Source organism: Triturus cristatus, chromosome 5_2 (genome assembly GCF_964204655.1).
Source record: "Triturus cristatus chromosome 5_2, aTriCri1.1, whole genome shotgun sequence".
NCBI lineage: Eukaryota > Metazoa > Chordata > Amphibia > Caudata > Salamandridae > Triturus > Triturus cristatus.
This window is the reverse complement of record NC_140588.1, coordinates 225851904-225996082: the sequence shown is the minus strand read 5'-3', so window position 1 is coordinate 225996082 and position 144179 is coordinate 225851904.

Below are 144179 nucleotides of genomic sequence, written 5' to 3'. Positions count from 1 at the left end.
GGGGAAGACCTCGGTCATGTGGCTCTGTTGTCCCCCCTGTAAGCGTAAGCGGAGTGAGCTGGTCCGGCGTACTCCAGTCCTGCATAGGAGTGTGAATAAATAGTCCGGGGCTCTGGGCGTGGTTCACTTTCGGGATAGCCAACTCGTCTGCCAGGGCGGCGCACCTCAACCTGCCACGAGTCCTCCACCTTGACCGCCAGCCTCCTTAGCTGATCGCTGGCCTCCGTGACACAGGCCCCCAGCGCACCCAGCGCACAGCACGGTGGAGTCATGTGTGTGCCGACTACTGCCTCTGGCCTACACTGCGGTCAGCAGGGCTCACAATTCAAATTGAGTCCTGATTTGTTTATGGCAGAGTCCAGTAGGCCACAGATATTGCTTCCAGTGCGGCCTGCCCGGACGATGCATCACCGCTGGCTGCACACATGCCGAGCTCATCAGGTGCCACTAACTCTGTGCAGCTCAACTCAATGCCACGTGGCTGTGTGCCCTTGCGGACAGCTGCCTCCGGCCTACACTGTGGTCAGCAGGGCTCACAATTGAAATTGAGTCTTGATTTGTTTATGGCAGAGTCCAGTAAGACACAGACATTGCTTCCAGTGCGGCTCGCCTGGATGACGCATCACCGCTGGCTGCACACACGCTGAGCTCATCAGGTGCCCCTAACTCTGTGCAGCTCAAGTCAATGCCACGTGTCTGTGGGCCCTTGCTGACCACTGCCTCCTGCCTAGACCTGGAACAATGATGATGAAGATGAGGCAGGAGTACCATACCCCACTGCAGCTGCTGCAGGAATCTCCCGAGGCATACGTACAGTAACAATTACTTCACATGAACACGCACATCTCTGGTGCCCCTTACTCAGTGCACCACAAGTCATGGACCCTTCATGTTTGAATCTTCTGTGTGTGATTACTGTTCTGCTGCCCCTACCTCAGTGCACTGCAAGTCATGGACCCTTCATGAATGAATGTGTGTGTGTGTGTGTGTGATCTGAAGATCAATGTTCTAGTTGTTGCCAGCACCAACCACTCCCTGAGGGCTGGCTTACACTCACCCCACACCCATCCAGCACAGGCGTCACTGGACATGTGACCCTGGTAATAAAAAGGGGCTGGGCACACGTGCCCATAGCCAGTTCCACTATCTATCCAAGTGTGTCCATGTGGTCTTTATGTACGCATGATGGCCCTGGACCCTACCACATCACACTGTGCTGTGGAAAGCGGACGCAACCATGTCACCTCAGGCAGTGGCTAAGACCTTGGACATGTAGCTTTGTCGTCCTCCCTGTAAGCGTACGCCAGTCTAGAGTAGGGGTGTCAAGAATGTCCCCTTGGCTCTGGGCGTGGTTCCGTTCTTGCCTGGACAAGGAAGTAACTAATGCGTGTGTCTCTGTTGTAGTGTCGGCACCACCCTGACCGCAATCAACAATGTTGCAATGTAGCATGCACCCTGATGGCGGGCTCGCATGAACGGAGAAATGAAGGAGTGCCAGACCGCTCGGGGTCTTGGCTCATACATGCCAAGTGTTGTGTTTATCTGTCATGCCGCAGAATGAGCAAATTGCCTAGCCCTACTCGCAGCGCGAGTCCAGCCACGCATGGACTCTACATCTCTACATGTCCGCCCTATCCATACCATAGGCCTACACTCACGTGGCCGACCACCTTCAACGGCCAACATCACAGTGTCGTTGTCAGGCTGGTGGACATGCGCGGACAGGCATGACAATGGTGTGCCGTAGGTGTGAAAGTGATGCAACCACGCTGTGCACACAAGTAAATAGGCTCGGGGGAGGGAGGAGCAGCAGTGAGGAAACGTAACACACAGTGATGCCGCACACTTGCCACATGCAAGACATGCCAGACATGAACCCCAAAGTTGCACACATCCCACCCCACCCCAACAAGCCACATCACATTTCCTGAATGCAAGCAGATGACAAACCAACACTAGGGATGAAAGCTCCTTTGTCTGAACTATCAAGCAGAAGCACATCTGCACCTCCGACCTCGGAATTGCATGTGCCCGCCACTCCTGACAGATACTATAGCAGCTGATGCCGACTCCCACACTATGCACAGTCCGATGAGAGACCAACGTATATACACCCCACACACAGGAGTCCTTGCTCTAAGTTATCTTGCATGGAATGGCCTTCACACTTACTCCCACACCATCCCAGGCGTACAACCGTTGCACACTAAAACAACTCATTGATCCGAGATGTGGCATTTCATCCACAGAACTGATGCAGGTCAGAATAGTGCCACTTCAACAAGAGCTACCAATGCAATAGCAGACAATCCCGGACACATGCACAACCCCTGTCAGGTGGAACTGTACCGTGCACGAATGCTGCATTTACTGGGGGCACTGCCATTAGCAATGCTGCGGATCAGTTACCGGCTAAGCTTCCGTATTGCCAACGTCACCTGCGTTCAGCCTGTGTTGCATTGTCGATCATGCATATTCGAGTGGCCCATGGATGTTTGCCTATCCAACAGGATGGTAGCCGAACTGGATTTTGACATGTGTGTGCGCCCCCTGTTGGCCCACGACCAGGATTGTCACCGTGATACCCGTTTATGGGATGCCTTGATGCTTGGCATACATGCTGGCAGCTGGACCTGGGAGATTGCACAAATCCTTGTGTGCAGTGACCACATTGAACCGCTCCCCTATTGGGCTGTAGTGCTAATTGGTGTAAGGGGGTGGACGCAGCACATCTGTCTGGACCTGCTAATGGATTGCCTCGCCGTCCTGTTTGATGAAGTCGACAACGACTTCATGTTGGAAAAGTTAGCCTACGAAGCTGCAATCGCATTCATGGACGAGTAACTACGTACCTGCAGCCACAACAGATTGCACGTGTCCCAACACCTTGTTGCATCTTGGAGATCTGGTCACATATCCCACGACAACAGTGGACATGGCTGCATTCGCCTGGACTCCGAATACATGAGCGGACAACAACGCGGCTTAACACACACCTGTGAAAGGTGAGGCACTCCCCCGGAGTGGACAGTGGCACTTGGTGACGTTCCTCATTCTGCTCCATTGGTCTGCATGTTGTGGCACTTATCTTGCCCGTACTGACACGCATATGCTACGCACCTTCACTTGTATTCAACTGTGATGAGTGTTGATTTGAATGACAATGTGTGTCTCAATGCCTATCTGGGTTACAGCCATACACGCGCATTGATAGCATTACCCAGGGAGTACCTTTTTGTGGAATCACTGTGTCTACATTCATCCATACTTTCATTCTTGATTCATCATGACCATGACACATCTGTGTGAATTAGAATGTTTTATTCACATTCAGTGGAGTGTTGTAGCTGGACCAGTACAGGGCCATGCAAACCCCACTTTACATTGTTGGCCCGTCGACGGCCAGCCAGAGTCCTTTTGGGATTGACAAGTTCATAAGGAGTGGAAGACTACAGTCTGCAGTGTGATTGCTGTGTCATTGGTAACCAAACCAAATATGGCAGTCCATGTCGAGGTCCAAGGTGAATGCCGCTCAGTGTATAGGGGGACAGTGGGAGGTGTTATTCCAGGGCATGTTGCAGAGGGCAAAACCAGGCTGAACCCGGCCATACGGCGGAGATGATTGCTACCACTTCATTCTTGCCACAAAGCCAGATTCATCATCATCTTCGTCCTCTGATGTGTCAGGTGTCTCACATGTGGATGGTAGTGTTTTGTCTGCATCACTGTGTGGCAGTGACACATCAGGGGATGGAGGTGGAAATTATGCCGCACTGTGTGGCACTGACAATTAAGGGGGTGGAGATGTGGATGTAGTAGTAGCACCAGCATCCATCCGCGCCAGGCCTTGTGGTGGTAATGTCATGACGAGGATCTGCAGGGCATGGAAGATCACAGCTACATCTTGCTAGTGTGCAGCTGTGGCAAACATTCTTTCCACCTGCATCCGCTCCAAGCTCTCCATCATTTTCCTTATGTGTCCCCACTCATGGATGACATCGCTGGGGCCATTCTGAATAGACAGTTGTTCTTGGCTCAGAGTCATGACTCCAGTGATGTCAGCCATGGCTTGTTGTAGAGCATGAAGCAGCAGTGTGTGTCCGTTAGGGACTGTGAGTGTTCCCTGATGGGATTTAGACACCCACATTTGCCATCTAGTTTGGCTACCATGAAGTCGAACCCCACCCGCAGCTGGTCAGACATCTCCTCCTTGCACCCTAACACATGGCGTTGGAAGGCCATGTGTTGGTCGTGGGGGTCTTGGGAGACAGCCATGGTGGTAGGTGCTTCCTGCTGTGTGGTCTGTGCAGGGGGTGGGGTCTCATGGATGGCTGTCCTGCTCCTGGAGGTGGGGTGCCGGAGCTGTCCATGAGCTGTTGGAGTGCGTCGGTGTAGATGTTGGGGAGGTCCTCTTCATCATCAGTGCTGTGTTGTTGGGTCTGCTCTGCAGGAGGTGTTGATTCTCCCTCTGCAAAGTGAAGGGGAGATGCAGATTAACATTGTGTTCACATGTATGTTCACGCATTGTACAAGTTTACTGTCAGACTGCATGGCAATGTGCATTGTGACTGTGAGGAGATGCCTATTTGAAGCGGGACAGTTGACATTTCTACACCATCAAGAATGTAAGGTTGTACTTGTACATTGTCATTTCACAGTTTCCTGCTACGCCAAATGTGAATGGCCATTTTCTATGTACAAGTGGCAACAGTTGTGTCCTCTGTTCTGTTGTGAAAGTGTTGCAGTTTTTACCACATTGTTGTCAATGTTGGGGTGCTCTTAATCTTATGTGTGTGTGTGCTACATTTTGGGTGAGTTGCCCCTGCAGCTCTGAACTGGCTGGCCCTTATCCCTTTCAGGCGGTGTGCCTTTCACTTCTTTGCTTATACAGTGCTGAGATGTTGCAGACTTGGGTAAATTGGGGTCTTGGTCGGAGCTGTGACTCTTGGGCATGGTTTGTCCGCAGATGTGCTATACTTAATTGTGCATGTGTGCCATTGTGCCCATCTCCACCCGTCCCCCAGTCCATGGTCGTTACTCACCCTGTTGCTGTTGGCTCAGGTCATGTTGTGCAGTGTCCGGTCCCCCAACTCCTGCCATAGTCTCCCCAAGGCTGGTCCTCCGTGGGGTTTGTGGGGTTCTGGTTGTCCTCTGTACTTGTTCTAGCTACCTCCATGGTGCTTCGCATTTGTTTGTGTCTTGTTTGTGTTTTTGTTTGCCACTTTTATCGTGATTTTTGCCCCCTGACTTGTGGGACTTGCAGGCTAGGCGCTGCTTCTCGCTGGATTTTTTAACGCAGTTGTGCCCATCGCAAGTTTTTTCACTTTCGGGTTTAGATTTTTATCGCCGTCCAGGGGCTTTTATCGCGGACATTTGACGTGTTGTCAGGAAACTATCGCATGTTACCGCTGTGTTGAGAATACGACGTTGACACGGAGTTATTTTCCCATGATAGACGGCGATATGAAAGATTGCGTTTACCAACTTTGGCGATGATTATCGCACGTTCTTGAGAATATCCCCTGCCATGTTTTAATTTGGGTGAAATTTGCAGTGTCACGAAGGGTGCGAGGTGTATTACTGTATGGACAAACTCCTACTGCAGATCTGATCACTTGGAACATTGATCTTAAAGAGTGACCAAAGTGATCCAGACCAATGGCGGGGTAAGATGGGATCCGAGCATGGAAGAGCAACTCACCAGGCCCAACATGTCACCAAGGAGCAGGAAAAAAGGACACCATGCAAAGACAACTAACTACACGCACAAATTTAAGGAAAGACCTAATGAAAAACAGAGAAGGTTGCATTTACCAAAGTCTACCTTGGACTTGAGGAAAATACCCTGAGCAGTTCCAGAAGAAAAGAAAGTGCAGGTCAGCAAACCAAGCCGTAACCCAGACAGATTCTCATGTACACAATGGACAAAGTGAACCATCGATAGCAGTGCAAGAGTACATCACTATTGGGTACTACATTTTAACTGTTGCGTATCCTGGGGCTCTGTTCCAGGTCTACAAAGTTTGGCTTCCCTACCCACAAGTGCCTGACTGAGTTCAGTGCACTATCGCCTGAGCAGGGGAGTCCAGGTGGTTGTAGTCCCACCCAACCCACTCAACATACCTGCTGGTGTGGTGTCTGTGCTTTCTGGGTTAAAAGCAGTCCTGTAAAGGGTGCATGGACACAATGGTAATTTAAGCCCAATTTGATTCTTTAGAATAGCGCATTCAAGCACTGCACTGAGATAAGACACTATGTATGTTTAAAAGAAAAGCATTTTATATCAAGACTAATCCTGTTGCTTGGTACATGAGCAGTAACCACACAAAATATAATTAAAACAGCAATTAGGCATGTTGCTAGCGGTGAGAATAAAGTGAACAGTTCTGATATAATTAGAATGTTCCTAGTAGCCCACTACAATAAAACTACTTCTATGTGCTACACTATGAGAGCACGGAGTAGCTACCTTGCCTCCAGAGTTTCTTGGGGCTTAGTGCACTGAATACCAGTTTACAGCAGATCAGCTGTGGTTATCAGACTTCAGCCGGCAGAGTGTTCCCTCAGAAGGATAATAGACAATCAGGTAGGCTCAGCTCCTCTCCTCTCTTTATCGACTCTCAGCATAACAGTGGATGCTGCAGTAGTCTAGCATGACCTCTTGTGATAACCTGCTGCTAAGGCCTCCTGAATTCAGTGGTCAATTCATGGGGTTTATATAGGGTTGACCACTGACTTATAGCCTACATTGGATGACTTTCCACTTAGCAGAGACATAACTGGTCTAGACCAGCATGATGAAAACACGTCAACGTGGACTACATGTTTATTTTACACATCTACTGTCAGACATTGAAATGTAGATTTTGAGTAGCTGGTAGCAGACTTGTTTTGCCTTATGTGTTAGCAAAATCATTGGTTAGATAAAAATGATACTTTTCCAGAGTTCTGCAAAAGATAACGACATGCTGAATATGGACCAAAGGTAGATAGGCTAACTTAACATGCTCAAAATTGAGCCTGGTATTGGGAGTTTTATGACAACAGCCGGGAAACTGAGGGAGTAATAACAGGACCAGAACCCCAGAGAAGGAGTGGGGGGAGGGGCCCCCAGACACTGTTGAAATACAGTGGTCAAGAAATGCTGCAGACCTGGCGGAATGTGTGATGGAAGAAATCTGGGAAGCTCTGTCAAAAGCATGGATGCTCAACATCCCTTCTTTTCTGCAATAACCTTAACCTAAATTCTTCTCACAGAAGCCACAGTTGTTTCTTGAGTAAAAGGTTATTTTGCAAGGAAGGGTGGAAGAGGAATGCACATCTGCATAGGTTATGTGAGAATTATGTAGAAGCTCGGTGCATCTTCCCTCATCAAGAAAGAGGGGTTCACCATACTTTTTGAGAAAGAAACAATTTAGTGGAATAGAACATCAAAATAGACAAAATGAGCAGGTGGCTCATGCTGGTGGGTTAATAGGAGGTTTACTCTCTCACCATATTAACTGTATGTGCTCCGAACGTAGGGCAAGATAAACGTCTAATCCCTACAGTACGCTGTACAGTGCAGTTATCATATAACCGAGTCATGTTAGGTGGAGACTTTAACTGCATAATGCACCCAACGTGACACAACAGCATGTGGGGAGAATGCCATTCCTCTCTGCATCTTGTAAGACCATGCTGAGTGAACTGGGTTTGATTGACTCATGGTGACACAGACACAAGCTGCTGATAGGCTACTCCCACATTTTGGTGGTTCAAAACCTAAACAGGCAAAGCCTATATCATCATTGACTTAAGGCTGGCTTCATCCATCCACACCATAGATCAAGGGCTCCAAACAATATCAGATCACAGCCCAATACAACTTGCACTTGGCTGGCCTGAGAAGAGCATCAGAAAAATAGGAGATGTCTGACATCTGAATCATTCCTTCCTACAGTACATAGTTGTTCTGCATGAAATACTTGAAATTATAGTAGGAGGGGCATTTATTCCAGAGGATAGTCACCTAAACTCGAGCTGCTTCGGCGAAGCCTGGAAACAAAAGAGCGCACGCATAAAGCAACCCCTCTCAAAGTGATTGGAAGGCAGCTTACTCTTGTTAGGAGTCAATTCCACACCATGAAATACAAACAAGCTAATGTTGTGTCTGTTTTAGATTTTGGCTGCCAGATTAATATATATTGGTTTAGTGGAGGACTTTACCACCTCCGCCCCATATTGAGGGTCCTCCACCCACAAAATTTAGAGTTATTCCCCAAACTGGCCGGCAACTCTAATCATTGGCGGGAACCGTTGCCACAATGGTTTCTGTTAAGGTTGTAAACTTTACAAAGTTTTACATTTTCAAAACAAAATTCCCAAACAGGAGTTTGTTATTGGAAATATACAACTAATGGCCCATACACCATGTGAGTTGTCTCTCATGGTGTAGGAGTCACTATTTTATTTATTGTCCCCTCTCCACTGTCAGGTTTTACCTGAGATTGACGAACAGCAAAAAAATGCTCAGAACACCGTCCTCTCTAAATCAAATGGATGGTGTTATATGCAATCCTCAGACATCTGGAACTCTGTTGGGCCCTCAGAAGAGCATGTCAGCAGTGGAGCCTGAGTAGGCTCTAGCACTGACATAAAGGTCTGAGCTCCTGTAAATCAGACTGGCGGAGCGAGGCTTTGGTGGAGAGGGAACTCTATCGCAGTTGCCACGGGTACCCTCTCCACCAAACTGTAAATCCGGCATTATATCTTAGCTAGAGTGGGTGCTTTCATAAAAGAGGAAATAAGGCTGGCACTTCACTCTCCACTAAACTCCTAACACAACAGGTGCAAAACTATATAGGCAAGGTTACAAATGAGAAAGTAGGGATACAAATCACAGAGGGGGACAAATTGTTAGCATTCCATACCTACTATTCAACGAATCACTGACAAAATATCGAGTTACAAAATATCGTTTTCCCAAAATATCGGGACATAAATATCGATGTCAACAATATAGACATCCTATCCTAAGAATGGTAAGTACGAAAATATTGAGAAAAAATATAGTTGTTAAAAATATCAGAGTGAAAAATATCGTTTTTTAAAAATGTATACAAAATAATGTAAAATAAATTAAATAATACATATAACTTTTTTTTGAATTATTAGAAAATGTTAACAATTATAAGTGATACATGTAATGTAAAAATAAATTAAACATACATATATAAAATGTAATATATATATTTACTTATTAATAATTTATAAATAATTATTTTAATAAATTACAAAGGTGCCGATTCCGATCCGTTAAAAATAATTTGCGTACGACCCGTATCCGTATTTTTTTACGTACGAGTCGTACAAGTACCGTAAAAACTGCCAAGTACGATTCGTCCGTGAAAAATAACTACGAATAGCGTCGGGAAAAGTCTACGAGAGTGCGTCGGAAAGTTTTTACGTCTGAATATCGTTGGGAAAAGTGTACGAGAGTGAGCCGGACATTTTTATGTGCAAATCGTAAAACACAAGTCCGAGCGCGCAAGTACGATCCCGACCGTCCGTCCGAATACACAATCGCACGTAAAATGACCCGTACGGAGCCAACGCAGTAGCACACATGTACACAGGTAAACTTATGCCCGTGTACGAGCCATACAGCCCCCCCACCCCCAAATATGTCAGCACCGTACACCACCCTGTCCGTACTGTACCCCAGCCCCGCAACTGTACACGCTGTACCCCCCATGTATGCGCCGTACCCCCCCATGAACGTGCCTTACCCCCCTGTCCGCACTGTACCCCAGCCCCGCACCTGTATGTGCCGTACCCCCCATGTACGCGCCTCCCCCCCTGTATGCGCATCACCCCCGTATGTACGCACCGTACCCCAGGGCCGCACGTGTACGCACCGTACCCTCACCGCGTGTACGCGCCTTACCCCCCATGTATGTGCCGTACCCCAGGGCCGCACCTGTACGCACCGTACCCCCACCGCATGTACGCGCCCTCTCCCTATGTACGCGCCCTCCCCCATGTACGCGCCTTACCCCCATGTTGATGCCGTACCTCCGCATGTACATGCCGTACCCCAGGGCCGCACGTGTACGCACTGTACCCCCAACGTATGTACGTGCCGCACTCCAACACCGTACCCCAGCACCCTCACCCAGCATCGCGTATGTACGGATCATACCTACACGAAAAAGACTCTTACAGAACCTGGACACTGTAAAACAGCACAAGGAGGGTCAATTCGACTCGCACAACACCACAAAACACGTCTACATGACAAAATACATCTCAATGACTGACCTGGCACATCCAAACAGGCAAACAGAGGCCCCAAATCACAACCACCTCTTATAACACACTCACCAACATACAAACACAGCCACACCCAAAAATGGACCAATAGAAAGGGCCCACACACACAATCCATGAGCCTTTTCAACAGACCCACTGCTGCCAGACCCCACTGAGAAACAACTCCACATTACTCATACCTCCACTACACCTTCACTCACACACCTTCACACAACCTCCTCCACAAACATCCCCCTCTTCACATTCACACACACACCGTCACATTCACACCCACACATCCACAACCATCCACACCCACACCCACACCCCACACCATGCCCACAGACAAGAATCCAAAGTTCACAACGGCGGAGCTGGACCACCTTGTCAACGAAGTCATCAGAGTCGAGCCACAGCTGTTTGGAACATTGGTCAGACAGACCAGCATAGCTGAAAAATCTGCCATGTGGCAGAGGATTGTCGATAAGGTGAATGGTGTTGCGCCCATCCGAAGGACCAGGCATGAATGCCAAGCCAGGTGGTACGATCTGCGCAGGGCGGTCAAGAGGAAAATGAACGAAGAGTATGCCTAGAGTAACATCACTGGAGGTGGGCCGCCCCGCAGACCCGTACACTACCGTCCCTGGGAGGAGAAGGTGATGGCCCTGCTACCGCCGGTGGGAGTACACGGAGTTTAAGGAGTCGCAGAGCCTGGTGAGTACACAAACAACTTACGTAACATGGGGGCAATGGGGTCCACACCACATTTACACCAAATGCACGCAACTTCCCCCAAGCACTCACCGCACACAACCACACTCAAAAACCACGCTCATGCCACTAACGTCTCCATGCACCCTTCACAAATCAAGGCAAGGCCATGTCCAAGGCTACAACAACCACAAACACAAGACTGGATGTCCGGGAGGCTGGGAGGGTGGGTCCCACATAGGGGTGGGCGGAATTTGCGGAATTAACCTCCGCAAATTATCGCGAGATTGCAGAAAATCTCCGCAAACACGCCGGAAATATCGCGAAGATGCGGAAGTGTTTTTGCCGCCTGTTCGCGGTATTTTTTGCGTGTTCGCGGGTCGCCAACTTACCCATGCGGTCGCTCATGGGCGCGGCCATCTTGTTTTCACTTGTCCCGCCCTCTGGCGTTGTTTACTTCCTGTTCCGGGTCGCGCATTGCATGTTCGCGGTCGATATTTCCTGTTCGCGATCGCTTTTACTTGATCGCGTTGCTTTTTGCTTGCTCAGGGAGAAAATATCGCGCGAACTTGCCCACGTGGTCGCAACGGGCGCGGCCATCTTGTTTTCCACTCTATTGCATGGTTCTGGGGCCTGATTTTCAATCCTCCCTAAATCTTTTCAATCCTTTGTTTATAGCCACTTTTTTCGGATCTTTATTACTTATTATTTCTCTAACTATTTTCCTGCCTCTATATTTTTGGTTTTTGTGTACCTTTTTTTTTGTTTTTTAGCTACTTTTTCTCTGTGTATTGCCTGCTATTTATTTCCTTTACTCCTTTATTTATTTTACCTTTTCTTTCCCGCCCCGTCCCCAGAACCATGTCCAAGGGCAGGGCTGTTCGCCGGCGCAGCCAGAGCCGCGACCGCCTTCCTTGCGGAAGGCGGCGCCCACAAGGGGTGCATGCACGGGCCTTATTTGGGGAGGCGGAGTTGGCTGCACTAATTTTCTTTGTGCAGCGCCACCTCCCCTCAACCCTGGCAGCAGGTGGCAGGCCTGGGTCCGGGTACGGCCTCCGGGAGCGTCGGCAGCGGTGGGGGAAGGTGCGCCGGGCAGTGTCTCGCATCTCTGGGGTCCGGCGCACCCAGGCACAGCTGACGCACCGGTGGTCCGACATCCTGGACCGTGAGCAGGACCTGCTGGACCTGCTAGGAGTGGAGGTCCCGGGGCTTGGTGAGTACCTATTTAATTATTACAACTTTGTGTCTGTTCTTCTGCTCTATGTTATATATTGCGAATATCTTTTTTTCCTTCCAACCAGATAGAATGTTGCTGCTTGCAATACATTCCAGGTTAATAATGTTTAAAAGTCTTCTGTGATTATGACACAGGTGCTCTTCTGCGCTACTACTAATCTTACTTGTTTGCAGCTTTGCGTTTGCGCTTGCTTAGCGTGATTCTTTACGAGTTTATTTTAGAGAAATTAAGTTACGTAATGCTACAGTGACTCATGTCCACTCCTTACTTTGTCCTGTCACTAATAGATAGGGGCGGATTGATACATAGGTTTAGGTACTTTGTATGAGCTTCTAATTGGTTAGTGGTATGCGTGATGCCCCCTCACTCAGTTACGTGACGTGCTGCTAGTACGCCAGTCTTTAGAACCTTTCTAGTTTGTTCAATGAGTGGAGGTAGGCTTTGCAGTTACTTAGCAGTAGCAGATGAGCATCAATCAAACCAAAATTGTGTATATACAAAAAATGTAGTCATGTTAATGTGTCCTCCATGATTGGATCATACACATTGCTGAGGAATACAGTCGAAATGCATACTTAATGTACAATTGGCATGCCTGGAATAGGTGGGCTAGGTTGGGTGGTAGGTTGTACTAATACTTAGGCTTACTTGTAACTTAGTTTTCTGGAATCAGAATGGAAGAATGGATTACTGTTGATAAATAGTAACTTAAGTAGTCGAACTGCGAATCCCCCGATATTACATGTTGACCAGATGAGATCGGTCAATGTAGTTATTGCAATTGTTTAGATAAGTGTTTTTTGACCGTTGTTGAAAAAAATTGTATTTGCTTAAGTTGACACCATCCATCAATGTTTGTCTTTCTTATATCTTTCCTGTTCATCAGCACCCAGGGGCAGACGGGCAGGGACTGGGCAGTCGGCGGGACAGGAACACCACGAGGAGGACACCGCTGAGGGCTCCTCTGCTGGCCCCAGTAAGTCTTCTTGTTTTTAATATTATTTCTTATTCCATAACTTTTACTGCCCCATTTCTCCCGAACTATAGTGTGTTTCCAAATGCTATTTTTTTACCACCAATTATCCTTCGATCTGTACGGTTTCAAAAAGCTTATCCCTGCCTCCGCTACGATGACTGAGTACTACTACATACTATCAGTCTGTCTGTCTGTACTGTAGTAGCTAGTCTTGCCCAGTGGCACTCTTTGTGAAAGGTTGTAATATAAAACTCATATTCACCAGTAGCTCGTACAATCCGTTGGGTCGTTGTCTTGTACTACTTTTTACTCTTGTTGATGTTTAGGCTTTGAAAATTCACAGCAACAGCCCTACCAGATTTCTTAATATTTTGATATGATACCCTATAGGACATACAACTGTTGTAGGGATCTTGCACATACATTTGCACCAGAAAATAGGATGTTGGTGATGGTAGGTTGGACCTTCCTTGCACACCTCAATCAGAAATTCCGCACCCACCACAATTCCACTGCTTGACTATAGTACTGTCTTGTCATACCTATTAGGTCTCGGAACCCTCCCCCCAAGACAACCAACAAGTAGACAACCCAGAACATTAACACACCCAACCTCTGTCGTGGAAGCAATTCACATGCACACCCTTACTTTAATTTGCTCAATCGTGTAAGTTAGTCCACTCCACACCAAATACCACGAAGTCTATGTAAGTTTAAAATTTTTATTTCAATTTGAGAAGGTCTGTACACTGTTATCTTAGCAGCACCAACCGGCAAATCAATAACATTAAAACAAAATACATTGTTACACTAATACAGTTGGGAATTAAATCATGATAACTGAAGTGGTGGAAGGCAGCACCACCATCCCATAGCAATTTAGTTTATATACATTTATAAATGAAGATGTGAGTGAAGGGACCCCTCACCTCAGAAGAACCTAGTACTGGTAGTTGGTGCATCGTTCAGAAGCTCTGGTTCGTAGAAGCGAATCTTGCGTCTGTAATGCGAAAAAAGAAATGGTGTGCGTTAGTATATTGCAACTTGCAAGCATTTCTCAGCCGTGCCAAAAAGTGTAGCATCTATGGATAAGCAATATGGACTAACAGTAACAGTAGTACACCAGTTCTTCCTAAAAAAGTGGCTGGTTAATGTTTGTTGACCGCCTGTACGCAGCGCGTAGACTAGACAGTAGCAGTGTGAGGCAGGTCATGTGGGCTCAAAGGTGTCTTAAGAAGCTGCAAGGTAAAGGTAACGTCACATGTGCATGGCTAGGGCTAATCAAGCAAATGCTACAATGATCATATAACTTAGTGTCTACTCTACTACTACCTGATTTGTACTAGTGATTTATGTTAGTATTAACTCATTTTTCAACCTTGCTACTGATCAATAGGGGGGAGGTGTATATGTTGCCTAATAAATGTGTAATGTTTTCTAGGCGCACTACCGACCACCATTGCTGGGGCCAGCGAAGGCGACGCCGAGGGCGAGGATGCGGCAGTTGCAGATAGCAACGGAGGGGGAGTGGCAGCACCAGTGGCAGGCGGTGGTAAGTTAGATTCATAATCTTTAACTATTGTTGAACTTGACAGCACACTCACTGCAAAGGTGTACTGTATGTCTATGTATACTGTAAAGTTGTGAATTAGGGCCCCATTAGGATGGTGGGCGTATTGCCCCCGCCGGGCTGGCTGGAATTCACTGCCGTCACAGCAGGGGCAAACCTCCCGCCATCCCTGTAGAAAATATTCAGACATGTCTAGGCGGAAAAGGGTTCAATATGGCGGTGGTGTCTCTCTCACCACACCGGCAGCCATATAATCTGCATTTTGGAATGCCTTTGCGTGGCGGCATTACCGTCCGCCACGGAAAGGCATGCACACATTGCAGAGTATGCTTGGGGGCCCCCATGGAGGGTACCTACCGATGCTATGGTACCCCCCGACTTTCAAAGCAAAACGTGACAGGCTCCGTGCGAGGCCCGTCATGTTTTGCTTGGAAAAGCAGCACAACATTTTAGCATTGCTTTCAGCAAAGCCAACCAGAATTTAAAATTAAAATAACAGGGTGCGCCCGCCACTGTGCCGGGCGCATCATCCTAATTAATTGTCCCCACGGGACCCCCACCCTTTTTAGCAGTCGGATGGCGGGCGGACAAAGTCCGCCCGCTATCCGATGTCGTAAGTAAGTATGAGTTCTTGGGGACGTTTGAAGAGTGAACTAGAAGACTAGAATTCCCTTTAATTGGTATAGGACTAGGAGCCAGAGTATTGAGTAACCAATGGCCTCATCTATCTGATTTCAACTCCGCTTTGAAAGTTTTATGGAGAAGAGCACCTGGTGCACTGTTCAACTAAAAAGTGTAAGACAGGTGGAAGGAAGAAGGACGGGCGACATTTAAAATGTTATGTACTACTGTGCTTTATTTTATAGTGCTACTCTACCATGCCACTATGTGTATAAATAATTACCTTGTCCTACTGTTTTATTAAGACTATATTTTACAATTGTCGTGTTTTTTTCTTTTTGATACACAGCTACTCCGAAAATCAACCGCAAGGAGTTGGCCGCCAAGGCACGGCGCCGGAAGCTGGAGGCAATCCAGCAGGAATACCGGCGGCTGGTGGTCCTAGCCGAGGAGGAGGAGGAGAGTGCAGCAGCAGTTGAAGCCTCCTCCAGTGCCCCGGGCCCCAGCCACCGCCCTCCAGCGGTACGGCGCCACCGTCTGGCGGCTGCCCGCCGCCACCGTGCCATCTCCGGTGCCCCCCCCCACTGTGGTTGCAACTGCCGCGGCCTTAGACGCCGCGTCGCCCATTTAGAGGACCAGATTCGTGTCCTCCTCCAGTCCCGCCCCACCAGTTAGTCCCTGTCACTGCCCCTTTTTTAATTCCTGTTTGTTTCCTCACTCGTTTGGGCGTTCTCTATTTCTATGGACAGTCGTTGGGGTTAGGGAGGGGGGTGGGTCAGCTTTTGTGGGTTTAGTTTATTTGTTAGGGTCAATTAAATATATTTTTCTATGTTACATGCAATGTTGTTAATGTTTTGTAGGTGGGGTAACTGTTTTACATCACACTGTTTCTTTGCTGGTGCATGGCCGCCCATAGCGTGTGTTTGATTTCAATAATTTGCTGACTGTATAAGACACAAACAGATAGATGCGACACACCTCACTCATTGACTGGTCCTACTATGCATTCTTTGGAGTGGTGTTTGAAACTGACATCATTGACATGTCCATTATTGATTCTGCCTCCCCCAAACTTCTCTCTTACCGGTGCTTGATGTTTATGTCCAACTGTGGCACAGCACTGGCTGCATGGTGAAGATGGTTTCCTTTTTCATACATGCCATGATTGGGGTGGTGGTGGTAGTATAGTAGTAGTATACACTGGCAGGGTAGCAGCATTTCCAAAAAAAGAAAAGGAGATAGTCAATCGCCTTTGAGAGACTGTTAGAGGAGTAGTTGAATGAAGTACATCACAGAATTTACCGAGCAACAATTATATGTTCAAATATTTGACAAAAAAAATGAATGCTGGATATTATGAGGATAGCCTACTAGACAGAGTTACAAACTATAGTTTTGTCGACTTGGCTATGCCTACAGTCTAACAGTTAGTGCTGTATATGAGGAATGACAACAAACAAATCAAATCAATGCCGGCAATTCATGCTGAGGTATATGTTCCTTTGTTAAATAAAATAACCTGTGAAATATCCTACTCATGGGTGGGCAAGCAGAAGAAGATCATCGCTCTGCATTGAAATTGAAGTAGTGTTGCTTTCACCACATCCGCCCCAGCAAGTGTGTGATTAAGTATTGGTGTACTTTTAATTTAGTTACACCTCGACAATAAGTCACACAGCCCGGGGGAAGAGGGTTAGGGTCCGTTGATTGGATGGGAAGGGGGATTTTGGGAAAGGTTTGACATAGAAAAACAGTATGCATACATAGACAAACAAACGACAATCATTGAAGACTACCATACCATATCCATTCCATATGTTAAGGTATAAAAAAGGAAATGCATGCATGATGAGACCCGGATTACATACACTTCTATTTCTTGTTCTTGTTCTGTTCCGGCCTTAAAACTTTAACAGATAGCAAATAGAAATTTTAAATATTGGTAGTGAAGAATCGTAAACACAGAGAAAACGTAATGATGATTGATAATAACAACTCCAAGAACACACTGTTGTAAAGAATGTATACAAGATATTAATCAAATTTTTTAAAAGAAGTGAAAAGTGGATACTGTTACTGTCTTATCCTGGTCAAAAATGTGGACTGGTTTTTTGCATCTCGGCATTCCTCTTGCTCCTCTCGTCCATCAATCTAGGGTGTGTCGCCTCACCACTCGCCACTGCCCGGCTGGAATAAAAAGGTGATTGATTGGTAAGGTAATTAATATGCATTGTAATGTTTTACAAAGTTTTGGACAAGGCCCGGCCTGTAATTTTAGATTGAAAACCAAAGGGGATATTCAGAAAGAAAGTGAAAACAAATGCACAAGTGATGGTGTAGTGCAACAAGAACACTTTCCGAGGTGGCATGTATGCATATGCATCATCTCTACTGTAGTCTGTTTCCAGCATAGACCTTCAACAGTAACAGGAGAGATCAGGCCCACAGTGCTTACCATTAGCACATCCTACGTTACCACTTTAGAGTCCTTTTTTTTTTCTCTCAAAGAGTTGGACAAACGCAAAGCACATTATCCATTCCAGACATAGCATTTTACAGTTAAAGTTAGTAAAATCAATGCACTGCAGTCATCCCACCGCTACACTCTATTCAACTTCTACACAGACATTTGGGTGTGCTGTGGTTGTGGTTCACGTGTTTACCTTTAGGCTTTTCCGTTTTATGCCACTCATGAAACATCCTCCTGACTTCATCATCAGCTCTGATACTTCTACTGACTGAAGATCGGCCTGCAGTACAAGTGTAATTTTTAGAACACAACAAGAGTAGAAATATAAATATTACTGACTTGAGTCATTCTTTATTGTGTACAGAAAGATAGATTAACACTAGTACACTTTGACATCATTCACTTTGTGCACAACAAACAACGCCAACACAAAGATCAATAGCTCAGAGTCAGGTGTCCAATGCATGCCATTAATTATCATCATTTATTACCTGTTACTTCTCATCTTAAGTTAACGGGCCGTCTCTTTCGCCATCATCATGACGGACGGTGCTGTTTAAGTCACAGTCATTTGCATTGCGCAGCAGATTGAGTGAGTGCCCTTCCTGTATTGAATTAAAAGCAATGTATCACCAAGATGCAGGAGAGAAGTACACATTTCTTGTTTGCCAGAAGAGGAAAATTAGTAATTACTAGTGTGTTCTGTAGAAAGTTGATTAGTGGCAGTGCACAATTACATCAATTCATGCGAAACACACCACAAAATCTACATCATTCAGTCTGCTATTCTGCGGCCAATGCATGGCATCAATCATTACCTGTTGCATCTCATCTCGTTAACGCTGCAGGCCGTCTCTTTCGCCATCATCATGATGGACGGTGCTGTTAAGTCACAGTCATTTGCATTGCGCAGCAGATTGAGTGAGTGCCCTTCCTGTATTGAATTAAAAGCAATGTATCACCAAGATGCAGGAGAGAAGTACACATTTCTTGTTTGCCAGAAGAGGAAAATTAGTAATTACTAGTGTGTTCTGTAGAAAGTTGATTAGTGGCAGTGCACAATTACATCAATTCATGCGAAACACACCACAAAATCTACATCATTCAGTCTGCTATTCTGCGGCCAATGCATGGCATCAATCATTACCTGTTGCATCTCATCTCGTTAACGCTGCAGGCCGTCTCTTTCGCCATCATCATGATGGACGGTGCTGTTAAGTCACAGTCATTTGCATTGCGCAGCAGATTGAGTGAGTGCCCTTCCTGTATTGAATTAAAAGCAATGTATCACCAAGATGCAGGAGAGAAGTACACATTTCTTGTTTGCCAGAAGAGGAAAATTAGTAATTACTAGTGTGTTCTGTAGAAAGTTGATTAGTGGCAGTGCACAATTACATCAATTCATTCATGCGCAACACACACAACAAAATCTACATCACTCAGTCTGCTTTTCTGCGGACAATGCATGGCATCAATCATTACCTGTTGCATCTTATTTTCAGTTAATGGCCAGTCTCTCTCGGCTCTGAAGGAGGATAGCTATAGAAGTCATCAGATTCATGGTCCACTTGTTTTGGAAGGACGAGGAAAGTTTGAATTTGTTGTTACCATCATCCAATCATCATTCATGAGGGAAATGGAATTGACCAGGAGATGCAGTATGATCGAGCGGAGGAGCTGGATTCTGAGGACTGTAGTGTCAAATGGCAGACACCTGAAACTTGTATCTTAAATTAGAAGATTAGAAGACGGTGATAATGCATTGGTTGCGATTCACAAGTTTATAACCGGAACAACAGACACAAACAAAGGGGGAAAAAAGGGAGGAAGACAGTAAGTGCGAGCCTAATTGTCAGGGAAGTATAGCTCGTCCTCAAACTCTGGGGGATCTTCCAGTAGTAGGTAATCATCTGACACAATACTACCGTCACCTGAGCCGCTGTCCTCATCTTCCTCTGTTGATTCATGCATTGTGTAATTCGGTGGTATGAAGTGCTGATTCATTTTGATCATTGTTAACCTCTCCACGTTTTTGGGAGATAGACTGGTCCTTCTCAAGGTTACAATGGAACCAGCAGCACTGAAAACACGTTCGGAAGAGACACTTGCGACAGGGCAAGCCAGATAGCTTATCGCCAGCCTGCTGAGCTGTGGCCATTCAGACCTTTTCCTATACCAATACTGCACTGGGTTTTGATCAACGTACACCTCTGTTGGATCGTCCAGATAGGCCTGGACCATCCGCTCAATGTTCAGGGTTGCTGCTGGTAAGCTTTTGTGCTGTTTTTTCTGTGCATCAGCACTGTGCTTACGGCCCATCTTTACATACCAATCTGATAATGATTGTACTCGGCCGAATGATCCAGTTATTGTTTTTGTAGTCGATGGTGATGGTGAGTGTTGCGATTGTGAGCCAACCGCACTGCCCTCAGCCGACGAAGTTGCACTTGATTCTGCATGGCCTGCTTCAGTATCAGTACTTGTTGTGGGTTGATGTGGCGGGCTTTTAATTAGCAGCCCTTCGTTTTCAAACTTGATGGCTGCTTCAGCTATACAACTTTTGTAGCGGGCAACATCAGTGTCGGAAAAAGAACGGAATAGTCCTAATTTTGCACGTGGATCCAGAATTGTGGCACAAATGTAATGGTCTTGTGACAAAATTTTATTTTGTATCCTTACATTTTCTGATAAGCGCCTGGATAAGCTCTCCACCAAGTCATGGGCTTGCCTTCTGTCCTCTACACCTTTGTAGGATTCAGACACATTATTCAGCTCATGCTCTAGCATTTGCAACAATGGGATCGCTTGGCCCATTGTACAGTCCTCCTTGCTGACTTCACGTGTGAAGACCTCAAAAGGAGACAGCATCTCAGTCAGGCATTGAATTAGGGTCCATTGCTCCCTCTGAAGGGTCATGCCTTTAACACTAGCATCACTGCCTTTGTACCAGACATAATCATTGAGTGACCTGTGCTGTTCGTACAGACGATCAAGCATGTAATACGTTGAGTTCCAACGTGTTGCCACCTCCTGGATGAGTGCCTTGACTGGCACCCTACGCTCACGTTGGAAGATCCTCAGCTGCTTCCGAGCTTTAAAAGAATGGCTGAAATGAGTGCATATTCTTCGGCAGATGGACAGTAAATTGCTTACTATGGGTTCTTTTTTCAGAAAGTCTTGCACTATAATGTTTATGCAGTGTGCCAAACACGGAACCCTGAAATAGGAACCAAGTTCCATGGCCTTAAGTACATTACTGCCATTGTCTGTGGCAACAAAACCAATACCAAGCCCTCTGGGCTGCAGCCATTCCAAAACCTTGGTGCGAAACTCTTCTAAAATGTTTTCAGCCGTATGAGATTTCTCCATGGCGAACATGGCTACAGTTGCATGTTTCCGAGTACCTTCAAAAATCGCAGCTGTGTCAACAACACCTCGTGCAGATAGTAGATCTTTAACCCCCACAAAAGAGATCCAGTGTGCAGTGATACACATGTAATCTGTGGCTTGGCAACTGGTCCACATGTCTGTTGTCAGGTGGATATTGTGCACAGCACTCTTCTGCAAAGCTTGTCCAACCAATTCCAGTACATCATGATGTAGTGCCGGAACAGCAATTCTTGCGAAATAGGACCGGCTTGGAACTTTCCATTTCGGGCAGATGGCAGACACAAATTCAAGGAAACCCACCCCTTCCACAAATGAAAAAGGAAGAAGGTCCAGCGCTAACATTTTAGCCAGCTTCGCATTGTACAATCGTGCCGTTGGGTGGTTGCGTTGGAACTGCCCCTCCAACCTAAACATGCTGTCAATGGTAGGCTGGCTTACTTTCCTTAGTGGTGCCATTAACCCACTAAGGCTCAACGACACAGATTGTCTCATTGAGGTACTCGCCGCCGGTCGCCTTGGTGTCTCACCCACACTCTGAGTATGGCTCTTACTGCGGTGCCACTCTGATGTTACTGAGGAGGATGTGGGCGTTACCACTGCAGTGACTGCACTACTGGAGACAGGGCTAGAAATGCCTCCCTGTTCTTCACCTGCCACCACAATAATATCGCTCCCTGATTCCTGACCAACTTCAAAGGGTTTAGTTTTCCTACTTTCTTTTAACTTAAGTAGGTGATCCTCCCACACAATAGTGTGGTGTGTTCTGAGATGACTTGCTTGTCCTCCGGTACCATAGTTTGTACCAAGCTTACCACGCCGAACACCTTGCCGACAAATTGCGCATATAGCAACGTTCTCCTCCTTGGCGCTAACAGAAAAGAAGTCCCAAACTGGGGAGGAGAACTTTCTGGCACTGCTGGATGTGCCACTTTCAACACCAGATGAACTTGAGGGGGTCCTTGAAAATATGTGACCCTGTCCACCTACACTGTGACTTTTACTACCACTTCCTACTGAGGTGGTTGAGCTGGATGTAGGTCCCTGCCGGGCCTTGGAAAATATGGCAGCTGGAGGTAGTGGTGGTGTAACCTGTGTTGGTGAGATCCGTGCTGCATCCCGCTCAGTAGCAGCCTTTCTGGATAGGGTTAGAATGTCGGTCTCCAATCCCTTTGGGGCGGGAGTAATGTGCGTGATGACTGGCTCGTCTTCATCAACATCATCACCCCCCTCTTCTACATCTACCTCCATAACTCTCAGTTTTTCTGGGACCTTCCTTTTCAGAAGCAATGTCTTGTGGCGTACTTCACTCTCAGACCGAGCTGGTGGGACCCAAGTGTCATCACGATCATCAGAAGCGGGGCTTGAAGAAGAAGATGATGGACTAAGCCTCCTTTTCCTTGCTGGTGGTCTGGAAGACAATAGATGTTCTGGAACAGTGGTTTGACTTCGCTCCGCTTTGTCTGCAGGAAGCTCGATTTCCTGAAATGCCCCTACGTCAGGAGCAACAACTACTATGGTGGGCTGTTGTGGCGGCTGCTGCTGTTCTGGTTGCGGCGGCTGCTGCTGCTGGTCTGGTTGCGGCGGCTGCTGCTGCTGGTCTGGTTGCGGCGGCTGCTGCTGCTGGTCTGGTTGCGGCGGCTGCTGCTGCTGTTCTGGTTGCGGCGGCTGCTGCTGCTGTTCTGGTTGCGCCGGCTGCTGCTGCTGTTCTGGTTGCGCCGGCTGCTGCTGCTGTTCTGGTTGCGCCGGCTGCTGCTGCTGTTCTGGTTGCGCCGGCTGCTGCTGCTGTTCTGGTTGCGCCGGCTGCACACTGATCTGCTGAGTTTGCGCCTGCGTTGAACTTGATTGTGTACTACTTTGCGGTAATGACATTTCTTCAACACCGCTGCCCGTTAGTAGACTGGCTACCTCTGCGACAGTAAAGCCCTTGGGCCTAGGTTGGTGGGGTTGCTGGACCGCTGTGCTGCTCCCAGCTTGGTTCCCGGACAACGCTTTGGTGCCAAAAAAAACCTTGGCCGGCACACCACCAGTCGTGGTTAATGGCACTTCCTTTTTCTGTTCCTTCTTCTCACCAGCAACTTTCTTGGTACTGGACCTGGTACCTTTCTTTGGGGCCATCTTATTCCGACGTCAGGCAGGAGGCAGATGCACAACAAGTTCTGGTCACACGTGGGCGTGATGCGCAGCAGGACTTCTGTCTGGCTGGCAGTACAACGGGTAGCCAGGTGATGCCGATGACACCTCCTACTCTGTCTTTTGTGCACCTAAAAGCAAAGAAGACAGGAGAAGAACATCAGTGAAATGTTGCATTTGTTTTTGTGGTTCAGTTACTTAGTACTGTACTAGTGCAAACAAAAGATAGTCTAGCCATTTATGAATTTTTTTTAACTAGAGCTATGTTATACTACTAGTACTGTGTACAGCCACACTACACTCTCAGGAAGGTGATGTCTAAAAATTCAACAGATCACATAGAAAACACTTGATCAATAAAGCTGTGGCTACCTGCTCTGGTAGCAGTGGATGAAAGCAGGCCTGTTGGCAGACAAGGCCAGGCAAGCTTGCAGGCCTAGGCCTCAAAATGGCCACCAGCAACATGGCGAGCCCCAACAACATCAGCAAGGCCACCCCAAAATACACACTTCCCCAACTCAATCCAATGGCATCCATGCCCAAAATGATGTCTAAAATCAACAGAACACACAGAAAACAGTAGATTACTAAAGCTGTGGCTACCTGCTCTGGTAGCAGTGGATGAAAGCAGGCCTGTTGGCAGACAAGGCCAGGCAAGCTTGCAGGCCTAGGCCTCAAAATGGCCACCAGCCACATGGAGAGCCCCAACAGCATCAGCAAGGCCACCCCAAAATACACACTTCCCCAACTCAATCCAATGCCATCCATGCCCAAAATGATGTCTAAAATCAACAGAACACACAGAAAACAGTAGATTACTAAAGCTGTGGCTACCTGCTCTGGTAGTAGTGGATGAAAGCAGGCCTGCTGGCAGACAAGGGCAGGCAAGCTTGCAGGCCTAGGCCTCAAAATGGCCACCAGCCACATGGCGAGCCCCAACAGCATCAGCAAGGCCACCCCAAAATACACACTTCCCCAACTCAATCCAATGGCATCCATGCCCAAAATGATGTCTAAAATCAACAGAACACACAGAAAACAGTAGATTACTAAAGCTGTGGCTACCTGCTCTGGTAGTAGTGGATGAAAGCAGGCCTGCTGGCAGACAAGGGCAGGCAAGCTTGCAGGCCTAGGCCTCAAAATGGCCACCAGCCACATGGCGAGCCCCAACAGCATCAGCAAGGCCACCCCAAAATACACACTTCCCCAACTCAATCCAATGGCATCCATGCCCAAAATGATGTCTAAAATCAACAGAACACACAGAAAACAGTAGATTACTAAAGCTGTGGCTACCTGCTCTGGTAGCAGTGGATGAAAGCAGGCCTGTTGGCAGACAAGGCCAGGCAAGCTTGCAGGCCTAGGCCTCAAAATGGCCACCAGCCACATGGAGAGCCCCAACAGCATCAGCAAGGCCACCCCAAAATACACACTTCCCCAACTCAATCCAATGCCATCCATGCCCAAAATGATGTCTAAAATCAACAGAACACACAGAAAACAGTAGATTACTAAAGCTGTGGCTACCTGCTCTGGTAGTAGTGGATGAAAGCAGGCCTGCTGGCAGACAAGGCCAGGCAAGCTTGCAGGCCTAGGCCTCAAAATGGCCACCAGCCACATGGCGAGCCCCAACAGCATCAGCAAGGCCACCCCAAAATACACACTTCCCCAACTCAATCCAATGGCATCCATGCCCAAAATGATGTCTAAAATCAACAGAACACACAGAAAACAGTAGATTACTAAAGCTGTGGCTACCTGCTCTGGTAGCAGTGGATGAAAGCAGGCCTGCTGGCAGACAAGGGCAGGCAAGCTTGCAGGCCTAGGCCTCAAAATGGCCACCAGCCACATGGAGAGCCCCAACAACATCAGCAAGGCCACCCCAAAATACACACTTCCCCAACTCAATCCAATGGCATCCATGCCCAAAATGATGTCTAAAATCAACAGAACACACAGAAAACAGTAGATTACTAAAGCTGTGGCTACCTGCTCTGGTAGCAGTGGATGAAAGCAGGCCTGCTGGCAGACAAGGGCAGGCAAGCTTGCAGGCCTAGGCCTCAAAATGGCCACCAGCCACATGGAGAGCCCCAACAACATCAGCAAGGCCACCCCAAAATACACACTTCCCCAACTCAATCCAATGCCATCCATGCCCAAAATGATGTCTAAAATCAACAGAACACACAGAAAACAGTAGATTACTAAAGCTGTGGCTACCTGCTCTGGTAGCAGTGGATGAAAGCAGGCCTGCTGGCAGACAAGGCCAGGCAAGCTTGCAGGCCTAGGCCTCAAAATGGCCACCAGCCACATGGCGAGCCCCAACAACATCAGCAAGGCCACCCCAAAATACACACTTCCCCAACTCAATCCAATGCCATCCATGCCCAAAATGATGTCTAAAATCAACAGAACACACAGAAAACAGTAGATTACTAAAGCTGTGGCTACCTGCTCTGGTAGTAGTGGATGAAAGCAGGCCTGCTGGCAGACAAGGCCAGGCAAGCTTGCAGGCCTAGGCCTCAAAATGGCCACCAGCCACATGGCGAGCCCCAACAGCATCAGCAAGGCCACCCCAAAATACACACTTCCCCAACTCAATCCAATGGCATCCATGCCCAAAATGATGTCTAAAATCAACAGAACACACAGAAAACAGTAGATTACTAAAGCTGTGGCTACCTGCTCTGGTAGCAGTGGATGAAAGCAGGCCTGCTGGCAGACAAGGGCAGGCAAGCTTGCAGGCCTAGGCCTCAAAATGGCCACCAGCCACATGGAGAGCCCCAACAACATCAGCAAGGCCACCCCAAAATACACACTTCCCCAACTCAATCCAATGCCATCCATGCCCAAAATGATGTCTAAAATCAACAGAACACACAGAAAACAGTAGATTACTAAAGCTGTGGCTACCTGCTCTGGTAGCAGTGGATGAAAGCAGGCCTGCTGGCAGACAAGGCCAGGCAAGCTTGCAGGCCTAGGCCTCAAAATGGCCACCAGCCACATGGAGAGCCCCAACAACATCAGCAAGGCCACCCCAAAATACACACTTCCCCAACTCAATCCAATGCCATCCATGCCCTAAATGTGATTGAAAATGAAATATATTCAAAAAACAAAAGGAACAGTTGCTTCATCATGCACACACACACCCATGAGGCCATGCCCATGGCTAGCTCGGGCCTACTACTACAACCCACAAAATTAAAATAAATTAAAAAAAAAAAAAAGGAATGATGATAATTAATTATCAAAAATAAATTGTAGTTACACAACAACTGCAATGCCCACAATCAAACACAACAACCACTTACTTGTAAAATATCCTATTCCAAAAATCCTGAAATCCAATTGCAATGATGCAGCAGACAAAAAGAGAGATCTTTCCAGCTCCAAATCCAAAGGCAGAATGAGCAGGAGATGGACAAAGCACTGGGAGGAGCCTGCTGGACAGGAACAGGAAGTTGGAGAATCTGTGTCACTTCCTCCCTCTCTCCACTTTGTAAAAAAAAAATGAATCCTGGAGTCCTTGCACAAAAAAGGAAAGCCAAATGTGAATGTAAGGAGTTCTTTTCATCCAAAATCAGTATTTGCAGATGGTTTCATGCTGCTAGAGCCGATATTCCTCTCCAAATTGTAAATTTTACATTGTTGAGTTCTCCAGCTTCACATTACTTCCGCCGGCGTGTCGAAAACGATATGATCGCGTTCTCTTCTTTGTCCCTGTCGCGTTGGATATGACGTGTTCGCGGTCTCTTTCTCCTGTTCGCGTTCGATTTCATGTGCCCGCGTCCTCATTCTCTGGCTCGCGATGTAGAATGACATGTTCGAGATCTCAATCTTCTCATACTCGCGCGGTGCATGATCGCGAGAAGAAATACCTGATCGCGCGACAAATGACGTGATCGCGTGAAAAATGACTTGAATGCGGCCGCGAACTCTCGCGAGACAGCGCAAAATGGCTACCAAAATCCAACATCTCGTGGAGAACGCGACCGGGTCAAGAAAACTTGTCAGAGAACGCAGGGATTCAGGTAAGGCGATCGCGCGCGCGCGAGAATGTATTGTTTTACAGCGCGAGCAAGAAAAAAATTATCGCTAAGCTGCGGAATGCGGAAATTTTGACATCTTCGCGCTTTCCGCGGAACGCGAGAATGCCAAAATATCGCAACTTCCGCGAACGGAACGGAATTTTGGCCCAGGCCTAGTCCCACACAACACATTGTGAAAATGAGACGCAGACACCAATGCCCTCAGCCCATATGGCATAGGTACATACCCATGCACAATGCACAGGGACTGGCAAAGTACTAACAAGGTAGCTGACACTTGGCCCTGCAGCACAAGGCCCTCCTGGGACCACTGTACACTCAAACACCAACTCCACAAGCACAGGTATCTAGCACAGGAACTCCCACTCACTGTCATGCCAGCATGCACCATGAGGGGACAGACACATCACCTGGGAGACCCAATGGCAACTCACACTACACACAACAGCACACCCGGTCACAACCCTTCCCCCCTAACACAAGCACACACCCCCGGGGCAGGCAACAGATTTACACACTCCCACAATGGACATGTGACACAACAAGACCAATCCAGAGCCAAATAAGCATCAGAGCCAACAATCTACAGGTCAAACACTCAGGAGATCATCCCAATTTGTCCCCCGCAACATACCCATCCCCAAGTGGACATTGAGAGGAATGCTAGGCACATCCAACTACCTGGAGGAACTGTGTCAACTTGAATATGTATGAAACATAGATGTCGCATGAAACACCATTGACATTGTCTCTCTCTCACACACAGGGCAACGTCGACGTTCTCCCCCCAACACTGGGGGGGAAGAATCACAGTCCCAGGCTCTGCGTGAAGATGATCCCACCGGCAGCGACGACTCTCACCTCTCCGTGGATGACCCCGACCAACCTGGACCCTCTGGTGCCCGAGCCCCTGCAGCACCTGCGTCAGGTACATCTGTGCCAACCACCACCCCCATTCCTGCCACATCCCAGGACACACCCAGGAGCCCTGCTCGCACTGAACAACAGAGCCAGTCTGACCAGGAGGGACAAGGTTCTCCGGGCACCCAGGAGGAGGCAGGCAACCCTGCAAATGCCATCCCTCAGTGGTCCCGTAGACCCGATGTGCCCACAAGGGCAGGCCAGGCTCAAGTGGGCAGGGGTGGTGGGAGTGGAGGCAGGCGGAGGCGCGAACCTGACCAGCCAGCTCAGGACACCGGTATGTCACACATACGCAACATCCTGGACTCATACCGGCGTGACACCAGAGGCATCAACCAGGTCGTGTCCAGACTCTCTGAGATGCAGGGGACCCTCGATGAGATTAAGAACCTGCAGGTCGAGCATCATGTCAGTCATCAACAACACCAAGGATGGATGGAGGCAAGACTGGCTGAGCTCCTGGCGGTGCACAGGGACATGAGCCAATCACTCCGTCACATCGCCCAAAGCATGGGCAACCCTCCCTGTGCCACCAGACGTAGACCAGCACCAGACACAGGGAGGGAGGAGGAGGAGGAGGATTCGTCTGACGGAGCGTCCCCAGCATCGTCAAGGCCTGCATCTGAAGGTCCCCGGAGGAAGGTGGGTCATCCACTGAAAAGACCGTGAGAGTCAGTGGACCATCCACATCTCCCAGGTCACCTGGCCTAGCACCTGGCCCTCTGGCGCAACAGCAGCACCTCATCCAATGACATTCTCTGCCACATGGACTTGCTGGGCACAGTCTGACCAATGATGACCAACACTGTGCCCTGGACTCTGATGACTTCCAATGCCAAGGATACCATCTCCCCCTGTGAACTTTGGATTCTATTCCCCCGGTAGAGCACCTAATTGCATCTACCAAACCACTTACCCCACCGCAAATAAATATATCACTTTGGACATGAGACGTTCCTGTCATTTTGCATTATTCAACGACATATGTGTGTGGAAATGTCAAACTATGCCTGAGTGTTGAACTAACTCCAGCCATCCATACCCTGGGATCAGAGTCTGGTACAGGACACACATGGGTCACAAGGTATCATTCAATGTAGGCATGGAGCACAACACTCACCTGTGATGGCCTCTGGCTGCTGAGGGGGTGCTTGCTAAACTGTGCGGGGAGACCTATTTGGGAGATTATCATCAAGGCATAGAGGTCATGGCTCATGTGGAGGTTCCCGGGGAGGGAGTCCCAGGTATGTGTGGCCAGGTGGGAGAACAATGTCCTGTATGCTGGAGTACGGTGGATGTGAAGAACGGTGGCCAGGGCAAGGTTGGATGCACGGAGATGGCCCAACGGGATCTAGGATGACAGACGTACAAGGTTGGTTGGGGTCGGGGTTGTGGACTGCCTCCTGAGTGTGGGTGGGGAGTGTGGAGGTCATCCTGCAGCAGACAGTGATCCATTGCAGCTATCTATGGTGGACGGTGAGGTGGCTGGGGCGCAGGGTGTTGAATCTGAGGTGTGCAGACGCACCCTGGAAGTGGACCAGTTTCCTGGGAGTTTGGATGTACTTGCTCCGTAGAGGGCAGGGCAGTATTTGACACGGATGTTGTCATGGACCTGGGGGATGGTCTGTCTTTTCTTGGAGTGGATCATGTGCATAATGCAGAGGGCGTTGCAGCATGAGGTACAGATGGTGTGGACTAGCATGGCATATGTGAGCGAGCCAAACATGATGCACACCATCTTGTGTGTGTGGCCACTGGGTGCTTGTGCAGGGCTCTTGCGGGTGGGACACAGGCACTTGACCCAGCTGGAAGGGGACAATCCTCAGATGATCACCTCAGTCCTGTACAAGTCCAGACTCAGGTGGCTCGTGTTCAGCCATTCATCAATGGATCTCATGCATACTTTAATGATGGAACTGCCAATGTCTGTGTCTTTGTTGAGGGTGAGGAGCACCTGGCTGTCAATGGCATACGAGCTGATGATGAGGTGCAGTGCGCATGTGATGGTGGAGAGGGGTGTCCTGGACACTCTGTACATTGACATGCTGAGAGAGGATACCTGTGCCATGTCCCAGACGATGACACCATACTACATGCTGAAGCCTTGAGTCCCACTCCCATGCCCTTGCTGGGCTACAGAGCCTGTGGGGAGTATTAGGGACGTGACCTGGTTGGCGTGACAGGGCCGGGAAGGCGGGGCAGCGCAGTGTAGGCAGTTGGAGTTGCACACTCAGCATGCAAAGGTGTCGTGTGTGTGCCCAGGGTATGTCTGACAGCAGGCGTTAGATGTGCGGATGGACATAGCTCGGAGTGTGGCTGATACATCAGACTGTAGTGTGATGTGGGTTATGCAAGGACAGGATGGTGGTGCAATGTGCACCTTGCATGTGCTGATTGTCCAGCCTTTGGCACCGCGAGGCGGCAACAGTGGTATAGAAAAGCTGAGGACAGCCAAATGAATGGGTGGAGGGAGGAAGTGAGGAGCATCTTGGAGGCGTGTGTGTTGCCAAATCTGGATACTCTGTGGGCCCTTGCTGCAGGAGCCGCAGCAGCAGGCGGCATCTCCTTGCCCCTACTGTAAGGGAAACACCCCACATCAAAGGGATTACAGTAGATCAAAGCCCCTACTCCCTGAGACCCGACCGGTCACACACCCCCCAGGAATTGGCAGAGTACCCTGCTGCGCAATAGCCATCTCCTACTGTGGGTGGGGTGGGAACTTCTACTGTATCTATGTGTGGGATCGGATCTGAACCGGGGCTTCAGGGGATATCCCCCCCCCCGTACATCAAGGGAATCTCAAGAATGTACTATGTGTAATAAAGCAATAAACCAGTGTATAAGAGACCAGGTCTCAGAGATGCAGTTAGAGCACCTCGTGACGATACCTTGCTGTCTGATCTGATGTGTTCTGCTCCGACGGAATAAAACTTTGTTTCCTGCCTTCCAGTCTCCGGCGCCTGCCTCTTTTATTGGTAAAATCATCGAGTGGTATGAGAGGCGATTACCGCCGGGCAAATACTTGAAAGGTTATCGACTGAAACTGCCGCTACCATTTAACACATGCGCCTCGTCTGCCCATGGGTGTCGTTGTACCGGTGTTCTGCGGCTGTTCTGGGGTTGCGGAGAGGCGTCATCAGCCATGGCATGTTGGGATGGCCAGAGTCCCCTACATGGAAACATCATGTGAAGAAGTGGGTCAGGAGATGCCGTAAGATACAAAGATAGCGCTGAACACAGGACTAACACAGTATACCCACCAACAAGACATGCTCGTTCCGCGTGCAGATGCAGCATAATTTCTGGCACCCTGCTACGCCTCATGATGTATGCATCGTGTGCGGACCCTGGAAAACGTGCACAGACATGGGAAATCAGCATGTTAGCAAGACACACCACAAGGGCATTAATGGAGTGGTAATGTTTTCTGTTTCTATAGGCTACGTCCTGTGCCTGTGGTGGTACCAAAGCCACATGTGTCCCATCAATGGCCCCAATTACATGAGGCATCCCTTCCAGGGCATAGAACTCACCCTTGACACCTGTCAACTGCTCACGAGTGGGAAAATGGATGAATTCATCCAGGTGCACCAACATGGCTTCTATAACATCATGCAGGACACGGCTGAACATTGTCTGGGACATGCCACCGACATCAGCTATGGTCAATTGAAACGTGCCGGTGGCAAAAAAATGTAGGGCTGCCATCACCTTCATCTTGGGGGTCAGAGCTGTAGGATACCTGTGTTGTGGTTGGAGGTGTGGTGCAAGCCGGCGGGTCAAGTCCTCTATCAACTCTTGCGAGAAGTGGTATCTGCGTATGCAGTCATGTTCACGCATGGCATCCAGGTCTGGCATTCGTCTGGGGAGAGGCGGTGCCCTGCAGAGATTTGGAAGGAATAACGAAGAGTGAGTACATTACCACACCAATGTCACTGAGGTGAGCACATGTTCAACAGCTAATACACATCTGCTTAATACAGAGTCTGTGCTGTGCAATACATCCAGGACACGTGGGTCAGCCAGGTGATACCCCTTCGAAGAGCCAGCCACAATAGTTGCATGGCAATGTTGACGTGACATGCCATTAAAATAGCTGTGGGCCACTGTAAGTGACAAGCCAGACACATTACATGAGTGACAGACATCCACATATCAGCATTTGAAGGATGTCATCTCATACAGACAGCTGGCGGGAGTCTAGACGCACAGGTCACATGTCATCTGGAAAAGGACAGATAACACATATTTCCATGAAGGGGTCCATGTCAAAAACTGATGGCACAGACATTGAGAGAACGCAGATATTGCCTCATGTCAGGAAGTCATCTTCGAACCATCATGACACATGTAACGTGTGAGTCCACATGTGGCATGGTGTGCGTATATGTGTGTCATGCACATATGCACACAGACACATGTTGGATGCTGCAACAGCAGATGGAGTTGACGGAACACCAACGGAAAGCTCATGGAAACACATGACACACACATGACATAGTCACATCGTGGCACGCTGGGAGTCACATGTCAGGTGTAATTATCCGTGTACCTGGCATCAGGGGACAGTTGCGCGTGTTGCTTACTGTGCCATACCAGAGATGCAGTGCTTGACACGTGTTTCGTACATGCACACATGTGCAAAGTGTGAAGGGGAAGTGTGCCACGTAGTGCCCATCACACATGACATGTGTAAACAGCTCATCACACATCTATTGTGCCACAACATGAGGAGACATGTGCCACATCACTGCCTGACACACCTAGGCCCGGCACATGAAGGACTGCACTGACAATGACTTGATGTACAGCCTTGTGCGAGTCCATTCCTTTCGTGTGCGCCTCCTATCACCAGTGTAAGCTGTGAAACGCAGTACACACGCTCTGAGGGCATGTGTAGGGCCCGTACTCACGCGTGAGTACCTGCCGTACATGCGTGAGTACGTGCCTATCACTATAGTTGTGTTACTGTAGGTCCGAGTGATACGGCACGTACTCACGCGTGAACGTCCCGTACACGCGTGAGTACGTGCCGTATCACTAGGCCCTACGGTACCCCCAACTATAGTGACAGGCACGTACTCACGCGTGTACGGGCCGTACATGCGTGAGTACGTGCCGTATCACTAGGCCCTACGGTACCCCCAACTATAGTTATAGGCACATACTCACGCGTGTGCAGCCTGTACACGCGTGAGTACGTGCCGTATCACTAGGCCCTACGATACCCCCAACTATAGTGATAGGCACGTACTCACGCGTGTACGGCCCGTACATGCGTGAGTACGTGCCGTATCACTAGGCCCTACGGTACCCCCAACTATAGTTATAGGCATGTACTCACGCGTGTACGGCCCGTACACGCGTGAGTACATGCCGTATCACTAGGCCCTACGATACCCCCAACTATAGTGATAGGCACGTACTCACGCGTGTACGGCCCGTACACGCGTGAGTACGGCCCGTATCACTGTAGTGATGGTGCCCTAGGGGTACGTGTGAAACGCGCCGTACCTGTGTGGGGATTTAAGACTTACAATGGGGACACATGAGGGACAAGTATTAGGGCCTAAATGCATGCTGGTTGTCATGGATACCGAGTTTCAAGTTCAACATTTTACATCATGTGGTCTGGAAAAAGCAGTTGGCCACATTATACATTGTTGCAAAGTGGTTGTTGACTTGACATGATGCTGCAAAATCGAAAGATGCAAAGGCTGTCACTGGTGTATGTTTAAAGGGATTGGAGGAAACGTAGGATGCAAATGACTCTGACCAATCACTCTGTACTCCTGTAAATGAAATAGGCCAGCAAGGCAGATATAAGGCAGGCAGAACCCATGAGAGGGCACTTGCCTGCACAACATGTCAGTCGATACCACTGCTGCTGTATTGTCTCCCTCTGGCACCGTGTCAAGGACTGTGGAGAGGGCCCAGCCTGTCACCCAGGAGGAGAACGAGGCCCTGCTGGATGTGATCCTCCCATGGTACCCCATGCTGTATGGTCGACCAGGGGAGCAGGTGAGTGCTGACTCCACTACCTTTGCTTGTGCACCTTTATCGTGTCTGTCACTTCTGGCATTGTGGCCAGGTGTGACAGACATGCAATGTTGGTTGGAGTGGGTCCCGGGGGGGGATGGCTTATGTCTCTCATGCAGGGCTTGATGTAGTTCATGTGTGCACTCCTCACTTGCGTTGTGCTTACTGTGACATTCACTGCATAGTGCATGGCACATTCCGCCAGCCTAATCCTCTTGGGCATTCTTCTTCTATTGTCCTGCGGTGATTCAGTGGTCACTCCGGTGTGACAGGTGACTGCACCCACAGATGTGTGTGAGAGTTGAGTGGAGCTGTGGTGAGAGTGGTGAGAGTGTCCAAATGATGTGTACGCCCCCTGGACATTGATGTGTGTGAATGTTTCTTTTCATGTGGGTGAGTGTCTATGTGGAGTGTTGCACCCTAGCTGCATGGAGGAGGCAACTGCTCAATCCATCTGATGTGTGAAGTAAGCCGTGCTGTGTGTCTGACTTGCTGAGCTAGCCCCACACCTGTGACCCACCCGGCAAGTGGCACATGTGCAGAGTGAGGTTTGCATCCGCTGTTGCCAATGGCAGGTGATTGATGTGTACCTGTGTGTGTCTGTGTACTCTGCTGAGGTTTTGTCAGTGGCCTGGGGCATGTGACTGCTTTGTGGTGCTGTCCATCAGCCTTGTGTTGCTTGGGATGCACAGTGTGTGCCATGATCAGGGATTGTTTCGCACCCCTCATGCCACCTGTGTACTTACTATGCCATGTAGTGCATTGGTGCGTCCCCAGTCCCCAGTGGAAAAAGTCCCTATGACTAAGGTGCTATTACTTGCCAGCATACTATGCCCTGTTCAACAAATCTAAGATGTTCAAATGTATGTCTCTGTGACATGGTGCAGGTGTAGTGATGCTGTCCCACTTTGTCATCCACTCAGGTATCCCCCTACCACAAGGGGAAGATCTGGAAGGATGCCGTCAAGGCCGTGCAATCGGTGGAGGGTCGCAGTCGGCGCCTGCCACAAGTGAGGAAGAGATGGCAGGACATCATGTGCTGGACCTGGAGAATCGCCCGGGTCATGCTGAAGGACTCACCTCCTCGCAAGCATGGCGGACGCCGACGCCTGACCCACCAGATGCGGCGTGTCCTGGCGGTGGTCTTCCCTGACCTGGATAGGCGGATACAGGAGTTACAGCAGCAGGAAGGGGGTAGGTACATGTGTGTTTGTTGTGTGTCGCCAGCTTTTGGAGCTGCTCAGTCGCCCGGATACACTGCCAGGCTATATATGTGCAGTGAATATCCTGTACCCCAAAGTCAACCTGTGCTGTTCTTCCTCCCTTCCCCTCCTTGACATGTGTTACCTGGACTGTGTGTTATCACTATTGCACATGGTCATCTAGGCTGCCAGTTTATCAAGGTGCACACTGCTTTCAGCATCATGTGTGGAGGTGGTCTGCCTGTGCCCTGTCCTGTTCAGTCATTTGGGGGTGCATAATTGTTGGCACTGATGCTGAGTCCCAACATAGGAGTGTGAGGGTTCAAATGAACAGACTTGCTGCATGCATTACCAATATTGTGGCCTCAGACATGATGCGCATGAGTGGGATATATGCATAGTGCCGGGACGGTTGCTCCTGTAACAGTCAGCTCATTCCAGGACCATGGAGCATTGTTCACACTACAGTCCCCTGACACAGGCTGCCCTCCTACTCATGTGTGTCATCCAACACTGTGCGCATTCACTGTGGGTTCATCATGGCTCTGCCTCTGTGGCATTGTTCCCTGGCCTAGGTAGTAGTTTTCACATGTGTGATACATTTGCCCAAGGGACAGGGATACACCAGTTTGCTTGTGCATACTTACACTGGGCAGTGCCTGTGTGGCTATTCACAACAATCTGTTGATGTTTGTTTGTGACCAATATGTTTTGGCAGCCCTACAAGGTGATGTCGTGTTAATGAAGCTAGTTTTCAAGCACAGTTATTGTAACCCTGAATAAGAGGTTTCACTTCTTGACCGGTATCAGTCACATTGACTCAGGTATGGGTGTGTGTGTGCGGGAGGGGCGTACATGTTCAACCCTGATGTTTCATTGCCAGTTCTGACTTGTGGTTGATGATTCGCAGTACAGAAAGTTATCGTGCAGTGCCCCCGTGATGTAGGCCAGTGCTTAATGTTCGTGCTTCATTGCCTGTGTCAGTTTTTGACAATCATGTATCCTGCATGTACATTTTTGCCACCTGTGTGTGGTTCAGATGCTACACAGTTGTGACTTTGTGTGCTGACATCTGTGGGTACATTCTGGCTTGCCATGAGGGGGAACCCACAGTACAGCTAGGCTTTTTTGCTAAACAATTGCAGGCCCATTAGCGTATGCATTGTCCTGGGTGTGGACATGTGTGCCACTCCACAGTCAGTAGGTTATATGTGTGGCCAACTGTGTGATCAGGTGACGGATAGCCATGTGACAAATGACATTATTCAAGTTGTTACTCAGAGAAAATGTCCACTCACTACACCTGCCAACATGTCTCAATGTTTCATATGCTTGACCTTGTTGTTTGGTTGTGAAGGACAATGATGTGCCTGCATGACAGATGTCTCCCAAGGAAGTGCACAAGACACCACCTTTACACTTTCCAGGGACACGCTGGTACATTTTAAAGTAAGGCACAGTTTGAACAAAACTTGTTTGGAGTTCATACATATACATGTTCCCACAGTGTGCTAGCATTTAGGTTAGTCCTTGGTTGTTGCTGATACCAACTTGCGAGTGTCAAGTCATCCAGACCACCCTGGTGCCATGTATATGTACTTACTGATACGCCATTTCTGCCTAACAGTGGCTGATTTGAATGAGTCTGGCAGCTCAGACAATGACTGTGTATATGTAGTTTGGTGTGCACCTCCTTGTGTGACTTCTGCTATACAGAGACATGTGTGTTGTGTTCACAGAGTGCCACATTCACACATGCTAGACATGTCCATTGTGTAAAGGGTTGTGATTCTCCAGGAGTCACAATGTATTTCTTTGGGGTGTCAAAAGTACTCACAGGTCTCTGAGTGTGAGGACACCTTCTGCATTGGCATGTGGTATTTGGCCTTGGTTGCGACAATACTGTTTGTTTCACAGTGAACAAGAGGTGGCATGCCTTCATAGTCTTGCTGTGCTCAACCGATCCCAGACACTAGCTTCTCATGATCTTGTGATTTCAAGTTATTTGCTGTTGTGTCCTAATTTTCATTGTTTCCAAGTGGCATGGTGGGTCAACCAACTGGGGAGTGCAGGGCTTACATATGTGGGGATTATCCTAGATGTTACTCATGATGCCTTTCCTGATATGCACTGTTGCCTATTTTGTTTGGACTCATGTGTCAGATGTATACAGGTGACTGATTTTTTCCTGTCTCTTCACCTTGCCCACAGCATCATCGGAGGACACCGAGGGAGACACCGGCACGGACGTGGAGGAGGGAGCGAGCAGTGGTGCCACCACTGCTGAGGAGTCGGTGGAATCTAGTGGCACGGAGGGCAAGGGGAGTGAGGCGGAGGACCTGCCCAGTACCAACACTGACTACGAGGCAGACGGGTCCGAGGCTGAGCTCCCAGAGGGGGCGGAGGCTGCTCCCACAGCTGAAAGCAGCAGTACATCTCTCGCCGCCCCCTTCATTCCCATCACCGCCCTCCCACTTGCTCGGGTCCCTTCTGTCCGTGCTAGGCCACACCATGTCGCCTTCGTGCCAGGCACCGCACCCCCTGCCCCTGTCCCCCCTGCTGCCCTCACTGCCGAGTCTGTGGACATTCAGTGGCAGTTGCAAGTTGGGCAGACATCAATCCTGACTGTCCTCCATGACCACACCAGACTGCTGACCCAGATGGTGTCGTACATGGAGGGCATGTCATCAGCGATGTCTGACCAACGGATGTTGCTGAGGTCCCTGGACTCGTCACTGACGGCAGTAGTGAGTCACCTGCAGTGCTGCGTCCCCCCCCCTACCCCTGCCCCATCCACAAGTCCCACACCCATGCCTGTCCCAAGCACACCAAGACATCCACACACACGCACCCCACCAGACAGAAGCAGCACACCACCACATAAGGGCAAGCGCACACTTCCTGACACGCACACTCAGGGGGAAGCAGGCACACCCAATGGGTCTGGGGCACACAGGCAGGCACGCAGCCACAGTCCTCGTCCACATGACTCACTCCCCAGTCCCTCCGATGTCACTCCCCTTGGCTCCCCTACCCCAGATTCGGAGAAGGAGGCCTACTTTGCTGGGCTGGGCCTCAGCCCTACTAGTTCACCAGGATGCAAACGGTCAAGGCACTCCACGGGTAGGGGAGTTAAGTCCCCCAGCCCGTCCACCACCTCCCCCAGTAGCGCTGCAACCCATCCCTCCGACCCCCCCCCTCCTTGGGGCCTGTTGTTTCTCCGGGTGCAGGGGAGATGCTTGAAGAACTGGCAGATGTGTGCAGCACCGAGCTCGCCTCCACCTTTGGCGCTGCCCCACCCCCTGTGGTGGAGTCGTCCGTCCCTGCAACCACCACACCTACCCTTCCCCCTCCTGTCCCTGCAGTGCTTGGTCCTTCCCTACATGATGCCCCCCCCCAGTCGATGACACAGTCTTGTGATGTGCAGGCAAGCTAGGGGAGACGCATGGCCATGTGTCCCCCCCCAAGGACTGATGATATGGACTGGCCATTGGCCTGTGTGAATAGTCTTGTTTACACATTATTATTTTCATGCTGAATAAAGCATTTTCTTTTTCGTTTGAAAAGTCTTGCATTTCAGGTATTGATGTTGATGCTGATGCTACAGGAGCTGGGGTTGTGGGCATGTGTTATGTTTCAGGGAAATGTTGTAGTCTGCTGCTCATGGGTTGGGACCTGGTATCTGCGTGCCATCACAAGGTCTCTGCAAAGATTCTTTGTCGTGTATGCTCTTTGTGTTTGGAGACATTGTCCCAAGGAGTGTTCCTTCCTCTGTGGCACCTGACATCTCCCCTGCAGAGAGTTGCACAATTGTTGTGTTGCCCTGTGTCTACATTTCCTTTGTTGTTGATGGATCCCTTCAACTCTGGCCATGCCTGCTCAGCAATGTGTCCGGATGCATCGTCTGTGCCATCCCTGGTACTCACTGTACTTGTGTATAGAGTATTTTGCCATGCCTTCATGGATAAATTGTCCCTTTTCCGCACAATGCATGTGTGTAATCCCAGCCTAGTACACATATGGTACTTGTTCTGCTGGGTATTTGAACACCTGACTCACAATTGTCGCCATTGTATCTGTGGGAACTCCACCCTATTCCTTCCATGACAGACAACATCTTGGTGGCTAGCCCAGCACCTGAACATTCCTATCAGTCCTGGGATGTGCGTGACAGTGTGTGTTCTCTTTGGCTCTCTTAGGGCCCGATTCACAGAACTAACTTAAGACAAAATCCTAAACTTACTACCATTTTGGTATTCACAGAAGGCACTTACTCATTTTGGTATTCACAGAAGGCACTTACTCATTTCGGTATTCACAGAAGTTAGGAGTCCTAACTTTAGGACTCCTAAATGCCTTCTGTGAATACCGAAAGTCTTAAAATTAGGATTTTTCTCAGTTTAGTAGTAGTATAGTTAGGACTCCTAACTTTAGGACTCCTAAATGCCTTCTGTGAATACCGAAAGTCTTAAAATTAGGATTGTTCTCAATTTAGTAGTCCTAAATTTAGGACTCCTAACTTTAGGACTCCTAAATGCCTTCTGTGAATACCGAAAGTCTTAAAATTAGGATTTTTCTCAGTTTAGTAGTAGTATAGTTAGGACTCCTAACTGTAGGACTCCTAAATGCCTTCTGTGAATACCGAAAGTCTTAAAATTAGGATTTTTCTCAATTTAGTAGTCCTAAATTTAGGACTCCTAAATGCCTTCTGTGAATACCGAAAGCCTTAAAATTTGGATTTTTCTCAGTTTAGTAGTTGTAAAGTTAGGAGTCCTAACCTTAGGACTCCTAAACTGAGAAAAATCCTAATTTTAAGGCTTTCGGTATTCACAGAAGGCATTTAGGAGTCCTAAAGTTAGGAGTCCTAAACTTAGGACTACTAAATTGAGAAAAATCCTAATTTTAAGATTTTCGGTATTCACAGAAGGCATTTAGGAGTCCTAAAGTTAGGAGTCCTAACTATACTACTACTAAACTGAGAAAAATCCTAATTTTAAGACTTTTGGTATTCACAGAAGGCATTTAGGAGTCCTAAAGTTAGGACTCCTAACTTCTGTGAATACCGAAATGAGTATGTGCCTTCTGTCAATACCAAAATGAGTAAGTGCCTTCTGTGAATACCAAAATGGTAGTAAGTTTAGGATTTTGTCTTAAGTTAGTTCTGTGAATCGGGCCCTTAGTTTATTAGGCAGTGACATGACTATACAGTCTTGTGGCATGATCTCAGTGTGTGTATTGTGCTGCATCTGCCAGGGGTGGGTATGCATGTGTTATTTGTCCTCACACCCACATGTGGTGTGTCATGCAGTGGGGGAAAGACATCCATCCTCCTGGGAGTGGGACACTGCTGTCAGTGATGTGTTGTTATGGCACTATCATCATTGTCCAAAGTTAGGGATACGCACATTCACCCATGGAGTTGTGGTCATCTGATAATGATGTACACCCCCCCATGTCTCTGTCCGCTGCTGGGAGTCCTCTGCACCCACCCCCATGTCTCTGTCCGCTGCTGGGGGTCCTCTGCACCCACCCCCATGTCTCTGTCCACTGCTGGGAGTGCTCTGCACCCACCCCCATGTCTCTGTCTGCTGCTGGGGGTCCTCTGCACCCACCCCCATGTCTCTGTCCACTGCTGGGAGTGATGGGCACCCACCCCTCACATGTCCCTGTCCACTGCTGGGAGTCCTCTGCACCCACCCCCATGTCTCTGTCCACTGCTGGGAGTCCTCTGCACCCACCCCCATGTCTCTGTCCACTGCTGGGAGTCCTCTGCACCCACCCCCATGTCTCTGTCCACTGCTGGGAGTCCTCTGCACCCACCCCCATGTCTCTGTCCGCTGCTGGGAGTCTTCTGCACCCACCCCCATGTCTCTGTCCACTGCTGGGAGTGATGGGCACCCACCCCTCACATGTCCCTGTCCACTGCTGGGAGTCCTCTGCACCCACCCCCATGTCTCTGTCCACTGCTGGGAGTCCTCTGCACCCACCCCCATGTCTCTGTCCACTGCTGGGAGTCCTCTGCACCCACCCCCATGTCTCTGTCCACTGCTGGGAGTCCTCTGCACCCACCCCCATGTCTCTGTCCGCTGCTGGGAGTCTTCTGCACCCACCCCCATGTCTCTGTCCACTGCTAGGAGTGATGGGCACCCACCCCTCACATGTCCCTGTCCACTGCTGGGAGTCCTCTGCACCACCCCCATGTCCCTGTCCACTGCTGGGAGTCCTCTGCACCCACCCCCATGTCTCTGTCCACTGCTAGGAGTCCTCTGCACCCACCCCCATGTCTCTGTCCACTGCTGGGAGTCCTCTGCACCCACCCCCATGTCTCTGTCCACTGCTGGGAGTCCTCTGCACCCACCCCCATGTCTCTGTCCACTGCTGGGAGTCCTCTGCACCCACCCCCATATGTCTGTCCACTGCTGGGAGTGATATGCACCCACCCCTCGCATGTCCCTGTCCTCTGCTGGTATTCCTCTGCACCCACACTTGCGCCCTTGCTGTGGGACACTGCTGTCCTGGGCATACACCACCCCCAATTTACAGCTGATGTGCTGCACCAAGCCGTACACCTACATCCGTGGCGTGTGTACGCCTTGTATCCATCATGTAATGGGGCTGTAGGGGTACGCGTGGTATGGCCCGTACCCATGCTCTGGGGGCATGGGTACGGGCCGTACCACCATTGTGGCGGTGATGTAGGGGTACGCGTGGTACGGCCCGTACCCATGCTCTGGGGGCGTGGGTACGGGCCGTACCACCATAGTGGCGGTGACGTAGGGGTACGCGTGGTATGGCCCGTACCCATGCTCTGGGGGCGTGGGTACGGGCCGTACCACCATAGTGGCAGTGACGTAGGGGTATGCGTGGTACGGCCCGTACCCATGCCCCCCAGTGCGTGGGTACGGGCTGTACCACCATTGTGATGGTGACGTATGGGTACGCGTGGTACGGCCCGTACCCACGCTCTGGGGAGCGTGGGTATGGGCCGTACCACCATTGTGGCGGTGACGTAGCGGTACGCGTGGTACGGCCCGTTCCCACGCTCTGGGGAGCATGGGTACGGGCCGTACCACCATTGTGGCGGTGACGTAGGGGTACGCGTGGTACGGCCCGTACCCACACTCTGGGGGGCGTGGGTACGGTCCGTACCACCATTGTAGTGGTGATGTAGGGGTGCGCGTGTACGGACCGTACCCTCGCTCTGGGGGTGTGGGTACGGGCAGTACACACGTACCCCTACATCACCACTGCAATGGTGGTATGGACCGTACCCACGCTCTGAGGGGCGTGGGTACGTCCCGTACCACCATTGTGGTGGTGACGAGTACGCGTCCACGTCCACTTCAGTTGTGGCGGGACGTGGGATTGGTGGACACGCCCCCCGAAGTGACCAGACCATGGAGGTAACTAATGTGCAGGATGTATTAGTATTTTGTGGGGTGTGGGTTATGTTTCCTGCCCCTTGCACCCCCCCCCCTTTGCCCCTGGGGGTTGCTCTGACCTTCTGCGGTGTCTGCGTCGGTTTCTGAACACGAGGTCGTAGGCTATGAGGGCCGGGATGACGCATAGGTTGGGGTCCATCGCTGTCCGTCGTGTACCGGTGCTCCTTGTTCGCGTCGTCCTCAATTTCCCGGCAGTTTTTGGCTCCCATAAAAAATGCTACGTGCGGAGTGACGTCGGCACGAATCGTACTTGCTGGTCCGTAAAACGCTGCCTGACTCCGTCCGGATGTCGCGTATGCGCCGTCCAGAATCAGATTTGTATGTATTTTTTTGCCGGTCGGTGTTTTTTACGACTCGTACGGAAACTGTATTTCTGTGCGAATCGTACTTGCGAGTTTGTTAGGTGTTTTTCCCGGATACGAGTCCGTACGACCATTTGTACCCGGGTTTTTACAGGATCGGAATCTGCACCAAAATGTTAGAAATATATTAAAAATCATAAATACATATATATATACATACAACTGTAACATAAAAAAATATATATTCTAAATTAAATTATTAACTTCTAAAACTACATTTTACACTACATTAAGTGCAACTGTATGGAATGTGTGAGATAGCAGAGGGGTACAATTTAATATTCCCACTCCAGCGAGTGCAGCAGTAGGGAAAGTGTTGGGTAACAGTGGGATAAAAATTACTATTCCCACTCCAGCGAGTGCAACAGTAGGGAAAGTGTTGGATAGCGGAGGGGAATAATTTACTATTCCCACTCCAATTAATGCAACAGAAGGGAAAGTGTTGGATAGTGAAGGGGAATAATTTACTATTCCCACTCCAATAAGTGCAACAGTAGGGAAAGTGTTGGATAACGGAGGTATAAACGTTACTATTCCCACTTTAGGGAGTGCAACAGTATGAAAAGTGTTGGATATCAGAGGGGTAAAAATTACTATTCCCACTACAAAGAATGCAACGTTAGAGAAAGTGTTGGATAGCGTAGGGGTAAAAATTACTATTCCCACTCCAGCAAGTGCAACAGTAGGGAAAGTGTTGGATAGCGAAGGGAAATACTTTACTATTCCCACTCCAGTAAGTGCAACAGTAGGGAAAGTGTTGGATAGCGGAGGGATACAAATTACTATTCCCACTCCAGAGAGTGCAACAGTAGGGAAAGTGTTGGATAGTGGGGGGGAATAAATTACTATTCACACTCCACTGAGTGCAACAGTAGGGAAAGTGTTGGATAGCGGAGGGGATAAAACCGAAGATTACAGATATTGAACCTACATCACCAAACAAAATAAAAACAAAACAGTTACCAACAATATTTATCAATTAATAAATGAATATTAATGATCAACTAATAATTAATTTATTTAAACTAAATTACTTTCCACCCTCTACCCCTATGAACACCAAAACAAACACCTAAAACTATTTACACAATTTCCATAACTAATTTTACATTAATAAATGAATATCAATTAACAACAAAACATTATTTAATTTAAAAAAACATTCTTCCCAACATTTCCAACTATAAACCCCACAACTCACACATCAAAATTATTCCACAATTAACATATGTAATATTTAATGAATTAATTAATTAGCATTAGCTAACAAATAATTCATTGATTATAAATAATTTACCTCCCACCATATTCCCCTATAAATGACACCACCAATGTTGTAAAACATGACACAATTAACATAATTATTTAACAATTAATGAACTAATTAATAACAATTTACAAGCAAAATAAAAACCATTAATAATAAATTACTTCCCACAATTAACACAATAAAATAACATTAAATAAATATTATATTACAAATATTTAAAAATGTATTAAAATTAAATTACTTCCTCCCCTTCTTCCCTATCAACCCACAACCCACTCCTAAACAAATGACACAATTAACATAATTACCAATTATTTAATAATAATTAACAACCATTTAATAAATAATTGATAAATTAATTTGAACAATTAATAATAATAAATATTAAATACATAAATAATAATTGATAACAAAATTATTAATTACTTATAATTAAATTGCTTCCCACCCTACTCCCCTATCAGTCCACAACCTGCTCCTAAAAAATGACACAATTAACATGATTACCAATTAATTAATAATAGTTAACAGCCAATTAATAAATACTTATTAATACATTCATTACCATAATTAACGATACAACATATTTAAGGCATTAATACACAATATTAATTAATTAATTATAATTAAATGACTTCCCATCCTACTCCCCTATTAAGCCACAACCTGCTCCTAAAAAATATGACACAACTAACACAATTACCAATTAGTTAATAATTACTCCAATGGCTGCGTTCCTTTCTGGAGGGAAGAACCTGTCAAGTACCTACACCAAACTGTAGCTTCCACAGGAGCCGATGCGAATTCCTCAATTCCCGACTTCCCTAATTGCGAGTTTCTATGCTCACAAATAGGAGAGAGGGGGAAAGGGGAGTTGGAATGAGAAAGAGAGACTGCTTCGTCTTCTTCAGACTGGATTCTAATTTTCTTTGTGTTGAACCCTGTAACAAATAATAGCATGTAACCACAGTAGTTCACTTTTTGCCCACTATTTTCCCACTACTACTCTTATGTTACCTGTCTTCCAACAGTGTTTAGCAGCTCTCTTGATAGTGCTGATCGATACTTCTTGATCTAGCTCTATTCTATACTGGTTAGGTGTTTGTGCTGTCTTGTCGAATTCTTTAATACAAACAATATGTAATTTCTGTCACCAAATATTCCCAACCTCCCTCAAGTTCTCTTGTTACCTTTCTTACACCAGAACCATATGTTTGGTCTTTCCTTCTGTAAATAATTTTTTGTCCTGACAGACTGCAGATAGTTGAACAGTTCTGATAACCTTTCTCTTCTTGTATTTCAGCAATGATGTTGAGGACGTATGATGGTAAGTACAAATATATATATATAATTATATCTACGTACTCTTCTTGTTTGTTCAGTTATGTCTTTAGTTCCAATTAATTTCTATCTCCAATGTAGGCTGGTCAGAATCCTTAATGCAGATTGCCAATTGCTTTCCTGACTAAGAGATTTTACTGTTGTCTCTATTAATCCAAACTCTAAAGCAAAAATAACTGTCCCTTATTGTTAGAGAAGTCTTCTGAAGTCTCTATCAACAATTTTCCTAAGCAGCCCAAAAAGGTTATACAATTCTTGTATTTACTGTTCCAAAGAAACGTTTGCACAATCAGGACAAAATAACTCAGGGGTGGCTTAGCTGTCCAGCTTCAAGCAAACCAGAGCCCAAAATCTTCTAAAGGAAGGCAGAGCTCTACTCAAACGCTGCCTTTCTCTCAGGAATTCCGTTGAAGTGCGCAACTGTACTCGCGAGCGGGCGCTATCACAGCTGCAATCGCTCGTGCGTAAAAAGACTAGACCGATCACCTCTGCATCGGTCGAGCGCGGCCATCTTGGAATTCAGCGGCCGTGTACCTAAAAGAATACACATCGATAGGGAGACCAGAGTCAGGGAAATGACTCGGCGCAGCCTCCCATAGATGGGATGGGTGTACAGAGGTCTGATTAGGCGTCTATCTTGCTTTGGTGCCCATCTGATCCTTTCACTCCTGACAGAACCTTTCAGGTTTTTGAGGAAAACCTTTCATTTGAACCCACTCCCTTGACAAGCGGGGTCCCTCAAGGTTCCTTGCATAGTCCAACCCTTTTCAATGTATTTATGGCCCCTCTGGAAGCCATTGTAGCCCCCTCAGGAACCCGCATAGTGACCTATGCCGATGACACGCAATTAGTGGTCGCACTTAACCAAGCGGACAATAAAAGCAACAGTCTCCACACCTGCCTAGAAGACATCCTGAATTGGATGGACTCGTCCTAGCTTAAGCTTAATGGTGGAAAAACGGAGATCATGCTACCGGGCAACCCCCACAACTTCAACCCCAGTATCATGTGGCCTATCGGCATGGGTCCACCCCCAGCCCCTAAGACTGATATCAAGAGCCTGGGCATCTGGCTGGAAGAGGACTTGAACTTCAGGACACAGGCCAGGAAGACAGCAGCAACCTGCTTCGGCCTGCTCAGAATGGCCCGCTAAATCCTCCCTCTTCTCCCCCTCTAGCAAAAAAGGTACTGATACAATCCCTCATACCCTCTAGGCTGGACTACGGGAATGCATTATACCTGGGCTCCCCCTCCTCAGTAATTTCTAAACTTCAGTCAGTCCAAAATAGCGCAGCCAGACTTCTGACGGGACTATCTAATAGACAATCAGGAAAACTGGCAATACGCTCCCTCCACTGGCTCCCATTGCAGGAACGCATTAGATTCAAGGCCCTGTGCATTGCTCATAATGCAATGCAAGGGAGAGGTCCCCCCATTAATTCAGCCATGATCCGTCCCAACAAAGCAAACAGGAAACTTTGGTCAGATGAACTGCGACTGGCTGAAGTCCCCAGAATAAAGAAGACCAGAAGCGGAGGATGGCTGTTCTCCTATAATGCCGCCAAACTTTGGAACTCCTTGCCACCTCACCTTCGCACTATCCCCAATCATCTGGCCTTCCGTAGACAACTCAAGATTTTTCTGTTTCCTTAGCTTTTTGCTCCCTCCCGTGTTGGCTCTTAGCTCTGGGACGCTCCCGGGTAGCCATGCGCTTTATAAATGTTCTTAATAATAATAATAATAATAATAATAATAATAATAATAATTGACAACCAATTATTAAATAATTAATAATACATTAATTACCACAATTAACAATATAAAATATTAAATACATAAGTATTAATTACAAAAATATTAATTAATAATTATAATTAAATTACATCATGCCCTATTCCTCTATAAACCCACAACGCGCTACGGAACTAAAACGCAAAATTCAATGAAAATAAAATTAATAACTTCTAAAAATTATTAATACATTTATTGTAATTAAATTACTTTCCACCCTATTCTCCTATAAAACCACAACCCGCTACGGAACTAAGATGCTGAATCTACTTAAAATAAAATTAATAACTTGTAAAAATGTAATATATATATTAAAAAACAAATGCAATACTTAGAGAAACAAATAGAACACATAAAAAAGCTTAAAAACATACTAAAATACATAACACTAACTAAAAAAACAATATTTTTAACAACTATATTTCTGCAAACGATATTGATGACTTCGATATTTTTTAAAACGATATTAATGACTTCGATATTGTTAAAAACGATATTACTTACCTTAGACTCGATATTGTTTACCACGATATTCTGACAGTCGATATTTTTGTATCCCGATATTTTGCACTCAATATTAGTGCAAGTCGACAATAAAAACTCGATATTCTGACTGTTTACCCTATACAACACTTTATGCAGCCACACCAACAGATGCAGAGGCAATAAATACATATCTAATGTAAAAAAATAGATTATTAATTTAAAGGGGTGGAAGTCCCACCCAAATAATATACCCAATCCTTGTCATGGTGAATCACAAAAAGTCACTAAATTAACATGTGGTTAACCATTTGGTGATTTAACACAAAAGCAGTTTGGCTTAACTTTGAGCCAACCACGGGTATCGAGTTGTGTGAGACCCGGTAAAAGTCAAAGTTAAGGCTGACCTTGGCGGAGAGCAGTTTATGTACAAAAAGTGGATTGGGCCTGGTCTCAGCTTACCTTTGGACTCAAAAGAAATTTCAGAACGTTCTTGAGAAGGTACAGTCTCAGCAGGGCAAGGCACAAGGTTGAATCAAAGGAAGAGTTGTCAATGACGAGGAACCACTGGACGAGGTCTCTGTGAAGCAGTTGACGAGTTTGGAAGAAGCTCTCAGAGGGAGAAGTATAGAATCCATGTCAAGGAGGTCGTTGTCATTGATGGGGTGCTGCTCATCATCAAGGCCGGTGAAGATTTGTACCTTTGGACTTGGACGTTTTTCTAGAGCTCGGATTTCTCCAGTGGGATGAGGCTGCAGGTTGTGGCAGAAGAGGGCTCCACTAAGCCAGATACCATAGTTGGGAGGACCTGCTTAAAAGGATTTGCTGCTGCAGAGAAGAACGCAGTGGAAGCTGCTGTACAGTCAATCTAACCGGCGATGCAGAAAAATGAATTTAGTCCTAGGTTTTAGGTTTTGGTAGGAGGAAGCCACTTCAGTACCGCACCAAGGGTACAGGGCCTGGATGGACTCCACTTGAGGGTTAGGACTCACTCAGCATGAAGCAGCAGCAGCAGGAAGCAGGTACGTTGCAGGGTCTTTGGAGCTTAATATGTTCCTGTAGCTCACACAGGAGGCCAACCAGCTAGCCCTTGGAATCTCTCTGGTGGCATTGGGTTCAAGGAACAGGTCCAGTGTTCCTTCCTCAAGCGGCAGCAGGGCTGTCCTTCCAAAAGCAGGATAGAAGTGCAGTCCTTCTTCTGCGTCTTCCACAGGTCCTGAGGTGATCTGATTTGGGGGCCGGAGAGTGCCACCTTTTCTCCCCAGTGCCACTCTTTGGACAGGGATACCGCCTTTGTCTCCACTTCCTGCTTCCCCGAGCCTGGTTGCAAAATGTCTGGGGTGACAAAAGCAAGGGCAGGCATTGTGTCATATTCCTTTGCATGTGCAGGAGGCAAAGTCCTTAGAAGTATAAGTGGTGCTGGGTACAGCTCCCCCCAGTCATCCCAGCATGATGGCCCATCCTATCCACCCTAGTCCCCTTTGTTTCAATGTCTGGCAGCAATACACAACCCACAACAGCAGAGTCATGTGACCCAGGCTGCTGTTAGAGAGGCACAGTGGGTTTGGGACAAAAAGTCGAAATTTCTAAAAGTGGCATTTTTACAATTGCAACTTAAAATCCAACTTTTTCTACCTGCTCCAAATCCAAAGTTAGCACCTATTAAATGTAATAAGGCAACCCAATGTAAGTCTATGGGAGAGGTAGGCCCGACAATAATGAAAAACAACTTTAAGAGTTTTTCACTACAAGGACATGTAAAACTCAAATCCACATGTCCTACTTTTTAAATACCTTGCACCATGCCCTAGGACGTTTAGAGCCTATCTTGGGGGTGACTTACAAGTATTAAAGAAGAGAGTGTTTAGACCTGCCACAAGGATTATTTTGCCAGGTGAAATTAACAGTTTAAAACTGCACTACAGGCTGCAGTGACAGGCCTGAGAGATGCTTTAAAGGACAATGTTAGTGGGTGTCAAAATGAGTGCTGCAATCCTACTCGTAGTATTTAATTTACAGGGGCTTATAAGTACATTAAATGTGCCAGTTAGGAGTAGGCCAATTTAGCCATTTTTTAGGGAGTGAGCACAAGCACATTAGTACTGCTTAGCAGTGTTAAAGTGTGCAGAGTCGTAAGGACAATAAAAACTATTTGAGAAAAACAGGAGAGGTGAAAGCAAAATGTTTGGAGGTCTACCACCCAAGGGTATATACACAAAAGGACCTGCCCCGTACACCAATCTTTAATTTCAGCACAGGGACACACTCAACACTTTCTACTCAACGTGCTGGCTAATGCACAACTTGTTGCTTTTTAGCCGTCTTTGCGGCGCTGATACCCAGTCGTTACGGAGTTCTAGTGTCTCTGGCTATATAAATACCTGAAAACTAGGTGTGTTTGGCAAAGTGTTTCCCCTAGAGGACTGTGGTTACCCCACCACTGTGTGTGAGAAGAACAGAGGAAGAAAAAGCAACCTCACATTCACCAGAACCATCCAATATGGTATCTGTTCCAATGCCTCAAAAGAAAGAGGTGCAAAAAAGTGAGGGGGATGGCAGTACCTCACGGACGAACCCCCGCGAGGTATATGCAGACAGGTACTCGCCCGCTACCTCACCTTCTCATCATCGGCAACTGCCGTCCGAAATCAAAATAAAGAGTGATGGAGGTTTGACAGAACCCGGAGCGCAACACTGACGAGATATATGAATCCGCGGGTTGCGGGTAAGCAGCTCAGGAGCATCTGAGGTAGCACAGATCCTCCCATTTTGAGGGGTGAGGTATGCTGTAAGTGAGCAACCCCAACGGTCCTGACAGATACCACACTGGTCAGAACAAGCAAAGCAGAGAGGCTAGTCGACCCTAGCCCTGAAGAAGTTGCCGCCAATCCATACAGGCAACGAAACATGTTGGTTTTAGTGGACAGCCAGTATTTTGGGTCCTGATCAGACTCATTCTCCCTTGTCTTAGGGTCGACACCCACTTCTTTCTCCTTTTTTTCTTTGGAACATAGACACAGCTTAGATTATTAGTTCCACTTCACATTAGGTATTAGACCTTTGGTTCACTCTTTATTTTCATTTCAGACGGCAGTTGCCGATGATGAGAAGGTGAGGTAGCGGGCGAGTACCTGTCTGCATATACCTCGTGGGGGTTCGTCCGTGAGGTACTGCCGACCCCTCACTTTTTTGCACCTCTTTCTTTTGAGGCATTGGAACAGATACCATATTGGATGGTTCTGGTGAATGTGAGGTTGCTTTTTCTTCCTCTGTTCTTCTCACACACAGTGGTGGGGTAACCACAGTCCTCTAGGGGAAACACTTTGCCAAACACACCTAGTTTTCAGGTATTTATATAGCCAGAGACACTAGAACTCCGTAACGACTGGGTATCAGCGCCGCAAAGACGGCTAAAAAGCAACAAGTTGTGCATTAGCCAGCACGTTGAGTAGAAAGTGTCGAGTGTGTCCCTGTGCTGAAAATAAAGATTGGTGTACGGGGCAGGTCCTTTTGTGTATATGGTTATGAGTGGGGGGCGACCTGCCCTTATGACCCCCTTGGCTCCATTTTTGTATACTACCACCCAAGGGTGCCAGGTCTAACACTAAGGTGCCGATTCGGATCCTGGAAAAAATTTCCCCGTACGACTAGTATCCGGTCTTTTTACCGTACGAATCGTACAAGTGCCGTACAAACTGCCAAGTACGATTCGCATGGGAAAAAGTCCATACGAATCGCATTGGGAATAATTCCCCACACGTCCTCGGGTCGGAAAAAGTGTCCGACACGTCCCCGGATGATTTACCGTACAAATGTGAAAAGTGAAGTCCGACCGCGCAAGTACGATCCATCCCGTGCATCCGATGTTACAACCGTATAGAAAATGCACCGTACGGACCGAACTCCCATAGCAACCATGGAGACATGTGCCCGCATACGCACCGACCCTCCCCCCAGCCCCCGTGATTACGCGCCGAACCCCCCGTGTATGTACACCCGTGTACGTACGAGTCATACCCCCACCCCTGTATGTACACCCGTGTACGTACGAGTCCTACCCCTACCCGTGTATGTACACCCGTGTACGTATGAGTCGTACCCCCACCCCTGTATGTACACCCGTGTACGTACGAGTCGTACCCCCACCCCTGTATGTACACCCATGTACGTACGAGTCGTACTCCCACCCGTGTATGTACGGTGCGTACCCCCAGCGCGTAGCGCTGGGGGTACGCACGTACGTACATGGGTGTACATACACGGGTGGGGGTACGACTCGTAAGTACACGGGTGTACATACACGGGTGGGGGTACGACTCGTACGTACACGGGTGTACATACACGGGTGGAGTTCGGCGCGTACTCACGGGGGGTGGGGGGGTACGGCGCGTACCGGGCCCCCTAGTCTGGTCGTTTCGCGGCGTACTTTGCTTTTCCGGCACTTTTTGGGTGCCATAAAAATATTGCCGTCCGGACTGCTGTCGGTTCAAATCGTACTTCCTGGTTCGTGAAACGCTGCCTGAAAGCGTCCCGACGTCACGTCGGAGCATTCCCAGATCACATTCGTATGTATATTTTCGTCGGTCGGTGTTTTTTACGATTCGTACGGAAATGGTTTTTCCATGCGAATCGTACTTCCATGTTTGTAATGTTTTTTTCCCGGGTACGAGTCGGACAGAGAAAACGCTCAGACCGACGGTTTGTACCCGGTTTTTCCAGGATCGGAATCGGCACCCTAATGTCAGTCGCCCTCCCGTCTTTGCCTCCATGGCCACTGAACAAACCTATATCAATACCTGAAGTTGATAAAGCAATCAAGAGCCTTCAATTGGGCAACTCCTGGCCCGGACAGTTACACACCAACATTTTATAAACAATTTGCACTACTCTTAGCCCTTGTACTAACAGGATTATTCAACAGGATGGGCCACTCTCAGGGTGTCACCCAAACTATGGCCTAAACAACCATTTTCCTGTTGGCTAAACCTGGCAAAGATCCCAATCTATGTCTAACATATTACCCAATCTCTCTGTTGAACATGGATGCCTAAATATTCACTAGGGTTTTGGTAAACTATCTGGAAAAGGTGTTTCTGCTTTTGATACATGCCAACCAGGCACTCTTTATCCTAATGATATCAAATTGCCACAGCCCCAAACGGGCCCTCCTATTAATTGACCTAGCACAGAAATGCTGTAAAAAGGCAGTGCTATTTTAATTAGCTGCAGCAAAAACATTCAAAAGGGATGATTAAGGCATGATAACTGTGACTCTCGCAGAGCAAGGATCGGAGACAGATTCAGGGGCTGGATAGATGCATTATATACCTCGCATTGCGTTCACATAATAGTGACTGGTAAAGCAACCATGTGGATGTGCAAAGGGGCACACAATAAAGTTGCCCTCTCACCCCAATGCTCTTTGCTTTCTATTTGAATCCACTACTACAAATAATACAGGAAGAGGAAGGCATTCAGGGATACATTTTCACTGAGACACATTTAAGGTATCAGCATTCTAAGACTATATATTGATGTTACTCACTTCACCTAATCCCTACGGAAGCTGATCCCACTACCAGAACAATGGCGCCACTTGCGTGCCTTTTAATCAACCTCCACCAATCCGGGGGCTAAGCCTATCTATGGCCACAAAGCTACATTAAGAGACTCCCTTTTGAGGTACGCAAAGCAGACTAACCTACCTCAGCATATATCTAGCTCCCAACCTATATGAATCCGCAAGAACCAAATAAAAACTCTATTGAGGTCAACCAACACCCTTGTATATCTTTGGGTTAATTACTCCCTGTTGTGGCTAGGGAGAATAGAGTCCTTCAAACTTACAATTCTGCCAAAGATCTTGTACTACTTCCAGGCCTTGCCTTTACCTCTTTCCAAGGAGAAATCACCCAGCTGCAAGAGTTATGTAACTCTTTCATCTTGGAGGAAGGAGCTCACTCCTACACAAGCAATATGTAATACCCACCAGAGAAAGGGAGCGTTGGGGTGCTGGACCTATTCCTCTTTTACGAGGCTGCCTAGGTCCTCTAGGTGATAGAATGTCTTTGAGGAGAAACGGAAATGATCTAGTGCCTTTTAGACCAGAATCTACAGCTCACTAGTAGAGAGAAGTATACTGGGTTTCATAAAAACAACTTTGCTGAAATGTATATGTTTCCCTCATACCAAGGTCAACATTAGAGCTCTGGAACAGGCTAGTAAGACGCAATATTATTGGCACATTCCCAACCCCCATAACACCTATCATTAGGAATTATAATTCACCCAGAAATTGACAGAGCCCTCTTCTGGGCATAGAAAGTTCAGGGCAGTTTCAGGCACAGGGATTCTACTATAACAGGCAGCTCATCTCCTTTGACAACATTAAGACACATTTTTTATTCTGCAAGGAGAGAGATTCTGTTACCTCCAGAAAAGATACTGGGTCATGCAACCTCATATAAGAGAGGGAGTTACATACCCCTTCACAGGCTTTGAAAATTTCCTACAGTTGCAAACATTTGTTTGGCATTTACTCTCCTTTTCATGATGTGCAGCGCAGCAAGGTGCCCAAAAATCAATGTAATACTTAAAGCAAAACCTTAGGAAACAAATCAATGAGAAATTAATTTACTGACTATATAACTCACTGATTAAATCGTGCACAGTAATAGTGTTCATGTATATGCGCGTTTAAAGAAGTTTTATACTGATTCTTATGTTAGCCGATTTTCTGTAGCCCTCATGTGTATTTTTCCCTGGCTTTCCGAAGTGAGTTGTTCATAATGTTCATGTGTATGCAGGACAGTTAAAATAACACTTTTGTTTTAGGAGTTAGGCTTAGGGAGGAGAGGATACATTTGAACAAGCAGTGCTGATAATGTGGGATGGTGTTCTGTCTCCCTGGAGAAGGCCTGGGAATCAAGGTCATCGAGCCAGAGGCTGGGAGTATCGAAACTGACTGGAGAGTTACCTACGAGGAGGTGTCGAGCTGGATGGGACGATCCTGTGTTATGGCGATGGGTGTGTCCTAGGATTTTGATGTTGGGATTAGGGACAGTGCCCCGGGGAACTGAGTTAGGAAAGGAGATCTGATCGTGAGAGAAGAAGGAACATCTTAGAACTAGCTCGGTAGCTTTATGCTACTTGACCCATTCAACGTGAGTGCGCTTCTTAGGAAGTCTTCACGTGCTGACACCTTTTCCTGAACTTGCCTTGGGAAATGCTAAGTAGCGATGTCACGTTAGTGGTAGTGTAGGGACAGACTAATGCTTTTTACTTACGAACCTCCAATGAAGAATAATCTTGATGTAGGCGAGTATTTGCCTGCGTCCTGATATTAGAACTAGTTTTCCATTGTATGCTGCATAGATTGAATTTCGCCTGTAGGTTTGGCTATGTATTAGTTCAGATGTACTTCTGCACCATCATCTTAAGGTGTTTGTATGTCCAATTGTTTTTGGTTTTGTAATAAGCTAACTAAACGTAGAACCTGGAGTCAGTGATTCTTCGGAGTCATGGTTATTTGGGATTGTGAAATCTAATTAGAAAAGATATTTCTCCCCTCAACCCTTTCAAGCAGGAACCAACTATTCATCGACCAAGGGTTCCCGAGTAAATCTAGAACATGGAACCCGGCCCCATCAAAACCTAACGAGAATCTTGGAAGAAAAAAGTGATGCAATCTGTCATCAGTTCTCATCAATGATTTTAATTAATATCCCACCCCTCCAAGTCCACCTACTCCTCTCATTCCAGGTAATTGTTGCCTTATGCAAAGTATATTGTGGTGCTGTAGACTTTGTTGTACTGGAAGTGCATATGGCATTTTCTTTCCATGGCACAAGCTTTCAGGGTAATTGGGTGAACGTCCAGGTATTTTAACTGCCTGAATCACTTGGTTTGTACCGCCGAAGGATAGTACCCTACATCCCACACCAAAATGATTCAAACATAGGCCACAATGCATTCACACACGCATATCCATTCTTATGTTAGAATTAGTCAAATGCGACCTATTTCCTACTCCTTTTCACCAGTGGTGGCTGATACCATAAACATTTGGTGAGGTAACCACACAAATATTTAGGGTACCAGCCGCATGTGGCTGTCAGTTATGGCTTGTTATAAACAGTGTTTGCACATTTCTAGCATTGAGGGGGAGGCTGAAAATTAAATAAAATTAAAAATTAAAATGCATGTACCTCTGCTGGCTTGCCTTCTCCGGTCCTTATGAGTCCTTGGAGCTCTGACTGCAGCAATGGAAGTCTCCACACAAATCCTGATGCTGCTTTCATGCTGCAGATGAGCTGCATGAAAGCTGCATTATGATTGGCTGGGGCAGGCTGCCTCGAGGCAATGGAGGCCTGGGTCTGCTTTCCACCTAGGTGTCTTAGACAGCTGGGTGGAGAGGTTTGCACAGCGCACGTCAGGCTAGTCGTCGCAAAACAGGCGGCCAAAATTACAGTGTAAACAGGTGGAGTGAGCACCACTCCACTGGTGCCAGTCAGCAGCAATGGCCAGCCGCCAAACAGGGCTTGGCTGAGGAAAGGGAAAATAATAATGGTAATAAGTGTATTTTATTACCTTTTTATTTTTCACCTTTGTGGCAGCTCTGGCAGCAGGGGGGTGATGCTCCTCTGTACAAATGCAGGGGCTGCCCCTGCTTTTCACTTCCAATTAATGCATAAGGGCAGAAACAAAACATCTTAATAGCGCAACTCTGATCCTCACACACAACATATACACAACCTTTATACGCCGCATGACAAACACACTCCATCCGTAGCACTGCCACAAAGCAACAGGCTACTCATCCACAAATACGCTTCAGCGTCTCATCAGGAGTTTTAAACCTTATAAAATACAGTACAATATGCTGCCACCATACAGCTCTACATGGACATAATAATAGCAACAAAGAGATAAACAAATCTCTACTAAAATTACTTATCCCTGCCTTCTATATTCTTAGAGACTTTACTTAGGCCCTGAATCTAAGTTGTGTTTTTAATGTTAATCTATTGCCATACTCTACAATTGACACAATCCACCACAAAATCTGGCAATATCTATCAGGGGAAAATGTTCAGATATAAATGCAAAACATGCAGTACTTGGTAAAGTAAATATTGATTTGATATATCTCACCCCCGGATAGCAGTAATTACCGGGTGCAGTATTTATCATCCAAATTCTTCACAAGTTAAAATCAGGGCTATAGTCACAAAATCTGTCTTTATGCTTGTATTATGATGATATCTATAGGCTACATAGTTAACTATATATGGGTCTTGTTTTGAAATCACCAAGCCCACCTAGTTTTCCCTTTGCATATCTGCTGTAACCTCAATCCACATCTCTTCTAATGAGCAACCACATTTGTGTTAAGCACACAAACCATAACATGCGCACCAAATGCAGTGCTCTTGACCTTACCGTTGTTGTGACAGATACAGTTGCGATTTGTAAAAAAAGTAACAAAAGAGGTTACATATCACATTACCCGTTAACACTATGAAATAGGCAACTATGAACGTAGCATTTTTATGGCTTTGATTATATGTTACTGACATATGTTGTGCTATTAGGTGAAGTTGCTTAGTAGTTTAAATATTATGTGGTCATAAGCATTTCACTTGGTGTGCAGGCTAAGGTTTGCATGTCTGTAGTGTTTTTATTTAGAATTTTTTTGGGGGAGGGAGGGGTTTATATAGTGCTGGCTAGACCCGAAGTTGTCAGAGCACTTTACATATTATGTGAGTACGTTTGCTCAAAGTACAAGTGGGGATTCATAAGGGACAGAACCGTTTTAATACAATAAAATACCAAAGGTATATGAAATGCAAAATTGAGGTAGTCTTAAATAGTCACAAAAAGTATATAACAAAACATCAGGAAGGTTATGGCCGGGGAGACAGAATAGAGGCTGAATGAGTCAGATCACTGCCTCTGTAGGTCTAGTTGATGTGGGGAGGGTCTTTGGGAACATGGATCAGCTTGGGCTCGTTTTGAGGTTATCGTTGAGTAGTAGAGCTTTGAGGTCTAGTTTGAAGCAGGAAAAGGAGGGGTTGCAGCGGAGATTCTTGGGGAGTGAGTTCCAAATCCAAGGAACATTTCCTGATAAACAGCACGCCTGGGAAGATTTCTCCTTCAGATTGGTAGGTATGAGAAGAAGTGAATTGGAGCTTCTTAATTTCTGGGCATTTCCTGCTTTACAAAGTTTTGATTCTGGTATTTGTGGTTTTTTGTATGAAGGGCTTTGTGGGTAATACAGCTGTTTTGAAGGTGCATCTTCCTTCAATGGGAATCCAGTTGAGACTCTTGAGAGCAGGTGAAATGTGATTGTACTGTTTAGTTCCTGTGAGGAGCCTGGCAGCTGTATTGAGAACTGCTCTTAGAGGGGCAAAGTGACTTATTGGAGTTCCTGTGATGGTGGCATTGCCATAGTAAAGTTTTGAGAGGGCTAGTGATTGCACTAGTGTCTTAAGATCGTTGGAGGGGAATAAATGGTTTGATTGTCTTGAGGTGTTTTAGTGTGTAGAGAGCTCCTCTGGCTCAGTTGTTGATATGCTCCTTCATTATCAAGGTTTTGTCCAGGGTGATGCCCAAGGACTTTAGGGAGTTGAAAAGTGAGAGAGAGCAGTTTAGTGCTTCTGGATTCTTGAGCCATTGATGGATTGGTAAAAGCTTATTTTTTGAGGAGAAGAGTTGTTCAGTTTTGTCGGAGTTCAGATTTTGGTGGTTGGTATTTAGTCATATTTGTATCTTAGTTAGAGTGGCTTTAAGATGCTGGATATCACTGGGTGATTTAATTTTGTAGTAGAGTTGAGTGGCGTGGGCATAAAGGTGATAGTTGAGCCCTGCTTCGTTCAGAATAACTGTGAGGGGATCCATGAAGTGATTAGAAAGTGCTGGAAAGAGGATTGAGCCTTGAGGTATACCTCGAGGAGACAGAAGTAGGCTTTGCAAAACAGCTGCTGATTTTTTATTTTAGATCGATGTTGCAGATAGGAAGTGAACCATCTCAGGACTGTGCCATTCATACCAGTTGACTGTTTCGAGTAAAGCTGGGTGATTTACATAATATCAATGACCAAAATATCCCCATAGACAAATATCGACACAAAAATATTGTTTGCAAAAATATCGACATCCTATCTTTATAATGTAAATGACTAAAATATCTAGAAAATAATATAGATGTAAAAAATATCGATGTGCAAAATATAGTTTTCCCATATAGCAAAATAAAGAAAATTAATTAAATAATAAAATTAACTTAAAAAGATTATTATGATGTAATGTACATTATAAAAAATATAATAAATAAATGTAATTTGAAAAATGTAAACACACATATATAAAAAGTAATATATAAATGTATACTTACTTTAAAATAATTAATGAACTAATAGTTTTAATTTATTTTAAAATGTTATAAATATATAAAAATTGAAAAATGTACATATATATATATATATTATCTACTGGTGGTCGCCAGTAGATAGTTATAGTTAGGACCGTGTTTCCATAGGAAATCTGAAAATTCTATTTTGAATAACTTTGGCGCCGGTTGACGAATCCTCGCAAAATTTTCAAAACTAATGGGGCGCTCCGCTCAGCTCCTACCCTGAAAGTCTCGGGGTGATTCGTCAAGCTGGGGCTGAGAAAAAAGGGGGGTCCTAAAACGCGTTTTCCCCATGCATTTTCCCATAGGACCTTTAGTCGAAGGTACAGCCCGAACGGCTGAACAGAATTACTTGAAATTTGGCAAAGAGGTAGTCCTCAGGTCAGGCATGTGCCTTTTGCATATATGGTGTCAATCTGTTCAGTAGTTCCTGAGAAAATTGCAGTTAAAAGTACATAAATATCTATAGGCGCGCACCATGCGCGCACCATAACGTGCGCGAGCGTAATTCTGATTGGTGGTTACATGTCAGTCAACATTCGAAATGGTCGAAATCAGGAAGTGTCGGCCGCCATTTTGTGTGTTTTGTGTGTGACAGTGAAAAAGAAAGGTGGAGAACGTGAAAAGGGGGCAGGGTAGAGAGTTCCTGACCCCCTAGCCTTTGTCAGGGGGTCCCTGAAGGACCCCGAAGGGTGAATTTTTTTTTTTTTTTTTTGTCAAAAAAACGCGAGGTGCGCGCACGGTGAAAAACCTTAAAAAAAACCAAAACATTTTAAACGAGCCATTCCATATTACAGGATACAGTCAATCTATAACTATATACATAGGTAGCTTATTGTAAAATAAATATATAAAAAATAAAACATACATAACTTAGCATTTAAAAAACCTTACAAATTCACTTAAAAAACCATAGGTTTCACACACGTTATAGTTAGAAATTAGCATTTAAAAAACCTTGCAAATTCACTTAAAAAACCATAGGTTTCACACGTGTTATAGTTAGCTGGACATTTCACTTGTAAAAAACCATTGAAATTCCCCCGTTATAGTTAGTTCAGATAACTATAACTCGCGCAACCGCCACTCTATCACAAGGATGATGTCATCAGTGATGTCATGAGTGATGCAACTGACCATGTCATGAGTGATGTAATATGTGACGTCATCAGCAGTGGATTGCGGGCGCGCGAGTTATAGTTATCTGAACTAACTATAACGGGGGAATTTCAATGTTTTTTTCACAAGTGAAATGTCCAGCTAACTATAACATGTGTGAAACCTATGGTTTTTTAAGTGAATATATATATATATATACATACACCTATAACATAAAATCCAATAAAAAATCATTATATTATCAATTAAAACATTAAAATATTTAACAATTTTTAAGCTTACATTGTGCACTACATTGAGTGCAACAGTAGGGAAAGTGTTGGATAGCGGAGGGGAAATAATTACTATTCCTACTCCAGGGAGTGCAACTGTAAGGAAAATGCTGGATAGCGGAGGGAATAAATGTACTATTTCCACTCCAGTGAGTGCAACTGTAGGGAAAGTGTTGGATAGCGTAGGAGTAAAACTTACTATTCCCATTCCAATTACTGCAACATTAGGGAAAGTGTTGGATAGCGGAGGGGCACAAATTACTATTCCAACTCCAGTGAGTGCAACAATATTGAAAGTGTTGGATAGCGGAGAGGTAAAAATTACTATTCCTAATCCAGTGAGTGCAACAGTAGGGAAATTGTTCAATAGCCGGGGGGGAATTTACTATTACCACTCCAGTGAGTGCAACAGTAGGGAAAGTGTTGGATAGCGGAGGGGTAAAAATTACTATTCCCATTCAAATTACTGCAACATTAGGGAAAGTTTTGGATAGCGGAGAGGGGCACAAATGACTATTTCCACTCCAGTGAGTGCAACAGTAGGGAAAGTGTTGGATAGCGAAGATGTAAAAATTACTTTTCCCACTCCAAGTGAGTGAAACAGTAGGGAAAGTGTTGGATAGCGGAGGGGTAAAAATTACTATGCCCACTCCAGTGAGTGCAACAGTAGGGAAAGTTTTGGATAGCGGAGGGGTACAAATTACTTTTCCCACTCCAGTGAGTGCACTAGTAGGGAAAGTGTTGGATAGCGAAGATGTAAAAATTACTTTTGCCACTCCCCAGTGAGTGAAACAGTAGGGAAAGTGTTGGATAGCGGAGGGGTAAAAATTACTATTCCCACTTCAGTGAGAGCAACAGTAGGGAAAGTGTTGGATAGCAGAGGAGTAAAAATTAATATTCCCACTGAAGTCAATACAAAATTAAAAACAAACAAAATATGAACTGCAATACAAAATATTTGTAAAAAATAAAACATATATAAAATAATAAACATTACAGAAAAGATAGAAACATAACTAAAAAATTACCTACAAACATTATTACATATTAAAAAAATATTTTTCATAAAATAACTATATTTAATAGAAATTAATTATAATTAAAAACATGGTTACATAAAATTAATATTTTTTATTTCCTACCCTATAACACCACACAATTCACAACACACATCTACATTTCTGAAAAAGTGTACCCCCACAATTAACATAATTAATTATCAAATAAAAAAATATAATTAATTAAAATACAAATTAAAACAGTTAAAAATGTATTTACTCACCAAACATTACCCCTATAAAACCAAAATCTACACACAAAATAAAAGTATACAATTACCATAAATATCTATCAATTAATAAATTAATAATAATGAGCAATTAATTATTAATTAATAAAACCTAAAATACTTTCCACCCTCTATCCCAATAAATACCACAACACACACCTAAAAATCATTACACAATTTCCATAACTAATTTTACATTATTAAATTATAATCAATTAACAACGTTTTAATTAATTGAAAATAATTTACTTTCCACCCTTTACCACTATAAACCCCACAACTCACATCTCAAATTAATGACCCAATTGCCATATTATTATTTTTTTTTAAGTTTACAGAAAGTTTATTGGATATAAGTATAAGATACAGCAGTAATACAATACAGTATATAGTAATAATAAAAAAATAAAAAAATAGAAAATATGCTGTGTACAATAAAGAAAGAAGAAATAAGAAGGAGAGAAGGAAAAAAGAAATAAGAAGGGGAAAAGGAAAAAAGGGGAGGGGGAGGGAAAGGAAAAAGATATAGATATCCTATAATAATACAACTGAAAATATTGTTCAAAAGTATAACGTATATAATATTGATCTCACTACTACAAACTTAATTATATATTGAGAATAAGCACAAAATATGACAATATTTAATTAACTATAATCTGAGGAGGTTTGGAGACTTCTTCTATGGCTGGAATATGAGATGGCAGTGATTGAGCAGACATATCTAGAAATTTGGTGACGGGTAGCCATAATAAGTCACGTTTAATGGCCAGTGTAATCGGGTGAACATAAGCTCTATCTAATCGATGGTTATAACAAGCACCATACCACCAGGCCTGAAAAGAAAAGTTTGAGGCATTTTCCCACGATTTAGTGATTTGCTGAAAAGCAACAGCTATAAGTAAATCAATAATGAGAGTATTAAGTGAGGTGGAGGAGGCCCAAACTTCTGCAACACTACCTAGAAAAATATGAGAAAAAGAAAAAGGGATATGAGTGTGAAATATTTTGTTAATTTGCTGCCAAACCCTAGTCCAAAATTGATGAATAACTGGACATGTAAATAACATATGTTTAAGATCTGCAACAGGGGCTGGACATGACCGACAGGTAGAGGGAAAGAGATGGTTAATCTGATATAGTTTGGCAGGAGTGAATAAAAGTCTATTATATATGAAAAATAGTGTTTGTGTGGTATTTGCTGCCCTAGAAGATTTCCTTAATTTAGTCCAAATTTTATCCCATATTGAAGTGGCAAAGGAAGCGCTTAAATCAGATTCCCAGCTAGATTCAACTGCAGATTTATTCCGAGGCTGACCAATGTGTCTCAATTTATTATAAATTTGAGAAGCTGAAGTATTCACTGTTAAGAACAAAATTTGAACCGGAGAAGGAGTAATCTGTGTGGAAGAAGACATGAGTTTATCGTAAGAACTTTGAGCAGCTAGGGTCAGTAATATATATTTAGGATGATATGAAGAGGGAAGGGAATAACGCGTTTGCAATATAGAGAAGGGTATGCAGGTATCACCTAGAAAGAGCTGATGAGTCCATTTAAGACCAAGATTGAACAAATCTTTCCAAAAAAGAGTCCGATTTTTAATCTTAATGTGATTGTTATAACAAATCGGAGATTGCAAGAAACGGGTTCGGTTGTCTAAACCATCTAGCATAAGAGGATGAAGAATTTTACGAGTATGTTAAAGAATGGGAAGAGAAAATTTTTGGGGGGTATTAGATAAGGATAAAAATTCATCAAATGAGAAAGGATAAATGAAGTGAGATTCCATTTCTACCCACAAATGTAAAGACAACAAATCAGTCGCATTTTGAGATAATAATGAAGAAGAATTCTTAAGAAAGAAGGAAGTATGATAAGATGCAAAATCGGGGAAGTTAACTCCACCTAAGTGTTTGGGTTGTTTAAGTTTGGAAAAAGACATCCTAGATTTTTTGTTCTGCCACAGAAACTGTGATAGAACAGTATATATTTTTTTGTACCAGGATTTAGGAATGTTAACAGGAAGATTAGATAAGAAAAATAAAATTATAGGGACCAACATCATTTTTACAGAGTCTAGTCTACCCCACCAAGATAAAAACAAGGGGTGCCATCGCGCTGTGGAATTGGCTAACGTTGACTGGAGATTCTTAAGATTGAGTGATACAGTATCCTTAATAGAAGGAGTGAACCATAGACCTAAGTACTTAACCTTAGTAGGATTCCAGTGAAAAGAAGAAGATACAAAATCAGCATGGAAACAGTATTTATTTAACGGAAGAATTTCGCATTTGTCTACATTGAGTTTGTATCCTGAAACTGAGGAAAAAATAGAGACTTCTGAAAGAAAAGCCGGTAAAGAGGACTGAGGATTAGATATAAATAAAAGAATATCATCGGCATATGCCGAGATTTTTAAATGTTTATCGCCATAAGGAAACATATTTAATTTTTAATTAATGAATTATCAGCCAGTCATAAAACTTTATTCAAATCTTGTTTTGATCCATAAAAGTACATACAATTTAAAAACATTGTTTTCAATTAATTTGATATAATACATAATGTGACTGTTAAAACTTCATATGTACAAATCACCTTGTTGTCCCATTCAGTAATTTTACTTTTCAATCAGAGGCATTCTTCAATCAACTTTATAGACTAAATAGTCTAGGTGTGCAAGGGATTTATTTCTATGTACAGCCCTGCTGATATAACCAGCAGCAGCACAACAGGCAAATTCATTTTCAAGAATACAAATAAATGTCATAGAGTCCTTATAAAAAAGTAATTTCTGTGCAATAAAAATTGCCCACAATTTTTTTTCCCCACACTATAGAGCCATAGGTTGCTACAGAAAGGCATTTACTGCCATATATTTTAAGCATGTCACAAATAGGTTTGCTACCTATTTTGTTACAATATCTGAAGATCGCTTTTATAGTTCCAGTAAATTTGAGTCTAGACTGGTCTAAATGAGAAGCCCAATTACTGTTAAAAGAAAACAAAATACCAAGATAGGAGAAGTTTTGGGCTTCAGTTAACTTATAGTCCCCTACAAAGGGGCTGATTCCGATTCCGGCCGCAAAACGTACCGACCGACACGGACCCGGAACGGAGACGGACCGGCGCCGTGCGACCCGTGCAGTACGATGCAAAGCGTGTGAATTACAACCGACACGTACGAAATACAAGCCGTACGACCGAGCCTTTGGGAAAACAGTGATTCGCCCGGAAAACGGACGACACATACCCGCGATGTCCGATCCACGCAGTACGATGCAATGCGTGTAAACCCAGACCGACTCGCACGGAGCCCAAGCCGCATGCCCGACATGCACAGAAAACAGGGACCTGAAGCAATAGAGATCTCCGCGACTGACGCGTATGAAACACAGAAGAAAGTCAGCGTGAAAGACCCAGAGAAGCCCGCACGAGCCAACATCAGCGTCCGTCTCGGTCAGAAGAACGTCTCCTTCATGTCTAGAAAACCCAAAGGAAAAAATACAAAAAAAGGACCAAACAAGCAATGACAAAGTCAATAAATAAAAATAAAAAAAACTTGTAACAAAGACACACCCACAACTGCACATATATAAAGGACAACAATCACTACCATGATCCTTTGCAAATTGAAGACAACAGCCAGCAGAGAACACCATCACACAGCAACCACAAACACACTCACAACTCACCCATCACAGAACTTTCACACCATTAGCACCTCACCAAAAGCACTCACACATACACCTAGCAAAACTGACACACACCCACCCTCACTTGCACCCTCACACACACAACTCTCACCACCACCACCCATCACCATGCCCCCAAAGAAGTATCCAAAGTTCACAGATAGTGAGTTAGAAGTGCTGGTAGACGAGATCATCTGAGTAGTGCCACATTTGTTTGGTACATTGGTCCAAAGGACCCCCATGTCACAGAAAACAAAGATGTGGGTGAGGACTGGTGACAAGATGAACGCACAAGCACCAACGTTGCGCACAAAGGACAATAGCCAGAACAGGTGGTATGACGTGCGCAGGAGGGTCAAGAAACTCATCGAGAAAGATCACGCCTTGAGTCAGCGCACTGGTGGTGGCCCTCCTGCCAAACCAGTATACTTCAGGTCCTGAGAGGAGAAGGTGCTGGACATCCTACCACCAGAGAGCGTCCATGGTCTAGCAGACATAGAAGAGCCTGGTGAGTACACAACCAACATACTCAATATTGTGTGGCAAGGGGACAATGGAACCATGCACCATTAGCAAAGCCACAGTAACCAATAGATAATCATCCCAAGATGTGTATGCTAATCAGACAAACACAATACCTGCCATCTCATAGTGACTTGTAACTGTGTCATGACATGTGCAAACCTACCAACAAATAGAGCAAGGCAGTGGCACAAAGCCAAAAAAAATTGTCAGACAGTTTGCCACCACAAACACACTACCTCACAGTGAAGCTGACTGACAGGAAGGAATAGTGGGTATGCAGGTGAAGTGAGTGTATCCAAAAGCATGATGGGGTTTGTAGTCACAGATAATGCTCCCCTTACAAATTGGCCCATCATGACCTCTATGAACCATGCCCACATCACAGGGAGTGGAAAATGACTGACAAGATGGCTGACACTGGGTCCTGTTGTGGGGAGCACAAGGCCCTGGTAGGGGTTATGCACAAATCAGAAGCAGGACACCACTGCCTGACATCCTGAAATACAACTTGCACGCCCGCCAATGGAAGCACGTTTCATGGTGAGATATCTGGCCAGGTGGGAAGGAGGACTGACGGCTCTGACCATACTTACCAGCATGTGGAGACATACACATCCCTCAACACAAACTCCACACAACTCACCGGGTAGAATGCATTGACTCACACTGTAGTGAAATATCACCCAAAGATACACCGCACTGGGTGCTGCTGTGTGAAGCACAGGGCCTCTCTTTGGACTTGCAGCCAAACAAACACCAGGACTTCACAGTCAGCCATCTTGCCATTGTTGTCACACTCCCACACAGGGAAGCAGAGTCAAAAGGAAGGAAGTATGGGCATGCTGGGAAGGGGGGTGTAGCCAAAAGCATGATGGGAGTTGCAGTCACAGACATTCCCCACCCACCTACATGGCCCAGCAAGCTCACACTGAACCATGTTTGCCTCACAGGGAGTGGGAATGGACTGACAAGATGTCTGACACTGGGCTCTGTTGTGGGGAGCACAAGGCCATGCTGGGAACTGGGCACTGGGCACCAACAAACACCAGGACTGCACAGTCAGCCATCTTGCCATTGCTGTCACACTCCCTCACAGGGAAGCAGAGTCAAAATGAAGGAATTAGGGGCATTCTGGGAAGGGGGGTTTAGCCAAAAGCATGATGGGAGTTGCAGTCACAGACATTCCCCACCCACCCACATGGCCCTGCAAGCTCACATTGAACCATGTTCGCCTCACAGGGAGTGGGAATGGACTGACAAGATGTCTGACACTGGGCTCTGTTGTAGGGAGCACAAGGCCATGCTGGAAACTGGGCACCAACAAACACCAGGACTGCACTGACTGACATCCTGAAAGTTAACCTGGCACGCTTCATGAGGGGATAACTGGCCTGGGGGAGAAGGAAGTCCTGACTTGAAAACAAATAACACTGATGCGGGTTATACACACACCTTCTATGCTAAAACACATTGCACACGTGGTACCAGTCACTCACAAAGATGATGCCCGGGCAAGATGTCTGACACATGGGCCTGATAAATGATATGGCTGAAAATCACACATATGCACTGGCCAAACCAAACACGGTCGCACACACAGCCATTGCAACCATATGTTCAAACTCACTGTCTGGGGATAAAGTGTCCAGGGGTGCCCCCTGGCCTGGCTGTGGAGGTGTGTCTTGCAGATGACAAGTGTGGAGAGCCATATATAGTACATTGCACTAAACACACAGGAACTCACATATATATCGTTGACAGGGGACATCTGACAGTTAATGGAATGGACACACCAATATAGCCGACACCATAGCATGGTCTCATTCACACTCAGTGCTGTTGTGAGCTGCATTCCACTCCTACATCGTGCTGCAACATATGCATCCTTCACACAACACACCACTCACTGACATAGACACTGTAGACACAAGGTCTAACCTGGACTGCATTGGAGAAGACATGCTACTCACAGCAGCCAAACCGCAAAAGGCACATCACCGGCTCTCACTGTCATGAGCATTGAAAAGCCAGAGTGCTACCTTGCCCAATCCATGTCACAATGGAGAACATTGACAAGTGAAATCACATATGCACGTACAAAACTCCGCACCAGACTCATTACCGATGGTGACATCATCACTTGTATGAAATGAGATGGGAACTAGGAACACTGTAAAAAACCACTTTCTCCCAAGAGATCACAGTCATACCGTACTGTGACCATGTCGTAACAATACACCGATGTGACACACAAAGACTAGCAAAAGCTGCTACCACACATGCCCCAATCTTACAACATCTCCTCAGTAGAATTGCACGTATGTCCTTGTTAAAGCTCAAATGTGTACAGGGATGACATACCTGTGTCAGCAACGTGATGGCCCTCGAGTAGTAATGGCCATGTACAGCCAAATCTATACATGAGCTGGACATGCACACACTTCGACATGCACATTGAAATGTTTCATTTTGGCTGGGCAATGTGCCACAACAATATCAATCTCTGTCTGTGACAACCTTGGACAAAGCAGTGTACAGTCACGCATCCTGACGTACAGTAGAAAATGTCATGTATGTGAACCATTGATGCCTGTAGAAACATAACTTACATTGTGTGCCTATTCCAAACACAAGTGGTGCTGGGGACACAACAGCAAATGAAGAGGAGTCCCTGTACCAGACTCTGGTGGACCCTCAGCTCTCTGGTGTGGATCCATCTCTGTCCTCTTCGGATGACGACGAACAACCTAGCACCTCCGGTGTGAGTCATCATTCAGCACCAGCAGTACCAACATCTGCACCCCCTGTGCCCACGCCTCAAGCATCTGGCAATAGACAGGGCAACCCCACCAACACGGACAGACCAAGGCCACAGAACATCGACAGCACAGGGGCACAAGACCCCCAGGAAGCTATGGACAACACCACCAGCAACAACACCCAAGGGGCCCCAGTGTCACCAATGCGTGCCACCGCAGGTCCTGCCCATGTGGATAGGGGTGCTGGGAGGGGTGGTAGGCAGAGGGCGCCCCTTGCAGAGGGGTCTGGACTGCATGATGACCCCCAACTGGCATGCATCATAGATGCGTACCAGGATAGCACCGGAGGATTCGGCCAGGTAGTGGGGATCCTCAAGGACATTCAACAGGAGCAGGCTGCCCATCATGCCCGCATGGAGGCAAAGTGGGATGCACTTACTGCGGTGCATCGGGACATACTCCAATGCCTCCACCAGATAAGCACCAACATGTCCACACCTCCTTGTGTGGCCACAACATCTGCTGCCGCACGATCTGCCAGTGCCACAGGGAGGGAGGATGACTCTGGCGGAGAGTCCTCTGCACCGCAGACGCCTGCACCTGAGGTTCCCCCCTCGAAGAAGAAGAGTGGTCGTCCGAAGAAGGACAAGTGAGATGCAGATGTCCATGCACATCCCCCAGGGCCTCTACACTAGGCCTGAGAAAAAATGTTGTTCCGTTGGCGGAAATTGCGATAATTTGACATTTTCGCGTTCCGCGGAGAGCGCGAAAATGTCACAAAATTCTGGTTTGCGCAGCTTGGCGATAATTTGTTTCTTGCTCGCGCTGTAAAATAATACATTCTCGCGCGCGCGCGATCGCCTTACCTGAATCCCTGCGTTCGCCGACAAGTTTTCTTGATCCGGTCGCGTTCTCCATGAGATGTTGTATTGTTTTTAGCCATTTGCGCTGTCTCACGACAGTTCGCGCCCGCAGTGACGTCATGCGTCGCGCGATCACGTCTTTCTTCTTGCGATCATGCACCGCGAGACAACTCAAAACAAGATGGCCGCGCCCGCAAGCAACCACATGGGTAAGTTGGCGACCCGCAACCATGCAGAAAATCTCGCGAACATGCCGGAAAAAAACTTCTGCATCTTCGCGATATTTCCGCTTGTTTGCGATAATTTTAAACATTTTCACGATAATTTGCGAAAGTTAATTTCGCAAATTCCGCCCACCCCTACTCTAAACCTGTTCTGGACAATGTTCTTTGTGCGCAAACCATTCACCTTGTCGCATCTAACACAACTCGCCTACATGACATGGAGGGTTCATGTTGGTCCAATGTAGCAGATGACTGTGGACTTTACTCTGGACATTTCAGCTACCAACACTTCCAACTCTACTGTAAACTTTGGATTCAAAACCCAATGTACAGCACCCACCATTCTGTGCACTATCCTCACACATGATTGTAAATAAACTCACCAGTACACTATACTTGCCTCTGTTGTGATTCCAACTGTCATGGAGATGTTGATCTGCTAAACAACACAGTTCATGCCAAATACTACAATAATGTGATCACTTTTATGTGAGTCATGGTGATGTGACACATGTGAGGGAGACACACCACTATGGCACCACAACACAAACTCACCATGTCCATGTAACTCATCCCTTACAATGATGTTGACTTGAAATACATAGGAATGCACAGACACCACACCTATCCACAGTCAGTGGTAACAATCCCACAGGTGAGGTAAGCAAATGTCAGTCAGATGTGGGAAGACAGACAACACAGCTAACAAAGCATAGCACAGGTTCATTACACATCGGCAACATGTTTATTCCACAATAGTTGCAAGGTAATTGTACATTACAGTGAACACACGGGCACAAAGTGTTGGAGAATTGAAGTCCAGGGGTGTGTGGTACATCACTTGATGGGGATTGACAACTTCCACACTGGTGTTGGATTCTGGGTGTTGGGGGTCAGTGTTGACCAAACAACAGGCAATGTACCCTGGGAAGGACAGACACAAGACACAGTTAAAAGCACAGCAGAACAGGAGAGAAATGCAATACACATGCACAAAACATGTCAAAATAAACCTACACAAAAACAAGTTAGCAGTTCGACACTATTGTGGAGTACAGACCACCTGAAAGGACACATCACTGCACGCATCCAGTCAAGTGGCACACAGACACACTCAGCAGCAACAGAGCAGCCCCAACACATTTCAGGCTAACTCAATACATTGACATAACAACCCTGTAAACTCACATTCAGGTGAAGAAGTTGTTGATGAGCTGTGCGAACATCACCCTCATCATCATCATCACTGGCATCGTGGCCCAGGCCTGGATCCTCCACAGGTGGCGGAGGTAGGTCATTGTCATCCTGGATGAGAGGTAACTTCTTCCACACTGCCATGTTGTGTAGCATGCAGCATACAAGGATAATTTTGCACACCTTTGCAGGGTCATATGGGAGGACCCCTCCGGGCTTGTCCAGCCAGCGGAAGTGGCTTTTCAGGAGACCAAATGTCCGCTCAATCACCCTCCTACTCCGACCATGTGCCTCATTGTAACGCATCTCGGCTGGTGTCACAGGGTTCCTGAGGGGTGTCAGCAACCCTGGCACGCTGTTCTGGCATCTGTGACATCAGCGTTGCAATGCGACTACTCCTCATTATGTAGGCATCGTGCGCAGAACCAGGGAAACGTGCACACACATGTGTGATACACATGTCTGCAAGACATACCACCAGAGCATTGATGGAGTGGAAATGTTTCCTGTTCCGGTATGCCTGCTCATGTGCCCGTGGTGGTACCAGGGCCAAATGTGCACCATCAATAGATCCGATAACGTTCAGCATCCTCCCCAGTGTATAAAAAGCATCCTTTATTTCAGTGAGTTGACCTGGGCTAGGAAACTTGATGTACAGGTCAAGGAAATGCAACATCCCCTCCAAGACATCGCGTAGCACACGACTGAACATAGTTTGCGACATACCACCAGCAGTAGCCACAGTGTACTGGAAGGTACCAGTAGCAAAGAAGTGCAGGGCTGACATCCCCTTCACCTCTGGGGTCAGTGCTGTAGGGTATGTCCAGCCAGGTAGCAGATGTGGTGCCAACTGCTTCACCAACTCCTCAATCAGTGACCTGATGAAGCAGTAGCGTCGGATGCAGTCACGTTCCTGCATGGTTTCAAGATCTGGGAATGGGCTATGGACAGCTGGTGCCCTGCAGTACAGAGATGAACAAAGGAAGATTGTCGATTCATCCACCCATGTGGCTATGACCAAGAAAAATATCACATGATACATCATGACAATACACAATGTACTGAGGTGTGTGCTGTTGGGTATTAACACATATGTCACCTACATGCACATCACCTCACATCTCAAGTCCACATGTCTACATAAGTTCCATGTAGTGCAATGGCCAATTATTGGGCTGTGTCACAGTACCTATGTACTGCTGTCACGTTACAAACACACACCACAGTGGCAAGTGAGGCCTGATGTCTCCCAGGCATCACAGCTCTTTGACATACAGATACCCAGGGTCCCTGTATTGCCACATGGACACTGGCATGACATGGCGTATCATGCACATGCCACAAAACAACCGTGAGTCCCACAGGTAGTGGCCACTGTTATCTCTGCAGGCCCTACATGGACGTCTCGTAGACACACACACAACATCAATGTTGATGCACAAACCACATGGATGTTGAGACTGTCTCCCATTGGGCACATTTGATCAACCACATCTGAGACACAACATGCACACAGACTGTGGGTGTACATCAGAATTGGGGCTATAGGTCTCACTGTGACGTACATACCATCACACTCAGGACTCAGGGTGTATGTGACATGTTCTAGACATATCCAACCTGCAACTGTGTCCATGACTCATGACCATAACTGTACAGTTATACAAAACAATAGGGCAACCCAATAAACCCCAAGGATTTGGGTATAATGTAATTCCACCAAAAAATATAAACCTTGAGGATTATATTGCCCCAGAATTCATGCTCGGACTAATTGGCGAGACACGCAATGGAAGGAGAGTAGCTGGAGATTCCTGTTAAATGGTAAGCCATGGAAAGTTTGATGGATTGCTGTTTGGATTTATAAAGACACTAGCGACTTGGCATAGTCGTTTACTGATTAGGCGGGTGTCTGTTTGTTTACAGAATAAGGACTCATGCACCGCCGACGATAGCTGGCGTTTCCTGTAAGTAGTGGCGGGGAGGTTTTCTTGTCATATTTCGTTTGTTTAAAAGTGTACTTATGGAAAGTTTTTAAAATGTTTATGATAGTTTTTTGATTTGCGGCGCTTTGTATATACTTTTAGAACCAAGCTCTTCATTAGAAGACCGTGGAAGAATTGATTCAATAGACCTTGAATTACTTATGGTCTCTATATAGTAAGTGGCTCGTTTCCACCACATTGGCATGACAAATAGGTTTACAAAGTGGTGACGGTCACGCTGCGGGAGAGATATTAAGTAGTGTTTGTATTCCACGTACTGACTTTACAAATGGAGTTGTTCTTGGAAATTTTAATGAATGTCATATACTTTATGGTTTTTGGGACCTTTTGCACTAGATCGGGTGTTTACCCTTGGATACACCTGTTTTCCTTCATTGTATAGGCAATACCAATTTGTAGAACTTAGATGTAGATATTTGTAATAGTGTGTTAAGTAATGTAATGCATTTGTTTATAATAGATACATGGCGCAACTGTGGTCCTGAAGATGGTCTCGTTGATTAATATTATCTGATAGGAGACCGAAACGTCGACGCCGTGACACTTCTTTGGTGTAAACAAGTGTTCACGCATCCAGTCAAGTGGCACACAGACACACTCAGCAGCAACAGAGCAGCCCCAACACATTTCAGGCTAACTCAATACATTGACATAACAACCCTGTAAACTCACATTCAGGTGAAGAAGTTGTTGATGAGCTGTGCGAACATCACCCTCATCATCATCATCACTGGCATCGTGGCCCAGGCCTGGATCCTCCACAGGTGGCGGAGGTAGGTCATTGTCATCCTGGATGAGAGGTAACTTCTTCCACACTGCCATGTTGTGTAGCATGCAGCATACAAGGATAATTTTGCACACCTTTGCAGGGTCATATGGGAGGACCCCTCCGGGCTTGTCCAGCCAGCGGAAGTGGCTTTTCAGGAGACCAAATGTCCGCTCAATCACCCTCCTACTCCGACCATGTGCCTCATTGTAACGCATCTCGGCTGGTGTCACAGGGTTCCTGAGGGGTGTCAGCAACCCTGGCACGCTGTTCTGGCATCTGTGACATCAGCGTTGCAATGCGACTACTCCTCATTATGTAGGCATCGTGCGCAGAACCAGGGAAACGTGCACACACATGTGTGATACACATGTCTGCAAGACATACCACCAGAGCATTGATGGAGTGGAAATGTTTCCTGTTCCGGTATGCCTGCTCATGTGCCCGTGGTGGTACCAGGGCCAAATGTGCACAATCAATAGATCCGATAACGTTCAGCATCATCCCCAGTGTATAAAAAGCATCCTTTATTTCAGTGAGTTGACCTGGGCTAGGAAACTTGATGTACAGGTCAAGGAAATGCAACATCCCCTCCAAGACATCGTGTAGCACACGACTGAACATAGTTTGCGACATACCACCAGCAGTAGCCACAGTGTACTGGAAGGTACCAGTAGCAAAGAAGTGCAGGGCTGACATCCCCTTCACCTCTGGGGTCAGTGCTGTAGGGTATGTCCGGCCAGGTAGCAGATGTGGTGCCAACTGCTTCGCCAGCTCCTCAATCAGTGACCTGATGAAGCAGTAGCGTCGGATGCAGTCACGTTCCTGCATGGTTTCAAGATCTGGGAATGGGCTATGGACAGCTGGTGCCCTGCAGTACAGAGATGAACAAAGGAAGATTGTCGATTCATCCACCCATGTGGCTATGACCAAGAAAAATATCACATGATACATCATGACAATACACAATGTACTGAGGTGTGTGCTGTTGGGTATTAACACATATGTCACCTACATGCACATCACCTCACATCTCAAGTCCACATGTCTACATAAGTTCCATGTAGTGCAATGGCCAATTATTGGGCTGTGTCACAGTACCTATGTACTGCTGTCACGTTACAAACACACACCACAGTGGCAAGTGAGGCCTGATGTCTCCCAGGCATCACAGCTCTTTGACATACAGATACCCAGGGTCCCTGTATTGCCACATGGACACTGGCATGACATGGCGTATCATGCACATGCCACAAAACAACCGTGAGTCCCACAGGTAGTGGCCACTGTTATCTCTGCAGGCCCTACATGGACGTCTCGTAGACACACACACAACATCAATGTTGATGCACAAACCACATGGATGTTGAGACTGTCTCCCATTGGGCACATTTGATCAACCACATCTGAGACACAACATGCACACAGACTGTGGGTGTACATCAGAATTGGGGCTATAGGTCTCACTGTGACGTACATACCATCACACTCAGGACTCAGGGTGTATGTGACATGTTCTAGACATATCCAACCTGCAACTGTGTCCATGACTCATGACCATAACTGTACAGTTATACAAAACAATAGGGCAACCCAATAAACCCCAAGGATTTGGGTATAATGTAATTCCACCAAAAAATATAAACCTTGAGGATTATATTGCCCCAGAATTCATGCTCGGACTAATTGACGAGACACGCAATGGAAGGAGAGTAGCTGGAGATTCCTGTTAAATGGTAAGCCATGGAAAGTTTGATGGATTGCTGTTTGGATTTATAAAGACACTAGCGACTTGGCATAGTCGTTTACTGATTAGGCGGGTGTCTGTTTGTTTACAGAATAAGGACTCATGCACCGCCGACGATAGCTGGCGTTTCCTGTAAGTAGTGGCGGGGAGGTTTTCTTGTCATATTTCGTTTGTTTAAAAGTGTACTTATGGAAAGTTTTTAAAATGTTTATGATAGTTTTTTGATTTGCGGCGCTTTGTATATACTTTTAGAACCAAGCTCTTCATTAGAAGACCGTGGAAGAATTGATTCAATAGACCTTGAATTACTTATGGTCTCTATATAGTAAGTGGCTCGTTTCCACCACATTGGCATGACAAAGAGGTTTACAAAGTGGTGACGGTCACGCTGCGGGAGAGATATTAAGTAGTGTTTGTATTCCACGTACTGACTTTACAAATGGAGTTGTTCTTGGAGATTTTAATGAATGTCATATACTTTATGGTTTTTGGGACCTTTTGCACTAGATCGGGTGTTTACCCTTGGATACACCTGTTTTCCTTCATTGTATAGGCAATACCAATTTGTAGAACTTAGATGTAGATATTTGTAATAGTGTGTTAAGTAATGTAATGCATTTGTTTATAATAGATACATGGCGCAACTGTGGTCCTGAAGATGGTCTCGTTGATTAATATTATCTGATAGGAGACCGAAACGTCGACGCCGTGACACTTCTTTGGTGTAAACAAGTGTTCATCTGATGTGTTTTGATACCACAAACATTGAAACAAGAATTTTCTTGATACATGACCAAACTGTGGATGGTTCATCATTGTAAAAAAGTGTCAATAACTACTGTTTTCTATGTGTATCAAATTGACAGTAGTCTTATGTTGCCAGTGTATAAATGAAAATTTATCTTTTCCTTTCTGTATATATGAACTATCGGTTACATTGAAATTTAAAAAAAGAATGCATAAAAATGAATAAATAATGAACTGTGATAATTAATGTTTCTCTCTAGGTTCTTTTGAAATTAAGTTCACTAATGTGACTGTTTGACTAAGAAATATTAATGAAGTAAATCCTCAAGGTTTATATTTTTTTGTGGAATTACATAACTGCACAGTTGCACATCACAGTGGTAATGTGCACAACACACAAAGGATTCTGTCCCCATGAACACATGCACAGCCTGGAAGTGGCTGCACAAATGTGCCACACAACCAACCAAATTTTTGCCCACCAACACACACAGGTAATGCAGCCTAACATGCAATGAGACACAGTGTGGCACTTGCTGTAGTGTGGTAGGTGTGCACCTGAGTCCCTGGCAAGTAATTGTGTGTGGAATCCGTCAAAAAGTCACACCAATGTCAACCGACGCGGGTGAATTCTACAGGGACGCATTGCACAGTTCAGGACCGAGCCGTGCGTACTCTTAGCCATTGACTGCAATGCGAACCGACACGTGTGACTATCATGCGTAAGCATTGCACAGTTCAGGACCGAGCCGTGCGTACACTTAGCCATTGACTGCAATTAGAACCGACGCGGGTGACTATAATGTGTATGCATTGCACAGTTCAGGACTGAGCCATGCGTACGCTTAGCCATTGACTGCAATGCAAACCAATGCGGGTGACTATCATGCGTACCCATTGCACAGTCCAGGACCGAGCCGTGCGTGCGCTTAGCCATTGACTGCAATGAGAACCAACGCAGGTGACTATCATGCGTACGCATTGCACAGTTCAGGACCGAGCCGTGCGTACGCTTAACCATTGACTGCAATGAGAACCAATGCGGGTGACTATCATGCATACGCGTCATGCAGGCACGGACCGAGACCTGCGTACGCCTTGGCCATTAAATCGTATGGAGACGGGTGTGTGTGTATTTTCAAACTACGCGTTGGACAGTCAGTTGATCGAGTTGTGCGCACCCATTGGCTCTGGACTGTCATGGAGATGGATGCGGATTCAAAACTTGTACGAGTTGTGCGCTGGAAATTCAGTCGGATGCCTACAACAATGTTGCAATTACTAGGGTATTATGAAGGTGAAGATTTGAACGATGCGGAAGACGTGTACGAGTCATACAATTCCATGGATTGGCCAGATTCATAAAATGCAACCATGTTGGACCTATCACTTGGGACAAATGGCACAGATTCTGCCTTCTGCAGCACAGATATAAGGCTGGATGGCCCCCAGGGAGCTCACTTGCCTGCACTACATGCTACTGGACCACATCTCTGCTACCACTGCGCTGTCTCTGCATCCCCAGGCTACTGCTATGGCATGTACTCTGGAGAGGACCCCAGCCTTCACTGAGGAGGAGAAACAGGCCCTGCTGGATGGGCTTCCACAGTACAGCAAGCTGTATGGGAAACCAGGGGAGCAGGTGAGTGTGCAGTCCACTGCCTTCCTAATTGTGCATGTTGTCTGACTAGCAGTACTAGCAGTGTGTACACCAGTGGCAAGCGTACTCACTGAGTACTTTCGTCCCCAAAGTGTGTAGGTACATGTAATAAACAGGTGTTCTGCAGCTAAAGTGCATTTGTGCAAGCTTAAACTTCCCAGGCATTGTTAACATGTCAGACATGGAGGGCATTTGTCCATTTCCATGGGTGCACTACCTGTGTAACTCATTTTCCTTTGTGATGACGACATGTATATCCAACTGTGTGCAGCACAAATATGGGGCAAGTGTGTTAATGGACTTTTAACTTTGTCATCCTCACAGGTTGATGCCCACCAGAAGCAGAAGATATGGCTGACCATCGCCCGGGCATTTTGATCGATGGGGGTCTACAAGTGCCGGATCCGCAAATGCAAGAAGAGGTGGCAGGACCTTCGGGACTGGACCCGGAGGATCGCAAGGGTCCAGCTGAAGCTGTCGCCTCCTCGCATGAGGGGCGGACACCGGACCCTGACCCCCCCACATGCTCAGGATTCTGGCGGTGGTCTTCCCGGACCTGGATGGGCAGCTGAAGGCCAGACAGCAGCAAGGAGGGGGTAAGTCCATGCCTAATCTGTATACTATGTCAACATGCTATTTGCAGTCTTTTGGCCTGGTCACACTTCCACATTACGTAGGTCTTGTAGTCCAGTACTCAGGTCCCTCAATTGTGTGATGCACCCTCCTCATCTGATCCACAGGTGTGGACCCTACAGTCTGTGGCTTGTGTCACTAGGGCACTGTGTCTCTGCAGTCAGCTATGCTTCAGGTTCCGGACAGCATCTGTTACCGTGACTCTGTTGTGGGTTTCAAGGGTGGGTCAATTGTTTACACCATTCCTGAGATCTGACATGTGATCTGTATGTGCCCTTGATATGTGTTCCAATTGCTAGTCTGACTCGCCACATGTGCCTGGGGTATTTCAAACACACCCATTCAGCAGGGGACTCCAATCTGTGGGCCTCAGGAGTATGTATATCAAGTGTGTCACACTTGCTTAGCCACCAGACTACTGTCCAGGGCTATACACTGTTTCACGTAGACCTGGGCAGTCATGCCTACTCAAGGGCATTTAGAAACACTCTGTAATCCCACTCCTGTGTATCAACTTACAGGTTGTGCTTAGTGACATGTGCCTTCACGTGTCTGCCTCTGTGTCATTGTGGTGTGGCTTCCTTTTCAGGACAACTGGGGTGGTCATGAGTTTGAGGGTCAGCAGGACATCTGAGATGTGACTATGAGAGACAAGACCTCTGTGACATATATGTGTGTGATCTTTTGACAGTTCACAATGGTGTATGCAACTGTGAACTTCAGGCAGCTGTGTTTCATGCACAGCAGACTGTGATGTGCTCATGTACAGGGAGTTGTGTTCGCAGAGACTCATATGTCTGTTTTGTATGATGTGGGGTCTTCTGGGTCCGGGATCTGTTGTTTGCACGGGATGGACAAGTGCACTTGTCAGCTGCAGACATGAGCTATGATTGTGACACAGTGCATACTGTTGATGTCTGGAGGCCCTGCCCCTGTGACATGAGACAGTGAGGACTGACTTTCCAGGCATGCCAGTGCCATGGCATTTAACTTGCTATGAGGGATCCTGCATTGGGGTCAAATGTGCTCCATGCACCCCATTGTGGCATTGACTATCAGGACATAAGAACATCATAGTGTGTGTTGCTGGTGTGCATCACAAGCATGTGAAATGAGACTCTGGCCATCCCTTTATCCTGACACCTGTACTGAGTCAGTGGCAAGGGATGTGATGTGTGTATAGTGACATACTCCTACATGTTCACTTGCATGTCCATAAATGTGTAGGTGGTGCATGTCTGCACATTGGGGTATTAGCATCCAACATGCAACAGACATATGGGTGCAAGGCCAGGAGGGATATGAGTGCCATGGTTGATGGTGAGACTGACAATTGGTTTATTTTAAACAGTGTGAGCACTTTGATCAGTGTTCAGCTGATGATGCCAGGGCTTGCCCTGTGATGTGCTGTACTCACTGTGGTGTGTGCAGTCAGTGCAGGTGACTGATGTTGTTCTTTTTTTCCTAATTCTATCCAGATACGTCCACGGCCACAGGAGGGGACAGCTCCACGGACCAGGAGGAGCCACAGAGCCTGACTGGACAGAAGGCGAGGAGTTGGATGGACTCAGTGGCATGGAGGGCGAGTGGAGCCACACCGAGGAGTCCTCAGCACCATCCGCCCCAGCTGAGGGCCACAGCAGCTCGGAGGATGGCTCCCTTGTGGAGGCTGGTGTCAGCAGCCACCAAACCCCAGCTAGTGAGGCTGTCCCCGCCACCACCACTACCACCCTCACAACTGGTGTCGTTCATGGAGGACATTTCATCGGGCATGTCTGCCTTACAGAGGACCAATCAGTACGTGGCCTCCTCCCTGACGGCAGCATTGTCCATCCTCCAACAGTCCCGCACCCCTCCTACCCCTGCCCCACCCATGATTCATAGCACCCTACCTGTCATAAGCACACACACACCAGCACATTCACCCAAACCCACAGACATGGGCAGCACACAAACACCCAAACCAAGGGCTAGGCGTGCACACAAGCAACCTCAGGGGACTGATTCCACACTAACAGGGGATGGTTTGCAAACACACACACAGTCATCCACAACCAATCCGAAGTCCTCCGATACCTCTCCCTCCCAGACCCCTTCCCTTGCCTCACCTGCAACCCCATCTCCCAAGAAGCTCTTCCTCTGTGACCTTGGCCTCTTCCCCACCGACCCAGCAGATCCAGCTTACAAGGGGAAGAGGATGTCCCCAAACACAGAGGGGAGTGCCCCTCACACCCTGACAACCTCCCCCAGGTGCAGTCAGACTGAGGCCCCCACCCGCAAGTCCCCCCGTAGCCGGAAGAGCAAGACCCCACCCCCGCCCCACAGCTCCACAACAAAGAATCCATCCCCCAGGCCACCACTCCACAGGTTCTCCCACCACACCCTGCCCCGGGTTCCCACACCCACAGATACACCATCCCCAAAATGCTCAGGCCCTCCCCCCCTACCACTTGCTCTTCCACCACCACCACCCCCGGTCAGACAGTTTGTGCCACTGATGTGGGGACCGTGTCCCCTCTCTCTGTCCTACCGACCTCACCTGAACCCCATTCCGCTTCCTTTGACTTAGGCACTGCAGTGGAGTCCACGACCACCCTGTCTGACTTGGACACTGCAGTGGGGACCCAGTCCACTCCATCTGACCTGCCCACTGCAGTTGTGCCGGCACCCACCCCATCTGACTTGTGCCCCAGAGTTGTGACTGCACCCACTACTTCAGTCAGCTCCACTGCAGTTGCAAGTGACTCTCCTGCATCCACCACCCCTTTACTGCCTCCTTCTGCTGAGCCCTAATCATGTCCCTGTGGTGCCTGGCCTGCCCCCATGTATGCCCCTCCGATGGATGTCCCTTGTCCTTACTAGTGCAGGCAAGCAACGTGTGACAGTTGTCACTCAAATCACATTGTTGACATTTGGATATGAACTGGCCATTGGCCTTTGTTTTGAAAGGACTTTGCATTTAAAAATTGCTGAATAAAGCATTTTTCTTTATCCTTGTGAATTTGATTTAGCTGTACATTATGTTGATGATGTTTAGCATGACCTTGCAGTTGTAATGCTGGATTTCCAATGTTGAATACTGAGGTGTTGATGTGAGGTACTCCATGTGGTCCATGAGATATGTATGCTATTCTGGTGGGAATCCACGTCATCCTTTGCAACTAACTGGGTGTGTCATGATTTATAATTTGTGAACATCTCTGTAAACATTTCATTTGCATGGTCACATCTGTGGCTTGCACACATGCACATATGATGTGCTTCCCATTGTCCAATTTGTCTATTTCCCTGACTGTGGGCGCATCTCCACTGGACATGTAGGTGTGGGCATCATTGGTGTAGGAGCAACTGGGTCCTAGGTGCAACTTGCTGGACATATGTATTGAGTATGTGCAGATGACTTAAGGGACACTCCCGTACCCAGGCTGTTGTGACCAGAGCCTTCATTGTGTGGTAACTGATGGCTGACTGACCAAGTGTTCTGCTGACATGACTGAGACCTGCTGGGACTATGTTTGGCACAGCTGAGCTTCCACAGGAGTTGAGTCCCCTCAAGTAAGTGTGTTGTTCCGTGACATTGCCTGGGCCCATGGTGTGTGTTGTGTGAGCATGTGTGTGTGTGTCCACATCCCTTTTCATACACAGGCAGTGTTCCCTTGATATGTTCCTGTTGTTGATGCTTGCTGAGTTGTACTGTGTTCATCCCACATCTTTGCCATGGGATACCAGATGTGTGGGTGCATGACACACTTCTGTTAATTGGTGTTTCATCATTGGGATTTGTCAGTTCTGAGTGGTGATGATGTGGTCAGATGCAGATGGGACACAGTCAGGGGTCCCCAAGGCACTTCTTTGTTCGCAATATCATGTAGTTGTCCCTAGGTAGTACCTTTCAGTGATTGAGACATATGTATGTGTGTGTGACTGCTCCCACTCTTCCGGTTCAGGGCTGCAATGTTGGCAGGTGTCAGCATGTATGCCTTGTGGTTCTCCTTGGCTTCTACATTGTCCTGGGACTGTGGCAGGTATTCCAAAGGTTACGGGAGCTTGGACGTCATGGCCATGTACCGCATACTGTGCAGTATGTCCGTCATTCACCAGGGTTGTAGACTGTCCTTGTGTGATGATTCTGTGCACCTTAGTTCCTCCCAACATTACTGTGTTTGTCATGGGTGCATGTGCAATGTCACCTGTCCATGTGGGCTTCACAGATGCACATTGGTGCAGTTCAGGGTGAGTGGTGTTGAGGGTGGACTGATGTAAATGTTTGCATGGATCGGCCCCTAGCTCCCGTTTGTCCATGGATGACGGGCCATGCTGAGTGATTTGTGCTTGTGTAGGTGTGGAGTACGTTTGTGGCACAGGACACATGTCTGGGTTTCACAGTTTGTACGACATCTACCTTTGTCATCACAGTGGACGTATCATGCATGCTTGTGTCACCCCAGTGTATGGTCCCTGGGGGTAGTGCTGTTGTGTGTCAGTCTCTTGCTGTGTTAGTTGCTGTTCGTTCCAGCTTGTGTCACATGTGTCTGTTGTGCTCCCTCTCATCTCACAATGCCTGATTGCCCAATGATGGATTACTTTTGTATGGCACTGTGTCCACATCTGTCTCACTGTGGTTCAGCCCCCCTCATGAGTTGTGTAGTTGCCTGGGGATACTGAGACACACACACACATGTGTCAGATGTGCAGTGAGAGGTTGCCTGTTTGTGTTTGTGTATCTGCACCAGTGCATTGGTATTGCTGTTGTTGGCCATTGTCTGGATGTTGTTTTTGTGATTTTCCCTGCTGTCCCTGTGAGTCATATCACATCATTCTGCACATTCATCCTGGTTGTTAGGTCCCATTGGTGCCATGGAATGGGAGTTTGTGACTTGACACCTACAGTCTGCACAGGATGTTTTGATTGGTGTGTCTATTTTCGAGATGTGTGTATGCTTTGTGATGGTCACTTCTGCTTTTGTGTCATTGTACATTGTATGCAATGTTAGCCCCCATGGGTGGTGCTTGTCTGCACATGGCCGAGAGTATGTTAGGGTTTCACAGCACTGTTAGCCTCACCACATCTCTGTGGGTATGGGACACAACCACTGCTTTGCCACAAAAGTGTTTCATGTGTTAGGACCAGGAATCATACATGCTGTTTGCCATTTGCAGCTTTGACCATGATGACACTTACCTTTTGGTCACTGTGGTGAGGGGGGTTTTAGACCCCATCACCACAATGCTCAACATTTGCTGAAGTTTGGAACCACACACTTAACTTTTGATCTACACAGTGAGGGGGTGTAAGTTTTACATTGACACAGTGCTATAGTGATGCTTCCCTTGTGTAGGTCACACTCAGTATTTGGTCACACATGAAATGGTAGTTACATTGTATGTTCAAAGTCATAATCACTGTTGTGGGCATTTGTCACAGACTACACACTGTTGTCATGATGTTAGGGCGGATGTATTTTGCTGACATTTCTAATGTTGGTGTATGATGGATGTGTGTAGCATCACCCATCCTATGGGTGGGGGTGGCAGGGGTGATGGGCAACATAAGCCCTATGAGTGGGGGTGACAGTGGTGATGGACAACAGGTCCCCTATGAGTGGGGGTGGCAGGAGTGCTGGGCAATATAGTCCCTATGGGTGAGGTGGCAGTAGTGATGGGCAACATAAGCCCTATGGGTGGGGGTGGCACTGGTGATGGGCAACATAAGCCCTATGAGTGGGGGTGGCAGTGGTGATGGGCAACAGGTCCCCTATGTATAGGGGTGGCAGTAGTGATGGGCAACATAAGCCCTATGAGTGGGGGTGTCAGTGGTGATGGGCAACAGGTCCCCTATGTGTGGGGGTGGCAGTAGTGATGGGCAACATAAGCCCTATGAGTGGGGGTGGCAGTAGTGATGGGCAACATAGTCCCTATGGGTGGGGGTGGCAGGAGTGATGGGCAACATAAGCCCTATGAGTGGGGGTGGCAGCAGTGATGGGGCTTAGGGTGGAAGTAGTGATGGGCAACATAAGCCCTATGGGTGGGGGTGGCAGGAGTGATGGGCAACAGGTTCCCTATGAGTGGAGGTGGCAGTAGTGATGGGCAACAGGTCCCCTATGTGTGGGGGTGGCAGGAGTGATGGGCAACAGGTCCCCTATGAGTGGGGGTGGCAAGAGTGATGGGCAACATAAGCCCTATGAGTGGAGGTGGCAGGAGTGATGGGCAACATAAGCCCTATGAGTGGGGGTGGCAGTAGTGATGGGCAAGAGGTCCCCTATGGGTGGGGGTGACAGGAGTGATGGGCAACAGGTCCCCTATGTGTGGGGGTGGCAGTTGTGATGGGCAACATAAGCCCTATGAGTGGGGGTGGCAGGAGTGATGGGCAACAGGTCCCCTATGAAACGGGGGTGGCAGGAGTGATGGGCAACATAGTCCCTATGGGTGGGGGTGGCAGGAGTGATGGGCACCATAAGCCCTATGAGTGGGGGTGGCAGTAGTGATGGGCAAGAGGTCCCCTATGAGTGGGGGTGGCAGTAGTGATGGGCAACAGGTCCCCTATGGGTGGGGGTGACAGGAGTGATGGGCAACAGGTCCCCTATGTGTGGGGGTGCAGTTGTGATGGGCAACATAAGCCCTATGAGTGGGGGTGGCAGGAGTGATGGGCAGCATAAGCCCTATGTGTGGGGGTGGCAGTAGTGATGGGCAACAGGTACCCTATGGGTGGTGGTGGCGGCAGGAGTGATGGGCAACAGGTCCCCTATGAGTGGGGGTGGCAGGAGTGATGGGCAACATAAACCCTATGAGTGAGGGTGGCAGGAGTGATGGGCAACAGGTCCCCTATGAGTGGGGGTGGCAGTACTGATGGGCAACAGGTCCCCGATGGGTGGGGGTGGCAGGAGTGATGGACAACAGGTCTCCTATGGGTGGGGGTGGCAGGAGTGATGGGCAACATAAGCCCTATGAGTGGGGGTGGCAGGAGTGATGGGCAACATAAGCCCTATGAGTGGGGGTGGCAGTAGTGATGGGCAACAGGTCCCCTATGAGTGGGGGTGGCAGTAGCGTTGGGCAACAGGTCCCCTACGGATGGGGGTGGCAGGAGTGATGGGCAACAGGTCCCCTATGGGTGGGGGTGGCAGGAGTGATGGGCAACATAAGCCCTATGAGTGGGAGTGGCAGGAGTGATGGGCAACATAAGCCCTATGAGTGGGGATGGCAGTAGTGATGGGCAACAGGTACCCTATGGGTGGTGGTGGCAAGAGTGATGGGCAACATGTCCCCTATGAGTGGGGGTGGCAGGAGTGATGGGCAACATAAACCCTATGAGTGGGGGTGGCAGGAGTGATGGGCAACATATGCCCGATGAGTGGAGGGGGCAGTAGTGATGGGCAACAGGTCCCCTATAAGTGGGGTGGCTTTAGTGATGGGCAACAGGTCCCCTATGGGTGGGGGTGGCAGGAGTGATGGGCAGCATAGTCCCTATGTGTGGGGGTGGCAGGAGTGATGGGCAACATAAGCCCTATGAGTGGGGGTGGCAGTGGTGATGGGCAACAGGTCCCCTATGTGTGGGGGTGGCAGTAGTGATGGGCAACATAAGCCCTATGAGTGGGGGTGGCAGTAGTGATGGGCAACAGGTTCCCTATGAGTGGGGGTGGCAGTAGTGATGGGCAACAGGTCCCCTATGGGTGGGGGTGGCAGTAGTGATGGACAACAGGTCCCCTGTGAGTGGGGGTGGCAGGAGTGCTGGGCAACATAGCCCCTATGGGTGGAGGTGGCAGGAGTGATGGGAAACATAAGTCCTATGAGTGGGGTGGCAGTAGTGATGGGCAACATAAGCCCTATGACTGGGGGTGGTACTGGTAATGGGCAACAGATCCCCTATGAGTGGGGGTCGCAGTAGTGATGGGCAACAGGTCCCCTATGGGTGGGGGTGGCAGGAGTGATGGGCAACATAAGCCCTATGAGTGGGGGTGGCAGTGGTGATGGGCAACAGGTCCCCTATGTGTGGGGGTGGCAGTAGTGATGGGCAACATAAGCCCTATGAGTGGGGGTGGCAGTAGTGATGGGCAACAGGTTCCCTATGAGTGGGGGTGGCAGTAGTGATGGGCAACAGGTCCCCTATGGGTCGGGGTGGCAGTAGTGATGGACAACAGGTCCCCTGTGAGTGGGGGTGGCAGGAGTGCTGGGCAACATAGCCCCTATGGGTGGAGGTGGCAGGAGTGATGGGAAACATAAGCCCTATGAGTGGGGTGGCAGTAGTGATGGGCAACATAAGCCCTATGGGTGGGGTTGGCAGTGGTGATGGGCAACATAGGCCCCATGGGTGGGGGTGGTAGTGGTGCTGGCCATGCAACCCCTCTGGTGACCTGGTGCTAGTGGCCAGGATATGAATCCCCTGGGTGTGTGTGTGACATTCTGCGGGTACGTGTCATTTGTTTGTGTGGTGGCTGTTTGACTTACCATCTGCGCCGTCCGCGTCTGTTCCTGATCTGGTCATAGATGTACAGTACTGGTATGACCTGCGCGATGGGATTCATGATGTGTTCGTCTCGTACACGCTGCTTGTTGGTCCGTCTCGTACCCGTTGCTAGCTGGTCCGTTTCGTAGCCGTGGATTGTGTTCTGGCACGAATCGTACCTGATATGCTTCTTTTCTGGATGCTGTGACGTGCTGTACTTAGCAACCCGATGATTTGCACATCGTACTTGTCCGGCCGGAAACTGCTGTGGATACTGCTTCCGGGTGACTCGGTTCGGCGTTCGGAGGTGCGGCTCGGAGAGAGAATGAAGCTTGAATACAGAGAAGCATTTATTATCACAGAATGGAGAAGCATTTATTAACACAGTCAGTGAGGCATGGTCACTAAATCTGGTAAATTCGCAGTTTGGTAACCGCAGTATTTTAGACTAGTTGTGGACACCATAATGTGATCAATACATGTTTGTTTTCCACTTCCTTGGAAGGTTGGATTTGGTGTTTCTCCCTCCTTTCCTCTGGGACTAGTGTTTCTAGGTTATCCTTGCCTAGGAGTTCATTTAACTTTTCCCCGTAGCTGTCATGTGGGAAATGTTGTAAGTTAATCCCTGTTATAGTAGTAAAACCACAAACGTTCGTTCCTGAAAAACTAAATGTGCTGATATTGGAATCACCTACCCAGATATATATATGAGGGATCCACCCCTTTTATAAAGGTAGCCAATAATCTTTCCAGCTCATTCACAACCTTAAAACAAGTAGTGTTAAAGATGTTATTATAAAAATTCACTACAATAAAGGGTTGTTTTTCCCCCATTACTAGCTGGACCTGTTGAAAATAAGGGGAGCCATTATACATCTTTCTAAGCTTAATTGGCGCTGTAGTGGAGATAAAGGTTGCCAGGCCTCCCTTTGCACGCCCAGAAACTGATGGTATAGCTGGGGTTGAGACCATTACAAAACCATCAATATACAGCTCTTGAGTAAGCCAGGTCTCCTGGAGACACATTCATTGTAGTGGCTTTATACTATCTAACCATTGATTAACATTTAGCTTCTTTTTGATCCCAGCTATGTTCCATGATCTAAACTTTTTTTAGGCGATTTTATCGGTGGGTTTTTATTAGTTGTTCTTCCACAATATACTCCTGGGGACTTATTATCCTGGGATTTACCTTTGTCTCCCCTTGATCTTTTTGTCAATCCTGAAAAGCTGGAAAGTGGGGCATAACGATTGAAGCAGGATACTATGGGTCTCGGACTACATGTATGTACCGGGTTTGCCCTTATGTGGTTGGGTGGATTGGCAAATAGACAGGGGGGGTTTGTAGAAAAATCCTAAAGGGACAGCAGCCACTCGATTTTCCCAGTTGGTCAGATACTGTTATTACCATTATTTAACCCTTTTGCTGCCAGGCCTTTTCCCCCTCCTGTGCCAAGCCTTTTTTTGGCTATTTGGGGTAGTGCGCGCTTAGGCCCCTGTAACTTTTTGACCACATTAGGTATCCACGCCAAATTTGCGTCCTTTTCTTCCAACATCACGGGGATTCTAAAGGTACTCAGGGTTTGTGGATTCTCCTAGAGGGGTTACAGAAATGAGCCAAAATACAGCAACATTTAGTTTTTTTTCGGAAAAATGGGAAAAACGGGCTGCAAATGAAAGCATCTGGGTTTTTCCCTGCAAATGTTATCAAAAAAGGGTTTGTGGGGATGAAATCACCATTTTCCCAGCTTTTCGGGGATACCAGACTTTTGTCAGAAACCCAACATTTTTTACACAGTTTTGGCATTTTTCTGGGACATAGCCTATTTTTGCTATTTTTTGTGCTTTTGACCCCCTTCCAGTTAATGGCAGAAATGGGTACAAAATCAATAATGGATCCTGTAAAGCTATACATTTTAAAAAAGAAGTCAAAGTTCTGAACTCAGCAAGGGGTCATTTGTGTAGATCCATCAAGGTTTTCTTATAGAAACTAACAGTGAAATATAGGATAAATTGAAAATTAGTTGAAAAAAACAGCATTTTGTGTCAATGTTTTCACCTGTAACTTCGTCTAATTATGACAGCTTTTTGAAAGCAATATACCATTACATCCGCTGGACATTACTGGTTGTGGGGATATATAGGACTTGTAGGTTCACCAAGAACCCGACGAACCCAGAGCCAAAAACTGAGCAGCAACTTGCAATGGTTTTTTATTATGTACCGGGTATATAGTAATTATTCTGTAAAAATGTGTACATGGAAAAATCGGTATGAAAGACACCTATGTATTTCTGAAATGGGAACAAAATATAGAGTTTAGAAACAATAGATATTTGCACATTTCTGAAATTGGGAATACTCATACTAGCATGAGAATCATCAGTCATTTTTGAGAATGACTTCTTTTTTACACAATATCTTTCATTTGGAAGGCAGAAATGCATCGAAAGTCAATAGATAATAACAGTTCCTTTACAAATCTGAATTACCCTAAGTCTCCCGATAAAAATGGTACCTCACTTGTGTGGGTAGGCATAGTGCCCGCAACAGGAAACGGCGCAAAACGCAACGTGGTCACAACTCAATATCGCAGTGAAAATTTACCCTTTTTTGGCAAAGTGCCTAGCTCTAGTTTTTGAACCCTAGCTCTGCGGGCACCTTGGGAAACCTAGCAAACCTATACATTTTTGAAAACTAGACACCCAGGGGAATCCAGGATGGGGTGACTTGACTGCCTCCCACCAGGGTCTGTTACCCAGAATCCCTTGCAAACCTAATAAATTGTCAAAAAAAACACATTTTCCCCACATTTCTGTGGTGGAAAGTTCCGGAATCTGCGTCGTCCACAAATTTCCACCCACCCCGCGTTCCCCAAAGTCTTACGAGAAAAACGGTACCTCACTTGTGTGGGTCGGCCTAGTGCCCGCGACAGGAAACGGTGCAAAACGCAACGTGGTCACACCTCAATTTCGCAGTGAAAAATGACCCTTTTTTGGCAAAATGTCTAGCTGTAGTTTTTGAACCCTAGCTCTGCGGGCACCTTGGGAAACCTAGCAAACCTATACATTTTTTAAAACTAGACACCCAGGGGAATCCAGGATGGGGTGAATTGACTGCCTCCCACCAGGGTCTGTTACCCAGAATCCCTTGCAAACCTAAAAAATTGTCCAAAAAAAACACATTTTCCCCACATTTCTGTGGTTGAAAGTTCCGGAATCTGCATGGATCCACAAATTTCCACCCACCCCGCGTTCCCCAAAGTCTTATGAGAAAAACAGTACCTCACTTGTGTGGGTCGGCCTAGTGCCCGCGACAGGAAACGGCGCAAAACGCAACGTGGTCACACCTCAATTTCGCAGTGAAAAATGACCCTTTTTTGGCAAAATGTCTAGCTGTAGTTTTTGAACCCTAGCTCTGCGGGCACCTTGGGAAACCTAGCAAACTTATACATTTTTGAAAACTAGACACCCAGGGGAATCCAGGATGGGGTGAATTGACTGCCTCCCACCAGGGTCTGTTACCCAGAATCCCTTGCAAACCTAAAAAATTGTCCAAAAAACACATTTTCCCCACATTTCTGTGGTGGAAAGTTCCGGAATCTGCGTGGATCCACAAATTTCCACCCACCCCGCGTTCCCCAAAGTCTTACGAGAAAAATGGTACCTCACTTGCGTGGGTAGGCCTAGTGTCCGCATCAGGCAAGGGCCCAAAACCAATTGAGGAGACATCAAAATTACCTATCACAAAACAACCTGGTTTTGCAAGGGGGTCACTTGGGTTTTTGGCCCGGTGCTTGGCGGCCACCTAGGGAAACCTACCAAACCCACACATTTCTGAAAACTAGACACCCGGGGGATTCCAGGGAGGTATGGCTTGCGTGGATCCCCCAATGTTTCCTTACCCAGAATGCCCTGCAAACCTCAAATTTAGCTGAAAAAATCACCTTTTTCACACATTTTTGTGTGGGAAAGTTGTGGCATCACCGGGCTGATACAAATTTCCTACCACCCAGCGTTCCCCCAGGTCTCCCGATAAAAACAGTGCCTCACTCGTGTGGGAGGCCCAAGTACCCGCGACAGGCAAGGGTCCAAAACGTAGTGCGCCTCAACAGGTAAGGGTCCTAAATGTAGTGCGCCTCACTACGTTTTGGACCCTTGCCCGTGGCGGGTCCTTTGGCCTCCCACACGAGTGAGGCACCGTTTTTATCGAGAGACCCGGGGGAACGCTGGGTGGTAGGAAATTTGTGTCAGCCCGGTGATGCCACAACTTTCCCACACAAAAATGTGTGAAAAAGGTGATTTTTTCAGCTAAATTTGAGGTTTGCAGGGCATTCTGGGTAAGGAAACGTTGGGGGATCCACGCAAGACATACCTCCCTGGAATCCCCCGGGTGTCTAGTTTTCAGAAATGTGTGGGTTTGGTAGGTTTCCCTAGGTGGCCGCCGAGCACCGGGCCAAAAACCCAAGTGACCCCCCTTGCAAAACCAGGTCGTTTTGAGATAGGCAATTTTCATGTCGCCTCACTACGTTTTGGGTCCTTGCCTGTCGCGGGTACTTGGGCCTCCCACACGAGTGAGGCACCATTTTTATCGGGAGACCCGGGGGAACGCTGGATGGTAGGAAATTTATGTCAGCCCGGTGATGCCACAACTTTCCCACACAAAAATGTGTGAAAAAGGTGATTTTTTCAGCTAAATTTGAGGTTTGCAGGGCGTTCTGGGTAAGGAAACGTTGGGGAATCCACGCAAGCCATACCTCCCTGGAATCCCCCGGGTGTCTAGTTTTCAGAAATGTGTGTGTTTGGTAGGTTTCCCTAGGTGGCCGCCGAGCACCGGGCCAAAAACCCAAGTGACCCCCCCTTGCAAAACCAGGTCGTTTTGAGATAGGCAATTTTCATGTCGCCTCATTACGTTTTGGGTCCTTGCCTGTCGCGGGTACTTGGGCCTCCCACACGAGTGAGGCACCGTTTTTATCGGGAGACCCGGGGGAACGCTGGGTGGTAGGAAATTTGTGTCAGCCCGGTGATGCCACAACTTTCCCACACAAAAATGTATGACAAAGGTGATTATTTCAGCTAAATTTGAGGTTTGCAGGGCATTCTGGGTAAGGAAACGTTGGGGGATTCACGCAAGCCAAACCTCCCTGGAATCCTCCGGGTGTCTAGTTTACAGAAATGTGTGGGTTTGGTAGGTTTCCCTAGGTGTCTGCCGAGCACCGGGCCAAAAACCCAAGTGACCCCCTTGCAAAACCAGGTCTTTTTGAGATAGGCAATTTTCATGTCGCCTCACTACGTTTTGGGTCCTTGCCTGTTGCGGGTACTTGGGCCTCCCACACGAGTGAGGCACCGTTTTTATCGGGAGACCCGGGGGAACGCTGGGTGGTAGGAAATTTGTGTCAGCCCGGGGATGCCACAACTTTCCCACACAAAAATGTGTGAAAAAGGTGATTTTTTCAGCTAAATTTGAGGTTTGCAGGGCATTCTGGGTAAGGAAACGTTGGGGGATCCACGCAAGCCATACCTCCCTGGAAGCCCCCGGGTGTCTAGTTTTCAGAAATGTATGGGTTTGGTAGGTTTCCCTAGATGGCCTCCGAGCACCGGGCCAAAAACCCAGGTGACCCCCCTTGCAAAAAACAGGTGGTTTTGAGATAGGCAATTTTGATGTCACCTCACTACGTTTTGGGCCCTTGTCTGTCGCGGGTACTTGGGCCTCCCAGACAAGTGAGGCACCATTTTTACCGGGAGACCCAGGGGAATGCTGGGAGGTGGGAAATTTGAGATGGACTTCAGTATGGATTGTGGTGGACAGGCCTTCAAGGTTAACCCACAATTGACACCCCTAGGGTACACCTGCTTGTGCTAAGACATCAAGCCTTCTAAGGTCTAGTGGGGCCTTCTACGGTCTAGCATGGGAATGTGCTCCCTCAGTACAGTGTTGTTGTGGACTGGTCATGAATGCGGAACCCGGTTCCCCAGTTCCAAATTCCACAGCTCTGGTCATAGTGCCACATCCCCACTGAACACCATACTTGCCCACTGAAACTCGCACTGCCTTCAGCTGTAACCTAATTGTGCCCGCTATAAACACTTGGATGTGGCTCAATTCAAATTATGCACTTGATAAGAGTAATATGCTGCCTAAAAAAAAAAAAAAAAGCAACCACTCATAGGGAATGCAAAGCATGTGAAATGTAAGCAGAAACAACATGGTTACCTAAACGATCTCTCACTAACTATTCAGAAATCAGCGAGTGGTTTCACCTGAAAAGTTATGGACATGACTAGAGGGCCCTGAAGGGAACCGTTTCACTGTCCATTGCTTACATCCTTACAAAACGTAAGCAGTATGGTATAAAAAGACCACATCCATAAACACAGAGCCATGGTACACATTGTGTTTTCCAATCCACCCATCAACCAGGTATTGCAGTACCTCCAGGAATGGTACACTCTCCCAACCTGGAAACAAAAATGCTCTTCAAAGAAAGACGAGAAAATGAAAGTAGCACTTCACTGGCAAACTCTGTAAAGTGATGCTGGTGTATTTGGATGTAAAAAAAAACAATCTGGCCACTTTGCAACCCCTCTGTCTTGCTATTAGTTAGGTATCATATAAGAAATTCTATTTCTCTACATGCTGCTGCACTTTGGATTTGAAAAACTAAAAAGAAGGGCATTTCTCGGATCCATTTCACAGGGAAGCAACTAGAAAGACTAGCGTTTTTCAAATTTGGATCCATTTCACAGGGAAGCAACAACAGGCACACACGAACGAAGCCGAGCCTCGTGGCATGCCCGGGCATACCAAAGTGCCCCCACCCTAACCCAAACCCACCGATGCAAAAATCATGCTGCTGCACTTTGGATTTGAAAAATTACAAAGAAGGGCATTTCTCAGCATTTTTGGATCCATTTCACAGGGAAGCAACTAGAAAGACAAGCGTTTTTCAAATTTGGATCCATTTCACAGGGAAGCAACAACAGGCACACACGAACGAAGCCGAGCCTCGTGGCATGCCAAAGTGCCCCCACCCTAACCCAAACCCACCGAGGCAAAAATCATGCTGCTGCACTTTGAATTCGATAAATTACAAAGAAGGGCATTTCTCTGCATTTTTAGATCCATTTCACACGGAAGCAACTTGAAAGACGAGCGTTTTTCAACTTGGGAAACAATTTAGAGGGAAGCAACAACAGGCACACACGAACGAAGCTGAGCCTCGTGGCATACCTTACAAGACCAAAGTCCCCCCCACCCTAACCCAAACCCACCGATGCAAAAAAAAACCTCCCCAGCCCCAAAACTCACCTTTACTCTCCGTGGCGCAGGCGCAACGACGTCAGCGCGGCTCGCACGCTGATGTCATTGATGACGCGGGGGGGGGGCGGGGGGAGGCAGGGGAAGGTCTTCCCCTGCCTTCCCAGTAAAAAAAAAAAGATCGACCACTCACGGGGGGAGCGCCAGCGCGTCCCCCGTGGGTGGGTGTCATGACGAGATGGTCTCGTCATGGGCACAGAGCGACTGTGCTCCATGACGAGACCATCTCGTCATGGGCACAGAAGGGGTTAACAATTATTTATTAATTGTAAATAAATTACTTCCCACCTTATACCCCTATAAACCCCACCACCCATTCCCCAAAAATGACATAATTAAAATAATTATTTACCAATTGATTAAATAATCAATATTAATTAACAAACAATTGATAAATAATTATTAATGAATTAATTCCCACAGCTAACACTATAAATTATACATTAAATAAATATTAATATATACAAATTATAATTAAATGTATTAAAATCAAATTACTTCCTACCCTATTCCCCTATAGTCCCACAACCTGCTCCTACAAAAATGATACAATTAACATAATTATCAATTAATTATTAATAATTAACAACCAATTAATAATTAATTAATAATACATTAATTCCCACAATTAATACTATAAAATCTAAATTAAATAAATACTAATATATAAAAAATGCTAAATATTGTTGTATAATTAAATGGGGCGAGGCTGTGCACTTTAAAAGCGGGGGACCACTTGTCCCCCCTCCTTGAGACATTAATGGCCCTGGAGACCACCACCGAGGGCCAACTCCTCTATGTCCCAAGGTGCCCACCCTAGGGACATAGGGGTTTGCCTTCCTGCACTGGAGCGGGCAGGGAAACCTCTGCTTGTTCTCACTTGGTGGCAGTAATTTAAAGCTCCTGCCAAGCGAGAGCAAACAGTAAGTCCACTCCAAGTGGGCAGGATCATTAAAAATGCTTCCGGACACTGGAAGTGGACTTTTCATCTGCTTCCCTGCCCACTTTCAAGAGGGCAGGGAAACAGATGATAAAATTGCAGTTTTTGCTGCTCCCTGCATGCGAAAGCAATACCGTCTCTCAATGGACAAACAAAAAAGGACTTACTTCATATACTTAAGAGAAAGTAACCTTGTTTGGGAGAGATTCACCTCTTGTAGTCTCTTCATCTTCTCTATAGGAGGCCTAATATTATCACAGATTTCTGGATGAAGACGCTTGAGGAACAATCACATTGCTGAAATTAGACACACACAAGGTTACTGGAGACATTTCCTTGTGGTCCATTACACAGCCGTAGTGTAGCATACGTACTAGACGTTTACCCAACGAGGTAACACTTACTAATTAACTAGCAGAAAGTACTGCAGTTGGGAAGACATTTGGGTAAAACTGTGGACTTCTGTTGGATAAACGGGCAGGTGAGGTTCCGTTCTGGCCATGATGGGCATTTCACAGACATTAAACCTCAAGAAGAAACACTTACAAATATAAACATAACAGGTGTCCCAGTTGAAGCTCCACATCTGTAAAGGACAAATGATCCTAACTTGTTTGACTTGGCAAGCATAAGCTAGTGTGTTTTCGCTGCAATTCCACATTGAAAAACCATGTGAGGTCTTTGATGAAGGTGAATGCATTGTTGCTCTAATCAGCAGAGACTGTGACTAATGGATTCTTTCCTGTCATCTCCTGGTGAGCGCTTCATGCATAGTTCTCCCTTTAAATGACTTTGAGTATGCAAATGTGTAAAATGATTCATAAGCTCACCACCTTTGGTTCCCCACCGTCCTCCTTAGTGATTGGCAAAGGTCTTCCTACCTTTTCACATGTTGCTGAACAGTTTACCAAAAGGCCCCCTGAGTGCGTTCCCCTCCGAGTCTGGTGATGCGTTCTCTATGCAGAGGAATATGACAACATCTCAACCAAACAAAGAAGACCTTACTTCATATAGATAAGAGGAAGTACCTTTGTTTGATAGAGATTCACCTCGTTTTAGCCTTGTCGTCTTCTCTATAGGAAGATTCATGTTATGACAGATCTCTGGAAGAAGACGTTGGGGGAACAATCACATTGTTGAAATTAAATGCACACAAGAACAGTGAAGATATTTGCTCCTGGTCCATTATGCAGCTGTAGTGTAGAATATGCACTAGACATTTACCCAACGAGTTAGCACTCGCTAATTAACCAGTAGAAAACACTGCAGTTGGGTAGACATTTTGTGAAAAACCGTGGACTCTTGTTGGATAAAGGGGCAGGTGAGGTTCCATTTCGGCCCAGTCACTCATAGAGCTACTGACACACTCACACAGCCACTCAGACACCCACTCACACACCCATACACCCACTCTCACATTCAATCACATACCCACGGAGAAACTCACACACCCATTCAGTCATGCACACATCTTCTCATATACACAAAACCACTCACACGCCCACTCACAGACCAATTCAGCCACTCACACACCCACTCACAAACCCGCAAAATCAGTCACATGCCCACTGACGGACCCATTCAGCCACTTACTCACCCACTTATAGACCAATGCAGCCAGTCAAACACCTGTTCCTAGACCCATACAGCCCCTCACACACCCAGTCACAGACCCATACAGCCACTCAGAAACCCATGCACTTAGCTACTCACACATCCAATCACAGACTCATACAGCCACTCACACATCTACTCACTGACCCGCTCATAGACCCATACAGCCACTCGCACACCCACATAACCACTCAAACTCTCACTCACAGACCCATACAGCCGCTCACAAATGCACAAAACCACCCACACACCAACTTATAGACCCATACAACTAATCACACATCCCTTCACACACCCATGCAACCACTCACACACCCACATAATCACATACCAGTCAATCAATCAATCAATCAATGAAGGTTTTGTAGAGTGTACTACTCACCCGTAAGGGTCTCAAGGCACTGAGGGAGTGGGTGTGAGCAGCTCTGTTGGGGTCATTCGAAGAGCCAGGTCTTGAGGTCCTTTCTGAATTGGTGGAGTGTTGGGCTTCGTCGGAGGTGAAGGGGGAGTTTGTTCCAGGTCTTGGCTGTGAGGTAGGAGAAGGATTTTCCACCTACTCTGGTCCTGTAGAAACAAGGGACGGTGGCTAAGGCGAGGTCGGCTGAGAGGAGGTTTCTCTTGGGGGCGTGGAAGTTGATTTGGTTGTTGAGGTATTGGGGTCCGGTGTTGTGTAGGGCTTTGTAGGCGTGTGTGAGCAATTTGAAGGTCATTCTTCTGTCAATGGGAAGCCAGTAGAGGCCGTGGAGGTGTTGGGTGATGTGGTCATGTCGTGGGATGTCGTGGATGAGTCTGGCTGTGGCGTTCTGGACGGTCGGGAGTTTTTGTTGATTCCGGCATAGAGAGCATTTCTGTAGTCTAGTCTGCTGGTGATGAGTGCGTGAGTGATGTTTTTTCTGAATCGGGGATCCACTTGAACGTCTTCTGAAGTATGCGGAGGGTGTTGAAGCATGCAGAGGATAAGGCGTTGATCTGGCGATTCATGGTGAGTGAAGAGTTGAATATGATGCCGAGTTTGCGTGCATGTTCCATTGGGGTGGGTGGGTTTCCGAGGGTGGGGTGCCACCAGGTATTGTCCCATGTGGAGGGGTGGAGCAGAGGATGAGGTCTTTTTTATCTGAGATGAGCTTCAGGCAGCTGTTGCTCATCCAGGTCGCAACAGCTTTCATCCCTTTTTGCAAATTGCACCTGGTGATGTCAAGTTCCTTGGTGAGAGAGAGGATGAGCTGGGTGTCATCAGCGTAGGAAACGATGTTGAGTCTTTGGTTTCTGATGATGGCTGCGATGGGGGCCATGTAGATGTTGAAGAGTATGGGGCTGAGAGAGGATCCTCTGTGGAAAGAGTAGAAAGATAGTATCCAGTCTAAGGCTATTCCTTGGATGTCGGTGTCATGGAGCCTGTTGGCTAGTGTGCAGTGGGAGATTGTATTAAAAGCTGCTGATAGGTCCAGGAGGATGAGGGACAGACCCATACATCCACTTACCCACCCATCAGACACTTAGACACCCACTTCCACACTGATACAGAAACTCACACAGCCACTCAGATGACATATGTTAAAAATAGTATCACTCATTAGTAGTACAGAAAGAATAGTAATTTAACTTATGCAGTAGCTTAGTAAATATCTTTAAGTATCAGAAACTTTTATAAAACACTAAACTCACCGAATAATGTCATCGGTGATATCATTTGAGATTTCATCAGTTCAGTAATGTCATCACTGATGTCACAGACCATGTCATGAGTGATGTAATATGTGAGTCATAAGCAGCGCATTGCGGGGGCTTAAGTTATAGTTAGCTCAGGTAACTATAACTGCGGAATTTCCATAGTTTTTTTACCAGTGACATCCGAACCTAACTATAACGTCCCTGTAACATTTGTTTTTTTCTGTGAATTTCGAAGGTTTTTTATTCTATATCCTAACTATAACGTACCTGTAATCTTTTGTTTTTTCAGTGAATTTAAAAGATTTTTTTAAATAGCATTTGTAAAATATTATGTCTTTCTAATATTTACTTTTTTTAGTTAATTTGTAGGATTTATTTTTAATACTAATTGTATTGCAATTTTTTTTATTAAGTTTCTTTTTTACTGTAGATATTGTTTTTTTTACAAATAAACTTATATGTTTTCAATATAAAAATCACATATGTAAAGCAAAAAAAGTTTTTTGATGTAATTAAATACATTTTATTTTTTTAATAAATATTTTTTAGGTACTGCAGCATCTTCTCAGGTCCGAAAATATAAACGGGCTGTTACTCTATGGTTTTTACTCCCGATCACATGATCAGAACGAATCCTCAAGTCCAAATCCGTGGATTTGATGAAAAGTTTATAGATTACAGCACATATGAACACCCCTCCATTGTCATTAATAACATCAGTGCAAATATATTAAAAAGTATATATAAACCAGCTTGTATCTGTTTTTAAAAAACAAAAATCAATTTTACTAGTTTTCGTGAATTCGCAAATTGTTGGACCAGATTCATGAAGTGAAAATGCACCCAAACCTTGCCTTCTGATTGAATACATTAGGACCCCACCCTTCCACATGGAAAACAACACCCAGAGGCAGTTAATTCTCCAGTGAAGTATCTAGAAGGAAGATTGAGAAGCAGCACCCTTGTGCATTTAGAAAATGGCTGAAGCTACATCATCCGGCCATAGATGAGGATCCACAACCTCTTGAGGATGAAGAAGAAGACACACCACCTCGCAGAAAAGAAAGTGATGTGTGGAAGCACTTTACTATACCTTCTGAGGAAAAGAAGGTATAAGCAAAATATGTCAAATGCCCAATTTGTGGCAAGCAATTATCCAGACGCACTGCAAAGAAATATTCGCTGGGACATGTTCTATGTGGAAGTGCCTAAAAACAATTCATGAGAGGGTGTACGACCAGATGATGAAAGAGAAAGAAGTTTTAACAAGACAGATGAACTCTACAGCAGACTTGTGAGAACCATCTTCAGATGCACTCCTTACAATAACAGCTGCCTGTGATGAATTAACTGACATGGTTACTCACTGCGAAAAAAGCCACATGCTTGTCGCTGTATAAATGTCATCTGTAGGTGAAAGTGAAAAAAAGTATTGTTCAGTCAATAAAAACTTACAATAAAACACCTTTATACAATTTTCATACATTTCGTACATAACCAATCATGAACCATTATTTAAAAACCAACATAAAAATATATTCATCAAAATAAAAGCTATTAAATCTATTTACTGAAAACTGTTAGTCAATTTCTTCTCTGCTATATCTACGAACTTCAAGAATCTGCCTGTAAATTGTAAAAAATTCTCCCTGCAAGCAGGCTATAACTGCTTGTCGACATGTTCGTATAGTTTGACTGATAAAATCCTGCCTCAACCGGCTTCTGCGTTCAGCTTTTAGAGCTGGGCAGCTACAAACAATATGACTAATGTGTTCTCTCTTATAGTTACAAAGGCGGCATATCTTTTCACTATTCAGCTTTTTCCAAGCTGGAATGTCACCACGAAATTGCCTACTGCCAAGCCGGAATCTCAAAAACTTCAGTTTAGCCCATAGACCATTCAGATCCCCTAAATAATTCTGTGGTTTTAGCTTGCCTTATGTTGCAATTACTTTCCTCGCATGGGTTCTCTTTGCCAGCGCCGCTCTGTCCATTACAAAAGACAATTTTTTACTGCACCCGTTGCTAACTTTATTAAATGCCGCCTGAGAGAGGGGTAAAGCCCATAATTGTTCTGCCATAAACGTAGCTAAAGCCAATTTAAAGTATGTGTGGGCCTGTGTGTGTGTGCAGTCGTGTATTGCCTCCCAGACCACTGTCAGAAGTGTGGAATTACTATCCCTTCTAAGTTTGTGGCAGAATTTCAAGTATGCCCCTAGGCTGTTTAAATTCTGTTGTTTGAGCCCGAACTCTTATCCTGATGCCTGCTGAGGGAGGTTAAACAGATGATGGTAGGTTTCTGTCACAAGCTTATCTATGATGTTATCAGTCATCCCTTTTAAGATCTCTACTCCATATGTCAGAGATGGAACATGTTTAACTGACATAACTTGTAATAGCGGCTTGAGGGAAAGCCCTTTTAAGCTATTCTGGAGGGTGGCAAATGCTGCAGTTAACAAATTATTCCTTCTCTGTAGTGCCGCACACTGGTTCTTAAATGAACCCCTTGCATCTAGTACGACACCCAGGTATTTGTACTCTAAAACTGATTCCAACACGGTCCCTTCTATGCTCAATGTTGTTCATGCTGCTTTACCCCTTGACACCAACATGGTTTTTGTCGTCTTCCAGTTGACCTTCAACCAGTGGGACTAGGCATCAAGAGCAGTTTCACTAATTAACCGCTGCAGCCCCACCTTTGTATAACTCAGTAGCACAATATCATCGGCGTACAATAAGTGGGAGACCTTGAAGCCAGCCACCAACGGAGAGTGTGAGTTAATGCTATTCAAACCTAAAGAGATTCCAGCAAGATAGGAATTGAACAAGATTTTAGCCAAGACACAACCTTGTTTCAAACCATTCATTGTTAATCTTTTTTTTTAAACTGTTGTTCCCTGGCCCAACCTAACTCTCATCCAGGTATTCGTGTACAGCAGTTGGATCTCTCTCAGGAGTTTAGGTGCTATCCCCAAATTCGATAACTTATTCTAAAGAATATGCCTTTGCACTGTGTCAAAGGCAGAGCAAAAATCAATAAAGCACAAATGAAAATGTAATGAACGGCGCTTTGCCAGTTTAATTGAAAGTGCTAACATTTGAATGTTAATAGTAGTACCCATGCCTTTAATAAGCCCAGTCTGATTTCTTTGCAACAGATTTTTGGAAGTCACCCACGCCGTTAGCTCTGCCAACAGGCATTTAGCAAAAAACTTTGCCTCACAATCCATTAAGGCTATTAGCCTATAATTGTCAGGGTCCGTGGCTTGACTGGCTTTGTAGATCGGGGCCAGAATTGAGCCCCTCCATTTATCCGGAATTTCTTTACTCACCAGAATATGATTAAATAATATCGTCAGTTTCTTTAACCAATATTGCGGATTTACCTTGTAAAGTGCTTGGGGGAGGCTATTTGGCCCCCGGACACCGTCCTGGCGACTGGTACTTATAATTTTCTCAACAGTTTTATGCTGGATCTCTATCAGCTAATTTTCCCTTATGTTATCACCCATTCCTTCTTCAGATAGTCTTGTTACGTTATTTGTGCCACCTGATGTAGCGCTCAAGTACTTTTCCTGAGCCTCTTCAGATATGTTTGACATTGCTTGTTGAAATTTCCTACCGGTGGATTGGTTTACCAGTCTCCATAACTCTCTTGCATCTTTAAATTTAGCTGCATAATTAATTTTACACCAGTACTGATCTAACTCGGCTTTTGTTTGAACCCATACAACTTTTTTGGAAAGTGACCTTAATTTTGGTAAGGACTCACACCGGACACTAATGGATGCGTTGTTCCTTAGAACTCATCTGTAGGTGAATTATTGGATACAGTGAAAAAGCATCTCTGTTAGGTTTTTGTTTGGCATTCAAAGACTACAAAATGTTTGTTATAAGAGTGAAGCTAGTTGCTTCTTTGCATTTCCCCATCTTGACCTTTTTACTGCATCGTTTACTTTTTGTTAAAAACCATGATTTTTTTTAAACTGTTAAAAAAACCTTCTAGAAAAATATGGTTCTTGTTAGAACCGCCATCTACTCAAACAAAGAGCTAAGCCTGTGTTTTTATTGTGTCACTGACTGTATCGGTGTGAGAGTGGTTGTAACAGTATGTGCATGACTTTATACCTAGGTGTGTTAGTATATGCATTAGTAAGTGCCTGGGTGTGTTAGTGAATGTATCAGTATGTGCCTCTGGGTGTTAACATATGCATAAGTGTATGCCAGAGTGTTACTGGATGCATTATTGTTTGGCTGGGTGTGTCAGTTTCTGAACTGCTGTATAACTGGGTGTGTTAGTGTCTGCATTGGTATGTCCCTGAGTGTGTCAGTGTTTGTATCTGTTTATGCCTGGGTGTGTTATTGGATGCATTATTGTGTGGCTAGCTGTGTCAGTGTCTGCATTGCTGTATGCCTGGGTGTGTCAATGTCTGTATTGCTATGTCCCTGGGTGTGTCAGTGTATGCACCTGTGTATGCCTGGTAGTGTTATTGGATGCATTGCTGTTTGTCAGGGGCTGTATCAGTATGTAGTTGGGTGTGTCAGTGACTCTATTGATGTGTGTCTAAGCGCGTCACTGACTCTATCAGTGTGAAAATGTAAAAAAGAGAGTTTCTCTTGGGTGTATCGGACCACTTAGACTGCAACCATATCAAGTTCACTCCAACCAATTCCGACCAACTCTACTAGAGGTCTAAAATACACACATTCATAGCCGCATATATCTCAAAGACAACAAACCAAATGAAGTAAAAATTAATATTGTGATTTATTAATAACAATTTGTTCACATATCAATGATTGTGCACTTGAATTCATACAAATAATCAAAAAAGCATATAAACAATGTCTAAAAACATAAAAATTAGAGAGCGAAAATACAGTGTGAACTCTATTCATTCATCACAGAATGGTATAATTCCAGCATACAATCATATACATATATATGTGTATCACAGGTCTATTTTTGATATAGTAGATCCAAATGTGAGACAGTTTCTGGATTTTAGACCAATTCTGGGTAATGTAGGCGTCGACGCGTTTCGGTGGTGAGTTCTAATTAATATCCACCTTCTTCAGGACAAAACAATATAAAAGCTCTCCAATATTTTTGAGCAATTTAAAAACCCCTATTTCGGGTGCAATCCGATCTGAAGGACAGATATAGATATCATCTGTACCATAAAAAGATGTAGTTCTCAAAGAGTCCCAATATGTTCAAATAATGGATCTCGATAATTTAAAGTTACTGCGGAAAATGGGGATTTTTTCACTAGAATCCGATAGGTGCGTGCATCAAAAATACTGCATCAATATAGCACGTGTTCCATTGTCAAACATAGGCTCCTGATTGGGGCGTTAGTTCCATTTGTACACCTTCGTAAATAAGTAGTGTCTGCGCGTCGTGGCGGCGTCCTTCGGTTCTATTTAGATATCCTGCCGTCTTCACGTGTTGTTCCTCCCCTTACTGACCAGGGGAGGAACAACACGTGAAGACGGCAGGATATCTAAATAGAACCGAAGGACGCCGCCACGACGCGCAGACACTACTTATTTACGAAGGTGTACAAATGGAACTAACGCCCCAATCAGGAGCCTATGTTTGACAATGGAACACGTGCTATATTGATGCAGTATTTTTGATGCACGCACCTATCGGATTCTAGTGAAAAAATCCCCATTTTCCGCAGTAACTTTAAATTATCGAGATCCATTATTTGAACATATTGGGACTCTTTGAGAACTACATCTTTTTATGGTACAGATGATATCTATATCTGTCCTTCAGATCGGATTGCACCCGAAATAGGGGTTTTTAAATTGCTCAAAAATATTGGAGAGCTTTTATATTGTTTTGTCCTGAAGAAGGTGGATATTAATTAGAACTCACCACCGAAACGCGTCGACGCCTACATTACCCAGAATTGGTCTAAAATCCAGAAACTGTCTCACATTTGGATCTACTATATCAAAAATAGACCTGTGATACACATATATATGTATATGATTGTATGCTGGAATTATACCATTCTGTGATGAATGAATAGAGTTCACACTGTATTTTCGCTCTCTAATTTTTATGTTTTTAGACATTGTTTATATGCTTTTTTGATTATTTGTATGAATTCAAGTGCACAATCATTGATATGTGAACAAATTGTTATTAATAAATCACAATATTAATTTTTACTTCATTTGGTTTGTTGTCTTTGAGATATATGCGGCTATGAATGTGTGTATTTTAGACCTCTAGTAGAGTTGGTCGGAATTGGTTGGAGTGAACTTGATATGGTTGCAGTCTAAGTGGTCCGATACACCCAAGAGAAACTCTCTTTTTTACATATTTGTGGTACCCTGTCTCTTGGGCAGTGGGGTCCCTCCCATATTTTTTATACTCTATCAGTGTGAGCCTGTGTCTGTTGTTACCTTTGTCTGTATGTAGCTGGGTGTGTGAATTGCTGTACTGATATGTGCCTAGGTTTGTTAGTAACTGTAGCAATCTCTCCTTGGGTGTGCATCCTCAAAATCTAAAGTTATGGAACAGTACTGCAAGGACAAATTACTAAAGTATATTACTACAATATATGGTGCCATTAATCTGCATGAAAAAAAACCTGAAATATTTATTAGTTTTACAATTAATAGAATCACAAAAGTCACTTACAGTTTCAACAATGCATAAAGAGATAATTCTAGGAAATAACTAGACATTTCCCCTACTGTAAATGTATATATTAATATAAATAAGTATTTTATTTTCCTTTACACATAAACCACAAATGATTTACTTTTTAAGGAGACATCATAGAACAATGGGGAAAAAAGAATAATAAAGATTGTAGGAAAAAAACAAATCTGCACACTATCCCATTGTAATTAAGGAGCACTGGATTGCATTCACTACAAATAAACACAGCACAACTTATTTAACCATTTTTAACCATTATTAACAAATTTATAAATATGGGTCCCGATTCACAAAAGTAATCTGAGACAAAATCCCAACTTTACGACTTTCGGTATGCACAAAGGGCATTTAGGAGTAGTAAAGTTAGGAATCCTAACTTTACTACTCGTAAATGCACTTTGTGAATACTGAAAGTCGTAAAGTTAGGATTTTGTCTTAGTTAAACTTAAGTTTTGGTCTTAAAATCCTAACTTTACGACTTTCGGTATTCACAAAGGGCATTTAGGGTAGTAAAGTCTGGATTCCTAACTTGACTGCTCCTAAATGCCCTTTGTGAATACCGAAAGTCGAAAAGTTAGGATTTTGTCTCAGATTACTTTTGTGAATTGGGCCCATAGTTTTCTACATAATCTTTTCAAACACATGCATGTATATCTCTACACCAGCATAAAAGAAAGAGATGTTTGGAAGCACTTTACCATATCTTCTGGGGGAAAGAAGGTAACCACTAAATATGTGCAGTCTAGTATTTGTGGCACACAGTGACACAGCAGCACTTCCAGGAAGTATTCATATGGGACAAGTTGCAATTCAAAGTGATTAATTGAATGATGCATGAGAAACTAGGTACAAATGAATATTCCACCACTAGAGCACCCTTGGGAGAATGTTCATCAGCTGCAGTCATCAGAATACCAGCAGTCTGTGAAGATTTGAGTGAGATGATTACTCACTATGCGAAATGCCACATGATTGCCACTGTAAACATTTATTTTGTGGCTCCATTTCCCCTACCACTGTACCACACATAGGTGTGTGTGTACATGCATGGGTACTTGTATGGGTGTGTTTGGGACCCTTACATTATCTAAATATTACATATATTCATACTTCACAAGCATATTTTTTAACATATTAAAATACAATTTAAACCAAACAATTAACAAACATAATATAACTTATTTAACTATTTACAACTACAGAAACACACTACAAGTTGAACTTTTACAACAAAAAATAGCACCATAAGAAAAGAAGGCATGATTCCTATAAATGCACAAGAAGAAATAGATGAAGAGGTAAAAGAGAGGTGCAGACATGCTCCTGTGTATAAATGAGAGTGTAGTAGTATTTGCATGATTTGCTAGGATTAAACTGATACAGTAGGACCCCACACATGTACTTGCAGGGCTGTTGGCTATTTACTTTACCTCTGCAAATATTGGGATGGATGAGTACTGGTTTTTTCGTCATGTTGAGCTTAAGTTCATGTTATTAAATTTAGGAACACTGGCTTGGTTTCTAACCCTGAGATCATTAACATTACTTACTCAGAGAAGCAAGCTCTAACTTTAAAGGTATCATCCACAGAGTTTCTGAAAGGGCTAAAAGGTACAGTTGTGTATTTTCCTTTAGATGTGAAACACGTTTGAAACTATGGGTGTAGAGACAGATTTGGAAGAACCACTTGTTAATCTAGTGAATGGTATGTTCACGAAAAACAACAAAATATAGCAGGAACTAGTAGATGTAAATAAGGTTAAGAAAGCTACATTATATCTTAAACACAATAATGTGTACTATAAAGATGTAGATATTCTATAACATGGAAGTTGCATGATGGAAGAAATGTTGGCTACAAGTGGACAGTTTGAAAAAGTGGATAGTAGTAGATCCTAAGAAATATATGAGCATTACAGTAGCCATCTACTACATTCAAATTAAATTATGGGGTTGTGTTTGAAGTGTAACAGATAAATAAGCTAAAAGAACTCCAGTAAGTGTCTGATTCTCAAGTTGCTTCCAATCAGTCCTATTTGAAAAAAATGAAAATTATAAAACTGTCAGAAACACTGTTGTTGGAAATGGCCCTTTTTGCACTGTTATCCCCAAACTTTTTGCTTTTTTCTCCTATCTATTTTTTCCTGACCTGTTTGTTTTGGTTTTGCGACTTTTTCCCACTGCCAATAAGTGCTAAAGTGCATATGCTCTCTGTGTAAACTGTGTTATGGATTGGTGTTTCCATGATTGGCCTATTTGATTTATGTGTCAGTCCCTAGTAGAGTGCACTGCGCGTGCCAGGGCCCATAAATCAAATGCTGTTGGTGGGCTGCAGAACTGGATTGTGCCACCCACGCAAACAGCCCGTAAAGTGTAACTCTGGCCTGCCATTGCCGAGCCAGTGTGCAGCCTGGGGCTGCCCTGTCGACTTGGCAAGTGCACACACTTGCCAGTCCCTAAACCTTCCCTTTTCTACATGTGAGTCGCCCCTCAGGTAGGCCCAAGGTACCCCTGTGGGCAGGGTGCATTGTATGTGAAAGGTAGGACATGCCCTGGTGTGTGTGGCATGTCCTGATAGTAAATTACAGCCTACTTCGTTTTTCACTATTGCATGGCTGCCTGTTACCCATAGGCCAGAATGGGCAGTTTGATTATAGCATCCTAGAACCCTAACTGACCCAGGGAACACAGTAGAAATTCGAGTTTAGTATGCCTGAACTCAGAATGATAAAATACATATTTTAGTTAAGATGGTTTTAACATTCTGTGTTTGAAAATACCACTTTTTAGAAAGTAGGTATTTTGTGACCAAACCATCCAGCCTGCCTCTGCTAGCTTGTGTATTGTCTGTCTGGTTTGTGAGTAACAGGGGCTGGGGGAGACTCCAGGAGGAATGGTGAGTCAGCACAGGGCTGAATAGGCCTATCTGCATGTAGATGGGTGGGAGGTGTCTCACCTGGGTCTGAATAGGGCTGTGCCTGCCTTCCACAAGGTTGGCTCCACCTCCTGTGGTGCGTCTGATGACCCTGGCCCACACTGACAAAAGGAAGAAGGTGCACACTGGCAGAATGCACCCAGAACTGGTTTGAACTAGGTACAGGACCGTCTGCCCTCAGAGGACAAAGGATTTGGTGGTATAAATATTGGGGCCCAGACCCCAGAACATTAGATTACTTCTGAACTAAGGAACCTGCCAGGAAGAAGGACCCAGAAAGCTGGAGAAGGAGTACTGCCCCTATGCTGCGTGTTGAGGGGTTGGCCTACAGTGGTTGTTTCTGTCTTGGGTAGGGAAAGGACTGGACTGTGCTTTCATCATCCTGCTGTTACAGTTTTCTCCAAGGGCTTGAAGTAAAGCTTGCCTCCTGTTGGGAGTCTCAGGGATAGAAAAGACTTCAAAGTAAGCCTGGGCAAAGCACTACGCTACGCTCGCTTAGTTTGCGAAGTTCGCGCTACTTCGCACTACGCGAACTGCGCGTAGCACAGTGCGAACACGCGTAGCGTAGTGTTGCGTAGTGCTGCGGTCATTTTTTGCTTGCTCGCGGTCCTCAACATCAAGTTGGCGACCGCGAGCAAGCAAAATGACATCCCGGCGAGACTTTTTCCTTGTTCACGATCAGCAACTTCAAGTTGGCGATCGCGAGCATGGAAAATAAACCTCCCGGCGAGATTCCCAACACGAGGTGGTCAGGTTTCTCATTGCGAGTGGTCGCGTATGCTCGCGACCGCTCGCGATGAGAAACTACCAGTTCGCGTTGAGAAAGCTGAAGCTCGAGTAAAAATCTACTCGAGCAGCAGAAAACTACAGCTCGCACTGTGCAAGATGGCATTTTCAATGATTGCACAGTGCCGGTTGCTTGTCCGCACTGTGCAATCATTGAAAACGACATCTGGCACAGTGCGAACAAGGTACTACGCAGTTCGCAAAGTGCTACGCGTAGCTCGCGTAGTGCGAACTTCACTTTGCGTAGCTTCGCGAAGTGCTACTTCGCGAACTACGCCCAGGCCTACTTCAAAGAACTCTTTTGGATCAAGAAGACTGACAAGAAGAAGAGCTGGAGAAGCTGTGAGGAGGATCTTCCACTTTGCTGTGTGCTTTGCTGTGTTGGCCAGCAGTGAGTGCTTCTGTCTTGGGCAGTGAAAGGACTGGACTGAACTTTCTGCAATCTACTTTTGTGAGTTTCTCCAAGGGCTTGAGGTAGAGCTTGCCCCCTGTTCAAGAAGTCTCAGGAACAGCAAAGATTTCAAGCTTTTCTGCCCTCAGCACTGGGGAATCTGTGTTTTGTGCTGCAACAGAAGAAAACCAACTCGACGACGTCTACGACGCCGCTGCTGACTCCGTGTCCTGAAGGCACCGCAGAGGGCACCGCCGCAACACCGCACCACAACCCTGGTCTCACCGACGACACCTGCTGATGCCGCCACCGAGCCGCTGCTAACACCGCGACCTGTGGGCACCGCACTCCGCACCACCTCGCTTCAATACGATGCCTTGGTATCCCCGATGCCGTTGCTCCACACCGGAATTGATGCCGCTGCTTGCACCGTGGTTCAAGGGCACCACTCGTAAAGTTACATGATGCACTGCCCTCATCCCACACCGCAGCCTTGGCCTACCGACACCGGTGCCATTGACTCCAGTTCCCCAGCCGACGACATCGCTTCAGCAACGACAACGACGCTGCTTGCACAGTGACCTGCCAGCACCATGACGAGCACCGCCTTCATCTCACACCGCGACCCTGGTGTCACCAACAACACCACCTGATGCCACCACCGAGCTGCTGCTCGCACCGCGACCTGAGGGTACCACACGCCACACCGCTGCACTTCGCATCACCGCACACGACGCCAGCCGACACCAGCGCTCCTGACCCCATCAGAGAGGAGATCGACCTGCAACGTGTGTGACTTCGATGGCTCCGACGACTCCTGCACCGACCTCCGGAACCGATGCCTGCAGATGCCGTGTGTTCGGAAGCTCAACGAGAGTTCATCAACGCCCTGCATTTCTGAAAGGTACTGTTTGCGGATCTTCCCGACGCCGTAGCTGGCCCGCGACGCCGCAGTCAGCCAGAACTGTTTGGATTTGTTTGCTCACAACGCCGTGATATCCCCGGACGGAGCTTTTGATGTCAAGGAACTGTTTTACAAGGTTTTTTTGATAGCTGAAGATTTTTAAGTACTGTATTGTGGTTTTTTATCATTTTGGTCTTGTCTATTGGATATTTTACTAAACTGGTGTGGTGTCCGTTTGTAGTGCTTACACTGTATTACTGGTGGTTATGTGCAAATGCTTTACACACTGCCTCTAAGATTAAGCCTGGGCAAAGCACTACGCTACGCTCGCGTAGTTTGTGAAGTTTGCGCTACTTTGCACTACGCGAATTGCACATAGCACAGTGCAAACACGCGTAGCGTAGCGTAGTGCAGCGGTCATTTTTTGCTTGCTCGCAGTCCTCAACGTCAAGTTAGCGACCGTGAGCAAGCAAAATGACATCCCGGCGAGACTTTTTCCTCGTTCGCGATCAGCAACATCAAGTTGCCGATCGCGAGCGTGGAAAATAAACCTCCCGGCGAGCTTCTCAATGCGAGGAGGTCAAGTTTCTCATTGCGAGTGGTCGCGTATGCTCACGACCGCTCGCGATGAGAAACTACCAGTCCGTGTTGAGAAAGCTGCCGCTCGAGTAGAAATCTACTCGAGCTGCAGAAAACGAGCGCTTGCACTGTGCAAGGTGCGGTTTGTACTAATTGCACAGTGCGGACAAGCATCCGGCACTGTGCAATCAGTGCAAACAGCATCTTGCACTGATGAATACAGGCCCCAGCTAGGCCCGCAGGACACAAGGGTTCGCTCTCCTGTAATGGAATCTATAAGGAAGTTGGCACGGAAACTGCAAAGTACAAAGACAGCATTTATTAACCCTTAAGGGTGGTCCTACAATCCACACAACACTCTTCAGTATTGCATAGAGTAGCACAAAGAACTTGCGTACATGGTCCCCTTTTATACACAATAGAGGGGCTCATAAGTGGGTGGATACAACATGAGGCCAAAGAACATTACCATTTATGGTCATTTTCGATACTGAATCAATATGTGGGCGGAGCTAACACACTCCTTGAGCCCGCGAAAACATAGTCAAGCAAGGCTAACTGATAACAGATGTGGTCAAGTCCGGGCATGCGCCAGATGGACAAAGGAGCTATTTATAGACTGTTACTAAGCAGATTACAAGAGCAACTAACACAGAGGTTGGACTCTTCTCGTGGGGAACACGTGGAAGCATGACAATACAAAATGGAGTCTGAACTTCGGTCAACATAACAGAGAAAACATGATCTAAAGTAAGGGAATTAATGTCTTTAGTAAATGCTTAATCACATCGTTGTTTCAATTTACAACAGACGACCCTTTCAGCATTTACTGAAGACATCCGGTTTGTTAGAATAATCATCATATATGTCAATTGTCATCATTTCTTCGACTTCTTTAGCTAAACGTTTCTGGTGAGCAACATCGGCAGTAGCTTTCTTATCAGGGATACAGAATGATACGCATAAGGAGCAGAGCAAAGGACTACATTGAACACAGATACAACAAGAAAACAGAACTGTTACAATAATACAAAGACCAGTTAAAACCTTCCATCCCCAGGCAGTAATCAATGCCCAAAACCATCCAGAAAAGGACCAAGTGCCGTTTTCTGTATGGATTTCAGCTGCAATTTTATGTAGTTTGTTGATGGCGTTATAAACTGATGGCGTATGATCAGGGATAAACACACAACAGCTACTCCCAATAATTTTACATGCTCCTCCTCTGTCAGCTAGCATAACGTCTAATACCATACGATTCTGCAATGCAACAATTCTAGTAATTTGCAATTCCTCCGTAAGATTCCCAAGAGCAGCAGCAGTCTGGTTTGTCACAGCCTCTACCACTCTTGTTAATCTTCGGATCTTCCTACTGTTCAGAGCAGCTCCAACAAAGAAAAACAGTCCTAAGTTAAAATCAATATACTGCTGCAGACTGGTATCAGTCTGATCTACATCATCAATTGATAAAGTACGTTTATACCTATTTACAGTCACATTATTCAATAATTTCAGATCCTTATGATAAGATGCGGGTGCTAGGAATACAGGAGGTAATAGAAATGATACATAGCATACCCCAGACCACCCAGCCGGCAGACGGTAATAACCTTTATTTCCGCACACAAAGTATGTATTATGGGACGCTAGAAAGGTACTATTATTCAATCCATCAATGTTCAGGACAGTGATGCAATCACTGACACCAACAGGAATAAAACCCACACTCTGGACACACAGGTCCGCTTGAGCTTGTGCTACTTGAATCACAAATTTGTCCTTCCCCACAGTGTCTCTTGTGTTCGTGAAGATGTAGGGAATGGATTCATTGTCTGGTCGGTACTCTTCCCACTCCCAAATTGTCCCATTCGCTTGCGGATACCCATTTTTATCCTGATGACATTCTTTATTGAGTCTGAAGAGCAATCGTCCCACTGTCGGTTTCCGAGTGGCAAAAAGCAAAGTGTACCATGCTCTACAAGAGCCATTGTGAGAGAAAGGAAGTGGTATGAATGGCGTACCTCCTTTCTTCTGATGGGCTGGCATCATCCCACATATCCAACAGTTCGTAGCGTTCGTAGCAACGTGGGTATGATGCAGCATCTGGATGAAAGTGTTATTCAAGTAAGACTGTCGATGCTTCAACTCTTGATACGGTAATGTATAAAAGTAGTGCTCCTCAGGCACCGGAGTTGTCAACACAAGTATTTTCCGAGTGGGAGTTACATCCTCCACAAACCATGTGGTTATCCCAACAATAGCTACTGTCAACATGAACCCTGATGCACAAAGGATTTTCTTTTTCTCCATGTCAAAAATGAAAACCCAATATCTTCCTGAAACTAAAAGTCTGTCAGAACTCTTCCCCTTGGGCAGCGGTCGATTTCTTCACCAGCGGGCCAAGACGGGTGTCGCTACACTAATGCAGGGCTGATCCCCCCCCCTTGCCTCATCGGCTCTCCGTTTCACTAACCTAAGGGCCGTTCTGACAGTATGTCCCGGTACTGGAGAACTCACTTCCTTGGTCGAAGATGATATCGCCTTCCTCCAGGAGTCACGTGGTCTGGAAAGAGCTCCTCAGTGACGTTTGGCTCCGCAGCACGGCCTGTCTCTGCAGCCAGGATTTCTCGTTGATCGGTCAGCACGGCAGGTTCCACCAATCCGGGCGGCACCTTCCTACAGTGCAGGGAATGGATCCAATTCTTTCTGTTGGAGACTCGCACAGCCGTCCTCGTTGCGAGGAGGACCTGCTCAGGACCCACCCATCTCGGTTCCAAGCTGTTTGTTCTGTCAAAGATTTTCACCATCACGTGGTCACCAGGTCGGAGACCATGTCCTTCACCGGTAGACCGATCAGGGAGCGCCTCTCGGACCTGTTGATGAATAGAAACCAAGTTATCCGTTAACTGCGCCAGATAATCATTCATCATCACACAAGGTACATCATACACAGCCTTGGGTTTTGGTGGACCCCAAATATTCATTGGGCGCCCAAAAACAATCTCGTACGGTGTAAGGCCAGTTCGAGAGTGTGGTACCGATCTAATTGACAATAACGCCAGCGGTAGAGCATCTGGCCAAGTCAAAGACGTCGAAGCTTGAATTTTAGCGATCTTGAGCTTCAGTGTACCATTATACTTCTCGACTAGTCCTGCGGACTGAGGGTGGAATACCGCGTGAAACTTCTGGGTGATGCCCAGGCCCTTCAAGACGTACTTTATAACATCCGCTACAAAGTGAGGCCCATTATCACTCCACAGAAGTCTACAAACGCCATATCGGGGGAAGAACTCTTTCAGCAGCAACTTCGCAGTAGTCATTGCAGTATTGTCTTTCGTAGGGTACGCTTCAACCCATTTGCTGAAAGCGCAGACCACTACTAGAACATACTTCAGATTGTTACAGCGCTCAAGCTGGATGTAATCCATCTGCAAAACCTCGAAGGGTGCAGTAGGTGTCACAAATCCTCCTGCTGGAGTTCGAGTACCCTTTCCTGGGTTATAACTCAGGCAGATCATACAGGTCTGCACCACCCTCTTTGCTGTGCTAGCAATCTCTGGATGCTCCCAGACTTGGGTAAGCAATTTCACAATTGCGGAAGCTCCAACATGTGCTAGCCCATGTGCCATCTGAACCATAGGTTGTACAAAGGCCGTGGGTAATTTCCATCTATCCATCTGCTTATTTCTCCAGCAGCCCTCGTCATCCAGTTCTCCCTCGCTGGCCCATTGTTCCCGCTCTTTGTCAGAAGCGGTCCTCTGCATTTCTCGCACTTCCTCCTTCGCATCATGCCATCTTTCCACCTGTGACTTTACTACATACATGGCAGTAGTACCGGGCTGCATCGCAGTCTCCCGTGCTACTCGATCTGCTAACGCATTCCCTTCTCCAACTTTATCAACTACTTTCCTATGGGCGCTACACTTAACGATGGCAATTTTCTTTGGGTATGTCAATGCAGTTAAAAGATTGTGAACTAACTCTCCATGCATTATCTGTACTCCATGTGACGTTAAAAACCCTCTCTCCTTCCAGAGTAGGCCGAAGTCATGCGCTACTCCGAAGGCATAGCGGCTATCTGTATAAACATTCACACATAATCCTGTACTGAGCTCACATGCTCGTGTTAATGCTATCAGTTCCGCTGCTTGAGCTGATTTCTGTGGTATGCGTGCTGTCTCCACTATCGTTTGTAATGTGGTAATTGCATACGCTGCTGAAGTCGTACCATCTGGTAGCTTCAGGCATGATCCGTCCACCCACAGTTCTCCATCTACATCTGGAAAGGGCGTATCCTGGAGATCAATACGACCCTTTGTTTGTTCCTCAGTCACGAGAATACAATCATGTGCTTTCCGCGCCTCAGGCTGGGTTTCGGGGTATGGCAACAATGTTGCCGGGTTTAACGTTACGCACCTTTTCAACGTAATATGAGGAGCCAAAAGCGTCAACTCATATGCCGTTAAGCGGGCACTGGTCAGATGCTGCGTCTTCGTCTGATTAAGCAGGGCATCGACAGCATGGGGGACTAATACCAACAGCTTATGAGATAACACAATTCCCTCACTTTGGCGTATTGACACAGCTGTCGCCGCAACCGAGCGAAAACACCCTGGTAATGCTCGGGCGACAGGATCAAGTACAGCCGAAAAATATGCACAAGGGCGCTGCTTATCGCCGTGCATCTGCACTAAAACTGATAATGCACATCCATCTTTCTCATGCACATACAACGAAAAGGGTTTTGCATAATCAGGGGTCCCTAACACTGGTGCTGAACAAAGGGCCTGTCGTAGTTGCTGAAAAGCAGTATCACACTCATCTGACCAAGGGATTGGGATAGGCGTGTCCTTTGTCAAGAGGGCTAACAATGGCTTAGCTATATGTGAAAACCCCAATATCCACTGTCTACAAAAAGAAACAAGACCCAAGAATGCACGCACATCCTTCTGCGTGGACGGTCTCGGTGTGTCCAAAATTACTTGGATACGATCCGGTGTGAGTGCACGCCCCTCCTTAGACAAAAGGTGACCCAAATAAGTCACCTTTGGTCTACAGAATTGCAATTTCTTCCTAGATACCTTATGATTGTGGGATGCTAAAAAGGAAAGTAAGGATAACGTACTTTGTTCACACAACTCCAGGGTGTCAGCCGCCAGCAAGATGTCATCGACATATTGAATGAGGGCAACCCCCTCGAGCAGAACAAAGGAATCCAATTGTCTTTTCAAAGCCTGACTGTAAATGCTAGGGCTTTCTGTGTAGCCCTGGGGGATCCTACAAAAACGATAAGATCTATTATTTAATGTAAACCCAAAAAGATATCGGCTATCAGGGTGAATGGGAATGGAAAAGAAGGCATTCTTCAAATCGATCACTGAGAACATAGTCGCCGTAGGCGGGACCAAAGTAAGCAACGTCGTGATATCGGAAACCACTGGGTACTGAGGTATCACGATCTTGTTTACTTCTCTCAAATCAATTATAAACCGATAAACTCTGGCATCCGTATCCTTTTTCAGTATGGGAAGAATCGGACTGTTACAGATGTTGTAGGGAACTTCCTCCACTACCCCTACCGCAATCAAATCCTGCACTATCTGTATGAGAGCCTCCTCGCCCTCCTGGGAAATACGGTACTGTGGGAGGCGTGGTAACACCGCCCCCTCCTGGACACTAATGTGGACCGGTGGAATCACCATTTGTCCCACGTCAGTATCCGACGTTGCCCACAAAGCACGAGGGAGGGTAGCTAACAGCGCATCCTCTGACATCGCACACATCCGTTCAGACCGGGGGTAATTGTCATTCAATATTACCCGCACACCAGCAGGGGAGCAGCGGATCGTAGCCCTAAAATGCTTTAACATATCAAGGCCCATAATGTTCTCCGGTGTGTACGGGGCAAGCAGAAACGGACAGGGTGCAGAAAAAGAATCAACCTTAAACATGAGGGGCTGCGAAAGAGGGCTTCGGGAGAGTGTACCGTCAAACCCTACCGATGTGACCATTAAGCCGGATGGGGGAGCCCCCGGAACCAATTGCTTAGACAGCGCACTACGTGTCGCTCCTGTATCCACTAGGAACTGATCAGTAGAGCCCAAAACCTCAGCCGATACATAAGGACCCTTCTGATCGACCGGCACCTCAACTGATTCTAACCCCCATCCAACGCATTCCTATGCATGCTGAGAATCATGGTACCCCGATCGGTCAATCCCCGACACTTGATACTGATGCTGGCGATCGAAAACATTCGATCTATCTCGGTGCTGCCCAGCAGAGTCAAAACGAGCCTGTTCGTTAGAATTCCCTCTAAAGTTCGAGAAACCCCCTCTACCTCGCGGGCCACCCTGAGTATGCCCCTGACGCGAAGCATGCAACACCGGGCAGTCCCTAGCCCAATGACCCGATTGCTTACAATACGCACATTGGTTCCTATTCAAATCAGATCGGCCCGAGGGAGGACCATAAGATCCTCCCCTAACTCTATTACTACCCCGTCGGGGCGGGCCATATACTTGTGCCAACATCACCTTTGTTTTTAGATCTTTCGATTTCTTTTCCTCCTGGCCCTTTGCTTCTTGCTCCTGACGCTCATAATACTGAGCGATAGTCAGGAGGGCCGTCGGGGTTGCGGAAGACCAAGAACTCTCGCTCGCTTTCAAACGGGCCGCAACTGCCGGCAGCAGATTAGCTACATATTTATCCGCAAAAAGATGGCGACCCGTATCATCAGTAAGCGACTGGCCACTAAAATCATGAAACGTCTCCTCAAAGCGCGTAAAGAAGTCCGCCACTGACTCGTCAACTTTCTGTTTACATGAAGCTAACATATTCCAATCAATCTTTTTAGGGGGGATGATTGTCTTCAGCTTAGCCAGAATAGCAGCAGGGAGATCTAAAATACTCTGGGGTGGTTTCTGCGCGGGCTTCCGTTCCCTATCTTCATCCTCAAGGTCAGACCACCGAGCCTTAAAGGCAACTATATCATCTACCTTTCGGACAGATCGCCACATATCCGGTGGTAGAATAAGGCCAAAGAACAGGTCTATATCTGCTAAGGTCATAACGCAAGAATTCAAGGCCCCCTCGACTTCTTCGTAGAAGGCCGCTGGATTCTTGCGGGGGTCAGGCAACGCATTCTTTAATGCCATAACATCAGCTCTATGCCACGGAGTATAAACCCAATTATACACAAAATATCCCTTAGCATCGGCGGAGGTAATGTCCGAGCTAGTCCCCGCTCCTTTAGGAGGAACATACATAGGCGCCGCCTCTCGCATTGGTTTAACATGCACTATGCCATCCTTATCTGACTGGGAGGTGGATGAGTGGCCTTCTGCTGTACACGAATCCAACTGCTTCTCCTCCCCTGCTCGTTGGCGCGCTTTTTCTTTAAGGGCCAGCACCGAGTCCCGCAAGGCGAACAGCCGCCGAGCCGTATCAGGAGCCTTAGAGGAAGAGAAAACACCATTATGCAACGCTTTAGCATCCGATGTCACTTCTTCAGGCTCAAACACACTAGAATATTTCCGGAAGGCAGCAATCACTTCCTCAGCGAAATGACCCAGAAAATACAATTTCTCTCTATCCTGCCACGGCCCCCAAGTATGGAATAATTCATCCACGGACACCTTGCCCTTAAGTGCACGGAAGGAAATTTGCCGAAGCTCAGCCATTTGCTCAGCCGATAGCATGGACCGCGTATCTACCTTACACGGACCCGGGACAGAATCTTGTGGCAACGGAGCAGATGCGCCAACATAAGGGGGCGGAGAGCGATCTAGTAAATAAAAATCATCATCAAGATTATTAAGGACAGGATAAAGTGGCTGCCGAACAGCATATTGACCCGAGACTTGCAGCCTACGCTCTTTCTCTTGTCTCTCCGTCTGTTCTCTGTCCTCCCGACGCCTCACTTCCTGTGCTCGCACATGATCATTCTTCCGTTGTTCTTTATCAAACAGCGCTTTCTCACGCTTCTCTCGCTCACGCACCTCCTTCACCCACAACCGCACACACTCAAACATCTCCTGACGAGCACGCCGCTTACACATACACTGTTCCACATACTCAATCTTACGTATATCAAACGATCCATACAAAGGCCATCGTAACTCAGGATCTTTTTTAGTATATTTCCTCCATACTGTGCTGTACATTATGGAAGAAAGACCATGCTTCACATACATATCCCTATTAGGAGTCCCCTCTGGGGGAGCTGGAGCAGATTCCTCGAGGTTCAACCGGTTTCCAAAGCAGCAACACCACTTACGGAGTGCGCTAAAAGCAGGCATGCTCAGAAATAATGCAAAATATGCAATATTATAAAGAAAATGGCACTTAATCGTTGCGCCGTTCAAAGTTACACAGCTCCGGAGAAATCTCTCCACATTACCTGCCTATATGTGTTGCAACGCATATATTTTCACAATAACAAATACAAAACATGACTAGTCATCACAAATCAAACTCAAATAGCCGGACCAGGCTTCAAAAACTCGGAGCAAGTACCGTACACCGGTTCTTACCAATCAAGAGTCCAGATTCCAACTGCCAAGCTCCAAAATCGCCCAAACGGCTTTCACGGCAAGACCGACAGAAGAGGTCTCAGTCGAGGACCGGCGCCACCCAGACGGTCAGCTCGGAAGGGAAGGAAGAAGAACCTCGGGATGCCAGGGCTAAGACGCCGCTGGCAGTGATCACGTCCCCGGCCAAATTCCTCACCTTCGTCGCGACCAGTCCTTCGAGCATCCGAGTCGCCGATGAGCCCCACGTGACGGGCGCCAATTGATGAATACAGGCCCCAGCTAGGCCCGCAGGACACAAGGGTTCGCTCTCCTGTAATGGAATCTATAAGGAAGTTGGCACGGAAACTGCAAAGTACAAAGACAGCATTTATTAACCCTTAAGGGTGGTCCTACAATCCACACAACACTCTTCAGTATTGCATAGAGTAGCACAAAGAACTTGCGTACATGGTCCCCTTTTATACACAATAGAGGGGCTCATAAGTGGGTGGATACAACATGAGGCCAAAGAACATTACCATTTATGGTCATTTTCGATACTGAATCAATATGTGGGCGGAGCTAACACACTCCTTGAGCCCGCGAAAACATAGTCAAGCAAGGCTAACTGATAACAGATGTGGTCAAGTCCGGGCATGCGCCAGATGGACAAAGGAGCTATTTATAGACTGTTACTAAGCAGATTACAAGAGCAACTAACACAGAGGTTGGACTCTTCTCGTGGGGAACACGTGGAAGCATGACAATACAAAATGGAGTCTGAACTTCGGTCAACATAACAGAGAAAACATGATCTAAAGTAAGGGAATTAATGTCTTTAGTAAATGCTTAATCACATCGTTGTTTCAATTTACAACAGCACAGTGCACTATGCAGATTGCGAAGCTATGTGTAGCTCGCATAGTGAGAAGGGCACTTTGTGTAGCTACGCGTAGCGCTACTTCGCAAACTACGCCTAGGGTTATCTAAGATAAGTCTGACTGCTCATGCCAATCTACCAACGGGGTGAGCAGGGGTTATTTTAGGAGTGAAACTCCCTTACCCTGACTAGGAAGAAGGGTCCCTATTTGGACAAGGGTGCAAGCCCTTGCTAACTAGAGACCCCCATTTCTAACATTGGTTGTCAGCATTGAGGATAGGACTTGTGTTTGCACTTGACTTACAGTGATTGGTGACACTACTACCATTTCGCAGACCATTACGTACCACATACTGGTTCTTTTTTTGTTTGGCCTATTTTTGATCTTGCCAGTTTGAACTTGCTACTTCAACATGCCTGAATCTAGAGCATCATCCGTTGCATCAATGGAAATTGCCTTTGAGGAGGATAGGTTAGAATCCTACAACGTAAAGGAATTGAAAGCGATTTGCAAGAACCTGAAAGTCAATGTTTATGGCAAGCAAATAATGAGTATCGAGTTTCTGGCTTGTCTCTCAACAATTCCAATAGATAGCCAGCAATTCTACTCCATTAACCATGAAGAAGTCTAGCGCCCCTCATTGAGAAGACTTCAGCAATTACCTGATTTGAGGAGGAATTTCAGACCTCACACTCAATACAGGAATCTCGTAAATGAATCGTGCGCTCCCGCCTTTGCCTCAAAGCGAGAGTGAAAATAATGCCCAACTCGTAATTCACATAAGCAGCAATCACAGCATAAGCAGCGTGACCTCCCGCATGAGACCGTCGGAAAGTGACGTGTCTCTCCAACGGGAAGAACAGAGGAAAAGCGCTCCGTAAGGCCTCCGTAAAAATCAACAACAACAAAGCAATAGAACCAAAGGTTGGTGCGAGATTTTTCCCTTACCCGACCGTACTTCATGGTACTCGGGTATCCCCAGAATAATCGGCGTCTTTGTGAAGGCGCCATCTTCAGTTATCCGTTTCTGATGACGGCACGTCTTACAGCGTGCAACGTCATCGCGTACCTCAGACAGTGCTGGCGGACGACGATAAATGTTGTTTCTAATCCCGTTCGTCACCGCTTCCGCAGTCAGTGCGCTCACTCTCTGTGTACCCTGACAGTACATCCCCCCTTCGGAGAGCACTGACAGGAGCAGGGTTTACCCGAGAACCTCTTATGAAATGCCGCCACCAGCCGGGGAGCATGTACAGAGGAGGCCGGTTCCCAGGAGTCTTCCTCTGAACCATAACCTTTCCAAGACACCAAGTACCATAGATTCTTCCGGGTGATTTAGGAGTCCACAACCTCCTTGACCTAATACTCCTTGTCTTGATCCACCCATAACAGAACTGGCCGCCTTTTAACTGGCAGAAGGAAGGCTTCAGGAGAGAGACGTAAAAGACCGGATGTACCTGGAAGTGAGCTGGCAAACGTAGCTTTACGGCCACTGGTCCTACCTGCTTGAGGACCCTATATGGACCAATGAACTTGGGATTTAGGAAGCTATGTCTCTTAAATCTTATGTTTCTCGTAGAGAGCCAGACCAAATCCCCCTTCTTGTACTCCGGAGCGGGCCTCCGATGCTTATCTGCCTGTCTTTTGTACAGCACCTTAGCATGTTTGAGATGTTGGGTGGTGTCAAGCAATGTTTGTTGGATGTGCCCTAACCTCTGTTGTACTTCGGGAAGTTTAAGTGAGAGACTGGGCGCTACAAAAGGAATAAAACGGGGGTGGAAACCATATGAACTGTAAAAAGGAGAGTGGTGTGTAGAGCTGTGTAATGCGTTGTTGTAAGCAATCTCGGCTATCCACAACCAGTCTACCCATGCTTCTGTGTTTGTGTCTACGTAGCATCACAGGAATTGTTTAAGGGTCTGATTCAACCGTTCCGTCTGGCCATCTGTTTGCGGATGGAAACTGGTGGACAGAGCGGACGAAATGTTCAACCTAGAACAACAAACCCTCCAGAACTGCGCTGTAAACTGTGAGCCCCTATCTGACACAATAGTACGCGGTAATCCATGTAACCTGACAATGTTAACTAGCAATAGGGTAGCTAACTGTCCTGCAGTAGGGAGCTGTTTGCAGGCTATAAAGTGTCCCATTTTTATCAAGTAGTCCACAACCACCAGGATGTATGTATGTCCTTGGTCCCTGGGTAACCCAACTATGAAGTCTACTGACCATTGTTCCCATGGGTTTTCCGGATTGTGTACAGGCTGTAACATGCCTTGAGATTTACGTTTATCAGCCTTCATTTGAGCACAGACATCACACCCTTTAACCCAAAGTATTATGTCTCTGCGGAGAGAGGGCCACCAAAATTGACGTACTGTGTTTTCAATGGTCTTTTGGCCACCGCAATGTCCAGCACAAGGGACTTGATTGCCTTTCATGGGAATGTCTTGTCGCATTCTCCATTCGGGATGATGTCTGAGCCATCTCTCTAAGTGGCAATCTGTACTCCTCTCTTTATCTTCTGAAGGAAGTTGATTGTATGGGTTATACAGACAACTTGCTCAGGTGCGATGATTTCTCTTTCGGGGTTCGTTAAACCTTCAGTTGGAGTGGTATGTCTGGTCAGGGCATCAGCTTTCTTGTTGTCTCTTCCGGGCCTAAAGGTGATGAAAAAGTGGTATTCCACAAAGAACATCATCCACCTCAGCTGATGAGGAGTAAGCTGCCTGGAGGATTTCATGAACTGCAAGTTGCGGTGGTCTGTGTACACGGTGACTTGGTGTTTTGCTCCTGTTATCCAAAGCCTCCATTCCAAAAAGGCATCCTTAATGGCCAATAGCTCCTTTTTGGCGATAGTATAGTTTCTCTCAGCACTGTTCAGCTTACGAGACATGAAGGCGACTGGATGTAACTGCCCAGTAGGAGGATGTCTCTGAGATAGGACGGCTCCCACTGCTACATCGGAGGCGTCGGCTTCTACAACAAATGGTAACTCGGGATCAGCGTGGGCCAAGATAGGAGCGGAGGAAAAGGCTGCCTTCAGTGCTTAAAAAGCGTTTTCAGCTCCTTCATCCCACTGGAAAGACACGTTCTTCCTTAATAGGTGTGTAACCGGGGCCACCGTGGCAGAAAAATGGTGGATAAAACACCTGTAAAAACTGGCGAAGCCCAAGAAGCATTGTATGTCTCAGACGTTTTTTGTACTGGGCCATTCTGAAATGGCTGTCACTTTCCTCTCAGCCATGATTTGACCTGACGGGGTGAGCTTGACCCCCAAGAACTCCACGGTGGTGACATGAAAGTCACATTTACTGATCTTGCAAAAGAGGTGGTTTCTTTGCAAGGCCTGTAAAACTATCCTGACGTGTTTTTATGCTCCTCCATGTCTATGGAAAAGACCAGAATGTCATCTATATAGACAACCACAAATCGATCTAGGTACTCCCGGAGAACGTCGTTCAGGAAAAACTGGAAAGCAGCTGGGGCATTGCAAAGGCCGAAAGGCATAACGAGATATTCATAGAGCCCGTAACGAGTCTTGAAAGCCGTCTTCCACTCATCCCCCTCTCGCATCCGAACCAAATGGTAGGCTCCTCGGAGGTCGAGTTTCGTATAGATCGCAGCCCCCCTTACTTGCTCCAGTAATACCGACACAAGGGGGAGGGGGTACTGGTTCTTCACAGTGATGGCATTCAACTCTCTGAAGTCGATGCATGTCCTGAGCTCCCCATTGGCCTTAGATATAAAAAAAGGGGGGAAGCTGCAGGAGGCCTGGAGTGCCGGATAAAACCCAAAGAAAGGTATTTATCTAAGTACTGCCATAAATGTAGGTTCTCGGGTTCAGTCAAGGCGTATATCCTGCTGCAAGGAACCACTGCACCTGGAATAAGATCAATCTGGCAGTCGTAGATCTTATGTGGGGGTAATACCTCAGCCATGCTGTCACAAAACACCGTAGCATACTTCTGATAGCATTCGGATAGATCCACTTCTTTCTCTGCAGCCGTGGCGATGTGGTGAGGTAACGCCAAAGCCTTGGATGGAACCGTAGGGGGATATATGCAGTGGGTGCTGCAGTACCCTGAATTCATCTTCATTGACAAGTGAGACCAATCAATGGTTGGATCATGTTTCTGGAGCCAGGGTAACCACAAAATTACTTCGTATTTGGGGGCTTGGATGAGGTTGAAGGTAATGAACTCACAGTAGTCACCATTGTACCATACCTCGAGTTCCCTCGTATTAAACCGAATAGGACCGGATTCCAATTGTTTGCCTTCCACTGCAAACACATTCTCAGGGATGTTCTTCATAACCAATTCCACTCCCAATCGGAGGGCTTCGCCTTCGTCCATAAAGCAGCCAGTGGCCCCGAATCCACCATGACTTCTGTTTCTTTTCCAGACCCACAACGATAACCATGTCCACGAAGAAGTGTTCTGGGCTGTCTCTGGAATTGTTCTTCCCTGAAGGGATTTCACTAAAGCTCAAGAATTCTCCTTCCTCACTCCTCAAGCATATCAGTTTTCCAACGACTTGTCTGCTGCAACTGCGGCCACCTGTCCAAACTGGGGACAACTGTTTCTAGGCTTAACAGGGCACTCTCGAAGGTAATGGCCTTTCTTCCGACAGTATAGGCATAATCCCTGTTTCCGCCGGTATTCTCGTTTGCTGGGGGTGAGAGAGACCGGATCACCCCTATCTCCATAGGTTCAGAAGAAGTCAATCCGTGCTCCGAGGTCTTTGACTTGTCAAAGGGCTGAGGTACCCGTTCCCTTCTTCTGTGGTCACCTTTGCGTTCCTTCAAGCGATGATCCAAACGCAGTGTTAGTTCGATTAGCGCAGGACAGGGTCTAGGTTGAGGATCCACTTGCGCTATGATGTCCTTCAGATCATCCCGAAGCCCTTGATAGAAGAGTGCTGCTTGTTTCGACTCGGGCCAATCCGTCTCAGCCATCAATCGTTGGAAAGAGTTCAGGTATACCAACAGATCCTTGCTACCTTGCTTCAATTCAAGCAACTCCTTATCTGCCAAAAATGTTTCAGCCCTGCGATCAAAAGTCTTCTCGAACTCCCCCTTGAAAGTGTCCCAGTCATGGAGGAGAGGATCTTCTCGTCGGACTATAGGGACTGCCCACTGTGCTGCGTCCCCTGCTTAGTTCGATATCCGGAAGGCAACACGTGCTTGGTTCGTCACAAACATCTTGGGTTTACAACGGAAATGAACCATTACCTGGGTTAGGAAGGAACACCTGCACTTTATGCGTATCCCCGAAATACCTCTCTGGAGGGGCCAACGGGATCTTCTTCAACTACTGTACTAGTCTGAGGAAGGGTAGAGCCACCTGCATCAAAAGGATTCCTCTGAATGCGCTCTACCCTTGCTTGTAAAGCGGCGGTCTCATTACGTGAAGTTGCCAGCTCTGACTGCACCAATACTAGTGCAGCTAGGACTTCCTCAAGCGTCACCATCTCAAGTTTCACCCAACCAGGAGGATGAGGAAACGTGGGCCAATTATTCTGTCACGGTCACCAGGTTATCCTCAGGATTGGATTGAAGCTTAAAAGGGTCCACCTCTTGACAGCCCCAAGTCCGGAAAGAATGAATCCTCTCGGACTAGTGGGACGGTCAAGCGAGGGAAGGAAAGGGTAGGAACAGCGGGGAGGGAGACCTAAGAACAGACAAAAAGAGAAATAAGAGTTTTACTATAAAGATCAATGCTTTCACTGGTAGCTACTAAAGGCCTTATGCAATGGAACTCGCTCTACCTGTAAAGAAAACAAGGATGGCCTTCTGTCGGGCGAGATGTGAGGGCGAGTACAAGGTAACAGCACATTTGTATTCTAATGAAGAAACAAGTAAGGTTAGTAACATGTCCCAGTGAGCTTGGAGATATACACCCTTTGTTCTAATCAAACGTTGCTAAATGGAATGCTCATACCTTTTCATAGAATGTGCTTGACCTTACTGGACCCCGTCAACAGATCTCCCCTAAGGAATGAAAGCACAGCACAATAAGCCAATGTTTATGGCAAGCAAATAATGAGTATCGAGTTTCTGGCTTGTCTCTCAACAATTCCAATAGATAGCCAGCAATTCTACTCCATTAACCATGAAGAAGTCTAGCTCCCCTCATTGAGAAGCCATCAGCAATTGCCAGACTTGAGGAGGAAGATTATGAGACTTCACACTCAATACAGGAATCTCGTAAATGAATCATGCGCTCCCCCTTTTGCCTCAAAGCGAGAGTGAAAATAATGCCCAACTCGTAATTCACATAAGCAGCAATCACAGCATAAGCAGCGTTACCTCCCGCATGAGACCGCCGGAAGGTGACATGTCTCTCCAACGGGAGGAACAGAGGAAAAGTGCTCCGTAAGGCCTCCGTAGAAACCAACAACAACAAAGCAATAGAACCAAAGGTTGGTGCGAGATTGCACCCTTACCCGACCGTACTTCCTGGTACTCAGGTATCCACAGAATAATCGGCGCCTTCGTGAAGGCATCATCTCCAGTTATACGTTTCCGATGACGGCACGTCTTACAGCATGCAAAGTCATTGCGTACCTCAGACAGCGCTGGCGGACGACGGGAAATGTCATTTCTAGTCCCGTTCGTCACCGCTTCCGCAGTCAGTGCGCTCATGCTCTGTGTGCCCTGACAGTGGGGCTGAGTGATTGAATTGTTGGAGAGCATATTTTAAGTCCCTGTTTTCCAGAGCTATGCCAACACCCGGTGGAGTGTGAGTTCTCTGACCCCAGGGAGCTTGCACTGGAGACAGACATTTTGATGGATTCCAGAGGGTCTGGAGAAGCATCAGGGGGTGACCCGGAAGGAAGTGGCTTAGGTATTTCCCAACCAAGGGTGGTGGGAAAGGTTTGTGGTAGCCCAGATAGGTCCCGGTGTTGTGGGAAGGGTGTAGGGACTCACATCCTGTCTCCACGGAGAATGAGTGGGAAGGGGCTGAAGCCCAAGGTACCCGAAACCCGGTCTCCAGGTGGGGAGCCTAGGCTGTACTGAAAGGCCACCCATTGAGGGGGATCCCCTAGTGTCTTGGGGACAGGGGGGACTGCTGTAACCAGCATCCCAACGGTTCTGGTGTCTGGCAGCACTGCTCCAGTTGGGAGGGTACATGAGTCCAGACAAAAGGGTGAGGGGGGACGCTGTCCCCAGTGGAAGGACCAGTGGGTCAGGGGTTGCCAGCTCTGAGGTCAGAGCACCCCAGGACTGACCCTGGTGAGGCCAATTCTGGCCTGGGGGGTCTTCATGCTCTGTCAGGTGGACAGGTGGTTGGAGACCTGCACCAGGCAGACTCTCTCACAACTCATGAGGAGTGCGTTTCCCTTGGGGGTGTGGTGTACTCCCCCAGAAGTCCTGGGATGCCAGGCACAGGTCCAGCCTAAGGGTACAGACCCTGGGTTGGAGGACCAGGTTCAGTGTGTCCCCCCTGACCTGGAGGGAGGGGTGACTGCTAACAGTCCCCCTACCAGTTTGTCTTCTTGGGGTGCCTCTCCAGGTGGGAGGGTACAGTGCCCCAAGGAGGAGGACCGGGTGTGGGAGAGCCCACCCCAGTCCCTTGTTCAGCCTCAGGGTACAGACCCTGGGCTGGTGTACCAGTTGCAGGATAGCACCCCTGAACTGGTGGGTGAATTGTGCAGAACACCTGCCACAGGTGACCTGACAATTCTGGAAGGGGGTACTGCTCCAGGTAGGAGGGTACAGTGCATCAAGGAGGAGGACCTAGTGTGGGAGAGCCCACCGCAGTCCCTGGTTCAGCCCCAGGGTACACACCCTGGGCTGGTGTACCAGTTGCAGGATAGCACCCCTGAACTGGTGGGCGAATTGTGCAGAACACCTGCCACAGGTGACCTGACAATTCTGGAAGGGGGTACCGCTCCAGGTGGGAGGGTACAGAGCCCCAGGGAGGAGGACAGGGTGTGGGAGAGCCTACCCCAGTCTCCTGTCCAGCCGCAGGGTACAGACCCTGGGCTGGTGCGTCAGTGTCAGGATGTCATCCCTGACATGAGAAGAGGGAGAGCAGGCACCTGGGGCTACAGCCCCCCCTCTCTGACGCCACAGAAGTTAGAGAGCCCAGAGAGGCATAAGGCCTGGGTCTCCCCACTGACAACTGTTGGTAGGCTTGCTGTCCTGGTGGACAGAGTTGCCCCTGGGAGGGGGACAGGAGTCACATGGCCACACCACTGTGTTGGCCATGTGGGTACTGTCAGCCTGTTGGGACACATCTGTGAGTAAAGTACGTTTAGGCACTGCACAGATGGGGTTCACAGGTGAGGAGAAGGGTTCCCCATGGGTCAGCTTAGTGGGCCCTGAGAGTATGGATAGAGGGATCCAACTAGGTTCAGGAAGGCATAGAACGGGAAGGAAACCCTGCTGTTGCGGGCCAGGTTCCATGTTCTATCGCCCCAAGCAGGGAAGTCCATCGAGGTATGGATTGGTCTACCCTGGCTTTTGGCTGGAAGGGGGTTGTGTTGTAAATGGCCCTTTTTGCAGGGTTATCCTTAAACTTTTAGCTTTTTCCTCCAATTTTTTCCTGACCTGTTTTTGTTGGTTTTAGGACTCTGGGCACTTTCCCCCTGCCAATCAGTTCTAAAGTGCAAATGCTCTTTGTGTAAACTGTGTTATGGATTGGTGTTTCCATGATTGGTCTATTTGATTTATGTGTCAGTCCCTAGTAGAGTGCACTGCGCGTTCCCGGGCCCATAAATCAAATGCTGTTGGTGGGCTGCAAAAGGCACACAATTGATGAACGGAATGCAGAACAAATCAAAATATTCACCCCCAGTCAAGAGATCTGGGTTAAATCCATCGCTCTTTTGCTCACCATGCCACGCCAGTTTAGACCTGACCATATGCAAATCAGTCTTCACCCTGTGCCTCATGGGAACAGTCCAGCCCGAACTGCCAAGCCAGGTCTTTCCTGGACCGGAAACAAGCATCCTAGGACCGGTTTCGGGATTTCACCCCTCTTCAGCCAGAATAGCTTGATTCCAGTGGCACAGTGAGCCCAGGACCCATGTCTGGGCATACCTGGCGCACTTAGGGCGAGAAAGCAAAAGACACACAATTGATAGACGGAATTCAGAAAAAATCAAAACATTCACCCCAGTCAAGAGATCTGGGTAAATCCATCATTCTTTTGCTCACCATGCCTTTCCAGTTTGAACCCAGCCATATGCAAATCAGTCTTGACCCTGTACCTCATGGGAACAGTCTCTGTACTGGGGTGAATGAATGACATTGTTCTGCATTCTGTCCATCAACTGTTATTTTTGCATTTGTCACCCCGAGTGGGACGGGTATGCTCAGACGTGAGTCCCGTGCTCTCCATGCCACTGGAATCAAGCTATCCTGGCTGAAGAGGGGTGAAACCCCGAAACCGGTCCTAGGATGCTTATTTCCAGTCCAGGGAGGGCCTGGCTTGGCAGTTTGGCTGGACTGTTCCCATGAGGCACAGGGTCAAGACTGATTTGCATATTGCTGGGTTCAAACTGGAATGGCATGGTGAGCAAAAAAACGATGGCTTTATGCCCAGATCTCTGTACTGGGGTGAATGTATGACATTGTTCTGCATTCTGTCCATCGACTGTTATTTTTGCATTTGTCACCCCGAGTGGGACGGGTATGCTCAGATGTGAGTCCCGTGCTCTCCATGCCACTGGAATCAAGCTATCCTGGCTGAAGAGGGGTAAAACCCCGAAACCGGTCCTAGGATGCTTGTTTCCAGTCCAGGGAGGACCTGGCTTGGCAGTTCGGGCTGGACTGTTCCCATGAGGCACAGGGTCAAGACTGATTTGCATATGGCTGGGTTCAAACTGGAATGGCATGGTGAGCAAAAAAACGATGGATTTAGGCCCAGATCTCTGTACTGGGGTGAATGTATGACATTGTTCTGCATTCTGTCCATCAACTGTTGTTTTTGCATTTGTTACCCCAAGTGGGATGGGTATGCTCAGATGTGGGTCCGTTTTCTCCATGCCACTGGAATCAAGCTATCCTGGCTGAAGAGGGGTGAAACCCCAAAACCGGTCTGAGGATGCTTGTTTCCAGTCCAGGGAGGACCTGGCTTGGCAGTTCGGGCTGGACTGTTCCCATGAGGCACAGGGTCAAGACTGATTTGCATATGGCTGGGTTCAAACTGGAATGGCATGGTGAGCAAAAAACACGATGGATTTAGGCCCAGATCTCTGTACTGGGGTGAATGTATGACATTGTTCTGCATTCTGTCCATCAACTGTTGTTTTTACATTTGTCACCCCGAGTGGGATGGGTATGCTCAGACGTGAGTCCCGTGCTCTCCATGCCACTGGAATCAAGCTATCCTGGCTGAAGAGGGGTGAAACCCCGAATCCAGTCCTAGGATGCTTGTTTCCAGTCCAGGAAGGACATGGCTTGGCAGTTCGGGCTGCACTGTTCCCATGAGGCACAGGGTCAAGACTGATTTGCATATGGCTGGGTTCAAACTGGAATGTCATGGTGAGCAGAAAAACGATGTATTTAGGCCCAGATCTCTGTACTGGGGTGAATGTAGGACATTGTTCTGCATTCTGTCCATCAACTGTTGTTTTTGCATTTGTCACCCCGAGTGGGACGGGTATGCTCAGACGTGAGTCCCGTGCTCTCCATGCTACTGGAATCAAGCTATCCTGGCTGAAGAGGGGTGAAACCCTGAAACCGGTCCTAGGATGCTTGTTTCCAGTCCAGGGAAGACATGGCATGGCAGTTCGGGCTGGACTGTTCCCATGAGGCACAGGGTCAAGACTGATTTGCATATGGCTGGATTCAAACTGGAATGGCATGGTGAGCAAAAAAATTATGGATTTAGGCCCAGATCTCTGTACTGGGGTGAATGTATGACATTGTTCTGCATTCTGTCCATCAACTGTTGTCTTTGCGTTGGTGGGCTGCAGCACTAGATTGTGCCACCCACACAAAGAGCCCATAAAGTGTAACACTGGCCTGCCATTGCAGAGCCTGTGTGCAGCCTGGGGCTGCCATGTCGACTTGGAAAGTGCACACACTTGCCAGTCCCTAAACCTTTCCTTTTCTACATGTGAGTCGCCCCTCAGGTAGACCCAAGGTACCCCTGTGGGCAGGGTGCATTATACATGAAAGGTAGAACATGCCCTGGTGTGTGTGGCATGCCCTGATAGTGAATTACAGCCTACTTCGTTTTTCACTATTGCTAGGCTACCTGTTCTCCATAGGCCAGAATGGGCAGTTTGATTATAACATCCTAGGATCCTAACTGCCCCGGGGAACACAGTAGAAATTCGAGTTTAGTATGCCTGAACTTAACATTCTGTGTTTGAAAAAACCACTTTTTGTGCCCTCAGCACTGGGGACTGTGTGTTTTGTGCTGCAACAGAAGAAAAGCAACTCGACGACATCTACGACACCGCTGCCGACTCTGTGTCCTGACAGCACCGCAGAGGGCACCGCCACAATGCCGCACCGCAACCCTGGTCTCACCGACGACGCCTGCTGATGCCACCACCGAGCCGCTGCTCGCACCGCGACCTGTGGGCATCGCACCACCTCGCTTCACGAGGACTCCTTGGTAACCCTGATGATGCCGCTCCACGGTGAAATCAATGCCACTGCCTGCACTGTGGTTCGAGGGCACCACTCATAAATTTACACGACGCACTGCCCTCATCCCGCACTGCAGCCTTGGCCTACCGACGCCGGTGCCATTGACTCCATTTCGTCAGCTGATGACTGCACTTTAGCAATGACGCTGCCGCTGCTTGCACCTTGACCTGCCAGCACCGTGACGAGCAGCGCCTTCATCTCACACTGCAACCCTGGTCTCACCGATGATGCCATCTGACGTGGCCACCGAGCCGCTGCTCGCACTGCGACCTGAGGGCACCGTACGCTGCACCACTGCACTTCGCACCGCAGCACCCAATGCCGGCCGACGCCAGCGCTCCTGACACCATCAGAGAGGAGATCGACCTGCAAAGCGTGTGACTTCGAGGGCCCTGGCAACTCCTGCACCGACCTCCGGAACTGACACCTGTGGACGCCGTGTGTTCGGAAGCTCAATGAGAGGTCATCGACACCCTGCAATTCTGAAAGGTACTGTTTGCGGGTCTTCCCGATGCCGTAGCTGGCCCGCGACGTCGCGGTCAGCCAGAACTGTTTGGATTTGTTTGCTCACGACGCCGTGATAGCTCCGGACGGAGCTATCAACATCAAGGAAGTGTTTTACAAGGATATTTTGATAACTGAAGATTTTTAACTACTGTATTGTGGACTTATATCGTTTTGGTCTTGTCTTAAGTATGTAAAAATATTGGATATTTTTCTAAACTGGTGTGGTGTCCGTTTGTAGTGCTTACACTGTATTACTGTTCGTTATGTGCAAATCCTTTACACACTGCCTCTAAGATAAGCCTGACTGCTCGTGCCAAACTACCAAGGGGGTGAGTAGGGGTTATTCTAGGAGTGTAACTCCCTTAACCTGACTAGGAAGAAGGGTCCCTATTTGGGCAAAGGTGTGAGCTCTTGCCAACTAGAGACCCCATTTCTAACCATCGTCTTACAGAACAACAAACCTTTCAAAAGTACCCCACACAATTCTCACAGTAGAGTCATACAGTTTGTGACTAACACTGAATTGCAACCTGCACTCATCTTGGGTTAATTCATACTTACTGACAAGGATCTCCTTTATAGTGGGATACTTCAACCTCTTCCCGACCTCTAGAGCCAACATGTTGTCCATCCCATCACCACTCTACAATCCTCCTAAGATATCCTCTGTGTTACTACAGCTACTTCTTATGATAGAAAAACCTGTCTAAAAGCAAACTCCTCCTTAAAGTCAGGCACCAAGTCTCTGATTATATGAACTCTTTCTTCTACACTGAACACAGTAGTGGTGCTCCCACCATTTTTGCTAGATTCTAACAGCTATTTAGCCTTCAAGTGCACCTCCTTAACACTCCAGTCAGCAAGACCCTTTTCTCCTCCAAGATTTCTGTAGGCTCATCTTTTCTCTCCTCGTCACCCAGCTGGTCCAGAAGTGGACTTTGGTCCAACTCAGCGCGTCTGTCCTTGAGATCCTCAGAGGACAAGGTTTGGGAGGAGACAGTACTTCCTGCACCATATCCAATAGAGAAGTCTCTCTCTGGGGGATCCCCTCTCTCCTCTGGAGACTTTCCCACTCATTTCCCACTCATTTCTCCACTCCCCTCCCTAAGTCTGAAACTTACTAGGCTTTGGGGCCCTGATTCTGACATCAACTACCATCAGGGTTCTCCCTTTTCAAGGGTGCTGAAGTAGTCCTTTTCTTATTTTGCAGATTGTGTTCTGTGCATGTCCTCCCAGGCTCTAAAGGTGAAGTAGTTCTCAAACTTGAATGTATAGGTGAGTAAATGGGTGTGTGAATGGTTTTATGGGTGTGTGCATTCACTATTGGCTATATAAGTGGTGGGTACATAGTGCTTTTATGGCAAAGTAACTGGATATGTAAGTGCCTACCTGATTGTGTGAGCGTGCTCACATTACATACTATTAAAATACTGTTAAAATATATACTATAAGCAAACACCCAAATCTAATTTCAAACACATTCATTCATACTGGCTTAATATTGGCTTAATAAAATTACTGTACTTTCAGGATACCAAGTTATCTTTCTCCTTTCCTGCTCACTGTACTTTTAGTTAATGTTCTCCTCTCAGCTCCCTTCTATTGTTCACTCTAATGTGGTTGTGGCTATTAAATTCCTACTTTTGCTTTCTGCTTTCACGTTGTAAACGCGGGATTCGTGATTACTGATGTCATCATGATCTCCGGCCTCACCACTAAAACAGAAAGTACGTTTTAGAGATGGCTGTTCTAGAAATACACTAGAAAAACATAAAGTTCGAAGTTTACAGTAATAAACCCCTAGTGTGTATAATGCTGTAATATGTGTGCATATTTGTGTTTTAACTTTATGGAAAAGGTGCGATCGTTACGGTTAACGGCGACGTTCGGCACCCCAATAACCATGAATGTGGTAAATAGGTCATAAAGATGGTTTTTATAGAAACTTAGTACAAAAATATGCGTTTAAGCATGCTTTGAAAGAAAGAAGTATGTATATAGTAATATGTGTAGTGCAATGTTCAGAATGGATATTTTTAAATATTATTGTTGTTGGTCATTGAAAGTCTGCTTTTGTTTTCATGATGTGCCCAAGGGGATCTTGACATCATCCTAAAGATCCCCAAAAACAAAAAACAAAAAACCTTTAGAACAAAACTTCCCAATATTTCGGGTACCAGGGTGGCTCTGACAAGAGCCATTGCATTGGTTGTGTGTATAGGGCTGCTACACATAAGACCGGTTGCAGAGTTTCGGGTTACTTGGAAACACCCTGTTGCCTTCATCTGTAAAATGCACTCCATCATTTCTATAAATTCCATACATGTCAAAATACAGATTGTTGTTATAGATACAGCCCATGCGATGCTCTCTGAGGAATGCAGACAAGGTTTTATTAGAATGTTTCCTGGCCTTGTCAGTCTGTGGACAGAATTGATTTGTCTGCTTCCATTTCTGTCTCTGGCATATATTAAAGTGCACCAAGACAGTGTGAGGAAAAAGAAACATCAGTTCTGCAAAGGTTTCTTTCATAAGGATTTCCAGCCCTACCCCAGTCAATGTGCCTAGGTCATTGACACCACAGTGCATAATCACAAGGTGAGGAGCTCGGAATCCACAATGGTTCTAACCAGAGCCAGAAACTGATGAAAACGTAACCCTCTCTGGCCAAACCAAGTAATCTGCACGTTTGGCAAACCCAAGTCCCTGTCAATATCTATTTTTTGCTGTCTCTTTTTACACCAATAGATATAGCTGTGTCCCACAATCCATACTCTAAGCATTTTGAAGTGAAGGAGCAATAGCAGTCAGGAAAAGGCTGAAGGTAAATGAGGTAGTTTTTCAAAGGAAAAGCAGTTAAAATGGAGGTGTTTTTAAAAAAGATATATTTCATTGGATGCTGGCAGCATTAAAATGAATAAACTAAGGTAAGGTATTGGATGCCTTAGCAAGAAGTCTTATTATTGGCTGTTGCTTAAAAAAAGAAATGTAATACAGACATGGATATGCTTTTGAATCTCTGGAGTATAGCACACCGGCTGTATTCTATTCGGAAGTAGCATGTTCCTTCTAGAATGTGCTTTGAACTTGTGACCTACAGGTTCCACTGGGTTGCTAGGTACACTAAGCTAAGAGTGTATGGGGGAAGGGTGTTAAAGAGACAGATTTTTTTTTAAGTTGAGGAGTGATGACAGAATTTAGGTAATGGCAAGCTTTCATTTCCAACTGAGCACTATGTAATAAACTGTTGCATAGTATTTAAATTTAAAAAATGAAGCAAGATATAGGTTTGGACTCCCCTTTTTTCGCGATTTCTTGGTGATCATCGCAAATACATCACAAACACACGTAGATAGGAATCTCTTTCTTTTTGAAAGTGTGGGGAAAGGTTAACAGATGCTAAACATTCACAAGTGGAGATGCATTAGTCTAAAATAAAAGACATGATTTCATTTGCTGCCTTTCTCATGATGATAGAGTGGAAAGTTGAAGAGATTTCCATTTTAGAGTTGCTTTCCATGAGAGTAGTGTACCATTCTTGTGCTTAGTTTTCACAAATCTTAACAGTCTCAAAACTATCCAAAAAGAGCAAAAACAACATTATAATCTACAAACTCAATTTACTGGTATGTATGTAACTGTTTCATTATATAAAAATGTAGGTTTGAAATGAAGATGTAAATGGGAGTTTGATTAAAAAGAGTATCACAGTGATGTAAAAAAAAAAAGAAAGAGAATCACAGTGATGTGTTTAAGATGTTAGTACTGTTGAAAATTACCATGAACAATGCCTTTAACAATGACAATGTTTTAAATGTCTAAGCATTATGAGCAGAATAGATACATCTATGTTATTTGCATTCTGGGAGTTGTGGTAGTTTTAGTCACATTATTAAAAAGGAGTACTGTAGTCATGAATAAAGGATAAGAAAATGTGCTGTGCCTGTATATAAATTATAAAGTAGTAATACTTGTTAGGTATGTATTAGGAAGTGTTTGTCAATGTGTTTTTAATGTATATGATCGGTGTGCATATGTTTAGATGGTGAGATATGTTTTTTCTGGTTGCAGATAGTTATATGTAAGATGAGACTGTTGAGTTTACTTAAAGTTGCAGAGAATTATATATTGTTAGATAGATGGCCTGAAGGTGTATAACTTTTATGAAATCACATATATGTTTACATGGTGATCTATGTTCTTCAAGGCTGTTGAAAATGTCATTATATATAGTGAGGGTGGTGCATTTCTTTCAACATGCTCTGTTTAAAATTGGAGAGGGGTAATAGTGAAGAATGTCTTTTCAGTGTTTGTGTGCTAGCTTCACAGGGCATGTACATTTTATTTGAGACATTCTGAATATATGTTTGAAAGACACAAGAAATATTTGCAAAATGATGTAGGTATGCAATTAGGAAAAGGAAAATTTGTGCTTTCAAAAGGTGAGCATTGTTGCTTTCAGTTTTAGAAACTGATTGATGCCTGTGGACACTGAGTAAAAGAGCAATGTATACTCTTAGAGAGCCATGTATGCAATTATACATCAAGTGTGACATCTAGACTTATTCAATCACCCAGGCACTACACATGCACTCTTCCGATCATGCAGGCACTAATTATGTACTCATTGAACTACACAGGCAACACCCATGTGTTCATCCAATCACCCAATTTGTAGCAATATAGTTATTTGAATACACAGGCACTAACTATGCAGATATGAAACCCTGATGTATTTCGTATACACTCAGGGAATCATGAAGGAACTACTTATATTCTGAGGGAATTACGTGAGCAATATCTATGTACTCATCCAATCATCCAGCGAGTATTGTTGTACTCAACCACAAACACATGTATTTACAAGTTTTAGTGAGGAGTGTGTACTCTTTTAAAATCATCTGGTGAATTATATATGTAACCTGTCACACACTATTTGCAGGTGGGGGTCCGCACCGTACATACACAGGTGGGGGTCCGCACCGTACATACACGGGTGGGGGTACGCGCCGTACATACACGGGTGGGGGTCCGCACCGTACCTACGGGGGGCTGGGGGGGGTACGGCGCGTCCTTCCACGGGGGGCTGGGGGTACGGCGCGTCCATCCGCGGGGGGGCTGGGGGTACAGCGTGTCCATCCATGGGGCTGGGGGGGGATGGCGCGTACATACGGGGGGCTGGGGGGGGACGGCGCGTACCGTGCCCCCTATTCCGCTCGCATCGCGGCGTACTTCGCTTTTCGGCACTTTTTGGGTGCCGTAAAAATATTGCCGTCCGGACTGCTGTCGGTACGAATCGTACTTGCTGGGACATAAAAACATGCCTAACTCCGTCCTGACGTCACGTCCGCGGTGTCCCGGATCACATTCGTATGTATTTTGCAGTCGGTCAGTGTTTTTTCCGACTCGTACGGAAATGGTGTTTCCGTACGAATCGTACTTGCAAGTTTGTATGGTGTATTTACCGGGTACGAGTCGGATGGAGAAAACCCTCCGACCGACGGTTCGTACCCGGTTTTTCCAGGATCGGAATCGGCCCCATAGTGTGCTTTTACATTTTGGCTGATGTTTATTTTAAAATTTACTTCAAAAGGCATACAGTTGTCTTTTACTGTGTATAAGTGAGAACTGCAATATGGTGCAGCTGTGCTGTAGGAGAGGGTGCTATACTATTAAAAGGTAAGTAATAAATTAAGTTCTGTGTTTTGGCTTGGGATTGGTACATTGAAGTAAGTGCTTCTAGTTATGTCGGTAGTTTATTTGTAGATTTAAAACTGCAAGATAACATAAAAACTATCTCTGTATTATGTGTAAGCTAGTAGTAAAGTTGCTGGTACATTGTGAGAAATTGCCCTCTTTCTGCATGGTTGCTCCCAGTTTTTGCTGAACTGCTGATGTGCTTTAACTGAGTATGCCCTGGGCTCCTGCTAAGCAGGTACCCAGGGCCTATGTTCTTTCCCAAAAACTGCATTGAAACCCAAAACCAATTGGCATCTCTGGCCACAGGTCAGCCCCTGGTAAATGGTACCACAGGTACCCAGGGCACTGTGACCAGGGAAGGCCTCTAAGGGCTGCAGCACTTATTGTGCCACCCTTAGAGGTCCTGTACCTTTACACTCACACAATGCCTTTGCAGGCTGCCTGTCTTGGTGCAGAAGAAAGTGAAGAGTCGATATGGCACACATCCCTGTGTGCCATGCATACAACCCACTGCCCTGGCATAGATCAGTCACCCCTCTAGCTGGGTGCCGTATACAAGTGGTGAGGGTACAAGTGCATGATCCCTGTACCCCTACAGTGTCTAAGTCCATTCTTAGACATTGTAATTGCAGTGCTGCATTAAGAGTATATGGTGCTGGGAGTTTGTCATTACGGACTCCAAAGCACCATAATGGCTACACTGAAAACTGAGAAGTTTGGTATCAAACTTCTCAGCACATTAAACCCCCACTGATGCCAGTGTGGGATTTCATAAAAAGTGCACACAGAGGGCATCTTAGAGATGTCCCCTGCAAAACAACCTACCACTAGTGTCCAGCCTGAGTGTCTTATTTCAGCTGCCATCACCAGACATGTTTCTGGACCCCAGGGTCGAGAGCCTGCTGCTTTTGGGGGCCTGAAACAATGCACATCCTGGGACGAGGTGACAAGCCTCCTCCCCTAGGAGGGGCAGGGTCAATGAAGGGGAAGCTTCAAAGGCTTGCCACCTTTGTGAGCTTCCCCAGGCCACTTTCTGCTTTCAGCAACTGGCCCCCACTGGTTCTGAACCCCACTTTGGGCGGAAGAACCGGTGGGAAAAACAAGTGAGGAAGAGAGGTGTGCCCACCTCTGCCAACTACACCCCTCAGGTGTGGGAGGCAAGGTGAAGCACAACAGTCAGTCCCCACCATCTTGCAGATGGGGGACCCAGCAAACCACAGTGAGGCTTATTGCCCCCTCCCACTGGAGGGTGGCATAATAGGGGGTGTACCCACCCCAGGGAAAGGACCCATTGGTCTCAACCTTTTACCTACCAGTAACGCCCCAAAATCTAGTATTTAGGGACACCTGTGAACCTTGATTCGGCAGACAAGAAACCAGAAGAAGAAAAGAAGAAGAAGGACCGAAGAGCCGTGCCGAGCTACCAAGAGGAGGACACCTACTGACTTGGCCCCATCCCTACCACCTCGAACCTGCAGAAGCTAAACCCCGGTGTGTCCCGCAGCCTCAAGAACCCTGAGGACCTGCCCTGCCTTCAAAAGAAAAGACTGTCTCCCGTGAACACCGGATTTGTTCACCAACAGACTCCAGCTCCGGCAGGATCCGCGAGTCAGCACTACTGTACACCCGACGCCCACGGCCCGAGTTCGAGTGGCCCAACACCAAGAGGAGGTCTCACCGGCGATCTTGACCCGAGATCCGGTGACCCCTGCCATGCCTCAAGCCTGCAGCCTCAAACCGGAAGGTCCCCCCAACCGCGACCAGGAGCTGTTAAGAAGATCCGATACTGTAAGGCACCCCTGCACCCGACGCCCCACGGCCTTGGGTGGCCCAACCAACAGTGCCTAACGAACCCCCAGAACCCCAACGTATCTCTCTAAGTGGTGGTTGCACCCAGAAGACCTTTGTCCCCGAGCCTGCAGTGTATTTGCAAAACTGGAGACTCCCTATTGAAAGCTACAGGGCACCCGACGACAAAACAACACTCTGCACCCGGCCGCCCTAGTGCCGCTGAGGGTGCACCTTTTGTGCTGGCTTAAACCCTCATTTTCCCTGAGCTTAAGTCTATGGGCTTTTCTCCCACAACCCAGTGGCCTGCTCGTAAGCAGCCACCAACCGGAGGCCCCCTGTCCCCCATTGGATAACATTGGGCCTCAGCACTCTGCACCCAGCTGCCTTAGTGCCGCTGAGGGTGTAACAAGAGAGCATCCTTGACCCTGGGGTACCCCTGAGTCTAACCCCAGAATACCAACTCCCACAACCGAATACGTACCTTTGAACCGATAACCCTATTTTCCTCCTCAGGATAACAAAGACTGTTTTTTTGTGAAAAGTTTCTAAGTGTGGAGTTTGAAAAACTAAGAAACCCTTTAAAACTGTAACTAAATAACAAAAACACTTTTACTTACATGTTTACAGGAAATGTGCCAGTGCAGTATCCAGGAATACAGCACTGTGTAAGAAAAGTAATCTGTAAAGTAATCTACTTGACATTCTACCAAAAAGCCAATACAAAGTATATGTACATTATATCAAAAGTATTGCATTACTAGTAGCTCTACTGTAATCAAATCAAAGTGCATATACAATTGCAATTCAAACTGTTAACAAAATGCATTACTTCTGTAAAGTATTTATTGCTTACCTGTGCCAGAAAATAAAATAACTAAAAGAATAAAATAACTAAAAGAATATTTTTATACAAAACCAATTGGTCTGAAGTTCAGTCTTTGAGTGTGGGATATCATTTGCTGATTGAGTGTATACAACAAATGCTTAACACTGCCCTCTGACACAGCCTTACTGCTCGGACAAACTACCACAAATAGAGAGTAAGGTGCTATCTACTTTTACCTCTGCCAACCGTTGGGGTTCCACTGGACTCTGTGCACACTATACCTCACTTTGGTATAGTATATACAGAGCCAGCTTCCTACATACATTGGCTGGAAACAAAATCAAATATAGTTTTTTGCGTTTTTCTACAGTACAATATCTGCATAATTACAGACAGATGCCTACAAAGACTCGGAGGGAAAAGGAACAGAAGCAAGCACAGTATTTATGCAGAACTGAGACTCATAAAGGGCAAAATGAAGAAAGGTGTTGAACCAAAAAAGAGCTATTGGTAAGAGGACAAACTCATTTTTTTAAAATACATGTGGTCATTTCCAAAGATTATGAAATAATGAAAATAAAATTCAAACTATGAGAAATAATAACAATGGACAAAATCTATATAGCAAGAACAAGAAAGAATGTAACAAAGATGTATACACCTTAACCAGGAGACAGAAGCAGTTTAAGGGAATTAGAGCTAGGATGTTTCGTAGTAGAGTAGTTTTATATCTACTGAGAAATATTAAGAAGTATAGAAGAAGGAGACATGCAGTGAAACAGAAAGAATGAGTTGAGAGATGACTTGATAAGGCCTTTGCTTTGAAGGTGAAGGTTTTTATTTTGATTATAAATAGAATGAAGACTCTTGACAAAATATTGTTGTACTTCAGGAGACAAAACAAATAAAAAAGATTAGCAAATAGAATTAACTTTTGTATAGTTTTTAGTAGAGAATGCATACATACAAGACAGAGTCTTTCTTTAATAAAGAAAGCTATGTCCAGGATAACAGATTAGTTCATGCTATATAATGAAGAATGGCACTCCTATAGCGAAAGAGGTGATTATACCTACAAATGTAGAACAAGTTATTGTTGAACAGGTACAAGGAAGGTGGAGTCAGGAGCCTGTATAGAAATGGAATTGTAGTAGCATTTGTAGTATTCAACAGCAATCCATTGATATATTAAGGACATTTCTACATATCTTTCCAAGGTGAAGTTTAAAACAGAAAATAACTACTTTACAAGGATTGGGTTCTTGCAAGATTTGAAAGCATACAAATTTGCAGGGACAGTCACTAGCGTGTTTATCAAACATAGTGTGCCAACGCACCTTTCATCATTTTCAGGATCTTAGCTGTACACCACTCAACGATGTAAACTTTAGTTAGGAGGCTGTACTATGTGAAAACTCACGCTTTATGTGTAGGCGAAATGAATAGAGCACTTTTGCATGCTACTATGGCAGACGTAGAAAAGGTTTGTGGTGATGTGCAGTTTGATTTTTTTGGTCCTGAGCAGGATTCCAGGGAAAATTAAAAGTTGTTAGGAGGAGGAGTTGCAGAACAGGCACAAATATTACAGTTGATAGTTTTAAAGAAGAGATTACAAAATTTAACACAATGTGGTCTAAAAAGCCAGAGTATATGTATATATGTTGGCGATTCACTTACTAGAAGATTTTAATACAGACTGTTGACTTATATTTAAAAAGTGAAAAAGTAAATAATGATAACAGGCAAAAGTTAGCTGTGTAATTATTTGTAGAGGAATACTTTAACCTGTGTATACAGCAAGTTCTATGTAAGTAGTATTACAATAAATTAGAAGATAATAAAATTAACATCACTTAGATATTAGATACCCACTTTGTAAGATAATAAAATCCCTGCTAATGTAGAAAAACAATGAAGGGACAAAAATAAAACAAAATCAACATTTCTGATTCTTTGCAGCATTGCGAAGGGCCATTATGGGCTGCTGTTCAGCACTCTCTACAAGTCTACAATCCATGCAGTATGATGCCATCCAGGTAAACTGTGGAGCCAAATCTTGAAGTTGAGATTGGACCTCTGAATTAACTCTCTGCCCCGGTGTTATTGAGGGTCCTTCAGCATTGCGTTGCTTTCTTGGTGCTTTTACACTATTGCTTTGGTATGTTTTAAGACGATAAAGCAGGGACGTAGTGCTGCAAGGATATTTTTTATTTGTGCCCCTTGACACTGTAAATTGTGCATTGTGTAAATCTGCTCACAATTAACTTGTCTTAAAGAGTGTTCAATATAGATAAATGGGCATGTTCTTCTTATTGTTCTTTTTGAAAAGTGTATTATCCAATGACATTCCTTTATTTCCCGGTGACATGATTTTTTGTATTGTTTTAGAATTTTTTTATGGTTTTGTAAAGCTGTAACTTTTTTTATGGTAACAAAAATGGCAACTGGGACAGGAAGAATTGGAAAAAAATATGCACTGAGAAATGCAGCATTGTTAATAGCTGCAACACACTGCTCAACAGCAGTTATAACAGCACTTTAATCCATGTAATACATGCCCTTTCTTGAAAACTCTGGAGCCATATCTGTTGCAGTAGTCTGCACCTCCAAGGGAATTGTTGTCGCTGGTGCCACTGATGTAGATGGTCCTCCAGCTTCCCTCTGCTTGATTGCCATTTAGAGATGTTTTCTATGTTATGGGATAAGATGATAGACCATGGACCTTATCCCAAATGAATATTTTTTATTCATCTCTCTAGAGTGGATGTTTTCACAGAGTGTGCATTGTATTCATTTTAGAACAGTTTTTGATTCCTGTTGAGTTTGGGTTAAATTGAGTAGTTTTATGGGTGTTTTGTAGTTATGT